At 44.5% G+C, this 144179-nt stretch overlaps 3 protein-coding genes across 4 annotated transcripts in view; 2 read left to right on the forward strand and 1 right to left on the reverse strand.

Moving 5' to 3' along the window:
* Window positions 1-11948: 11948 nt before the first annotated feature.
* LOC137527920 (ficolin-2-like) lies at window positions 11949-54652 on the reverse strand. The gene is made up of 8 exons (XM_068248987.1): window positions 54502-54652; window positions 34974-35087; window positions 31918-31971; window positions 25160-25201; window positions 23910-24037; window positions 19909-20038; window positions 17253-17387; window positions 11949-12300 (listed from the first exon to the last, which is right to left on the reverse strand). The coding sequence occupies exons 3-8, from the start codon at window positions 31949-31951 to the stop codon at window positions 12059-12061; spliced, it is 711 nt and encodes a 236-aa protein (XP_068105088.1). The 5' UTR covers window positions 31952-31971; window positions 34974-35087; window positions 54502-54652; the 3' UTR covers window positions 11949-12058.
* Window positions 54653-60959: 6307 nt separating this feature from the next.
* Window positions 60960-95637, forward strand: LOC137527919 (ficolin-1-like). Of its 2 annotated transcripts, XM_068248985.1 has the most exons (9): window positions 60960-61061; window positions 65897-66010; window positions 66954-67007; window positions 70848-70901; window positions 74749-74790; window positions 75429-75556; window positions 80703-80832; window positions 84893-85027; window positions 94637-95637. In XM_068248985.1, the coding sequence occupies exons 1-9, from the start codon at window positions 60992-60994 to the stop codon at window positions 94882-94884; spliced, it is 975 nt and encodes a 324-aa protein (XP_068105086.1). In that variant the 5' UTR covers window positions 60960-60991; the 3' UTR covers window positions 94885-95637. The 2 variants fall into 2 exon arrangements, with proteins under 2 accessions (XP_068105086.1, XP_068105087.1); XM_068248986.1 differs by lacking the exon at window positions 70848-70901.
* A 13675-nt stretch (window positions 95638-109312) lies between these two features.
* LOC137527498 (ficolin-1-like) overlaps window positions 109313-144179 on the forward strand; it is a 64657-nt gene continuing 29790 nt past the window's right edge. The window contains exons 1-5 of the mRNA XM_068248015.1: window positions 109313-109445; window positions 109638-109691; window positions 125108-125149; window positions 128751-128878; window positions 131121-131250. Coding sequence (XP_068104116.1) covers window positions 109313-109445; window positions 109638-109691; window positions 125108-125149; window positions 128751-128878; window positions 131121-131250 — 487 coding nt within the window. The remainder of the gene's footprint in view (window positions 109446-109637; window positions 109692-125107; window positions 125150-128750; window positions 128879-131120; window positions 131251-144179) is intronic.

Raw genomic sequence — 144179 nt, forward strand, 5'->3', positions numbered from 1 at the left:
TGCCTGCAAAGTTACTGAGCTGTGCTGAGCTGAGCCAAAAGTTTCCAATGTGTTCACTGTGCACAACTACGGAACAGACAGCCTATAATCAGCAGCACATTATAGCCAGTATGTGTGCTCTACACATATCTGGCAGTGGCACCCATGTCCCCTCTCTCTCATCTACCTGTCTCCCTGCAAGGCTGGCTCCCATCCAACAGAGCGATCCATCTCTGCTCTGCTTCCAGGACCCCGCTGGCCGGTGAGAGGGGGCGTGTCGCTCCTGGCCCCACCCCCTTTGCGATCCGAATCACTCATTTTGATGATTTGGATGATTCGACTCACAAAATAGATTCGGAACAAAGATCCGAATCGTTCATGATCCGGACAACACTACCTGTCAGTGCTCTCACCCTCACACATGCCTGACATTCCTGACGCTGCCGGCAGAGTCCGGGCTGCACTGAGAGGGAAAGGCTGCAACAGGATTGAATACACAAGAAGCACAGAGTGTAAATGCACAGAGGGTGATAACAATTGCAGAATTTCAGGCACAAATGATGGCACACGATCTCAATTACCACCCCAGCCCGTTCTTCCTCCCCCTGTGCAGAGCTGGCAGCGGCTCTTTCACATTACCTCTCTCTGTGCAGGCACTATTCCCTTCCTCCTTCAGCAGGTCTGGCTCTATGCAGCTCCATTTTCCCATGATGCCAAGGGGAGGGACGGAGAGACAATCAGACCTGCTGGAGGAGGAAGGAAGTAGAGCGTTCACGGAGAGGGAAATGTAATAGAGCCACTGCAAACAGGATCAGATAGCCTCCCTGGCCTCTGCGGATATATCTACTCTATATCTACCTGACAGCAGCCGCAGGGGGGGGGGTGGTTCCAGACACCCGGAACACCCCCTTCGGTGCGCCAGTGCTCCTCACCCCTCAAAGTTACAAAATGCAGCACAAATGAGGACCACACAGTGAGATTATAGGTGGCCATACACTCGTTAGATTAGCAGCAGATAGATCATCAGATAGATTTCTGATCTATCTGATGAGTTTAGGAACATTTTTTACTAGGAACAGATTTCCAACAGATTTCAGTATGAAACCTATTGAAAATCGATCTGATGGCATTTTTTTGCCATCAGATTTCCATTAGGTCCAATGCAAAATGATAAGCCATCTCAACAGATCGACCTAGATTTTTCAGCATGTCAGATCGATTGAAATCGATCAAAATTGGCTGCAAATCGATCGGCCGGTGAATCGATTTGCGATCGATCGTCCGCTAATCGGCTCAGTGTATGGATGTTACATAGAGTCTAGTACACACCATACAATTTTCTGTAAGATTTTCTGTTAGATTTACCTGCCAGACAGATAATTTCCAACATGTTGGAATTTGACTATCTAACCATCTATCTGCCTAGCAATTAGGCATTGTTCTACTCAGCAGGAGATAACCAGAAGACAATGCAGCAGAGATAATAACCAGTCTCTACCAGTACTTTACAATCTAACAGAAAATTGTATGGTGTGTACTAGGCATTAGAACGTGTGCAGCCACACCTTGCCTGTTGCACTGACTGAAATAAACAGCATGAAGAACATTTTATGTGGGGATGTGATGTCACAGCAAACTGAGATGCTGCCCCAAAAGCCAGAGACATGTTATCTGATCAACAGGAACAGATCATGTAAACACATTTCATTTTAATTTTCAAATTGTTAAAGGGAAACCAAACCTGAGAATGATATGGATTTTTCCTTCTAACCCTCCTGGCGGCAAGCCCGAGCTGAGCTCGGACTATGCCGCCGGAAGGCACCGCTCAGGCCCCGCTGGGCCGATTTGCACAATTTTTTTTTTTGCTACACGCAGCTAGCACTTTGCTAGCTGCGTGTGCAATCCGATCGCTGCCGCTCCCCGCCATTCCGCAACTATCCGTCGCGCCACAGCCGCCCGTCGCGCCGCAGCCGCCCCCCAGACCCCGTGCGCTGCCTGGCCAATCAGTGCCAGGCAGCGCTGAGGGGTGGATCGGAGTCCCCTTTGACGTCACAACGTCGAGGACGACGGCGATGGGGGAAGCCCTCCAGGAGATCCCGGAAGCGATTGGAGGGGCTGGGGGGATGCCGCTGAGCAGCGGCTATCATGTAGCGAGACCTTGTCTCGCTACATGATATAAAAAATGTATTTTTTTTTTAAACGGCTGTGCTGCCCCCGGTGGATTTTAATAAACGACCAGGAGGGTTAAAATAATACCAGTTGCCTGACTTTCCTGCTGTTCTTGTGTCTCTATTACTTTTAGCCACAGCCCCTCAACAAGCATGCAGATCAGGTTTTCTGACTGAAGTCAGACTGGATTAGCTGCATGCTTGTTTCAGGTATGTGATTCAGCCACTGCTGCAGCTAAAGAGATCAGCAGGAATGACAAGCCACTGGTAGGGCTTGTTCACACCTTAGAGCGCTTGTGCAATGATTCCCTATGAGAGTGTTCACATATGAGTGGTTCTTTTTCGATCTGCTCCCCAAAGCGCTGCCTGTACCATTTTCTGGGAGATTTGCCTATAATGGAAGGTATAGGGAAATCACAAAGCATTGTATAGCGATTTCCCAAGCGCTTTCATGAATAAATACATGGGACTTGATTCACAAAACGGTGCTAACTGCACGCTGTGAAAAGTGCTCCGCGCAAAATTTTGCGGGATAACTCACGTCCGGGTGGTAACGTGAATTTTTGCGCATTAATGCTTGCGTTTGCTCGATAAATGTGTGTTTTAGCGCAAACACGAGCGTTAATGCGCGAAAAATGTTTGTGCGTGAAAATCGTTTTTTCACGCGAAAACCGTTTATTCACACGAAAACATGCGAAAAGCCATGCTAACAGTTAGCACCATTTTGTAAATCAAGCCCATTGTATTTATTCATTTCCGGGTACCCGAGTTCACTTCCTGACTGACGTTAGGAAGTGAAAAAAAAAATCTTCCACAAAAGCGCTTAAAAAAGCACTTTGTACAGCAGAAGGAAATGGCAGCTCTTCCAAACAGACGCTGCACCTGAATTGACTACTAGAGTTGGGCCGAACGGTTCGCCTGCGAACGGTTCCATGCGAACTTCAGTGGTTCGCGTTCGCGTCCCGCAGGCGAACCTTTGCGGAAGTTCGGTTCGCCCCATAATGCACATGGAGGGTCAACTTTGACCCTCTACATCACAGTCAGCAGGCCCAGTGTAGCCAATTAGGCTACACTAGCCCCTGGAGCCCCACCCCCCCTTATATAAGGCAGGCAGCGGCGGCCATTACGGTCACTCGTGTGCTGCCTGCGTTAGTGAGAGTAGGGCGAGCTGCTGCAGACTGTCTCTCAGGGAAAGATTAGTTAGGCTTAACTTGTTCCTGTCTGGCTGCATACCTGTGCTGTGAACCCACCACTGCATACCTGTGCTGTGAACCCACCACTGCATACCACTGCATACCTGTGCTGTGAACCCACCACTGCATACCTGTGCTGTGAACCCACCACTGCATACCTGTTCAGTGAACCCACCACTGCATACCTGTGCTGTGAACCCACCACTGCATACCTGTTCAGTGAACCTGCCACTGCATACCTGTTCTGTTCAGTGGACCCGCCACTGTATACCTGTTCATTGAACCCACCACTGCATACCTGTGCTGTGAACCCACCACTGCATACCTGTTCTGTGAACCCACCACTGCATACCTGTTCAGTGAACCTGCCACTGCATACCTGTTCAGTGAACCCGCCACTGCATACCTGTTCTGTTCAGTGGACCCGCCACTGTATACCTGTTCAGTGAACCCGCCACTGCATACCTGTTCTGTTCAGTGGACCCGCCACTGTATACCTGTTCAGTGAACCTGCCACTGCATACCTGTTGTGTTCAGTGAACCAGCCACTGCATACCTGTTCTGTGAACCCGCCACTGTATACCTGTTCTGTTTAGTGAACCCGCCACTGTATACCTGTTCTGTTTAGTGAACCCGCCACTGCATACCTGTTCTGTTTAGTGAACCCGCCACTGCATACCTGTTCTGTTCAGTGGACCCGCCACTGTATACCTGTTCAGTGAACCCGCCACTGCATACCTGTTGTGTTCAGTGAACCAGCCACTGCATACCTGTTCTGTGAACCCGCCACTGTATACCTGTTCTGTTTAGTGAACCCGCCACTGTATACCTGTTCTGTTTAGTGAACCCGCCACTGCATACCTGTTCTGTTCAGTGGACCCGCCACTGTTTACCTGTTCAGTGAACCCGCCACTGCATACCTGTTCTGTTCAGTGGACCCGCCACTGTATACCTGTTCAGTGAACCCGCCACTGCATACCTGTTGTGTTCAGTGAACCTGCCACTGCATACCTGTTCTGTGAACCCGCCACTGTATACCTGTTCTGTTTAGTGAACCCGCCACTGTAAAGGATGCAGCACATGCAGAACCAGCTGTCAACTATGCTTTACAATGCCTTTAAGGGTGATGTGACGGCACAACGCCAGCAAGGTATCACTGCCACTAATCCTCCTCCCGTGTCCACGCAGTCAAAGACAGGACGCTCCAGCGATCTCATGGTGATGTCGGACATGCGGACGTTCTTTAGTCCAACGCCTCGCCGTAGCCCTTCCGGATCCACCCTCCACCAACGCCTGGAACGGCAGGTAGCCGACTACCTGGCCTTAAGTGTGGATGTAGACACTGCTGTGAACAGCGATGAGGAACCCTTGAACTACTGGGTGCGCAGGCTTGACCTGTGGCCAGAGCTGTCCCAATTTGCCATCCAACTTCTCTCCTGCCCTGCCGCAAGCGTCCTGTCAGAAAGGACCTTCAGCGCAGCTGGAGGCATTGTCACAGAGAAGTCGCCTAAGTCACAAAACTGTTAAGTACCTCACCTTTATCAAAATGAATGAGGCATGGATCCCGGAGGGCTGCTGCCCGCCCCAAGACTAAGTCAGTCCCCGCACACACAGCATCTCTGCCTGCACGCCGTGTGACTGGCTGCCTGGCCTGCCCCAAGAAGACTAAGTCGGTCCCAGTCCCTCCACACAGCATGTTTGCCTGCAGGCCGCTTGACTACCTTCTCCACCACCACCAACAGGGTCCGGGACTCCAGGTGGATTGCTGAATTTTTTAGGCCGCTGCTAGCAGCGGCCGCTGTAATACTTTTTCTGGTGCGTGTACATGACTGCCTAATTTTTCTGGCTGCACTGCGGGCAGCTGCAACAACAAAAGAAAAGGCATGTACATGCGCCCATTCCCCTTCGTGATCATTACCTTGCCGTGGTGAAGGAGCTTGCGTATCACAAGGAAGCAATGACCGGCGCCTAGATGAGTGTCTCGGGGGGCACACCCACGATAATAAGGTCGTTGCCTCATTGTGGTCAGACCAAATTTGATCAGCTGGACAGTCACTGTTCTGTCATTCAGCTACATCAGCCAGGCGACCATATGGGCTGTAAAGCCACCAAAACCTGCACTCTCGCCATGGTGCGCACCAGTCCAGCACGGCCGTCACTACACAAACAGCTGTTTGCGCTGCGTTACACGGTGAGTTTGGTGTGTCAGTGTGAAGCAGTACCTTAATTACACTACCTGATTGATGTATACACATGCAAGATGTTTGAAAGCACTTTAGGCCTGTCATTTAGCATTCAATGTGATTTCTGCCCTTAAAACGCTGCTTTGCGTCAAATCCAGATTTTTCCCCGGGACTTTTGGCATGTATCCCACTCCGCCATGCCCCCCTCCAGGTGTTAGACCCCTTGAAACATCTTTTCCATCACTTTTGTAGCCAGCATAATTATTTTTTTTTTCCAAAGTTCGCATCCCCATTGAAGTCTATTGCGGTTCGCGAACTTTAACGCGAACCGAACCTTCCGCGGAAGTTCGCGAACTAGGTTCGCGAACCTAAAATCGGAGGTTCGGCCCAACTCTATTGACTACCTGCACAAGTCTGCAGAGCTTGAATAACGGGCAGATTACACACCTTGCATTCAAAACAGGTACAGTAAAGGAGGGTGTTAGCTTCAGCATAAGTTGTGCACAAATTATCCCTACTAGACTTTCCCACAGCGGTGACGGGCCCCCATGGGAGAGAATCTAACCACTAGTCTAACAGTGAAGCATATCAAATAGTGAAGCATGTTCAAACAGTGAAAATTATCCAATCAAAGGGTTTTAACCAGGCAATCCAAAAGTTAAAATCACTATTACTTTTCTTGTTGATAAATGATCATTCTCCAGTTTACCTGACTCTTATTTGATACACACAAAATTTGGTACACAAAAAGGAAGTTGCAGGGCATGCTGGGTTGTCCTTTTTTGCTTCTCTATTTCCCATCAGGCTTACTGTAACTAATGCAGCCTGATTGGCTGAAGCCTCTTTCCCTCCTGTTTTCCCCTCCCACACCTCTGTTCCTCTCTGATTGGCGAATATTTCTCAGGCTGAGACAATGCACTTTCTATAGTGAAGGGCGGGTAAATCAGACAGGAAGGAAATTACATCAGAATTGGCTTCAAAATAGCCACACTTAACATGGGAAATGCTAAGAAGGTTTTTCTCTTTTTTTACTGTAGAAAAATCACTAAAATCAGAATGTGGACAGTACAATACATCTATATACAGGGTCTTCTAAAAAAATTAGCATATTGTGATAAAGTTCATTATTTTCTGTAATGTACTCATAAACATTAGACTTTCATATATTTTAGATTCAAATACACACAACTGAAGTAGTTCCAAGCCTTTTATTGTTTTAATATTGATGATTTTGGCATACAGCTCATGAAAACCCAAATTTCCTATCTCAAAAAATTAGCATATTTGATCCAACCAATAAAAGAAAAGTGTTTTTAAAACAAAAAAAGTCAACCTTCAAATAATTATGTTCAGTTATGCACTCAATACTTGGTCGGGAATCCTTTTGCAGAAATGACTCCTTCAATGCGGCGTGGCATGGAGGCAATCAGCCTGTGGCACTGCTCAGGTGTTATGGAGGCCCAGGATGCTTCGATAGCGGCCTTAAGCTCATCCAGAGTGCTGGGTCTTGCGTCTCTCAACTTTCTCTTCACAATATCCCACATATTCTTTATGGGGTTGAGGTCAGGAGAGTTGGCAGGCCAATTGAGCACAGTAATACCATGGTCAGTAAACCATTTACCAGTGGTTTTGGCACTGTGAGCAGGTGCCCGGTCGTGCTGAAAAATGAAATCTTCATCTCCATAAAGCTTTTCAGCAGATGGAAGCATGAACCCACTTTTGAACCAGAAACAGCGGCAGAAGCGTCTGACCTGGGCTACAGAGAAGCAGCACTGGACTGTTGCTCAGTGGTCCAAAGTACTTTTTTCAGATGAAAGCAACTTTTGCATGTCATTCGGAAATCAAGGTGCCAGAGTCTGGAGGAAGACTGGGGAGAGGGAAATGCCAAAATGCCTGAAGTCCAGTGTCAAGTACCCACAGTCAGTGATGGTCTGGGGTGCCATGTCAGCTGCTGGTGTTGATCCACTGTGTTTTATCAAGGGCAGGGTCAATGCAACTAGCTATCGGGAGATTTTGGAGCACTTCATGCTTCCATCTGCTGAAAAGCTTTATGGAGATGAAGATTTCATTTTTCAGCACGACCTGGCACCTGCTCACAGTGCCAAAACCACTGGTAAATGGTTTACTGACCATGGTATTACTGTACTCAATTGGCCTGCCAACTCTCCTGACCTGAACCCCATAGAGAATCTGTGGGATATTGTGAAGAGAAAGTTGAGAGACGCAAGACCCAACACTCTGGATGAGCTTAAGGCCGCTATCGAAGCATCCTGGGCCTCCATAACACCTGAGCAGTGCCACAGGCTGATTGCCTCCATGCCACGCCGCATTGAAGGAGTCATTTCTGCAAAAGGATTCCCGACCAAGTATTGAGTGCATAACTGAACATAATTATTTGAAGGTTGACTTTTTTTGTTTTAAAAACACTTTTCTTTTATTGGTTGGATCAAATATGCTAATTTTTTGAGATAGGAAATGTGGGTTTTCATGAGCTGTATGCCAAAATCATCAATATTAAAACAATAAAAGGCTTGAACTACTTCAGTTGTGTGTATTTGAATCTAAAATATATGAAAGTCTAATGTTTATGAGTACATTACAGAAAATAATGAACTTTATCACAATATGCTAATTTTTTGAGAAGATCCTGTATATATAAAAGTGTGTGTGTGTGTGCTAGCGTGCGTGCGTGTGTATTCCGCGATCACTCGAAAATGGCTTGACCGATTTGAACGAAACTTGGTATACAGATCCTTTACTACCTGGGATGATAGGTTCTGGGGGTCTCGGGTCCCCCCTGCACACATGGGTGGAGCTAAAAACAGCAAATCAGATTTCACCCATTCATGTCAATGGAAAAACTGTAAAAGGGTGCCATTCTCACAGTAATCAAGCCAGAGTCCCCACACTTGGCACAGTTGGTCACTTGGTGACCAAGGTTACAAATCCAGGAAAAGTGGGTGGAGCATAAAACAGCCAATCAAATTTTAGCCATTCATTTTAAATGGGAAAATGTAAACTGCAGCCATTCTTAGACTGTTAATCGCAGTGGTCTCAAACTAGACACAGTTGGTCACTGGGTGAATGCGATTAAGATTCAAGAAAGTGGGTGGAGCCTACACCAGCCAATAAAAATTCACCTATTCATTTTCAAGGGGAATATTTAAACTGCTTCTATTCTTACACTGGTAATGGCAGAGGCTTCAAACTTGCTACAGTCGGTCATTGGGTGACTGGGGTCTAAATTCACAAAAGGGGCGGGGCCACATACAGCCAATCAGATTTCCTTGGTGGATAAACTACTTCCATTCACACATTTTTGATGCCAGGAACCTGATAGCTCACACACTTGGCCATTGAGTGACTGTGTGTCAAGGTAACAAAAAAGTGGGAGAGCCAAAAACAAATTTTACTGGGAAAATATAAACTGCAGCCATTCTTACCCCGTAAATGGCAGAGTTCACAAACTTTGCACAATTGGTCACTGGGTGACTGAGATTAAGATTTTGGAAGGTGGGTGGAGCCTACAACAGCTAATAAAAATTTACCTTTTGATTTTCAAAGGGAATATTTAAGCTGCTACCATTCTCTTGTACTGTTAATAGCAGATGCCTCAAACCTGGTACACTTGGTCACTGGGTAACTAGGGTTCAAATTCAGAAAGGGGGCAGAGCCACAAACAGCCAGATTTGTTTATTTTTCAGTGGGAATATACAAAGTATTGATACCAAGGACCCCAACGCTGATAAACTTGATAATTGAGTGACTGTATGTCAAGGTTAGAAAAAGTGGGCGGTGCCAACTAGATTTTTTTACTTGGCAGTGTTCCCAAAGTTTACACAATTGGCCACTGGGTGACTGGGATGAATATTCAGAAAGTGGGTGGAGCCTACAACAGCCAATCAAAATTCACCTATTGATTTTCAAGGGAAATATTTACATTGCTACCATTCTTACACTGTTAATGGCAGAGGCCTCAAACCTGATACAGTCAGTCATTGGGTGACTGGGGTCCAAATTCACTAAGGGTGTGGAGACACAAACAGCCAATCAGATTTGTTAGATTATATTTAAAAAGGAGGTGGAGGGTGCTTAGGATGGGGGTGTATATTTTTCACCTGCTGCTGGCCTGTCTTCTGGGGAACCCATCTTCCCCAAGAAGAATGAAAATAAATTGTAAGATTAAATTGTCAATTTAATCTTAAGATTTGTTAAAATGATTTCAGCCATTCTGTTATTGGCAGGGTTCTCAAACGTGACACAGTTGGCCACTGGGTGACTGGGACTAATATTCAGGAAAGTGGGTGGAGCCTACAGCAGCCAATCAAAATTCACCTGTTTATTTTCAAGGGGAATATTTACATTACTGCAATTCATGCACTCTTAATGGCAGAGGCCTTTTAATCTGTTACAGTCAGTCACTGGGAGTCTGGGGTTTAAATTCTGAAGGGGGCGGGCCAAAAACAGCCAATCAGATTTGTTTAATTTCAATGGTAAAATGCAACTTATTGATGCCAAAGACCCCACAGCTCATAAACTTGGTCATGGAGTGACTGTATGTCAAGGTTAGAATTAGTGGGCGGAGCCAAAAACAACTAACTTTTTACATGGGAAAATATAAATTGCATCTATTCTTACACTGTTAATGGCAGGGTTCTCAAACTTGATACAGTTGGTCACTGGGTGACTAGGATTAATATTCGGGAAAGTAGATTGAGCCTACAAGAGCCAATCAAAATTCACCTATTGATTTTCAAGGGGAATATAGAAACTGCACCCATTCTTACACTGTTAATGGCAGAGGCCTCAAACCTGCTACAGTCGGTCGTTAAGTGTCTGGAGTTCAAATTCAGTAAAGAGGCGGAGCCAAAAACAGCCAGATTTCTTTGCTGGATAAACTGCTTCCATTAGCACAATTTTGATGCCAGGAGCCGAAAAGCTCACAAACTTGATCATTTAGTGACTGTATGTCAAGGTTACAAAAAGTGGGTGAAGTTAAAAAGAGATTTTTTGGGGGGGAAATTGTAAACTGCAGCCTTTCTTCACGGTGAATGGCAGGGTTCTCAAACTTTGCACAGCTGATTACTGGGTGACTGGGATTAATATTCAGGAAACTGGGTGGAGCCTAAAAATGCCAATCAAAAATCACATGTCGCTTTTCAAAAAGAATATAAAATTTGCTGCCATTCTTGCATTGTTAATGGCACAAGCCTCAAACCTGGTACAGTTGGTAATTGGGTCACTGGGGTTCAAATTCAGAAAAGGGGACAGAGCCACAAACAGTGAATCAGATTTGTTTCATTTCATGGGAATATACAAATTATTGATGCCAAGGACCCCAAAGATCACAAACTTGGTCATTGAGTGACTGTGTGTCAAGGTTACAAATAGTGGGTGGAGCCAAAAACAAATTTCACTAGGAAAATGGTAACTGCAGCCCTTCTTACACTGTTTATGGCAGGGTTCCCAAACTTTGCCCAGATGGTCACTGGATGACTGAGATTAATATTCAGGGAAGTGGGTGGAGCCTATAATAGCCTATCAAAATTCACCTGTTGCTTTTCAAGGGGAATATTTAAATTGCTGCCATTTTCACACTGTTAATAGCAGATGCCTCAAACCTGCTACAGTTGATCATTGGGTGACTGGGGTTCTAATGCTGGAGAGGGGGAGAAGCCACAAACAGCCAATCTGATTTGTTCCATTTCTATGGGAATATACAAATTATTGATGCCAAGGACCCCAAAGCTCACAAACTTGGTCATTGAGTGTTTTTGTGTTAGGGTTAGAAAAAAATCGACAAAGCCAACACCAGTCAAATACCTACACGGGCAACGCCGGGTCATCAATGGGTGGAGACAAATACAAATTTAACTGGGAAAATGTAAACTGCAGCCATTCTTACACTGTTAATGGCAGAGTTTTTAAACTTTGCACAGTTGGTCACTAGGTGACTGGGATTATTATGTAGAAAAGTGGGTGGAGCCTACAAAAGTGAATCAAACTTCACCTATTGCTTTTCAAGGGGAATATTTAATTGCTACCATTCTTGCACTGTTAATGGCACAGGCCTCAAACCTGGTACAGTTGCTCATTGGGGGACTGGGGTTCAAATTCAGAAAAGGGGGTAGAGCCACAACAATCCAATCAGATTTTTTTTATTTCAATGCAAATTATTGATACCAAAGACCACAAAGCTCACAAACTTGGTCATTGAGTAATTGTGTGTAAAAGTATGCAGAGCCAACACCAGCCAAATACATACTCGGGCAACGACGGGCAATCAGCTAGTATGTTATGTAAGTAGAGCAAGTATTTATCTACTTATATATGTGGGTTTTTTTCTGAGATAGTATGGCTGACAGCTCGTCTTTAAAAGGAAACATCCATAAATCTCTCAGTTAAGGTTCCCTTTAAAGATCTATTTTTATGCAGAGATGATATCTGCAATCAGTGGGTTGTGCAGTGATGGTAACTATAGGATTTGTTCTAAAGAAACAATGTATTACTGAGTCTTCTTAATACTTGCTTCACATTATATGGGTCGTATCTTCATCTCAGACTGTTTGTGGGCATAGTGGCTGTTCTTGAAATGGTACCAACTCATGCTTTTATCATCCACTTTGCCAGGCATGTATAAACCGTTTAGGTTTGCATAGTGGCATTGATTGTACCACCAGCCTCCTTTAAAATTTGTGGCACAATTTTCAGAGTATTGGTCATTGTCCTGGTCCAGAGTGCTAAACATCATCTCATTGTGGTAGGCCATAGAATCCCCTGGAACAGAAGAAAACGGTGTTAATTCATACAATCTGATCCTGATGACCCTAGAAAGATGGACACGAGAAACCAGATTCCCCCCCACCTCCTAACCCACCATAAAAAGAGAAAACTTATCCTTACTAATAAAACCCCTGTGTCCCTGCCTGTTCCTGTCTCTGTGTCCTTGGGTCTGTGCTTTTTGCTACTGCGCATGTGCGCAGCACGGACCCGGACAGCCATTGAGACATGAGGGCGGGCCAGTGAGCCGTGCCGGCGTGTGCACGGGCAGACAGGTGCGCGCACAAGCGGCAGGTGCGTTCGCGCATGCGGCGGTGCACGTCCCCGTGTGGTGGGTGCGCATGCATGCACAATTTAAAAGACAGACCTAGCTACCTGCTAGTAGTAGGGTTGGGTCTACTAGTTATTTATATATTTTGTTTAACAATCATTATGGTACACCTTGCTGTGCCCGATTTTCCCTAGGGATTCCCTAGGAATTTGTTTTACATAAACTTCCTGCCTTGTACTGCCCAATAGCTTCCCATTCATGGCCATCCCACGGCTCTGGAATACTGTATGCAAATTAGTACGTGAACTGTTCAAGGGTCCAAGATATGTCTACTCCCCGCAGTTTCCTATGAACTAACATAGATGTTGCCATCCAGCAAAGTAATCCATTATAGACTCCTCTGTATGATGGCTTTGTTGTGGGGTTGAGCGGCTAATGATAGTCCATGCTAAATATTTGTAGCCAATCTCTTCCGTTTCTTCTCCAAGACAGAACTGCGACTGATAGAGATGATTTGATGACCCTTCCGTGCAGAGATTAATTCCTTCATGGCTGAGGCAATTTCCTACCTTGGTCACAAGGGAGTTATTTTGTAATATGCAAAACTACTAATGACTTTGTACCTTCTTTCTGATAGACGTATTCAACAGAGGCGCCAGTATAGAATAAAACTTAATTAAGAGCCATTTAAAAAGGAAGGTAGTAGTGAACTTATCTCTCCAGAACACTAAACAATCAGTTTTATCAGAAAAAAAAATGTTATTCATAGCTCCAGGTTTGCAACATGTTTCATGGGTCTAAGCCCGCTTCCTCAGGCCATAAAAGGAGCACTGAAAGTTAGCAGTGACCTGTATGAGTGTCTCATGAGGCACTCATGCAGGTCACTGCTAACTTTCCCTTGCCATCACTGAAGTTTGAACAGGGAAAGGCTTCTTTGAATCTTGGCCCTGCAGGTCCTGTCATTTCACGTTCTGTCCAAAATGTAAGTTTTTTTGCATCAGCAGGCCACTTTGCAAATTGGCAGACCATGGAGGGGCCAGAATTTGCGTTTGAGTAGGATGCCACAATATCTATGTACTACTTCTTTAATAGTGATGGCCCAAAACATCAACTTTTCTGTTAGTGAACTCGAATGGGAATTTGCCGCAAAGGTTCGGGAACAGGCAAACCGCTCAAATTGCCATAGACTTCAATGGGCAGGCAAATTCTAAAACCTATAGGGACTGTTTCTGGCCACAAAAGTGATGGAATATTTACCACACCGCAAACAACCGCAAAGAGCTTCAGTTTATGAAGTGCGACCAGTAAAAGCGGCAAAAAAAATCCCCAGCTCTGCAAAGCCTTTCCTAGCATCCAGGTCATACAGATACTCATTGATGGCTCATTCTTGCTTTCTTCTTCAAACATCATGATGAGCAAGGAATTACAGTGAGTCTGACTGTCGCAAGTTAAGGACCTTACTGGCATGTTGTTTCCCACTGAAACTCTGCAAGGCGCGCCATGGCCATGTATGAACGTCTGCAGCAGAGGCAAGAATGATGTCATGGCATATACATTTTGCATACAAAAAAAAAAAAATGGTTGTTTTTTTTTTGTTTTGTTTTTTTAAATGTTTGCTGCCGCTCTTGTGGTGATGGTTGGTGACACTTTTTCAAAAATGTTTTTTTGCAGTGGCTGTAGCAGGGGCCAGAACAATGTCATGACATTTACATTTTACATGCAAAATGTAACTTCTTAAAAAAAAACAAAAAAAAGTTTGTTGCATCCCTGGTTAGCGACACTAACAAGAGATGCAGTGACTCAGCTTTGCACATGATGGTACAGGTTTACACAGAAAAAGTTATTTTATTTTTGAAAAAGATTTTTTTTCTTTTTTTTTTGCAGCCACTGTAGCAGAGGCCAGAACTATGTCATGACATATACATTTTACCTACAAAATGTTACTTCTTTTTTGAAAAAAAAAAAAAGTTTGTTGCATCCCTGGTTAGTGACACTGACAAGGAATGCAGTGACTCGGCTTTGCACATGATGGTATAGGTTTACGCCCAAAAATTTATTTTATTTTTGAAAAAAATGTTGGTTTTTTTGCAGCCACTGTAGCAGAGTCCAGAACGATGTCATGGCATATACATTGTACATACAAAATTTTACTTCTTTTTTGAAAAAAAAAAAGTTTGGTTCATCCCTGGTGAGTAACACTGGCAAGAGATGCGGTGCCTTTGCTCTGCACATGGTACAGGTTTACACATACAAAAAGTTATTTTATTTTTGAAAAAAAAAATGTAGTTACAGCAGAGGCCAGAATGATTTCATGTTGGCATTTACATTTAACGTACACAAAATTATTGTTTTTGGAAAAAAAAAAAAAGATTGTTGCAGCCCTGGTGACACTGACAAGAGATGGGGTGACTTGGCTCTGCACATGATGGATGGTACAGGTTTACATAGAAAAGTTTAAAATGTGCAGTGCGTGTATGTTCATGTCGATCAAGTAGTGTGAGGGTTAGACCCTCTTCACAATGACAGACCAAACTCCCCATTTAACACACCGCAAACAACCACAAAGAGCATTGTCAATAGTTGACACCCTCAGGAAATGTTAGTCCTCTCTGTGGCAATCTTTGTGTACTGCTGTGTAATGGTTGCTGTGCTTGTGTGCACGTTCACGGGAGTGCAGGTGAGGCCAGTTCTTCAGCCCCTGTGGTTAGACTGACGCAGTTCAGGGACAATAGAGTGACCAAAAACACCGATTCTGCAGTGTGTGCCCAGTGTTGGCCTAGTAGGCTTTATTGATCACCTGACTAAAAAATTTTTTTTTGCCAAAACGTATCCAGTCGATCTAATTTAGTCTGTCCACCATGAAGCAATGACCTTATCCTCTTGGGTGTGCCCCAACTCACCAATATAGATAACTGCTTCATTGAGCTACACAAGCCCCTTCACCATGTCAAGGTAACGATCATGAAGGGGAATTGACATCATGTATATGCCTTTTTTTGGTGTTGCACCCACTGTGTAGCACCAGAGGCCAGAAAATGTGGCATGTACACATGCCTGAAAAATTCGGTTTTAAGGAAAGTGAATGCCTGAAAGTGGAAAAAAAAAAAAAACATAGCTCGACGTTGTCTTTGTGCTTTCTTAAAAGCTTCCTGAATGACCTTAAATTTGTAACCCCTCGCCAGCAACCTTGCACCCAGCAACCTTGGCTTGTTGGTAAAAATCCCTATCCCGCGCATTGTTTTGATGTAGCCTGAGGAACTGGCTGTAAGGCAATGATTAGATGATGTGCTTAGGGTGAAAACTGGCATGATGCAATAATGCATTAGATGCTGTTGGCTTCCGATATTCTTTGGGGAGGAGTTGGTTCTTGTGGATTTCCAGTTCTAGGTCAAGTCACGGGCGTTGCTACCCGCAAAGATCAGTGGCACGTGCCCCGGATCTTTTCTGGGGTGCCCTGGATGTCCCCCAGGCAGAGTCAGGCAGCAGGCAGCAGTACTCATCTCCAGACGCATGGTCTCCAGATTCTGCAGACATCTCTTCTGGCCTTCTCACCTTACTGTCTGAGAAGGAATCAGAAGCTAGAGCTTCTTGCGTCTGATTCTCGAGAGTGGATGCACCACAGCACCCAGCATGCATTTTTCTTATTCATTAATGGAGAGGGGGCTTCATCCAATATTTTTCTGGGCAGGCCTACTTAGACCACTGTTAAATTCAAGTAAATTTGACTCCACCCATGACCACACCCACATTCTGTTGCATAGCCACACATTTTTTTCAACTGAAGTGCCCAAAAGTGCCCTTGATCTCTCATTGTGCAAGTTTATGCACAATGATGTTATGCGGCTGATATATGCTATTGGCACATGATTGAAAGCACCAGTACAGCAGTCCTGACTTCTGTCTTTATTCATTTATTGGATTCCAAACTTACTTCTCTCTGGTTGGAGCTTGCTGAGGTTCCTTAACCTTTTGGGGACCGCCTCTATGAGATCCTACGCCGCACTTGTGGCTGTTCTAGCCGGATGCGGCGTATGATCTACGCCGGCCCGCTGTTTCTGCTCCCAACGTGATCGTGCGCACCCAGAGGGGGAGATAAGGCTGTTGGATCGTAGTGATCACTTTGACCGTGGCGGCGGCAAGGGGGAAAGGAAGAGGATCCACTCACCTCCCTGCCGTTCCCACGACGATCGGCGCTTCCCTCTGCTCTGGCCGCCATCTCCGCTTCTAATGCCACTCAGTTCCGGGTCACGGCTTGATGACGTCATCAAGCGGCGACCCGGAACTGATCGGCATTAGGAGAGGAGATGCCGCCCGGAGTAGAAGGGACTACTGCGGCTTATCGCTGGAGCCTGGAAGGTGAGTGATGGCAGCTGGCGTAAGGGGGGACACCTGCCACCATGGGGGGGGGGGGGGACACTGCCCAGCCAGCCACAGAGGGGATCCGACCGCTTAACCCCCCCAAATGCGCGCACCCCCCTCCCACTGCAAAATGCCTGGTCCTTAATTAAGAGGGGTTAGGCGGCCGGTCCCGAAAAGGTTAAGCTTACCGGCCTGGGAAGGGGTATGCGCCACTGATGCATTTATCCCCTCTTTTGCGCTGCAGTGCCAACTCTGCATCCTACTGTCTCTACTTTACATTTTAGACATAGCAGTAATATATATTGTCTGGCTTGTTTACCTGCATTGCCACCTGCAAAGCCTCCCAGCACCAACTTGTATTTCTCAGATTCTCCCAGAACTTTGAAAGAATTGTATTTAGCAGAACATCGCAAAAAGTCAGGGTTTTGAAGGTCCACCCTCATCTCCCAGGTCCCTGAAATGACAACACATGGTTTCATAATACCACCAATAACAAAACACAACAACAGCAAAATGAAGTCCTAATAAACAAGCACTGTGTGTGTGTAATAAAATGAAATAGAGGCAAAGCAACTACTAAGCAGTCCTCAAATTAGGATCTGAGCTGGTAATATCTTGGGGGACACAACCTCCCCCGAACAGCCAACTCACTGTGGGCCTCTAAAACTTAAAGTGGACCCAAATTAAAAATACAAGATTTCAGAAATAAAATATATTTTCTAAATTATAATAAATAGCAGCCCTTTTTTCAGCTGCATGATGACAAATATAAAATATTTTACATTTATTGGAGAAACCCCTCCCTTCCTTTCATATTGCCGGGAAATAATCCGGCAAACTGGTGGAGTAGGTGGTGTCCGGCAAAGGAGGAATTGCTAATGGCTGCCACCTGTATAACCCTAGTTATGCAAAGAGGAGGATGAGAAGCATGCACTGAAATGCTCATAGGCTTGTAGGAATGTTTACTTATCTTTGTATGTGTCAGAGTGGTGCAACTAAATATTTTGAATTAAAAAAATGTTTGGTTTGGGTCCGCTTTAAGCATAGAGCTCAACTAACAACAAAAAGAAAAAGGCTTCCAGAGGCCTCAGCAGATCCATGAAAAATTACAATGCTTTATTTTGTATACAAAAACCCAACAGCACCTGAAACTTAAAAGCAATTAAAACCAAATGGAGTTCCCTGAAGCCCCCCAGACCTCCTCACATGCCACACTCCATTCACAGTGTACCAGTGAGTGGCTTGTGTGAATGGAGTGTGGCATGTGAGGAGGTCTGGGGGGCTTCCGGAAACTCCATTTGGTTTTAATTGCTTTTAGGAGTCAGGTGCAATTGGGTTTTTGTGTACAAAATAAAGCATTGTAATTTTTCATGGATCTGCTGAGGTCTCTGGAAGCTTTTTTCTTCTTGTTGTTAGTCGAGCAATAAAATGCAGCAGCAGCTTTTTCAGAGCAGATAAACTATACTTTGGGGACATGCTTATAATCTGTAAACAGACAATATTACTTGTGCACAACAGCAAATATGAAAATTGTACGGGTTATAAAATGTAGGAAACACATTTTCATTGAATGTTATTTCAGAGTTTTATTCCACTTTAAGGTAAAAGTCTGTTACCCTTGAAATTGTGACACCATTTCATTTTTACTGCCAAGACACCATCATTAGATGCTTAAAGGGAACTATCGATGAAAATGAAAAAGATTTTATACATACCTGAGGCTTCCTCCAGCCTCATACGCTCTGATCGATCCCACGCCGCCATCTTCCTCTGCCGAGAACGAGATATGAGAAACGGGTCCCCGCTGTTCCATCAGTTGGAGCCAGTCTAAGCGTAAGGGAAGTGCGCTGTTTGCGTATCTCTGCAGCAGCCACTGGAAGAGGGCGCACTTCTCCTGCGTAGCCCAGCACCGATGACATCAGTGACGGGAGCCGGTTCTCGTAGATGCAGGCAGCGGAGGATGGCAGCGTGGGATCGATCAGAGCATATGGGGCAGGAGGAAACCCAAGGTATGTATAACATCTTTTTTCATTTGCAGGGTTCAGGTTCATCTCTGGTTCCCTTTAAAGAGAGTTTGAAGCGAGAATAAATCTCGCTTCAGACCTCATAGATAGCAGGGGCACGTGTGCCCCTGCTAAACCGCCGCTATCCCGCGGCTTAACGGGGGTCCCTGATCCCCCAAATCCCCTCGTTTCAGTGGGGGAGCGCTTCCTGGTTGGGGCAGGGCTAACCACCGCAGCCCTGCCCCACGCGCATCTGTCAGCGCGTATCTCCGCCTCTCCCCCGCCTCTCTCAGTCTTCCTTCACTGAGAGGGGCGGGAGAGAGGCGGCGATGTGCCGCTGACAGACGCGACTGGAGGCAGGGCTGCAGCCATTAGCCCTGCCTCCAGGAGTGACCAAGTCTGCGACCAAGTGTCGCAGTGGGGGGTTTGGGGGTGAAGGGACCCCCGTTTAGCGGCGCTATAGCGGCGGTTTAGCAGGGGCACACGTGCCCCTGCTAACCATGAGCTCTGAAGCGAGAATTATTCTCGCTTCAGAGTCTCTTTAACATCTTTGCTCTGAGTCATCATTGTGGGCAAAAATAAATAAATTAAAAAAATCAGACCCCCTTGAAGCTGAAACAGGATCATATTTTGTGCAGTTTTGTTGGCTGAGGCAGTATGGAGACAACACTGAAAGTTTATGTAGAGATTAGCAGTTATTGGAGGTGGAGCAGTGCAGACATATTTATGTGATCTAATAATGTACTGTTGTTGTATGAAATAAACTGTGTAGCAAAAAAGGTTTTACAACTGCTTCCAGCCATAATGTAAATTTTGACATGAGTTCTTCTGGCCCATACTCTCCTAGATTCTTCTCTTATCCTTCACCCCCCTCACCTCCACCACTACCTTGTTTTCTCCTTCCAGAAGTTGTAGAATCCTTGTGGATGTCTATAAGACCAGAACCAAGACTGCAGTCTAACTGGTCATTACCTGAAGATGTCAACTGATGAATATTATCGTTCCCCAACCAGAACTCTGTCAGGCGACTACCAAATCCTGTCTTGTAAGCCTCCCAATTTCGAGAGAAATCAACAGATCCATCAACACGTCTTTGGAAAACCTAGAGTGAGTATAATTAATGTAACTGTGCAGGAAACTGTGAAAATGAAACATAGCAGACAACTTTTCACAGGCAGAGTCTGTTTTTCCTTTGGGTGACACTATGGATTTTGTATTTGTCAGTCAAGCTATCTTTATCTCTAGCAGAAAAAGTGGTTACTGTGGGAATACCACGGTCACCTGTATGACAAGGAGAGACCAGGAGCCAAATGGTGCAGTATTGTGGGGTATTACATGTTAGATTGTAGTCAGGTCTGGATTTACCATAAGGCACTGTAGGCTTCTGCCTACAAGCGCCTAATGATGGAAAGGTGGCTCTCTCCCCTCTCTAGTGCCTCCCTCCCTCCCTATGCAGAGTCCTGAGCAGAGTGTAAATGAGATTTTGTTCACCCAGCCCTCGCATTTCATTGATGAGATCTCCCTTCAGTCTTGGGCACCACTAGCTACTTATGTCGTTCGGAGGGTACCTCTGGCTACCTTATACTAAGAGAAACTTGTAGCTGCCTATACTGGGCAGTGGAAGTAAGGGAGAAGTGACAGCTGGGCCAGCCAGCACACTTGAGATATGGTTCAGCGGTGGTTTGTAGGTTCATGGAGGGTGCCAGGACATCTGTGCCTATAGGCTTCAGTGAAGTAAATCCAGGCCTGATTGTAGGATAAGAGTATTTATACTCACAAAGGTGGGTTGCAGTCCGTGCAGCAACCGTATATCGCCTACAGGGAAATAATTTCCCCACTTTGTATTCCAGGTCCTACTGGTACTGAATGGTCGCAATCCTGGTTGGTCTTCCTAGGTTGTAGATAACACTACACCCGGAGGGTGAACACCTCCAATGGAGATGTAATGTATAGTACTGGGGTGGTGGAGATGCCTAAAAATAGGTAATGCAATGAAACAAATGAGGAAGGAATTTGTGCAAGATAAGAGAAACGTCACTTGCACAAATTTCTTCATGTTCGTGTAGAACTGTACTTGTATTGACCCGAAGAAGCGGGCTGAGACCCGTGAAACGCATTGCCCTTTTAATTGTGCTGAATAAATCATTGAATCTTTTTACATTTACCCTGTGGTTTGGGTCCTTACATCTGCAGTGGTAAAGACACCTCCCTCCTGCTTTTTATTTTTGTTTCATTGCATTCCTTTTTTGGGGGGGGTCTGCTATCTTTTTCTCTAGTTACCTCTCTGATTAATATTGAATAGTGCAGATTAAAGTAGACAGTCTGAAAACTGTTCAAAGTTTTGCTGCTGAGAATCTTTACAGGACAGTACTAATGTTAATAATTCTAATAATAAACATATCAAATATTATTCCTATTTAATCGTCAATCTAATTGCACGTTGTGGAGTTTTTCTGTATGTTTGAAGTCAGTACTGATGAGCAGTGAGGCCCGTGTGTATCAGAACTCATGGGGGATTGTAACGATGGTCAATGGGATGTTAAAAACTTTGATTTGAATGTTCTGAATGATAATTCCTTTTACTGATGGCTAACATGGTAAAATACCCTACCGCTACCGTATACACTTGTATGTAGCTTGGAAGGGTCAAGCTGAACAAAATGAACAAAAAGTTGGATCAATTTTTAAATGATTTACATCTGCCTGACAATTTCTAATGAGCAGTTTGATCAGGTGATAGATCACAGTGGTGCATTGCAATATGATGTAAGGGCCACTTTGTAACCCAACTTACCGCACTGCAATGCACCACCTATGTCATGTTCACAGTGCGTTGCGGTATAACGGGTTGCGTAATGGTAACGCGCTGCATCCAGTGCATTATCACTACACATGAACGTTAATGGTAAAACTGAAGCACGCTTTTCATTGACTGTATGCTTCACTGTGAGCATAATCTGCAGGGTTGTTTTCTTGTTCCATTGTGTGGCATTCCGGCTGTCGCAGTTAACGTAACACAATGGGCACTCTGCACGTGGCCCAAGGCTCTAATTTGCTTGTAACAATTATGCAAATCAGAATAAATCCATCAACCAACACATCGCATGCTCTCCCATGACATCTAATACCATGGGTCTCACTATTCAGGAATAACAGGAATGGATTTGCTTGTGGATGAAGGAACAGACTCAGAGCCTGGGATGCTCAACGGATGCAATCATGAGTAATCACTCATGATTCAAATGAGGGTTAATTGGTGCAGGTGTGCGGCGGGGACACAAGGGGTTATTTACCCATAATTCCGCTGTCCGCCCTGCTTTCCAAAGAGCTTGCACACGTCCTACCTCTTCCTCGATCCAGCGTGTGCTCCACTGACGTCACTTCCTGCAACGCCGCCCACTGTATTGTAAGTGGACGGCGTTGCAGGAAGTGACATCAGTGGAGCGCACGCTGGATCGAGCGAGGAAGAGGTGAGTCCTCCCCGCCCACTGCCTCTTACGAGTAGAGCTTCTGATCTATTTAAGGCTGGAGGGGAGCGGAGGACGGGGGACCCAGGCGAGGGGGGGGGGGGGGTCCGACCCCCCTCCCCGCCGCTAGGCCCAATACCCCCGTCCTGCCCACTACCCCTCCTGCTCGGCGGCGGCAGCAATAATTTTTTCAAAATTTGCCTCAGGCGGCAAAAAGTCTAGGGCCGGCGCTGGACAGGCTTGTCACTTCACTGTCCCTCAGATCCGCTCACAATCTAATCCCTGCCATAGTCCTATGCCTTCTAGGACAAACCACCGATCGCTCCACAGCAACAAGTTAGGGGAAAAGAAAACATGGCTTTTGAAAAAAAAAAAAAAAAAGAAGACAATCTTTAATTAATATATATATTGATCACAGGAGTTATCAGAGACCACCAAAAGAAAGGCCTCCTAGTGACAAGAAAAGGAGGTAAGACTCATTTGTGTGCTAAGTTGTATGGCTGTGCAGCGATAAAAAAAAATTGTGAAAAATGGCCTGGTCACTAGGGGGGTGTAAGTCTGTGGTCCTGAAGTGGTTAACAAAAGAATTGCAGTGGTATTTTCCACTACCACTATTCGATTTTGGCAAAGTGCAATCGCTTTTTGGATTTTGAGAGTGATTTTGTAATGCAAATGCATTGCATATGAAAAATCGCAATTGCGTAACAAAATTAATGAAAAATCCCAATTGCTGGCATTTGCGATTTGCGATTGTGATTGCTGTGATTGCTAGTGGAAAAGGGCACTTAGCGTGTAATTTCCCTTCCATGTGGGGCAGCGCCACCTTCCATGAACAGCCCCATGTAGAAGCCACCTTCCCATTTCACATTACTCTCTCTCTTACGTTTCTTATGTCACTGCCCCCGCTTGGTAGCAACTTCTTTCTTCAATTTGCAGCATCCTTTTACTATTTGCAGCTGCCTCACTTTTCTACTTTTAACCTCTCTCTTGGACAGCTGCTCCCCTAGGCTGCAGCCTACCTGGCCTTCACAGAAATTAGGTGAGTGTGGTTATATTACTTGTTCTGAAACTGAACCTGTAAACAGGGCGTAACAATAGACTTTGCAAGGGATGCAGCCGCAGGGGGGCCCAGAAGCCACAGGGGGCCCCGTCCTGTGAGACTGACAACTAAGGGCAGGGAGAGAAAAAAACTTGCTGCTCTTTGCACAGTTTTTCTAATGACTGCATCTTCTCAGCCACTGATAAAGAACAATACAAAGTTTTGCAAACAAAGATTTGTAAACAGTCTCTATTCAGTGTTCAGCAGGGTCTTGCATACAGCCTGTTCTACCCCCAGCCTTTCTACCCCTCCCCAAGTGCTGTGTCCTGTAGCGATGCTTGAGGAGTCTGGGCATGGAGAGAAGGTGGGAGGGGGCCCCATCCAAAGATTTCGCAGGGGGGCCTGTGATTTCTAGTTATGCCCCTGTCTGTAAATTATTAGAATGGTAAGAATACAGAGGTACATACAATCCAGCCTCCTCCATCAGTGTCCATGTCACACAGGACCTCCAATGGTCGCTCTCCATCCGGGTATATGGTGTACCAGTCACTCATGGTGAAGCCTTTATCCAGCAACTCCTTACAGTTTCTCGCCACTAAAGGACATGGGAAAAAAATTCACAACGGGGTAAGTCATCTATAATGCTACCACATATACAATTCAAAGTTGTAGGGAAGATTTCATGTACATATTCATTTGCAAAAGTATACAAGGTGTCAATAAATATTCAGCAAAAACTATAAAAACTATTCTTTTTGGGGATAGAAATTACTGTGTATACTCGCGTATAAGTTGACGCACATATGAGCCGAGATACCAACTTTTCAGAAACCAGGAAAAAGTGATTGACTTGTATATAAACTCCCTCCCCAGTATAGCCCCCTCCACAGTAGCCAGCTGTGCCCCCAGTGCAAGTCATTCCCTCTCCCGTCCCAATAGCCAGAGGTGCCCCAAGGATGAAACAGCTGTGTTCTCAAGACGCTACTTGATGGTGTCATAGATAGGAGACACAGCGATTGCCACACAGGAAGAATCCCTATTCATTGCACTGCTGACATGCTGCTTGCATGCTCCGCTCCCCAAGTCAGGGGACACAGGTAGGGTTGAGCAGTGCACTCTGCACACCATGTTTCAGGGGATGGGTGGCACTGACACAGCAGGGCGCAAGCAGGTAACAGCAGAATCACTAGTGCACGATCCTACACTCCAATGCCAGTAACAAAACCTGCTCCTCCATCCGTTCTGCTCCATTGACTCGCATATAAGCTGAGAGGGTAACTTTTCAGCACATTTTTTTGTGCTGAAAAATTAGGCTTATATGCGAATATAAAAGGCACTCTGTATGGAATCCAACAGCACATGTTTTCAATTCCTGTTGTTCTTATGGGTAGACCTGTGTACAGACTAATAAGGTGGCCAAAAGCCCTATATACCAGCTCACAATGGGGATTGTGTAGTTAACCAGCACAAGTAAAATTCCCACAGTTGTTGCTGCTGAGTCACTTTGGCCTGCTTAAGAAATATTTAGTATTCTAGCAAGACTGGCGGATCAGCAAGAAACCCGGAGTTTCCCCCTGGTGTCTTGCTGAGGATTCAATATTGTCTCAGACTCCTTGAAACAAATTAAAACACACAGTTTTTCATGTCCCCACCTTGTCCCCCTTTCCCCACCTCCATACCTCACCTTTACCATGTTACAGGATTAGCAGCATCTTACCTCCATATCGGTTGGCTGAGTCTGCTTTTTGTCCTTTCTCACCTGCAAAGAAATAATGGCCAACAGTCAATTCAAGCATCCAAACGTGTATCTAACTAGTAGTATCAGCCACTTCACACAAGAGGGAAAACTTGCAATTGATTGGCCCATATGCAATTCCCTTTTTCTCCTATGTTTTCTCATATGTGATCATTTCAAACTAGTCTATAAAATGCCTTTTAACCTTCCTGGTGGTAACCCCGAACGTAATTCGGAGTAAGCCGCGCAGGAGGTTTTCTCATGCCCTGCTGGGCCGATTTTCATAATTTTTTTTTTTGCTGCACGCAGCTAGCACCTTGCTAGCTGCGTGAGCACACCGATCGCTGCCGCTCAATGCCGATTCGCCGCTATCCACCACGCCCCCCCCCAGACCCCGTGCGCTGCCTGGCCAATCAGTGCCAGGCAGCGCTGAGGGGTGGATCGGGACTCCCAATGACGTCACGACGTTGATGACGTCGGTGACGTCATCCCGTCCGTCGCCATGGCGATGGGGGAAGCCCTCCAGGAAATCCCGTTCTTTGAACGGGATTTCCTGATCGAAGCAGGTGGGGGGAAGCAGCAGCTATCATGTAGCGAGCCCTGGGCTCGCTACATGATTTAAAAAAAAAAATTAAACCTGCTGCGCTGCCCCCTGGTGGATTTTAATAGACCACCAGGAGGGTTAAACCACCAGTAAGAAAGAAAATACTTAAAAATAATTTTGATTGCACTTTTTTTTATCTACTATTTGGTACCTTTTTAATTGCTGAAAAGTTATTTTAACTCGTTTATGTTCTGCGGACAAATGTGTGCCCCCACGACCTCTCCCTGCGGCAGAGTAGTGATTGGTGAATGGGAAGGAGTTCACAGATCAGAGTGCTGGTAGCATCAATGAGATGCCGCTGGTCAATCACAAAACAAAAGTAGAAGTCACAGTTCTTCACTACTTCCCGTGTACTGTTCATTGCACAGGATAGTGTGGGGACATCTAGTGGCCAAAAAATAAAATTACACACCTACACATACATATGTTAAATTATTTTTTTTTAAAAAAGAAAACCCCCCATTAATTTTAACCCCTTATTTCCCCTCCGCTATAGTCACCAAAATAAAACATTTTTATAAAAAGGATTATTGCATTTAAAAAACATAGTTACGTTAGGGACTCAGCTTTTTTGATATGTATGTCATAAGGGTATATTACTGTCTTTTTTTTAGTAAATAAGGGCTTGTAATTATTGAAACCCAAAACAGAACAAAATACACCTTTAGTTTCAAATAATATATTGTCGGCATACATTGTACTAGGAACATCATTTAAATGTTGTGATAGCCTGGACTAATGGGCAAACAAAAAATGGGTGGGTTTTATTTATAGTAGCATTGCTTATTCTAAAACTGTAGAGTATGGAATGTTTTCATTTTTTTCCCTAATAAAAAGCCTAGAAAATAAGTAAGTACTGAAAACAAGTGTTGCCCACAAAAAGCCTAATTTTGCCCAAAAAAAGTATAGATCATGTTGTTGTGATAAGTAGTAATAAAGTTATTGGCAAATGAATGGGAGGAGCGCTGTAAGGTGAAAATTGCTCTGGTCCATAAGGGTAAAAACCCTCTAGTGGTGAGCTAGTTAAATAGAAGATTAAAAATGATATCCTAGGAGGAAATTTAGGAGAAAAAAATGAATTGAATATGAACCATAGGGCCCAATCCAATTAACTTTTTCTCCTAACTTTTTCCCCCAGGACGTAACTTTTCATCTACTGTTTAATAACTTTTCAGCACTCTGCAATAAAAGAATTCTGAGTAACTTTGCTTGCTGGTGGCTCAAAAGGCATATTATTGATAAGTGTGAAAACAGATCTGTAATGGATAGCGGAGATACCGCCGCAGCGGTGAGCGGCAGGGCGGCTATCTCCGCGTCTCAGCCGGCGGCCTTCACCTGGTCCTTCAGTTGCACATAGACTGAGGGCTACGCGCGCTCGCAACAGGCGACAGGACCTTTATGCGAGTAGAAGGGGAGTCAGCTGATCGGCCGGTCAGCTGACTCCAGCAGTGCTCCGGATTGGCTGAGTGATTGGGGCGGCGCTGTGGAGCGCTCTGAGTATATATAGGACCTGCCTGTCAGTTGCTCCGCGTCTGCTGTTGCGAATACTACGTGTTAGCACCCAGACCTTAGTCAGATATCAAAGTGTGCTACAACCAGCAGGAGCTGGGGATCCACACTTAGTCAGACTCTGTTGATAGCTTAAAGTACTAATTGAATTGTATTATTTGTTATGACCTTCTGCTCGCTTTGACTACTCTTCTGCTTACTGATTCTGTGCCTTTGCCTATCTGATCCAGTTGCCGACTCTGCCTGAATACTACTCTGATTCAGCCTTCTGTCTTTGTACCGTTTCTGTCCGCCTGTTACCGAATCTGCTTGTCTGACTATCCTGTCCTCACCAGTGAACCTAGTCACTTGTGAGGGATTCTCTGTTTAGGAATCACCTGCTCCTCAGGTGACCAGTAGTTGCAGCACCACCTTTATCTCCTGCTCCTCAGGAGATCAGTAGCTGCAGTACAGTCTGAATCACCTGCTCCTCAGGTGATCAGTAGCTGCAGTACGGTCTTAATCACCTGCTCCTCCGGTGATCAGTAGCTGCAGTACAGTCCTAATCACCTGCTCCTCAGGTGACTAGCTACTATAGCACTTTCCTCATCACCTGCTTCTCAGGTGATCTCCTGCTGCAGTGCAGTCTGAATCACCCGCTCCTCGGGTGAACTGATTACTATTGTTGTCTACATCTCCGGCTTGCTGGAGGTTGTATTCCTGAGTTCAATAGAGATACCTCTCTATACCAGCTCCTCTGGGGTAGTGTGTATCTCTACACATTACTGTGGCACCAAACACCTATCTTACATCTGGTTGCTCTGTGTCTTGCTATACTCGCATTATTGGTGATTCTGCAGATCACCATATAATCAGGTATAGCATCTGTATTATTGGTGATACTGCAGATCACCAATAATCAGAACATCTGTGCTTGCTGACACCAATCGTTACAGGATCCATCTGAAAATGGCGCCTGCGAATAATGGCGCACGGTGTTGCTGCTAATCCGTTTGTCGCTTATCGCTATTTAACGTTAAAGCCTTATCGTTATTTAGCGTTAAAGCCTTATCATTATTTAGCGTTAACACACAGAACCCTCTCTGTACCTATCCCTAACCCCTTAACCCCCCCCACCTGGTGGTGCCTAACCCTATCCACCCCCCTGGAGGTGCCTTACCCTAAGCACCCCCTGGTGGTGCCTAACCTTAACCACCCCCCCTGGTGGTGCCTAACCCTAACCACTTCCCTGGTGGTGCCTAACCCTAAGCACCCCCTGGTGGTGCCTTATACCCTAACCCTAACCACCCTCCTGGAGGTGCCTTACCCTAAGCACCCCCTGGTGGTGCCTAACCCTAACCACCCCCTGGTGGTGCCTAACCCCCCCCCCTGGAGGTGCCTTACCCTAAGCACCCCCTGGTGGTGCCTAACCCTAACCAGCGCCCTGGTGATGCCTAATCCTAACCACCCCCCTGGTGGTGCCTAACCCTAACCACCCCCCTGGAGGTGCCTAACCCCCCTGGCGGTGCCTAACCCTAAGCACCCCCTGGTGGTGCCTAACCCTAAGCACCCCCTGGTGGTGCCTAACCCTAAGCACCCCCTGGTGGTGCCTAACCCTAACCACCCCCTGGTGGTGCCTAACCCTAACCACCCCCCCTGGTGGTGCCTAACCCTAAATCTCGCCTGGTGGTGCCTAACCCTAACCTTGACAGTGTTACATTAAATCCATTCACCGGTTTGCAGTTAAATAACTTCTGCAGTTTGGCTTCTGCAGGTTAGCTATTGATAAATAACGTTACTGTGCGCAATAACGTCTGCTGTTTGGCATATGAACAGCGCTATTGATAAATAACGTTAGTGTGCGCCACTATTGATAAATAACTTTACTGTGTGCCATTTTTCTTCTTCTTTTTCCCTGTGCGCCATTATTATGCAGTACTAACGATAAATAGCGATAAGCGTATCTTTTTAATGCGGCGCCATTTTTATGCATAGGCACTGTGCGCCATTATTCACTGATCCAGTGAAAACATCGCCTAGGAGAAATGTTAGGAGAAAAAGTGAATTGGATTGGCCCATAATGCTTTACTTTAGACAGTAACTATAACATGCAATGTTCACAGAATAGAAATCAAACTTTGAGGCTAAATTTCCCATTAGGTGTATTAGACTTGTACCACAATGGAATGGTTCTGTGACTTAGATTAGTTCCAGAGGTACATTTAATATACTGCTTCAGTCAAGCTGGCCTCACACATGAAGATTAACAGTGTTCCAAAACTCCTCTCTCTTGAGGCAAGCCAGGTCTGATGATGTTTTGGAAATTGGAATCTGGAGGAAGGAGAGCTTGTCCTCTATAGAAGGGGAAATGGGTGTGTCAGCTGATAAGGTTGTAAGAATCTTAAGCAACCCCCTGCTGGTGGATGGGTAAAGTGCACCAGTCCAACATACAGTGCCACCAGCAGGTTCTCCAGGATCCTAACACCATTGCTGGAAACCAAAGAGTAGATCCTGCGGTTAGCTAGCTGGATAGGAGTATGTCAATGTCAATCCCTCCTGCTTGCACAGGTCACCTAAAGCATCAATAGAGCAGGGGTAGTTAATGAGCGGTAGGAATCCAATGCAACAGCAGGCAAGGGAGTGTCAAAAGTGTAGGATGCTGGGAGACAGAGAACCACCTTTGTGGCCAGAGTATGCAGTGATGATGGATGCTGTAAGCCAATCAGTTGCTGGTTGGCTGTGCCCAGTGGATGTGAGCAAATTGTGGATGGCTGACCAGTTGTACAAACAGCAGCAGGTAAGTCTCTAATATGATGCAGCTGAGCTACACAACTATGGACGTTTAAAGTGGACCTGAAATCTTGTACAGGAACAAAAGAAAAACACAGAGAAATGCACCCTGTATGTATTTAGAGAGTTTAGCCTGTTTAATCCCCCCTCGTTTGTGTCTAATAACAAGTTACAATTTGATCTCTAACCTGTGTCACATGCCTGCTGTGGCAGAGATGGCAGATAAGCTCATTTGAAAGCACAGGTTGTTAACAATATGTCTGCTTCCACGAATCAGGAAGTACAAACAGTGCAGATTTATTTTAGGATTTGTACCGGCTGTAACAAAGAAATGTTTTGTTTTTGTTTTTTTTTGTTTAAAGAGAAACTGCAGTTAATAATAACGTATTTTAACCACTTCCACACCATGAAATGTTGTGCTGATCTGTGCTGCGTGGGCTCTCCAGCCCACAGCACAGATCAGCTAGCAGCCAGGGCGATCAGACTTCCCCCCTTTTTTCCCCACTAGGGGGATGTCCTGCTGGGGGGGTCTGATCGCCGCCGGCTGCTTGCGCTTGCGGGGGGGGGGGGCTCTTCAAAGCCCCCCTCCGCAGCGCTTCCTGGCCTCCTTCCCCTTCCCTCCCTCTCCCTCCCCCTGTGAGCGGCGCAGGACGGATTTCCGTCCTGCGCCTGATGGGATAGGCTTTAGCCTATCAGATGCCGGTGATCCCCGGCCAATCAGAGGCCGGGGATCGCCGATCTCCTCTACATAGTGCTATTTACATAGTGCTTGCATACTGGATATTACTGACATGTTTCACCCTAACGGCTTTTTCTAAGTTTGCTGTACATATATACAATGCTGGGGGAAACTTTGTCGGTGGGGGGTGCACTTTACTGCATTGTATATATGTACAGCAAACTTAGAAAAAGCCGTTAGGGTGAAACATGTCAGTAATATCCAGTATGCAAGCACTATGTAAATAGCACTATGTAAATAGCACCACGTTTATCTCTGTACCTCAGCATTTATTAGGTAGATGGTGTGTATTTGAATTCTGGAGTGCAGGTCGTATGTATCAAGCCACATCGACTTAGCACTTGCATTACCACCATCGCCTATGTGTATTCAGGATTGGTGATATATGGAATAGCTACACCACACCACAAACTTGCTAGTGTGGGATATAAGCAAAGACTTCCATGAGACACAGTATGTACACAAATCAGTGTCAATCCTGAGCTTAGAAGCACTGTACCCCGGTGCTCTTTTTAATTACTCAATTATTAAAATTAAAATTGTACTTTTGTGAGCGACCGACTTTTACCTCTATACCTATGGGGACTGTCCTTATGGAGTGAGTGTGCAACATTATTCTCCCTGGTATAATCTCTCGGATAGTGTGTGTCAGCACACATCATAGTAAGAGATATTTTTAACTTCAGTATTGCCTTTTTGGCTTCCTTCTAAACTGTTTAACACAGGAGAATAGAGGTTTAAATTAGCTTTTGCAGCCTGACAGTTACTCTTTAAACAAATCCATAAAATGATTGTGAATGAAACCAATTAAAAGACAGGCTAAACCATGCAGCGCACTTGTAAATTGCCTTCACACACCTACAGAACTAATGGTTTCTATCAATATTATCAATACCAATGCAAATGTCAAACAGCAAAGCAACTTATTATGTCTGAGCAGAAAGACTCAATGAAAAGGAAAAGCATAGACACACTAATAAGTGTTATAATATAACAGTTTACATTTTTTCACAGTAGTGGCCATTTCTATCCATAAGGCATCTACTGTATAGCCCCCTCCCCCTCCTCTACAGGCCCCCATGTAACAGCTTCTTATTCAATAACAAAGATTTCCATCACCTCGTACTCCAGGGACTCCCGACTCCCCCTTCATGCCAGGACTTCCTGTTTCCCCTGAAAGTCAGAGTAGTTATAATGAATTACATGAAGCTCAATATCCTGCAACATAAATTAATATGGAAGTTAAACATACTGTAGTGACAAAAAATAAAAAAATCAGAGATTGGAGTATTACTGCACTGAGTAGAGCTGATATGGCAATATTTCCTTCTGTCGGATAAATAATGTTACATAACAGAATGATGGTGATGCCAAAAAGGGTGAAGAAAAAAAGGTAAGAAATTTGACAGCAGTGTTTCCTATTACTGTATTTTCTGCCGTATAAGACGCACTTTCTCTCCCCAAAAAATTAGGAGGAGAAAAAGTCCCTGCATCTTATATGACAAAGGCAGAGAATCCCTGACTTACAACCCCCCCCCCTCCCCCCGATTCGGACCATGACCGGGGAATCCCTGCCTGTGTGTATACTGCGCCTGCTCCCGATGTGTGCCTCTGCTCTCTCCCCTTGTCTGCTCTATGTGTCTAGCGCCTGTCCCCTGCAAGTGTATAATATGCCCGCTCCCGCCGTGTGCCTTATCTCCCTCCCCCTTGTGGTTGCTGGTCCCCCTGGGTGTTTATCTGCAGCAGACTTACCTCTCTGGCATGCCCACGAGGATTGGAGACCTCCTTCACAGCCACGCAGCTTGCTCTAGTGATTGGCATATGATGACGACACAAGCATCACATGTGTAATCAGATTGAAATTTCACATACTTTTTGCATAATTTTTGCATAATTTCATGCAGATTCTGGCAAGTAATAGCTAAGCCCCCATACATGCTATTGTCTCCAAAACTTCTGCGTATGTTAAGCAGAAGGGTGGAAACAATACAAAAAAATATATATATTTTTTTTAAAAGACTTTGTTAAAAAAAATTAAAGTAAAATGTTTTTTAAACTCAGAATTTTTTTAATTAATTTTCTCAAAAACGACAAAGTCTTTTTAAAAAGTATTTTTTTTCCTGTTCTCACTATTCCCTTTAAAGAGACACTGAAGCGAAAAATAAATAAATAATATAATGAATTGGTTGTGTACTATGAATAATTACTAGAAGATTAGCAGCAAAGAAAATATTCAAATATTCTCATACTTTTATTTTCAGGTATATGGTGTTTTTTCTAACATTGCATCATTCTATAATATGTGCAGATTACACAACACTCAGCTTTCAAAATGAGTCTTTCAGAGCAGTCTGTTAAGTAATGACTTCTCCTCTAGCAGATAAAAAGAAAACAGTTCACTTACAGTTGAGATAATTAAAGTCAGATAACAGCCCTCTCCACGACTAACTTAGTCTTAAGGCCCATACACACGTCGGATTTGCGCGAACGACGGGTCGTTTGAACGTTCCGTCGTTCGCACGTTTCCGCATGAACTCCGGCGTGTGTACAGACTATCGTTCGGGAGATAAGACTGGTTACCAACGATCCGCCGGGCGGATCGTTGGTAACCAGTCTTATCTCCCGAACGATAGTCTGTACACACGCCGGATTTCATGCGGAAACGTGCGAACGACGGAACGTTCAAACGACCCGTCGTTCGCGCAAATCCGACGTGTGTATGGGCCTTTAGAGATTAATGGCTTTTTTGCATAGAGATAACAACTGGAGTTTCTTAACTCTTCCTGTACTGGAAACAATTAGACTGATGTATCTGATCTTTAATGTTTTATTTCTTAGCTGTGCTACACATACAAATTTTTTTTTTCGCTTCAGTGTCTCTTTAACATACATAGCAATTTTGGCTGTGAAATTAATTATGTATGGGGGCTTTGCTATTAACTGGTAAGGTTGGCACAAAAGTACGCAACAATTATGCAAAATTTCCGGATCCAGTTTTTGCAGTTCCTGAATCTGATTATGCTTGCAAATTACATTAATTACGATTTTACTAAAAATGTTGCATAACAATTTAGCATAGTTTTTTTTCTAATTATGATGCAAAATTACGATTATGCAGAATTTGTGCTTATCACCAACAGATACAACACAAGTTTTATTTTCTGGATGAGTAAAGGGGCCCATACACTCAGCCGATTTTCTGGCCGACCGATCGATCCCGATCGATCGTTTGCAAATCGGTTGGCCAATCGACCGATCGATGGCCGATTTCGATCGATTTCGATGGATTTCCATCGAACTGGCAGGGTGGAAAATTTAGGTCGATCTGATGAGATTGCTTATCAGTTTGCATTGGCCTTAATGGAAATCTGATGGCAAAAAAATGCCATCAGATCGAATTTCAATAGATTTCAAACTGAAATCTATTGGAATTCTATCCTGGTAAAAAATGTTCTAAAAACGCATCAGATAGATCATCAGATGCATTTCTTATCTATCTGCTGCCAATCTGACGAGTGTATGGGCACCGTTAGGCAGGCAAAGGTGAGGTAAGATTGCATAAAGATAAACAACTGAATAGAGAAGAAAGGGACTAGGGTTACCTGCAATGCATCCAGAAAAAAAAAACAGAAAAAGTAGAAGCCCATAAGGGCAATATGTAGACAACGAGCAATCATTATGGAGGATAAAAATGGCACAAACCCATGTTGCTAGAATGGCAATTACTGTAAAGCGTTTTAGTAGATGGTCTGATGGACCCCTAGCATGAGGTTTATTCCTGGTAAGGCTGGTCATGCGCCAACAAAAAGAAGAGATTTTTGCAATGAAAGAACAAATAATCCAATGCAAACTCCAACCCCCATGGTGGTGATACTGATTAAATACTTGAGATGGGGGCGCCCCTACCAAAATTGAAAAAAAAAAAAACATAACAATTACACTTGGTGCGTTTTGTCAATTAAATGAAATGATTTGACATATCCTCAACCTTGAGGTAAGTCAATTAATTTTTTTATCTATTTTTATTATATTATTGTTTTTTGGGGCACCTTCATCCCAAGTATTTAATTAAACAGAGAAAGAAGAGGAGGTTGTAACCAGGAGAGCATAAATGTGGCTGGCAGTGCAGTAATTTCACTTGTATAATGCCAGATAATAAGACCACTTAGACTTACCTTTCTCACCAGGTGCTCCAACATCTCCTTTCTGGCCAGAAGACCCATCAATGCCGGGACAGCCTCTGAGGATGGTGAGTTTGTCTGAACCTCCCACTCCAATGATCTTCACCTCTGAGAAAAGAGACATATTGTAGGTGCAAAATATTTTAAGACATCCTACATGAAAATTAGCCCATATTTGACTAAGGACTGGATTAAACTAGATCTGCTGTTTGACCTTTTCTGAAATTAGATGGCAGCAGACCACCAGTGGAAGCATTGCCATGCATCTGATGGGACATCAATTCTAAACTGATACAGACCCCAGAGCAGTACAAAAAACATCTGTACTGTACATCTCTGCTCTAAGTTGGCAAGTGTGAAGCAAGTTCAAATTATTTGCTGTTTTTCAAATTTCCTCTGGTTTTAAAGTGGTCTGAAACTCTGACATAACATTCAATAAAAAATTGTTTTCCTACTTTTTTATTACCCATACAGTTATCATATTTGCTTTTGTGCACAAGTAGTATTGTCTGTTTGCAAATTACATACAAGTTCCCAAAGTACAGTTTATCTGCTCTGAAAGCTTCCATTGCATTTTAATCAAGCAGCTTTTTACTACATATTAAAATCTTCTAGTGAGCTCATCTGAACTGTGTGCATGCTTAAAGCAGAGAGTGCTAGTTTTCAGTTGTCACACACAATGTAACAACTGTAGAATGTAAACAAAAGATACTGTTATCTCCTCTTCGAATTGAATCCTAAGCTGAAGGAGCTTTCCATGGCAGGACAAAGTGCCGTGTTTAACTGTTTGAATGCTGTTCTGCTACAATTTATTTTTTATTTTTTTGATAGTAGCTTTAAAGCTGTAAGGAATCTTTTAGACCAAAGAAGAAATGCTGAATTTCAGGCCACTTTAATGAGAATGGTCAGTGGCCTCTCCCTGTGCTGTGCTATACAATATGCTGCCTCTGCCTGGTTCTCATGAATTCCTCCATTGCTTTAAATATTGCAAAAAAAAAAAGCTAAGAAATTGTCATCAAAAACAGTCAAGCAGTCAAAATTATTGTTTCACTACATTTCTGAAATGGCAGGTGACAGCTGGCTGAAAACAGAAGGATCACCTTTAAAAATTTTATAGAACAACTTTGCAACTTGTGTTCTAATTCTCTAAAGAGAAGACATGAAAAAAAGCTTTTTCTGGTAAAAAAAAACAACAAAAAACTAAAACAAACATTTTTATACATAGAGAATAACGGCTGTAATAATCCATGGAAATTATGTTGGTGATAACAGCATTATATTTACTATAAATTGAAAGGACCACCACAAAAATGATTTAAAATTTAAATTCACATATCATGTATTCAATAAAAGCAAGAAGTTTTAAATCAGGATGATACCATTTATTGGCTAACTAAAAATTAATAAAAATAAGCAAGCTTTCGGCCTTGCAGCCTTCGTCGGGCTTATATCCTGTTAGTTTGCAGGCTGGTGGTACAGACAGCTTATATACATGCAACATCAAAAGGGAAAACAGATATTCTTTTCAAGCATAAATACATGTCATTAAGATGCCTTAATTCAAACAGACCATCTAAATGGGGGTTAGAGGTTATTAGCTAAGATAAGCATCCTTGTTTACTACCTGCTCACAGACCTGGATTAGGATTGACCCAGAGGTATCGTAAATTCCTAGTTCATAAGTTCAGCTAGAATGGCTGAGAAAGTTTAAATGTCATCAGTCTCATACCAATATAAGAAGTTGTTGTCCTTATTCAAACCGTTCTGCACAGCTTTGAACCAATTTATAAATTTTGTTTCTGCTATTAATCGATCATTTGACGTTTTGAAGCCACCCTTCAGGGCAGTGACACGAAGATCATCGTTGGACCGAAAGTGTGTAGCAACTGGGAGTCCAGATTTGGTATCATTAATAGTGTGCCTGTGTCCATTCATACGTTTGCGCAGAGTTTGTCCAGTTTCTCCCACGTACATAACATTGAGGCATTTAGCACACATGATCAGATATACCAGATTGGTGGACCCACAAGAAAATTTACCTTGTACTCTGTACTCCTGTTGTGAACCTGGTATCGTTACCCTGTCAGTGGAGTAAATGTGTCTGCAGGTCCCACATATTTTTTGTCGGCAGGGTGATGTTCCGTTTTGTTGAGGCCTATTCAAAGAGCTCCTGACAATCATCTGTTTTAGATTGTGTGGTTGCCGATATGACAAGTGGAGGTTTAGGGAATATCTTTCTCAGTCTGTGATCCCTGGTTAAAATGGGATGAAGTTCCTTAGCAACTCCTTAAAACTTCCAGGTGTGGGTTGTAGGTGACAACCAATGGGACACGGTCCTCTTTCTGGTTTTGCTTATATTTCAGGAGTTCAGTCCTGGGGATGTTGCTGGCTTTCCTGATTTGGGCCTCAGCCATAGGAGGACTGTAACCTTGTTTAATGAAAGTGTTCTTAAGGCGATCCAGGTGCTTGTCTCTGTCCATCCTATCAGAAAAAATCTGGTTGTACCTTATAGCTTGGCTGTAAATTATAGAGTTCTTAATGTGCTTGGGATGAAAACTGTCATATCTTAGGTATGTGGGACGGTCTGTAGGTTTGTGATACACAGAGGTTTGTATGTTGTTACCCCTGATGTATATGGTGGTGTCCAGAAAGTTAATCTCTGTGTGAGAGTAGGTAAGTTTCAATTTGATTGTGGGATGGAAGGCATTGAAGTTCTTGTGGAATTGGAGAAGATCATCCTCACTTGCGGACCAGATGATTAAAATATTATCAATGAAGCGGAAGTAGGCCATGGGTTTTATGCCACACGCATTGAGGTGTTCCTCTTCAATTTTGGCCATGAAGAGATTTGCATACTGTGGAGCGAATCGCGAACCCATTGCCACGCCCATCTGCTGTAAATAGAGGTCCTGTCCAAAAGTGAAATAATTATGAGTGAGAATGAATTTGATCAGTCCAGCAATAGGCTTTACAGGTATGCCCTGACCCTGAAGATATTTACGGCAGGCCGCAATACCATCATCATGGGGAATGTTCATGTACAGGGACTCCACGTCCATCGTGGCCAGTATGGTTCCCTCAGGTACTGGGCCGATGGCTGTCAGTTTGTTCAGGAGGTGGGTGGTATCCTGTATGTAGCTGGGTCTTTTACAGACAAGAGGTTTCAAGATGTTTTCCAGCCACCCTGAGATGTTCTCTGTAAAAGTTCTGCTCCCTGAGATTATAGGCCTGCCTGGGTTTCCCTCTTTGTGGATCTTGGGAAGTATGTAAAAGCAGGCTGTTCTAGGCTCTTCAGGGATAAGGGTTCTTACATGTTGTCTGATGTTTGAAGGCAATCTGTTAACCATCCTATTGAGTGCCATCCTGTAGCCTTTTGTGTGGTCCCCCTGTAGTTTGGCATAGTGAGCGGTGTTGGATAATTGTCTTTGTGCCTCCTGGATGTAGTCACTGGAGTTCATTATGACTATGGCACCACCTTTATCCGCTGGTTTAAGAATAATGTCCTTATTCTCCTTAAGGGATCTGATGGCCTGTCGCTCCTGTGGTGTTACGTTATTAAATAAAGTGAAGGGTTGACTGGCTATTCTATTTTCTTATTTAATGGAGTCTGAAGCTAAAATGAAAAAAACTAAACAAGAAAAAACTAAAAAACCCCAGGTACCCGCCTAACGAGAGGGAAGACTCTTGATCCTATAGAGCCTTCCTGTTCCTCTAATGGTCTCCTCATTCCAGTGCTGACTCCCCTGTTTCATTGCCCTGCTGTGGGAGGCTTCAGAAATCTTCTGAAGCCCAAATGCTCCCAAAGAAAGACAGCTCCAAACTATGCATGAGCCAGTGTGTGAGAGAGTGTACTCACGCATGCGCACTACAGTGCCATATTAGGGATCACTTGAGCTCCCGAAGCCTCCTGTGGCGGAAGTGAGCAGTCTCATTGGTCGAAGACTGCTAATGGGGGTCACTATGCTAGAATGAGGGTACCGTAGGAGGAACAGGATGGCTCTATAGGAACCAGAACCTTCCCCCTCCTTAGGTATATTTTTTAATTTATTTTAGCTTCAGACTCACTTTAAAATTTCTATAAAAATTGTCAAACTGGTTTACCCAAACCCTGCCCTAACACTGTTCTTAATAAGTATACTGTAGATAATTTCCCTATCTCCAAGCAAATGACAATTACCCATTTGATTTGTGCAGCTGGACAACTAATCTTGGTGGAATGGACCACACCTTCTGTTCCCTCCCATTTTCAATTAGTTAATTCTACAATCTGTAACCTAAAGGTGCGTACACATGCACTACAGAAGCCAACGACGGGTCTGCCGGACCCTCCCGCTGGGCGGACTTTCAGCAGACAGTAGTGCGTGTGTACGCACTGTCAACGGACTGATAAGGCTGTTCCTGAACGATCCGCTGAGCGCTACTATCTGCTGAAAGTCCACCCAGCGGGTATAGAATTGATCAATTGATGGCTGAAATCGTCCAGTGTATGGGTCCCTTTAGACCTTCAGAAGAATGCCCTACCTCACTGGTTTGATATTACTTGTTCAATGCACCCTTATTTCTTTTCCCTGCCCCTTTAGCCCTAAACTCTTCTAACTGATGAGGTAGACTCCTTTTACCTCCCTGCCTCTTCCATGATTTGGTGGAAGGTAGAGGTTGTGGGAGATTTTCTTTCTATGGTTGTATTGAAGTACCAATCCACCTGGCACTCGTTTCAGCTGTTCTCTTCTGTTGAGTTTGCAGTTTGTTGGGGAGGTTGGGTGAGGGTCCGTTTCCACTATCGCGAATCTGCATGCGTTTCCTGCATGCAGATTCGCACAGCCAATACAGGTGGATGGGCCTGTTTCCACTTGTCAGTTTTCCTGAGCGTTTTTCTGTGCAGGATTTTTCTGTACGGCAGAGCGTGTGGAATGCATGCGAATCGCCGCTAATGTATTTAATAGGGAAATCGCCTGCGGCTTTGGTATGAGAATTTTCATGCGAATTCGCATGGAAATCAATGGAAATGCACACCGGCACTGCCATGGTTAAATTCGCATTCAGCATTATTCATGCGAATTTTCATGCGAATTCGCATGAAAATTCGCATAGACCCGCATTTTTACCGCGGCGATTCGCAGTGCACAAGTGGAAACGGGCCCTTAAGTTCCTTTCTCAGTTGTTACTTGTACCTTACTTGTATGGGTTTTATAATGATTCTTTGTATTCTGTGACTCTTGATACTGTTTTTGTCTGCAACATAATTACTGCTGATTACAATAACCATTTATCTATTGTATGTATGACCTAAAATTTCACTTAAAGAGACACTGAAGTGAAAAAAAAAATTATGATATAATGATTTGTATGTGTAGTACAGCTAAGAAATAAAACATTAGGAGCAGAGATATAAGTCTAATTGTGTCCAGTACAGAAAGAGTTAAGAAACTCCAGTTGTTATCTCTATGCAAAAAATCCATTAAGCTATACGACTTTCAAAGTCGCAAAGAGGGCTGTCTTCTGAAGTTTATTATCTCAGCTGTCAGTGAAGAATTTCCTTTTTCTCTGCCAGAGGACAGGTCAATAGTTCACAAGACTGCTCTGAAAAAAACATTAAGGGCCCATTCACAACTGAGCGGGAATCTGAGCGGGAATCACATGATTCCCGCTCAGGGCAAACCGGTAGCAGTTTTGTAAAAAACGCTACACATTGTAGCAAATGGCAATGTTCTCACTGCCGTGTTTGCGGTTAGCCTTAACCGCAAGCGCTCTGCATGCAGCGGTTTGCCGGCGATTAGTGTTTCACGTTTAGCGATTGTGATTAGCATGCAAAGCACGCTAATCGCGATCGCTCCAAAACCGCCACAGTGTCCAGTGATTTTTCCAAGTTAATCAAGAGAAAATCACTCCTACAAAACGCCGTCGGTAATCGCCGGCGTTTTGCGATTATAGGTGTGAACGGGCCCTTAGAATGCTGAGTAGTGTGGAAACTGCAAATATTAAAGAATGATCCAATGTTATAAAACACACTATATAACTGAAAATAAAAATAGGAGAATATTTTATTTGCTACTAATCTTCTAGTAATTATCCGTACTACACAACCAATTCATTATATCATTTTTTTTTCGCTTCAGTGTCTCTGTAGCAAACTAGCAATTACAATAAACAAAAAATTAACTAGAACTACTAAAAGACAATAGAAGAAGAGAACAAAGGGAAAGGATCGGGAAAAATGGATATAGAGAATACTTCACTAATAAATACGTGGTTGACTGACATGACATTTTATACGTTTCTATTATAGTCAATGTTTATATAGACTCTGGCATCCAATCTATTTAAAATGCATATAATATACCCAGCTCTAGTCATTCAGATATCTTGGAAGGTTTGTCTAGTTGGGATCATTAGTGATTCAGCAAACCAGAATTGTCTTAAAAAATGGTTGCCATTTGCTGAGAAATTTTGCATTTGCGATATTTTGCATCGAAATTCGCCGTTTACCATAATGAGAAATTTACAGGAGAATGCCTAATAAATTACGTGTGTACCGTAATTATGTATAAAAATTATGCATAAGTTCGTAATTTTGAGAAATTACGGTTCATTGTGAAATTAGTTATTTAGTATCTTTTGACGTGTATTTTGATTGATGTACACTTACAAATTTCCGCATGCAGACATGGTATGGTATTGACGCGCATGCGCCATTTAATGCGTATGTTTATACGCATTATAAGTATGATTATACACATTAATATAAAGTATGCACATGCGCATTGGCAAGTTCAATGCGGATTTTCAGGCGTAAGTAGTGCGTAATTACTTTGCGCAATTTCGTTTACACACGTAGTACCGTACCGTAGCTGTATCCCGGAATTTCGTAAAATACTACGCGAAGTTTAATGCAAAGTTTTTTGATGCGAAACAAAGGTTTTTGGCCATTACGAGCACCACTGATGGTTGCTGTTAGGTGACAAAAGTTTGAAAAACTTGCCTGGATCATATAAAAATGTAATGGTGTGATCATTTGAAGGTAAGTTTTTACTGTGGACATTTGAAGGAGACTTAAATAGCACGCTAACATTTCAACAGTCCGTACTATATTCTGATATGACCCAGAAGAGGGTTGCAAAATTACACATCCAGGCCAGTTTCTCTGGATCATTTATGTTCTCCAATGTCCTCTGCTGTTTTACCATAAATAACCTCCATAATAAATACTAGGAATATTTTCTCTGAAAAAAAGATCTGAAACACTAAGCTTTTTTTTATAGGTTTTCTTTTCTAATCTTACTCAGAGCCGGCCCGCTCATGAGGCGGGGTGAAACTTTTGCCTCAGGCGGCACATTTCTTGGGGCGGCATCCGCCCGTCGGTGGGTGCGGGGAGCCGGCCGCCGAGCTGGAGGGGTAGCGGGCAGGACGGTGGTATTGGGCCTAGCGGCGGGGATGGGGGTCGGACCCCCCCCTCCTTCGCCTGGGTCCCCCGTCCTCCGCTCCCCTCCAGCCTTAAATAGATCAGAAGCACTACTCGTAAGAGGCAGTGGGCGGGGAGGACTCACCTCTTCCTTGATCCAGCGTGCGCTCCACTGACGTCACTTCCTGCAACACCGCCCACTGTATTGTAAGTGGACGGCATTGCAGGAAGTGACGTCAGTGGAGCACACACTGGATCGAGTGAGGAAGAGGTGAGTCCTCCCCGCCCACTGCCTCTTACGAATACCGCTTCTGATCTATTTAAGGCTGGAGGGGAGCGGAGGACGGGGGACCCAGGCGAGGGAGGGGGGGGGGGTCCGACCCCCCTCCCCGCCGCTAGGCCCAATACCCCCGTCCTGCCCGCTACCCCTCCAGCTCGGCGGCGGGGGCGGCAGCAATAATTTTTTCAAAATTTGCCTCAGGCGGCAAAAAGTCTAGGGCCGGCCCTGATCTTACTATTATTATTTAGTATTTCTATATTGCTGACATCTTCCGCAGCACTGTACAAAGTATATTGTCTTGTCACTTAACTGTCCCTCAGAGGGGCTCACAATCTAATCCCTGCCATAGTCATATGTCTATGTACAGTATATATTGTGTTGAGTATGTATCATAGTTTAGGAACAATTTAGGGGAAAGCCAATTAACATTACAAAATGTGTATGTTTGTGAGAGGAAACCAGAGTGCCCGGAAGAAACCCACACAGACAAAGGGAGAACATACAAAACTCCAAACAGATAGTGCCCTGGCTGGGATATGAACCAAGGACCCCACGCTGCAAGGTGAGACTGCTAGCCACTACACCACCACACTGTCTATTATTCATTGTTTATCTCATTTATATAATACCTTCTCAGTACATGCCATGCAAAATAGTCACCAAAAATTAGGTTGTTCCGATCAGCTAAAGTTTGTAATATGTTTATACATATTAAGTAGTGAAAACATGTAAAACACACTAAGGCTGGGGTCTCAAACTCAATTTACCTGGGGGGCCGCAGGAGGCAAAGTCTGGATGAGGCTGGGCCGCATAAGGAATTTCACAATCGCGGCGCATCGCCGCCTCTGTCCGCCCCTCTCACTCTTCCTTCTCAGACAGGGGTGGGGAGAGGCAGGGATCCGTGCGGCGATTGACGTCAGGAGGGGCAGAGCTGAAGCTGAAAGCTCTGCCCCTTCCAAGAAATGCCGGCGGATTGCCCCCCGGGCGATTTGGGGGCTCTGCAGCCCCCGTTTAGCGGCGGGGATGCGGCGGATTACTTGGGAGCACTGAAGCGAACTATAAGGAAGCTTTAGCCGGCGAGGGCCACAAAATATTGTATTGAGGGCCGCAAATGGCCCACGGGCCGCGAGTTTGAGACCCCTGCATTAAGGGCTTGATTCACTAAAAGCCTAATAGCTTTGCACGTACAAACTAGGGTGCTAAGTAGTTTGCACTGGCAAAGTTGTTACTGATCGCATGCTATTTGTGCGCACAAAACGTTGCACTAGTGCGCAGGAAACATCGCACCATCGACGTGCAAAGTAAGCTTATCAGGTTATTTTGCATGCAGACGGTGCGACATTTAGTGCGCACCGATGCAACATTTCGCGCGCACCACACATCGCTAAACTACGCGTTCAAAATTTTGCACGCATATTAGCGCGTGCAAAGACACTTTGCATGTGCTGAGGGGCTTTTCACTGGCGTGCTAACACTTAGCACGCTTTAGTGAATCAAGCCCTAGGTAAGCAGAGGATCAGAGACCTTATTCAATTAACATGTCTTTTAAATTTCCTCCCAGTGGATTTTTTAACCTGCAAAATAACTTTTCAGCACCTTAAAGGGGTTCTTTCGCGAAAAAAGTAGGCAGTTAAAAAATGTAACAGATGACAGGTGTTGGGCCAGTCCATCTTTTTTATGGGGATTCTCAGGGCTTTCTTTGTTTTCAACAGCATTTCCTGAACAGCAGTGTAACTGCCAAAATAGCAAGATACCAGCCGGCCTCCCTAATCACTTGCACACTATTATGTCAGTTAGATTTTGCAACTGTTGTTCAGGAAATGCTGTTGAAAACAAAGAAAGCCCTGAGAATCCCCCTTAAAAAGATGGACTGGCCCAAAACCTGTCATCTGTCACATTTTTTAACTGCCTACTTTTTTCGCGAAAGAACCCCTTTAAAATTAAAAAAAAGCACTTAAAAGTATGTAAAAAAAAAAAAAGTAGTATGACACTTTTCTAGAGAATGTTCTTCCTTGTGGGGGATTAAGAGGAATTTTGCTCAATATGAAAACATCTCCTGTGAGGAATCCGAAGTGGAAAGATAAGTGCATATGTGCTCAGGTGGGAAGAAGTCTAAGCATCCTAAGCAAATAGTGACATGAAAAAGTCCAATATATCTATCAAAAACAGTAGAGTCACTACTAAGTGAGTGGAGTACTCCAGCCTCTTAGAGCAGAGGCATGAAGGTTAGGACAAGACACAGAGAACCTTCTTTCTCGGCTTCCTTTAACGTCAGATTTTCGCAAACGACCCATCGTTTGGACGTCCAAACGACCGGTCCTTTGGATGTCAAATCAGGCGTGTATACAGTCTGTCGTTCAGCTGATAAGACTAGACTTTTACACACCCAATTTGACGTCCAAAGGACCGGTCGTTTGCGAAAATCCGACATGTGTATGTACCTTTAGGTATCAAGGTTGGTAGTTTCACAATCTGTTACAGATATTCCTATCTACGTCAAATTTTGTAATTCTGATAGCAAAAAAGTTTCTTTACCGTGTTAGCCAAAAAAAATTATATAGGTAGAAAAACAATGTTTTGTAAAAAATAATATCTTTTAATGGCTAACTGATAGAGTTAAATGATGCAAGCTTTCTGGGATCTAGTCCCCTTCTTCAGGCATATTTCCAGATGTTACTTCATCTAACATCTTGAAATATGCCTGAAGAGGGGGACTAGATCCCAGAAAGCTTGCATAATTTAACTCTATCAGTTAGCCATTAAAAGGTATTATTTTTTACAAAACGTTGTTTTTTTCTACCTATGTAATTCTGATAAAAATGAGGGGCACTATAAAACTAACATATTAAAAGCTTGTACAAAAACTGTGAGACACTTACCAGGGCACGAGTCCTCAGCACCACAGAGAGCAGCCATCAGGAGGAGCAATGGTATGGTCCACATCTTCATCACTGGTCACAGCTGTTCCCTCTACACTGTGCCGTCCAACAGACTTTAATGTGCTGTGTGAGAGGGAAATTAATTGTTCTGGTAGCCCTGCCCAACACCGGAAAAGGGATGGAAGTTTCTTCAGCTCACCCTGCTGGTTTGTGCTGACTTCATTTTTGTCTTCATTTTGTTTGGGGAGTCCTTAGTACTCTCCAATGTGAAAGAAAACTTCACCACATGCTCATTAACACACAAAAACTCATTATCTGAACAAACTCAGAGGAGAAATCACATTCACAAAAGATAAGATAGACCTCTTAACCCGTAAGCCCAATCTACACCATGCAAATTTTTGTGCAATTTGATAACCGATCGACAGGAGTCCTCAGCTATATACGAATGCAATAGTATGATCGCATGACTGATCGATCAAAGCAGTGGAAAAGCCTCTACACAGATGTGTTTTAATTTCCATTTCGATTCAATTTCTGAATGTTTATAGATCGCAAAGTGCTCGATTATGTTACCAGAACGTGCAATCATTTGTGCGATTGATTATGAAAGGGCGTGCAAAAGGGTGTGCTAAGACAAGAAATGGGTGGAGTTAAGATGGGAGTGCTGAACGGAAGTGCGAGACCTGGTTAAAAAGCGATGGTAATAGCGATCCGGTTTTGCTATAGTAATCAGTAATCAGGAATTGTGGTACTGTTGCAGATTACAGCGTGGCAAGACCATGGCTATGTCAGAGAGAGAGAGTGCTTCCGCTGCTCTGGCTCTATTGATCATCGACCGAGTGAGGAGAATGAAGCAAGCACAAGAGATCATGGTCCAAGGGTTGGCTACAGAGGAGACATGAATTCAGCCACATGGGTCTTCTGCATGAACTCAGGGAAAACAATCCTGACAATTTCTGTAATTATGTTCGGATGTCTGATGAAAATTTTGCTGAGCTGCAGGAGACGCTCCGTCCGTCCGTCCGTCGATTACAAAGCAGGACACAGTAATGAGGGAAGCCATCACAGCAGAGCAACGACTGTGCGTGACTCTACGCTTCCTTGCAACTGGAAGATCCTCTGCTGATCTGAAGTTTTTGTCTGCAATCTCGCCACAGTCATTGAGACGAATTATACCGGAAACTTGCTAAGCCATTGTGTCGGAGTTGTCCGATTTCTTCAAGCTATGGTTGCTATAGTAGATTTGTCAATTGCCATAGTGTACTTTGATGTATTATTTTTTTCCTTCCCTAGCCCACCAATCCTTGTTTGTTTGTGACATATGTGAGGCACTGTATGAAAACTGTATTTGCTTTGTGTAGTCAAATGCATTTTTTAAAGACTTTTCACCAATTGCTCACTCTCTTCTTGCCTCATTTTTCCTGTGCGGTCACTTTCCTTGTTTTGCCTGGAGGGATCACTCTAGGAATCTGCATGTTGTTCTCTGTTTGTCTTTTGCAACTCAATTTTGCATAAAAGCGAGGGTTCAACAAAAACGCTGCATATTTGACTGGTTGTCTCACTCGCAGCAAGGACATGTGTGCCTAACAGGGCCGGCACTACCATTAAGGCAAAGGAGGCAGCTGCCCCAGGGCCCCAGAGCTTGTAGGGGCCCCCAGTGGCTACAAGAGGAAAAATTTTTTTTCTAAATCGGCCTTATAGTTTTTGAGAAAATCGATTTTAAAGTTTTAAAGGAAAAAAAACACATTTAAAAACCTGCCGACTTTAATGGTTAATAGCAAATCCACCTTAAATGCTAGAAACCCTAAATTTGCAGGGTATGTTAAGGTGATCATTAGGAATAAGAGGAAAAAACAATTTTTCAAAAAGACCTTACAGTTTTTGAGAAAATCGATTTTAAAGTTTCGAAGGAAAAAAAGTATACTTTTAAATGCGGTAAATGTCACTTTTAGTAGCAAACCTAACGGTAGTGTAATTTTACATGCATCAAACGAAAGCGCAATAAATTTCCTGACGGGGTTTCCAGGGGGTCTATACGCAGCCGCAGCACTTTGGCCAGGGATCGCTATACAGCCGCAATATGGCTGTATGAAGATCCCTGGCATGTTTTCCTATTTTCCCAATTTTTTATTTTTTTTTTATGTTTAGAGTGTGGGAATTTAAAAAAAAATTGTGGGGTCCCCCCTCCTGAAACTTTTTAACCCCTTGTCCCCCACGCAGGCTGGAATAGCCAGAATGTGGAGCTCCGACCGATTGGGGCTTCACACCCTGACTATACCAGCTGCAAAAAAGGTCTCTTAATGCCGATTTTTGTCCCGGGGTATATGTTGGGGGGGCCCCCCAGGTTTATTTTGCCCTGGGGCCCCATTGTTGCTTAAACCGGCCCTGGTGCCTAAACCACCTGACATGCTGCAAAAGTCTCTTGCCATCCTTGGTCTTGCTGCAAGACACATAACCAGCACCAGAGCATCCAGTTCTGCTGGTTCTGTCACTCACAGCAAGGACACGGGTGCCAAGAAACCCCCCTTCACGCTGATAAAGTCTCTTGCAAGTTGCATGCCTGCGCATGCATGGCGTGTGGTGGTTTGTTAACATAGTCGTGCACAGGACATCAGGCGGGGTACCTGCAGGGTATGCAAAGAGTGGCTCATGTTCCGGTACTCGTTTTGTTACAACATGGTTTCCCGTGGTGGGTTGTATGTGTCGGGTGTGGGCTGCAGATTTACTACACAGAGTTGGCATGTGGGTACCGGGTGGTGGGTGTTTATTAAAAAAAAAATAGATCAATGCACATTACAAGCAAATACATATCATAGGCCATTCCCTGACACAGTAATATCGAAGGGCTTTTTAGTCATTTTCCTTACTTGATGCTACGCTGGTATCTTCTCTGTAGAGGGATGCCCAACAAGTGGGCATTGTTTTAACAGTGCATATTAAAATCGATGCACATGGTAAACATGCTTCCAGCCAGAAACCCACTAGGAACGATTTCTAATCGCTAGTGATTTGAGTTTTCAAATCGCAGAGTGCTCAGAAAATCGATCCTAGTAGGTTTCTGGCCTGAAGTGCTCTAGCAATGTTTGATCATGTGTTAACTTGGATGTGTCAGTTAACTGTTTTGTTTCTGTTTCAATTCCATAGTTCCTCAAAAACTCAGCGGAGTGGCAGGCGGTGGCAAAGGGATTTCTGGACACGTGGAATTTTCCAAACGGCGGAGGAGTTTTGGACGGGAAACATGTCCAAATTACTCCACCGCCGAATAGTGGATCGTATTTCTATAATTACAAGGGCTATTTTAGCATTGTAATGATGGCCCTTGTTGTAATGATGGCCCTTGTAAACGCTAGGTACAGATTCATAGTTATTTGGGTTGAAAAAAGACATACGTCCATCGAGTTCAACCAGAGAACGTTTCATGATGGTGGACGTAGGGACAAACGGACATGTCTCTGACTGTGGTGTAAGAAGCCACTGAATTCTGCCGTCGACTGAAAAACAACCAAATTGGAATTGCCCACAAATGAGGAGACTGTGAAAAACTAAAATTTTGTATTTGTGGCTGACAAGGTTTTTGCATTGGGACCACATCTCATGAAACCGTATCCACAATGGGGGCTGACTAGAGAACGCCGGATTTTCAACTACCGCTTATCACGCGCCAGGCTGATTGTTGAAAATTCCTTTGGCATCCTGTCCCAGTGTTTTGGGATTTTCCTAAGCCCAATTAATCTGGATCCAGATAAAGTGGAACTAACTGTACTTGTAGTGTGCACTTTGCACAATTTCCTGCGGAGGAAAAGCCCACAGACATACTGTCTGCCCACAATGCTGGATCATGACGATGTTGAGACTGGTGTCTTCCATGCAGGCTAGTGGTGCAGGCACCCCGGAATGGCTGCCCTCCAGCTTGCTCCCCCTGCCAATTCTACCTTTCACGCAAAAATGAACTGAGACATGCATCGGGACTATTTCTTATCCAAAGAAGGAGCAGTGTCTTGGCAGGATTCAAAAGTCTGAATGACTCAAATGCCGTAGTGCTTTATTTGCATGATTTTTTTCTAACTTTTTTGGTATTGTGATTTCATTTCTTTAGTTTCAGCAATAAAATTTAGCATTGGCCTTTTGTTAGCCTTTCTCCTTCACTTTGTCGATTTGTACTCCAACCACCAACATCGGACGGCTATTGTCACTTTTGTCCATTCTGTTGACGAGCGGCAACCAGTTCCTCTGGTTGTGTCGCTAACAGGAAGGACACGGGTGGCAACATACACCCTGCATGCTGAATAAGGCTCTTGCCAGCCGTGTTCTTGCTGCAAGCCAGACAACCAGCATCTGAGCATCCAGTGCCGCTGGCTGTGTCGCTCACTGCAAGAACACGGCTGGCAAGATCCCGAAGTCCAGTACAAAGTGGCCCACAACTTGTGTTTTGCGCGACCTTTGCGTGTTGATGCCTGAGCCCAAGAGCAACTTTTGAAATAGAGGGAAGAAATGCACACGGGATAGTTTTTTTTTTTTTTTTTAAACTCTATTTTTTTTTTTAAGCAGAAATTTTCAGTGAAAAAAATTACAAACTCAACAGAGTTTAATAATGCCTGCCACTGCAGTAGTAAGCAAGTAAACATTCTTCCAACATTGGTGTACACGTAATTGGAGCATCTCAACAACAGCAAGAAAACAAACAAAAAAATAAGTTCGTCTGATGGCTCAATCCAAATATTTGCTAAGCGTCCAGCCCATTGCACACGGATCCATCTGAAAATGGCGCCTGCAAATAATGGCGCACGGTGTTGCCGCTAATCCGTTTGCCGCTTATCGCTATTTAACGTTAAAGCCTTATTGTTATTTGACGTTAAAGCCTTATTGTTATTTAGCGTTAACACACAGAATCCTCTCTGTACCTATCCCTAACCCCTAAACCCTCCCTGGTGGTGCCTAATCCTAACCACCCCCCTGGTGGTGCCTAACCCTGAGACCCCCCAGGTGGTGCCTAACCCTAAGAACCCCCAGGTGGTGCCTAACCCTAAGACCCCCCCGGTTGGTGCCTAACCCTAAGACCCCCCTGGTGGTGCCTAACCCTAACCACCCCCCTGGTGGTGCCTAACCCTAAGACCCCCCTGGTGGTGCCTAATCCTAACCACCCCCCTGGTGGTGCCTAACCCTAAGACCCCCGTGGTGGTGCCTAACCCTAAGACCCCCCTGATGGTGCCTAACCCTAAGACCCCCCAGTGGTGCCTATCCCTAACCTTGACAGTGTTACATTAAATCCGTTCACCATTTTGCAGTTAAATAACGTCTGCAGTTTGGCTTATGTGGGCACTATTGATAAACAACATTATTGTGGGCAATAACGTCTGCTGGTTGAGAAATGAACGGCACTATTGATAAATAACGTTAGTGTGTGCCGTTTTTCTTCTTTTTCCCCTGTGCGCCATTATTATGCAGTACTAACGATAAATAGCGATAAGCGTATCTTTTTAATGCGGCGCCATTCTTATGCATAGGCGCTGTGCGCCATTATTCACTGATCCGATTGCACACTGACTCATCAAGCATACAAACCACATAAATGAACTCCACACCTGTCAGCAAATAAAATGTGATTTAGCTTTGCCTGCTACATTATGATCTTCTTAGGAGAGTGGAGACACATTGTTCACACAGTTTGTGTTCACAGTAGGCACACTCTCATCAAAGAAGGATTGTCACAATGTGCCTGATGAGCACAGAAAGTACAATGTTTCACCATAATTGGATTTGGTCTGCTAAAGAGAAAGTCAAACTGGCGACCACATTTTCCCTTGGGAAATGCACTTTGGTGTCAGGATATGCAAGGTACATAGCCAACGAACACAATGCTGACATGGGAAAATGGACCAGTGTTGCGTTACATAAACATAAACACAAATTGAACAAGTAGATGTCTGTAATTTTTGTAAGATAACTCTGTATTAAACAGACTCTGAAGCCAATGTAAATATCCTTTTTACCGTCTATTTTTTGTTAAGCAGTAACAGTAGACCTAGAACGCTGCATTCCCGCGGCAGAACGAGGGGTTCAGCCCCCCAAATCCTTGTTGCAAACTTTAGGCAGCGCGGGCAGATTAAGACAGTAGAGACAGAGCTACAGCTCAAAGCTCTGCCTCCCCGGGCAGAAAAATCCACGACTTTGAAAGTCGTGGATGTTTGCCCCGGGAATTGGGGAATCTAAACCCCTCGTTCTGCCATGGGAATGCAATATTGTAGGTCTGCTAATACTGCTTAAAGGACTTCCGAGGCCAAATGTTCCCCCAAAAAATAAAAAAAAGTTAGATACCTGTAAAACTTTGGTGGACACGGAGGACGCCGTCCGCGCCCTCCGTGCCGTTCCGCCGGGTCCCCGCCTCTCAATATCCCCCCGAATGGCTCCCGACCCCACAGCCAGGGTCGGGCTCTGCTGCCTGTAGAAAGATGGCCGCCGGCGCTGGCTGCGGCTGCGCACGCCTCATGGCCGCAACTGCGGCTGCGCAGCTCTAGGGCCAACCCCCCGATCCACGCTACAGGAAACTTGCTGTTTTATGTGATTTTTCCATCACTATATATGTACTAGACCTGATTTTGCGTTTTTATGTTTACAGTGTGGACAGGATGTCGCCAAAGGTGTCTCACGAATACTCCCTTGATCAACTACAGCTCGGTGAAATCATAGAATTGTACCAAACTTTAATCTGCCTGTGGAAGACTAAAGGGGCATACAGACATGCGACTAAAGTCGTTGGTAACGAACGACTAACGATCGTTTATAACGACGATCGTTACAAAATAACCGCTAACGATCGTTAAGGGTAACGATCAGCGACTGAAGTCGTTGCAAACTGGAAATCCGTCCTGGCGGATTTTTTGTAACGACGATCGTTAGCAAAAGTACGTGTGTATGCTGATCGTTACAAAAACGATCGTTCGTTAAGTACCGTACATGCGCAGACAGAGAGAGAGAGACAGAGAGATGTATATAGATATATGTATATAGATATATATATATGTATATATAGATGTAGATAGATGTATAGAGATATATAGATATATGTTGACATAGATAGAGATATATCTATCTATATCTCTCTCTCCCTGTGTATATATATATATATATATATATATATATATATATCTGTACGCAACTTCCTCTTTCCTACTGGCCATTAACAATGACGTTTGTTCCGGGTTCATTGATCTGAATAACGTTTAGCATAATAGATGCGCTGCATCATACGTTCGTCACTTCCGCATCGTTCGTTCGGAAACGATCTGATCGTTTCCCACTTTCAACACCTCTTTACTAACGACCTTTTCATTTCTCTCCTTAATTGATCGTTCGTCGTTGCTTACGAACGATCGTTATCGCATGTCTGTACGTAGCTTAAGGGGGCAGATTACAACAACAAAATGAAGTGGAATTGCGTTCCATCCACCCCACAGCCACTGTTGAAACTGTGAAAAAGAAAATTGCAAACATTTGCTTGTCTTTTTGAGGCAGGGAACACACTTGTCTTTCAGTTTTCTGCACGTGTTTTTCTGCATACTTTTTCTGCACACCAAGTGTGTCTCTATGCAGGAAAACATGCGCGTTTTTTCATAGCAGCTGATGTAATTGATACAAAAAACTGACAAAATGTGCAGAGTCATGATGCAGAATGTCAGTTTTTTTTCTGTGCGTGTACAAAATATTAGGTGTGTAACATGAGTTCTCAGTTTTTCTGTGCAGAAAACGCGTACGAAAACAGTCAAGTGTGTTCCCTGCCAGATGCTTCACGGCTGCTATTCATGGCTGCTATTGGTGGCTGGCCATTAATGTGCCCTAGGCAGAATAAACCACTGTCACCTCATTCACCTCCTTCCGAAGAAAAAAAAATTATATTCAAAACACTTTAAAATAAATATTGCCATTTAGTTATAAATTAAAAATAAATAGATGTCAATTTTTTGCTGTCGCGAAAATCTTAAAATTTAAAACACATACAAATAAGAAGTACATTTCTGCCAGAGTAAAATGAGCTATAAATAACTTTTCTCCAATGTTGCTGCCACTTACAGTAATTAGTGGAAATCTGACAGTACAGACAGATTTTAGACTAGCCCATCTTCTCATAAGAGGGTTTGAGAAGGGGGTCATTAGTGAATGGCAGTTGCTCTGTCCAACTGCCATAAAAGTGTGCAGCGAGCAGGGAAGCTGGCCAGCATCTTTGTATAAATCTTTTTCAGGGAATGTCTTTATAAAGAATAAAGGCCATGCTGAGAATCCCCTATGGAGAGATAGACTAGTCCAAAACCTGTCGGTAATGTCAGATTTCTACTGCCTACTGTAAGTGACAGCAACATAGGAGAGAAGTAATTTATGGCTCATTTTACTCTGGGAGAAATGTACTTGTTATTTGTATGTGTTTTAAATTTTAAGATTTTTGCGACAGTCCCTCTTTAAAGAGACACTGAAGCGAAAAAAAATTATGATATTATGATTTGTATGTGTAGTACAGCTAAGAAATAAAACATTAAGATCAGATACATCAGTCTAATTGTTTCCAGTACAGGAAGAGTTAAGAAAGTCCAGTTGTTATCTCTTTGCAAAAAAGCAATTAAGCTCTGCGACTTTCAAAGTCGTGGAGAGGGCTGTTATCTGACTTTTATTATCTCAACTGTTATTGAACTGTTTACTTTTTCTCTGCCAGAGGAGAGGTCATTAGTTCACAGACTGCTCTGAAAGAATCATTTTGAATGCTGAGTGTTGTGTAATCTGCACATATTATAGAATGATGCAATGTTAGAAAACACACTATATACCTGAAAATAAAAATATGAGAATATTTTCTTTGCTGCTAAACTTCTAGTAATTATTCATAGTACACAACCAATTCATTATATCATATATATTTTTTTTGCTTCAGTGTCTCTTTAAAGGAATACTTGGGGGAGGTTCAGATTTACATACCTGTGGCTTCTTACAGCCCCCTGCAGTATATCAGGTCCCTCCCTGCAGTTCTGATCCTGACGAGGGAGCCGCTGTCCACTCTGAAAGATCCCTGACTAGAACTCTGGTTGCAGACTGCTGCACAAGCATGGCCTTAGCAGTGCGCCTCCTTGATCCATACACATAGTCAGGTGCATTTGGCGCTTGCAAAATAACATAATAAAAAAAAGTGCTTAATTTTTACAGTTATATATAAATGGTTTAGTCAGTGACTGTTTGCCCATTGTAAAATCTTTCTTTCCTCTCCCTTATTTACTTTCTGACATTTATCACATGGTGACATCTTTCCTGCTGGCAGGTGATGTCAGTGGAAGGAGATGCTGCTTGTGTTTTTTTTTAGCAATTGGAAACAGCTGTTATTTCCCACAATGCAACAAGGCTCTCACAGTGTGATGTCAGTACCTCAGAGCTGTGAGGCGCTGGCATCACACTGTGTGAGGGTTCCCATCACAGATATCAGCCATACATCATCAGGGGGATGATCTGCTTGAGAAAAGGAATAGATTTCTTATGGGAAAGGGAGATTCAGCTACTGATTGGGATGAAGTTCAATTCTTGGTTACAGCTTCTCTTTAACTACTTTGGCCTCCTGGACGTACTAGCTACGCCCAGGAGGCCATGTGCGCTGCCGCGCGCCCCCGCGGCCGATCGCGCGCATGCACGCGCACTCCCGGCCCGCGGTTCGCTAGCCAGGCAATCAGTGAATCGGGCTATGGAGTCCGATCACTGATTGCTCTCCCCCCGAGAAAAAACGTCAGCTTCGCACGGAAGCTGAGGTTTTTCTGTTCCTATTTCCCCGACGTCACTTTAAGCGTCCGTGTTATGCTTAGAGTGACGTCATTGTAAACAAACTCATGGCTGCCATCTTGTGGCCAAAAAGCTAACTGCAGGAAAATGCAAAAAAAAAATAATTAAAAAATAGACCAATATGTCCTAAAGAAATTGATTTGCATCCCACCCTCCCAAAAATACCCACATAAAATGTTTAATAATAATAAAAAAAAAAACATTACAATTAAAAAGAAACAAAAACACATAAATATTTACCTAAGGGTCTAAACTTTTTAAATATCTATGTAAACATGAAATATTTATATATTTTTTTTAATTATAAGCTTGTAAATAGTGATGGATGCAAAACGGAAAAAATGCACTTTTATTTCCAAGTATAATATTGTCGCCATACATTGTGATAGGGACATAATTTAAATGGTGTAATAACCGGGAGAAATGGGCACATACAATACGTGAGTTTTAATTGTGGAGGCATGTATTATTTTAAAACTGTAATGGCCGAAAACTGAGAAATAATGCATTTTTTCTGTTTTTTCCTTATTCTTCCTGTTAAAATGCATTTACAGTAAAGTGGCTCTTAGCAAAATGTACCCCCCAAAGAAAGCCTAATTGGTGGCGGAAAAAACGAGACATAAATCAGTTCATTGTGATAAGTAGTGATACAGTTATAGGCTAATGAATGGGAGGTGAACATTGCTCGGAAGCATAAAGTGAAAACGACTGAAGGCTGAAGTGGTTAATTTGTGCAAGTCTAGAATGCTTGGAAGCACAATCAATGAGGTGCACAGCCAGGGAGCAGACACCCTGGAGAACTACAGCGAGGGACCTAACACTGCAATGGGATGAAAGAAGCCCCAGGTAAGTAGATCTGAACATTTCCTTTCCCCCTCGGCACATCGTGAAACTGGACTGTCATTTCAGAAATCCCTATATAAAGACACTATCCTGCCCTCCTCTGCCTGAACCTGATTCCTCTGTGAATCCTCTCTAAATAAAGCAAGTCAGAGGCACAACCTTTGGGGCCTGCTTCCACTGCTGGATGCAAATTTCTGCATCCAAACTGGCGCCAATAAATGCATTCCATTTTTATGCACTAAATATCCATTTAGTCTCAGCTTTGGAAATCTCCCTTATCCTATGTGATCCCCTCCAGTTATCCAATTTCCTTTTAATCCCACAGAATTTTAGTCCCACAGGATCTTGCTGATGATGTGTACTGATACAGAATATAACGTAATGAAGAACAGAGGCGCCAACATGATAAAACCAATTCTTAAAACTTTTAAAATTGCTTAGGAGGCAGTGGTGGACTTACCCCCGGCAAGCCGACACAAAAACTGTGTATTCAAAACAATCAAATTTATTGGTACACTCCAGGGGTTTTTGCAACGCGTTTTTGCAGGTATATTCCCGCTTCCTCAGGCAATAAAATATAGAAGTACACACAGTACAGTCTCAAGGTCACGAGACTGTGCTGTGTGTACTACTATTTTTTATTGCGGGAATATACCTGCGAAACGCGTTGCAAAAACCCCTGGAGTGTACTAATAAATTTGATTGTTTTGAATACACAGTTTTTGTGTCTGCTTGTGGGCGGTAAGTAGGGATGGTCGGAATGCCAATTTCCGATTCCACAGTAAATCCGCATTCTGTCATGTACCGATTACCGATTACCGATTCCGCTTTCCGCTACCAATTTCCGCATTCCAATGCGGAATTTCCGCCGGAAATCGCGGAAATTCCGCCCGACTTTAGCATTGATTTTCTCAAAAACTATAAGGTCTTTTTGAAAACTTTTTTTTGCATCTTGTTCACAAGATTTGGTATTTCTAGGACTTTTGGGGGCTTTGCTATTAACCGCTAAAGTCGGCGGATTTTTACTGTAATGTAAAATGCTGAAAATAGTCAGATGCAGATTTTCTGCATTTTACATTACAGTAAAATCTGCCGACTTTAGTGGTTAATAGCAAAGCCCCCGTAAGTCCTAGTAACACCAAATTTTCAGGGTTTATTAAACCGAATCTTGTGAACAAAATTAAAAAAAAGTTTTCAAAAAGACCTTATAGTTTTTGAGAAAATCGATGTTAAAGTCGGGTGGAATTTCCGCGATTTCCGGCGGAAATTTCCGCGATTTCCGGCGGAAATCCGCCTACGGCACTTGTATTACCGATTTCCACGTTCCGATGCGGAAATGCAATTTCCGATCAGAATTTTGGAAATTGCATTTCCGTGGAATCCGAATGAGCATCCCTAGCGGTAAGTCCATCACTGCCTCCTAAGCAATTTTAAAAGTTTTAAGAATTGGTTTTATCCTGTTGGCGCCTCTGTTCTTCATTACGTTATAATTGATATCCACCCCTGGTGGAGGGGGATACTCCTTTCTTTCTCCTGTCTACAGAGAGTGACTTCTTAATCCTGAGTGAGGACAGGCTAATCTCCTCACCTGCCTGTACAGTGGTTACTTGGAGGTAACCCTGCTTTGTTAGTATATATCATACTCGTTTCATTTATCCAATTGTCAATACTTACTACACTATATTGGGCTCTCGGTTCTCTTTATACTGATACAGAATGTTCTTTAAAACCATTTTGTAATACGGCACTCCATTGACTTATTACACCCGATAGTTTCTTGAGGGTCCCTGTCATAAGGGCCCTTATGTGAGTATTGGATTTGTTCTTATGCACAGTAAATGTGATTATTTTAAATGGAGAACACTTAGATCTGCTTTGATTATTGTTGTTTCATGCTGGGAATAATTGTGCTGCATGGATGAGAAAAAGCTGACTTATGGAGATCTGGGGAGTAACAGGAAGGGTAATAGATCGTTACTGTGACCAGTCAAACGCATAGACCTTATAATCTGGGTCGGATTGGAAACTGGTAAGCCTGCACTTTGAAGGGTGGTTGGTGATGGAAATTAGCTTTTGAAGTACCACACGGCGCTGAAGTTATATGGATATCAGAAAATAATTGACCCATGTTAGATTCAGCTCTAAGCAATCTTATCTTCTGGGAATGTGATATCTCCTCGGAATTTGTTTACATAATGACTTTTTGAACAAAGCAATAGAACAGGGGATGTGTGAACTCTCTGATTTATGATCATGTTTGGGAATCACTGTGCTTTACAACAGAATACCCAAGCAGCTCTGGGTGACCCAGGACCACTAGGAAATTATAAGGGACTAAAAGAGACCAAAGAGCCCTCCTACTAAAAATAAACACTTAGTGTAATTTCCCTTCTTCAAACGGAATGTATTTTTGAGAACTCACCTTTAAAGAGTAACTGTTAGCCCAAAAAATCAAATTTAAATCTCTATTGCAATGTGTTAAATAGTTTGCAAGGGAGCAAAAAAGGCAATGCTGAAGTTAAAAAGCAATCTAATTTTTTTTGTTGTGTGACTATCATTCAGCCTTTTCCCCAAGCTCCTAAGGAGGACGCAAGGCCGCATAACAGATACTGCAGAGCATGCAGAGCATGCCCATGTCTGCCCGACCCCCCTCTCCCCCCCCGGGACCAGGTCCCGATGTCTGTCCACTCCCCCCCAACCGGCCCCCTCCCCCCCCAAGAGCTGATGTCTGTCCGACCCCCCAGGACCAGGTGCCGATATCTTCTCACCCCAAAAAGCTGACACCGAGAGAGAGCGGGAGCGGAGTACATCTACACACCTCCAGCGCCGCCACCGCAGCTCAGCTGCCGAGTCACATGTGAGAGAATCACGAGCAGGAGAGAGAGAGATGCACGGCGACAGGGCAAACTTGCGGTGGCGGCGCTGGAGGTGTGTAGATGTACCCCGCTCCCGCTCTCTCTCCGTGTCAGCTTTTTGGGGTGAGAAGATATCGGCACCTGGTCCTGGGGGGTCGGACAGACATCGGCTCTTGGGGGGGGGGGGGCGCGGACAGACATCGGCACCTGGTCCTGGGGGGGAGAGGGGGTCGGGCAGACATCGGCACCTGGTCCCGGGGGGGAGAAGGGGGTCGGGCAGACATGGGCATGCTCTGCATGCTCTGCAGTATCTGTTATGCGGCCTTGCGTCCTCCTTAGGAGCTTGGGGAAAAGGCTGAATGATAGTCACACAACAAAAAAATTAGATTGCTTTTTAACTTCAGCATTGCCTTTTTGGCTCCCTTGCAAACTATTTAACACATTGCAATACAGATTTAAATTTGATTTTTTTGGGCTAACAGTTACTCTTTAAGTGAGTAAGCATGTGTGGTTGATGTGGCTCTGTAAAATTTATACGTTATAGTAGAAGGGGTTCGATATTTATTGTAGGAATCAAGAGCACCTAAACAAGAAGTGGAGAGAGACCAGGAGCCCAATGGTGCAGTATATCGTTAGGTATAGGGGGCCGAAAGTATATATGATTATATACTCACAAATGTGAGTTGCAGTTGCTACAACCACCATATAAGCCTGCAGGGAATTCACCGCACCTGCTCGGTGTTACAGATCCTGCCAGATACTGAAGGGTCGCTTTCCTGTAGTTCAATACATTTTCCAGAAGACTGTAAAGCTATTGCCTTCAAAGTAGATCTGATTGATAGAAGGATGGGATGGAGGAACCCAAAATATATGGGTGTTAAAACTTTAAAACATAATGTGTAAACGAGAGGTAATTGCTTACCTCTCCAGAACATACAAACTCCAGTTCAACTAGAAAAATATTTATTCAAAAAACTGACAACGCATTTTGCGGGTCATGGCCCTCTTCCTCGAGTCAATTAAAAACAAGCTTTAGCAGCATAAGGAGTAGAGTGTAGGCACCTCTGTTAACACCACTCGTAACTGCTCCCTAGGGACATAACCCTACCCTTAACAATGTGGCTCATAACTAAAAAAAAAAAAAAATCTCTTCTTTTTACATTTAAATGTTTGTTAGAGGCTTGTATTGCCCTACTTCCGTGGCCTGCCATCCACTGAAAGATCAGGCAGATCAGGACTGCTGTAATTAGCAGTAGCAATGAGCAAATAAAAGCTTTCATCAGCAGAGGGGGTTGGGAGATAGTACACTGCGCTTCAACCAGTTTAGAGAGTCGCACTTGATTACCTTCACACCATTCCCTGGATAAATAAAGACAGAGGGAAGAGGAGGGGGAGAAATGGCAGTTCCTACAGCTATTAGAAACCAGGACAAGCTGCAGAAAAAAATTAAAAAGCTGCTTGGGTTGCTTTAATTTGGTGGATCTCAAAAGACTCAGGATTTCACTATTGACACACTCTTCAAACAAAGGATAGGTTGTGTAAATGCTGAAAGACAAAATGAACAGAAGGGCGATACACCAAGGGGCACTCTGTGCTCCTTTTGTCTTTCATAATGACTTTTTGAGCTGGGTAAAAAGTTTATACGTTATAAATGGGGAAGTAAATATGTTTTCTGTCACATTGGAGATAACTAAAGGCTCTCCCAAGCAGAAGATTTGACGATATCACAGAGTGCTATGTGCAGCAATATCAGAATGAATCAACTATAACACACACATAATTAATGAACACTGAACAATGCTGAAAAAAGAAACAAGCAGAGTGAACTGAAGAAACTTCCATCCTATTTCCGGTGTTGGGCTACCAGAACTATAAATATATCCTTCTCACTCAGCACAATAAGGACTGTTGGACGGCACAGTGTGAGGGAACAGCTGTGACTTGTGATGAAGATGTGGACCATACCATTGCTCCTCCTGATGGCCACTGTCAGTGATGCTGAGGACTCGTGTCCTGGTAAGTGTCTTTACTTTTGTTCAAGCTTTAAAAATATCAGTTTCCTCATGACCACATATTTTCATCAGTGTAGAAAAATTGGTTGCAAGCTGAAAAGTCCATAATGGATTTTGACCACCAGCCTGAACAACCAGGGGAAGGCTACAAGGAGGTGAGATGTTTATAAGACAAAATAAGACAATTGAGAGATTCTCCTGATAGTTTAGAATATTGATACCATCAAGGTAACTACTGTATAGGCAGGTCGGTAAATTAAACCCAACCTAACATGAGTTAAGATGTTGCTCTCTGTAGATGTTGAAAAACAATAAAAAGGGGCAACAACCCTTCTCCAAGGATGAACTAATGGTAATTGATCGGCTGGGACAGAGGCATTAAAGTAGAGTAAAATACACTAAAAATTGTTTAAAGGGGAGGCATTGGTGGACTTTCCTCCAGAGGTGCTATTTTTGGCTTAGAGGCGAGCTTGTAAAAACTGTTCCTTTTTTATTGCCTGAAAAAGCTGGTGAATACCTGCAAACCGGGCTGCATGTTTGGAGTGTACGATTAAAGTTTTATTTGTGCTGTTTCTTGGCTTTCTGATTTCTGAGTTCTTATTGAGAAGGTAAGTCCACCAATACCTCCCTTTTTAATCTGTTTTTAGTGTATTTTACTCTATTTTGGTGTTTCTGTTCCAGACGATCAAGGAGGTGAGATGGTTCACCATGCGTAGTCCTAGCCTTTTCCATGCAGCTGCTGTAAAAGCTGGCATACTCTTCTAAGTACAGATTCCTACGTTTCTGAGGGATAGATTGGATGCTCTCCTTTGGATCTTCGGCGAAAAGTAATGACTCTTTGTCTAAGATACATAGGGCTTGTTTCACAAAGCGGTGCTAACTGTTGGCACGCCTGTGAAAACCCCCTTAGCACGTCTAAATGAGCTTTTCGCGCGTAAAACTTTACGCACGCAAAATTTTATGCGGGTAAAACTTTACGTGCGCACTGCACAGAGCGCAAGGCGTTCCGCGCGAAGTGCCCATTAAAGCCTATGGGACTTAGCGCACACATAGGACTTTGCGCATGCAAAACTTTGCGCGCGGTACTTAGCGCGCGATCTGATTGAGAAAACCGGTGCTAACCTACTTAGCACCCTGGTTAGCGCGCCTAAAGACTTTAGACGTGCTAAGTAGGTTAGCACCGCATAGTGAATCAAGCCCATAGGGCCCTAAGCGCTGGTGAGTTTTTAAATTAGGCGATGGGAGCATCGCCTAATCCTATTGCTGGCATCAACCCCTCCACCCCCCCCCCCCCCCCCCCATCCGGTTAGAACAGAACCTTCTTGTGTGATATTATCCCCCAGCAAGCTCTTTACACTCAGTCCAATTCCCTTTTTTTATACTGCTTACTATCATAAATTTCAGGGGGACATGTCTATTAACTCCAGAAACTGGCACCATTGATTTACATGTGAGATGGAAAATTTAGTCTGAAATCAGCCAGCCAACAAATTTCTGAAAGATTTTGGTAAACAAAATTGGTCAAATTATCACTGGATCAAACTTTCAATTCTTGTTCACTTAATCACTTCTCCCTATCTATTTATGTATAATATCCCGAGCATTTGTATAGCGCTTTTCTCCTGTATAACAAACAATGGGCCAGATGCAATTCACTTTTTCACCTGAGTTTTCTCCTAGGAGATAATTTTTCGTCTTCGATTTAAAATAATTTTCCAGTACTTTTAAACTGAAAAAGTACAAAAAAGTAAGTGAAATGGGACTATCAAAATAATTTTCGGTATTTTCTTGCTTTTTGGTGGCTTAAAAGGCATTTTATTGACAAGTTTAGAAATATCACCTAGGAGAAAACTCAGGAGAAAAAGTTAATTGCATATGGGCCAATATAGTTTAACTTTAAATGCTAAATATTCTTTTTTTTTGTGGGGGGGGGGGGGGGGGGGGTTGGGGGGGGATACCTGAAAAAACCTTTTTTTCTTCTTTATAGCTGGACCTGCTTTGAAAAAATTAAAGGAGAAGATGAGATATTGCTCTAAATATTTGAGAAGCGAATCAATCTGTGGTCAGTTGGCCATCACCTGGCGTTTCAGAAATGTAGTGGAACAATAATTCTACCTGCTTGTGTGATGGCACCTTCTCAGTATTAGTTTGCATTGTCTTACAATATTCAAATGAACACACTTTAACACAAAGAGAGGAATCCATTAATCAGGCAGAGACAGAATGTTATTTAACCACCACTTCACCACTTCACCACTTCACCACTTCACCACTTCAGCCTTCAGTCGTTTTTCACCTTATGCATCCGAGCAATTTTCACCTACCATTCATTTGTCAATAACTTTTTCACTGCTTATCACAGTGAAATGATATTTATCTTGTTTTTTCACCACCAATTAGGCTTTCTTTGGGTGGCACATTATGCTAAGAATGGTTTTTTTTTCGAAAAGGCTTTTTAACGGGAATATTAAAAAGAAAAAAAAGAAAAGACAAATCATTATTTCTCAGTTTTCGGCCATTATAGCTTTAAAATAATACATGCTACCATAATGAAAACCCATGTATTTTATTTGCCCATTTGTCCCGGTTATTACACCATTTAAATTATGTCCCTTTCACAATGTATAGTGCTAATATTTTATTTGGAAATAAAGGTGCATTTTTTCAGTTTTGTGTCCATCACTATTTACAAGCTTATAATTTAAAAAATAATAGTAATATACCCTCTTGACATGCATATTAAAAAGTCCAGACCATAAGGTACCTATTTATGTTTGTTTTTGTTATTTTTAACCATTTCAGCCCGTGGGCATTTTTCACCTTATGGACGAGAGGAATTTTCCCGTTTCAGCGCTCCTCCCTTTCATTCACCAATAATTTTATCAATACTTATCACAAAGAAATGATCTATACCTTGTTTTTTTCTGCCACTAATTAGGCTTTCTTTTGGTGGCACATTATGTTAAGAATTATTTTATTCTAAATGCATTTTAACAGGAATAATTAAGACAAAAATGGAAAAAAATCATTCTTTTGCAGTTTTAAGGTCATTATAGTTTTAAAATACCACATGCTACCGCAATGTAATTAAAATCCACACATTTTATTTGGCCATTTGTCCCGGTTATTGCAACATTGAAATTATATCCCTAGTATAATGTATGGTGAATATTTTATTTGGAAATAAAGGTACATTTTTTCAGTTTTACATCCATTGCTAATTTTTAGCCCATAAATGTGTAATAATATGACCTCTTGGCATACATATTCATTTTTTTTTTAATCTCTAAAGTCAGTAGGTGTAATTTTACTATTTGGTCACAAGATGTCGCTGCTGAGCAAATCCTATGTAGAGTACAAGTATGCTACATAGTAACCAATGTGTTGCTACATTGTAACGAGTGGCCTGCGGGGAGATTAATGAATGGGAACTTTGTTCCCATTCATAAATTTAATGATCGGCGGAAGGAAGAGCGGCTGCTCTATTTAATCAAAAACAGTGTTTATTCTCGGTGGACATGTACGGATTGGCACAGGGGATTTTTGCCCCATGCAGCCAATCCCTCCTGCTACCAGCAACATCGCGATCATGGGCATCTGCCCACACGATCGTGTGCAAACCCCCCCAACCTGCGGGGACGTGACTACCGCATCCCTGCAGCTGTAGCAGCTGCCGCTGCAGATGGGAGGCTCACGTCCGCAGCAGCACACATGGTTAATTGTATTTTTATTTTTTAGAGTGTGGGAGGTAAACAGTTCATTTTAAATGTAATTGATTGTGTTTATTAGGGGAAAAATGTATGTAAATGTAGTTTAACTATTTGTCTCAGTCATTTTTTCCCCATCCTGTAAGTGTGCGATCATGCTTACAGGAAGTGAAGGGAGGACGTGAATTATTTTTGTGTTCAGAAGGATTGCGGCTTCTCATAGAAGCCGTCGGTCTTTCTAATGGGAATTTAGATCAATGAATAAGAACTGTGTTCCCATTCATTGATCTCCGGGTTAACAGACAGTGGCACGGGAGCGTGCTGCTGTCAAATAAAAAGAGCATAATTTTACTGCCATATTCAAGTGCACTGTTATTCTCAGGTCACACTGGCCGGCTCAGTGCCAGAGCCTATAGTACGGATATGCTGCACTGCTCCGGGGTCTGTTATAGTTTGGAATGGATGTGCACAATTCCATCAGATGAATGGCAATTAATCCACTTTCTGAAATTAGTGAATTAGGCGACCAACTCTCCTGCGAACAGCTATGGGCAGCCTGTCCCTGTACTACTTCCAGTGTCGCTATGTCCCTCAGTAGTACACATGTCCTGGCCCGGACGCGTTCATTAGTGCGCATGCTCTGGCTCGGTGATGCACGTCCTTGATTGCGCGCTTGTTACCGGGCATGCTTCATGACCCCGCGCACATGCGCAAAGCGTGCCCGGCTTCTGGCGAGCAATCAAGGACACGCACCCCCGGGCCAGGGCATGCATACTAATGAAAGTGTCTGGGCCAGGACATCTGTACTACTGAGGGACAAAGCTGCCCATAGCTATTTGTGGCAAGCTGTTCGCATTCATCTCTACCCGAAATATAGTACTGGTTGGTTTTTTTTTATTGTAACAATGCAATGTACAAAAATGGAAACAGTACTAATGGACGGCTATGCACAGATGCAACCATAAGCCCTGTCAGCATGTCTATTGTTCTGCTGCCCTCCACTCCCAGAAAAGGTCAAGCAGCTGATCTAGTGTGAACTGATTCTTAGTCGTATTTGTGCTATTTCTCAAAACCTCATTTAATTTCAGATGTCTTGATATATTTTGCTCACACAATATTCCTCTTTTCTCAGAGGTGAAGATCATTGGAATGGGAGGTTCAGACAAACTCACCATCCTCAGAGGATGTCCCGGCAGTGATGGACCTCCTGGCCAGAAAGGAGATGTTGGGGCTCATGGTGAGAAAGGTAAGTCTAAGTTATCCCATTATCTGGTCGGTAGCAGGAAAAAAAGGGCGCGAAATGAGGGTGGATGAAAAGGGCGCCGCCATAGACTTTAATGCAATTATCGTCAATCCAGCAAAAAAAAGCAGAAAAAAGGGTGCCGCTAAAAATATTGTTAACAACATTAGAACATTATAGTTTTTGAAGTAGTTATCGTTCTAGAAGCTTGCAACGTTATAGTTTTTGTCATATTATTTTGTTTTTATGTACAGATTTTACGTTATCAGGTATTATCGTTTCTATGTGTAAAAGGTTGTTTCTGCAGAGGGAGTGGTTAGGGTTAGGCACCACCAAGGGGAGTGGTTAGGGTTAGGCACCAGCTGGGCGGCGATTAGTTTTAGGCAACACCAGGGGGGGGGGGGGTTAGGGTAGGCACCACTAGGGGGATGGTTAAGGTTAGGCACCTCCAGGGTGGTAATTAGGGTTAGGCACCACCAGGGAGGTAATTAGGGTTAAGCGCCACCAGGGGAGTGGTTAGTTTTAGGCACCACCAGGGGAGGGTTCTTTGTGAGAGTAGGTTTGGGTTAAGCTGTATTGTTGAATTACGTAATGATATTGTAATGTTAATATCTTTTCGTTATTATTTCCCATATGTTATTACCATGATAAATATCGTTAACCAAGTTTGACAACAATGTTTATCGTTATGAGAATTTGTTATCCACCTGCGCCATTTTGTTATCCAGCCAAGCCCTTTTTTCACTGCGCCCTTTTTTCATGCACTCATCTAGTCTTTGTGAAATTACTGCCCCGCCAGCCACACTCATAGTCTCCCGTTTACTGCTTCAGTATTTAGTTGTTTACCTTTCTGCAACGTTCCCTCACCTTTATCTGCTTTTCCCGCTGTATACATTTTTCCAGAAAATTGTATGTATTACTTTATTGTTTACATTAACTCTTGTAATAGGAGAAAGGGGTTCTTCTGGAGAACATGGAAAGCTGGGGCCACCAGGACAAAAAGGTCAGTGGCAAAATACTCAATAAAATTATCAGAAGTAATATACCATTAAGTAAGCATCATATTCCAATATCAGCAGGGAATGGAGCATATTTCCCCTAAAATAGACATGATGATGATATACTATATATTCAGGGCTTAATCATAAGCTCAAAACTATGCTTAGTTGTAAACTCCCATATAAAGATATTGTTTCCACATGGTACTGAGAATGTTGTACGCACTATGCACAAATACTACTCAAATATCAGTGCTGCTCATCAGGATTCTGGATATCCGGGTAACCCGGATATCCAAACTTTTTTCAGCTATCCGACTGGATTCGGGTTCCGGATACCTGGGCCAAAATCCAGATAGCTATCTGCGGATATTTGGACGCATACCGCGGATATCCGGGGATATTGCGGGTATCCAGATCCGAAATATTGTAACTAAGGAGAGGACGTCCTGGAGCCAATCAGAGGGCTCCCAGCAGAAGCCCTAGCACCCAATCACAGAGGGGAACCTTGGCCAGCCCCACCTGACCTCATTGAGCCAATTAGAGGGCTACCAGCCTAAGCCCTGGCACCAATCACAGAAAGGAACACTGGCCAGCCCCCCTGTATAATAAGGAGGGCTGCCATGATGAGACATATCATCCTTGCTTTGTGAATGCTCACTGAGAGACATGCTCCAGTGCTGCTGGCCTGGCTGCCTGTACACAGTTATAAACCTAAAGCTGTTCAGTGATTAACCCCTTCACTACTATCACTACACTACTGTTAAATCGTTAATTAACTTGATTGATGTCATAGACTAGTGTGACAGTTAGAGTGTGTGCTCCAGTGCTGCTGGCCTAGGGCTGTACACAGTGATTAGATGTTCAGTGATTAACCCCTTCACTATCACTACACTATTGTTAAATCGTTAATTAGCTTGATTGATGTCATAGTGTGATAGTTAGAGTGTGTGCTCCATTGCTGCTAGCCTTGGGAGGGCTGTACACAGTGATAAACCGAAAGCTGTTCAGTGATTAACCCCTTCACTATCACTAAACTATTTTTAAATCATTAATTAGCTTGATGTCATTTGTGTGACAGTCAGTGTGTGCTGCATGCAGCTGCTATGTGTCTGTGTGTGTGCTGTGCACAGACCAAGCCAGCTGCTGCCTGATGGTCAGCTATTAGCCTTAGGTATAGGTTAGTTTAGGGATTAGGGAATAGGATTACTGTGTTATTGTGTAGTTAGTACTGTAGTACAGCAGTCAGTGCTAGTAGTTGTTAGAGTAGTAGTACCACTACCACTGTGTTAGCTTTCTACAGAACTGTTGTGCTGTGAGCAGTGCCAGTGTGACGGTTAGTGTATACTAGTGTCTTCTTCTTTGCTGTCTGACTGTCACTTGGCACTTGCCATGTATCACGTGGCACTTGGCACGTGTCACGTGGCACTTGCCAAGTGTCACGTGGCACTTGCCAAGTGTCACGTGGCAACTTAGCACATGTCACGTGGTACTTGGACGCATCAGTCCCCACATCATTAATTTGTGTTCCCCTTTGCAGAATAATGATACATGCCTCATTTTCCCTAAAAACCCTTTTTAAAGCAATTTAAAGGGTACTTCCGGTTTTTCTATCCAGGTATCCGAATCCGTCCGGATATCCCGGATACTAGGGTCGGATATCCGATTCGGATTGGAAAATTTTAAACTCGTATATCCGACCTGGATCGCATATCTGGATATCCGGATCCAAATTAGTTCCAGATAGTGAAAAGTGGTATCCGAGCAGCACTGTCAAATGTACTTAAATTTGGTCCTATGATTTAGAGACAGAGATGAATGATCCCAATGTGCAGATCTGATTGGGAACAATTTCAGGAAATGGCAACCAGAAGGTACCTAACTCCTAGGAGCTCTCTTTCACTTCTTTCTCCCCTAACAGTTCTCCGACTCCCACCTGCTGGAAATGTAATAAAAAGCACGGGCACTTTACGCCCCATGATGTGGGGCTGCCAACTAATCAAACCATTCTGGGTATCCAATGATATAGGTAGAAAAAAACAATGTTTTGTAAAAAATAATACCTTTTAATGGCTAACTAATGGAATTGTGATGCAAGTTTTCTGGGATCTAGTCCCCTTCTTCAGACATATTTCCAGATGTAAGCTGAAGTAAAACACTGATGCAGGTAAATGATAAACACAAAGATGACAGTTGTGCTGGTTGCTGTTTAGCAGTTAGATGTCAGGTGATCAGCAGGCTGGAGCCAGTGAGTTAGTGCAACCATACATGAAATCCAGCAGGTTTCTAAAGATCATGAAGCCAAATCAATCATGTTACATAAGGTGTCATGAATCCTGTTCCACAATTTAAACCTTCTGTTAAAGTCTTGAACATTTTCATACATTTTTACTCAGAAATTTTTCTTGATTGATCATTTTTGAAGTTACCCTTAAGAACAAGTACTTTTAGATCTTGCATGCTGTGTGTCCATTTTACCTTCATTGATTTTAAAGCGGTGATGGTTCATTCTTGTGCGCAGTTTTTGTTCTGTTTCTCCTATATAGATTCCTCTTGAGGGGCATTTCATGCAGCGTATCATGTATACAACATCGGATGACTCGCAGGAAAATTGGTCTTGTATTTGATGATATTTCTGTGAGTTTGGTATTTGTATTTGGCTTGTGCTCAAGATATAAGGGCAGGTCTCACACCTTCTGTTATTGCAGGGTAATGTGCCTGGAGTTTCTGGTGTAGATAAAGCACTTCTGATAATCATTTGTCTCAAATTGGGAGGTTGTCTGAAAGCAAGCAGTGGTAAATCAGGAAAAACATCCTTCAGGCGTTTGTCTTTATAGAGTATCAGTTGTAGGGCTTTCGATATCTTCCTCAGTGTCTTTAATTTTTGGTTGTAGGTTACCACAATTGGGATTCTGTTGTTTTCATACTTTGGAGTGTACTTCAACAGTTCGTCTCTTGATTTTAAAGTTGCTCTGTGTATTTGATCATCAACGATTTGTGGATGATATCCCTGATCTATGAATATATTACGTAGCGACATAAGTTGTCTGTCTCTGTCCTCTGAATTAGAACATGTTCGGTTATACCACAGAGCCTGGCTGTAAACAATAGATTTTTTGGTGTGTTCCGGGTGGAAACTCTTCTATTTTAGATGAATATGCCGGTCAGTTGGTTTACGGTATATGGATGTTTGTAAAATTCTATCTTGTATATAAATTGTGGTATCCAGGAAACTGACATGTGAGGTTGAAAAGTTGAGTGTTAACTTGATGTTCTTGTGGTACTCTGAGAAGTTTTTGTGGAGTTTGATTAATTCTTCCTGTGATGCTGTCCAGATTAATAGGATATTGTCTATAAATCTGAAGTAAGCCCATGGTTTAATTTCACAAGTTGAAAGGACCTTTTCCTCCAACCTGGCCATAAATAAATTTGCATACTGGGGTGACATTCTACTTCCCATAGCACTGCCCATTGTCTGTAGATATATATCATTCCCAAATGAAAAATAGTTGTGAGTTAGTATATACCTGATAAGTTGTAGTGTGGGCTCCGTTGGTAGATCATTAAGCTGAAGGAAATGTTGGCAAGCTGCAATACCGTCCTCGTGTGGAATGTCGGTATAACGGGTATCCAATGAAAATCTTTTAAAAACAATGTTCAGAGAATTCTCCCTAAGACCAGAATTTGCTCTTCTGTTAATAGGTTTGGAATTAGCTAAATAAGACCTACCATGGTTTATCACGTTCTACTACAACTTCCTACCATCACTATGCTAAACATGCTAAAAGAGGCTACTGCAGGATGTTGAGCTTCATGTAATTCATTATAACGACTCTAACTTTCAGGTGAAACAGGAAGTCCTGGCATGAACGGGGAGTCAGGAGTTCCTGGAGTACGAGGTGATGTAAATATCTGTTACTGAATATAAAGATGTTACATGGTGGGCTTGTGGTGGGGAGGATGGCATGCAGCTCTTGTCTTCTGTGCCAGCCATGCTACAGTAGATACTTTATGTATAAAAACATCCATAGCGTTGTAGTACCTTGTGTACTTAGTACAATGCCTGTGATTTAAAGGCTTAACAAATTCCTGCCGAAATCTCTCAAAATTGAGTTTACTGTGTGTTGTAGGAATGTATAATTAAATTCCATCTGAATACTGACCAATCAGCTTGTCATACAGGTGAAAGTCAATCAATTAGAATATTGTGCCAAAGTCCTTTTATTTCAGTAATGTATCTTAAAAGGTAAACCCTTTGCAGGTGTTTTGGATGAATTAGCTGATTGGGGTCTGACACTATGAGCCTACAATATTGAACATAATGCCCTGAGATTTTGATTTTGGAGTTCTCACAAGCTGTAAGCCATAATCATCAAAATTATAACAAATAAAGGCTTGAAATATCTCGCTTTGCTCTATTTCATATATTAGTTTCACCTTTTCAGTTGAATGACTGAAATAAATAGACTTTTGCATGGTATTCTAATTTTTTGAGTTTCACCCTTAGGCCGTAATCTAATGATTTATGGCTAGCTTTAACCACTCTGTGACCGCCTAATGTAGGATGGTGGGCGCAGAGTGGTTCCCTTGTTCATCCAGCACGCACCGGCACACAATCTCACGAAGCACAAGATTAGTAGGGAGCTCGCGCTCACTCGAGTGCGAGCTTCCGTATACAAACAGAGAGGGGCTTCGTGATCAGCCTGCCAGCCACGATCGCAGTTGGCAGGCTGTCAATTTACAGTTGTACAGCGCTGCGATCTAGTGCAGCGTTGTACAGGGGACAGCTCTGGCACTTAGCTGTCCCCTGGTGTGGCTCACAAACTAATTCCTTTCATAGACTGATGCCTATGAGAGGTGAATGTAGTGTAAAGGGTCTCGTAGGAAGGGAGGGAACCAAAATAAAAAAAGATTATTTATTTAAAAAAAACGTTTTAAATTAATAATAAAAAAAAAATTGCAGCAGCAATCAGATACGACCCAAAAAAATTCTCGTTTAGTGACAAGAACAGGGTCTAAAATTAATTTGTGTGCTAAGTTGTATGGCTGAGCAATAATTTCTTAAAGAACAAGTGAAACCCATGCTAACCTAGAAATAAAAACACATATATAAGTAGATAAATACTACTTCTACTTACATAACAGATGTATTGTGCTATCCACGTAATGATTCCTATGAATTTTATAAAGGAAAAGCAGAAAATCCTATTCTAGGCAGTGGCCATCTGGCCAAGCTAATGCTGACATCATATCCTCCCTGACTCTTGTTTCCCCCCTCCCTTGCTTCTCTTGCTCGTTGTGTATTCATTCGATGCCCTCCTCCCAGAGTCTTCAGACACTCCCACTGAGGTGTATACTAACAACTGCACTGTCTTTTTTCTTATTTACACATCCAATCACTGAGTCACCTCAGCCTTGCTTGTAAACACAAGTGATCAGAGGGTGTTTCTGATAAGCAGCTCGACAGGGAAATAAATGGAACAGGAGGAATATATTATAGATAAAAAGAAGTCCCAGCATTCAACTCTTTGGCACTGTTTGGCACTAGGGCCAGTGCTCCGAAAGTATGTGATATCTCCAAACCATAACAGCAGAACATTTTTTGCAAGTTTTCAATGCAGGATTAGCATCTTTATTACTTCATACACTCAGACCAGTTGCTGTTGAAATGTGATTTTTTATGGTGACAATATCGCCTTAAAGCTGTTCAGTGCTGTATTGTAAAAAATCGCCTGGCCACTAGGGCGGTGTAAGCCTGTGGTCGTCAAGAGGTTAAACTGGCTGGTATTTGTTACTGATCTCAGAGGGGCTAAATGGGATTTGCCAGTTATCTATTACTGACCATAGCTAGTAGGGAATAGGGATGAGCTCCGGATGAAATCCGAATGAGTTTCATTCGAATTTCATCCTCCTACTTGTGCATCTGAGTGGGTGTGTGTGTGTGTGTGTGTGTGTGTGGGGGGGTTTAAACTTACCCAGCAGCCTTCTTCTTTAACCCTTCCCACGGCACGTCCCACGCTGCGTTCCAAGTCACTGTCACGTAACTATAAACACTTCCTCCTTCCGGGTTGAAGGGGAAAGCGTAGTAGTCACGTGACGCGGCTTGGAACGCAGCGTGGGACGCACCGTGGGATGGGTTAAAGAAGAAGGCTGCTGGGTAAGTTTAACCCCCCCCCCCCTTACCATTGGTTGTCAAGAAGAGAACAGCCAAGATGCAGGTTGCACCCACCAAAGAAGTTGACGTGCTTGGAGGTCCAAATCCCCTTTCGAGGATTGCAGGAAACTGGAAAACCCAGCACCAGTAGGCATAATGTCTTTTATTCAAAGCATCAATGATAAAGGCAGGGTACAGCATTATGAAAGAGGCTAATGCTACTTTGAGGCTTTAGTCTCTTTTCATAATGTTGTATCTTGCCTTTATCTTTGATGCTTTGGATCAGTGGATTACCTAGGGCATTTGACACCCGGTGCTGAGTATTATAAGACACAGCCCTTCCCCCCCCCCAAAAAAAGGAAAGAAGCGAGTGTAGCATGCTAAGCATTCCACGGCAGGTAATTCCAGGTATAGGTGCCCTCAGTATAGGTAATACAGTTGCCCCAGTATAGGTAGCATAGTTGGCCTCAATATTGGGGAAGCTTGAAAGGAGGGGCAGTGGGGACAGCGGCAGGGAGGGGGCCAGACCACCTCCCTCACCTTCGGGTGCTTCCCCTCCAGATATGTGGTGGCAGACAGGAGCAGCAGGCAATGAATTACTCACCTGCTTCCTGTGTTCCAGGCATCATCATTGTCACATGCCACTGGTCTCCACCTTCTCCACCGCTCACTGTGCTTCCTGATTAGCGAGGGAGGTAAGGGAGGTGGGGGTCTGGCCCCCTCCCCACCTCTGTCCCCACTGCCCCTCCTTCTTGCGCTGCTTCCCCTCCTGCTCATGGCCTCTGTGGGAGGCCTTCTTGACACACCTCTCCCAGGGCCGGCCCTAGACTTTTTGCCGCCTGAGGCAAATTTAGGAGAAAATTACAATACAGTGGGCGGCGATGCAGGAAGTGACGTCAGTAGAGCGCACGCTGGAGCGCGGAAAAGGTGAGTGCTCCCCGCCCGTGCCTCTTACGATCGGGCAGAGGCTGCTTCCTAATTACAGCTGGAGGGGAGCGCAGATCGGGGGACCCAGGCGAGGGAGGGGGGGTCCGACTCCCCTCCCCACCGCTAGGCCCAATACCCCCGACCTGCCCGCTACCCCTCCGGCTCGGCGGCCGCCCCCCCCCCCCCCCCGCACCCACGGATGGGCGGGTGCCGCCCCTAGAAGTTTGCCGCCTGAGGCAAATGTTTCACCCCGCCTCATGAGCGGGCCGGCCTGTCCTCTCCTGTCTGTCACTCGGTGCGCCACGCCCCCTGGGCCCAATGGCAGGAATGCCCCTGCTTTGACTAAAAAGCTTAATACATTACTCCTGAAGGTGCTGGGTCATCTTCTGGATCTCCAATTGGTTGTCAAGCAGGTTAACCTTGAGTTTATGACTTTGTGGTATAAAACAGCAAAAAAGTCCAACATCCACTAGAGGGTCCATTACCCTATGAGGACACTCTGGTGAACACCATATCAATTAGATTGTAGCAATACACTAAACCGCAAGAATGGGAATAACTTCAGCCATGTCATCTGTAGGTATTTTTGTTTTCATTTGTGAAGTGTTTGCTTGTACTTGCTACACGTTGGTTGACTGTATTGACTATTGGCTATTACTCTGCAGGTGAGAAAGGACAAAAAGGAGACTCAGCTAACCAATATGGAGGTAAGATGCTGTTAATCCTGTAACATGGTAAATGTGAGGTATGTAGATGGGGAAGGGGGAACACTGAAAACAAGGAACACTTTCACTGTATTACTTAATTTGGAACAAGCAGTCTGACCAAGAGGCTTTAACTGGCAGAGGGGAGCAGCGTTAGTACGGAGGAATAGATGATGATGGTAGGCTGGTTAAACCATCCTTACAACAGTAAAGTTTTGTGAGGCATGTCAGCCTACAGGAAGAGGCACTCAATCCCTCAAGAGACATTGCAAGGCTGAGGCTGTACAGATAAATCACTAGCCTGCGGGCTAGCAACATGTTTTTTTTTTTGCTATGCAATGTGGAGGAGGACCGATAGGTCAGTGCACAAGTGATGTCATGCATTTGGTTGGGTGGGTGGGGAGGACAATGCTCTCAAACAGTGCTTCCCAAAGTCGATCTGCCAAGCTGTTCGCTGGCTTCGGCATTAGGGAGCATCAAGGGCTACTGTACACATACTAGAGTTTTTTGCTGATTTTGTATTGACACACCACTATTTTCACATACGTAGTATATGGAATCTTCTCTTCATCTTTAAATTGTACACGTGATACATTTACAGACTACTCATTCCATTGTGAATTACTTTTCATATTCTTTAGTTGTGAGAAACTGTAAGGAGTTACTGGATAAAGGCTTCACCATGAGTGACTGGTACACCATATACCCGGATGGAGAGCATCCATTGGAGGTCCTGTGTGACATGGACACTGATGGAGGAGGCTGGATTGTACGTACCATGTTTAGTTCCATATCACATAATATAACCACACTCACCCCATATGCCTGCCTAGGCTAGGTTGGTTGCAGCCTAGAGGAAGTGCTGTCCTAGTAGGGAGGTTAGAAGTGGAAAAATGGGAGAGCCGCAAAAGTAAGACTAACGGTCAAAAAAGGATAAAGGATGTAGCAAACAGGGAGAGGAACTACTACCCAAGAGGAGGCCATGGAAGAATGGGTTACAACATAAGAGGATGCAGAGAATAATGTAAAACAAGGACCCCATCCTCTGTAGTTTCTGGGAATCCAGCGATGACTCCCCCAAAACCTACCCCAACAAGCTTGACAAGGGTGCGCAGGCGAGGGCTATATATACCTCTCCGCGATCCTGCCCAGGTGCACTAGCAGCTCTTCAGTCGGGTAAGGCGAAATAGCGAAACCCGATCGTATTGCTCTACTGCACAGACGCAAAGAACTTGAGCCTGCACAGTAGAGCGGATCCAATCGGGTTTGGCTATTTCCACCTTAACACAAACAGAGAACTGCTAGTAAGCCTGCGCAGGATCGCAGTAGGCAAATATTTACCTTGCTGCGGTTCGGGGGGTGCAGACAGTGCTGGATTGCCGGGACACCGGAGGACGGGGGGAGCCTCGTTAGGATCCAGAGGCTTCCCCCTCCCAAGGGTTTTTTTTTTCACTACAGATTTTCTTTAAATACTTGAAGAAACAGAAGGAAGCAGCAGCAATAGCCCCGGCAGGTTGGCTCAGAGCTCCGGGGAGTGATGATGCCAGGGGAGCCTGGCATGTAGCGAATATCGGGTGGGTGCTGGACAACATTGTGACTTTGGCCAGGGACATCGGATGCAGGGTTGCTCGGATACCCCCAATCATGATTCGAGTGATCACAAATTCGACTCACTTTCAAATTGACTCATGATCCGATCATGAATCGAAACAGATATCCGACTCGAGTCGTGAATCGTGATTAAAAACCCGCTGACCTTAACGGTTAATAGCAAAGTCCCCTTAAATGCCAGAATCACCAAATTTGCAGGTTATTTTAAGAAGGAAAGTGGGAGCAAGGGAAACATTTGTTTTTTCAAAAAGACCTTATACCGTATTTTTCGGACTATAAGACGCTCCGGACCATAAGACGCACCTAGGTTTAGAGGACAATAACCAGGGAAAAAAAAATATACTGAACCTGGTGCGTCCATGGTGCAGTGCATCTTCAGTATCTTCTCCCCCCCAATTTTTATGTCCCTGTGTCCTTATATGTGCCCCCTGTGTCCTCATATGTGCCCCCTGTGTCCTCATATGTGTCCCTCTTTGTCTTCTGTCCTCCTCTGTCTTGAGTCCTGTGTGTCCCCTTGTCCTCTGTGTTTCCTATCCTGAGTGTCCCCTGGCCTGATTTTTGTGTGCAGTGATGTGGAAATATGGTACTTATGGCAAACACTGAAATGGTGTCTGTCCCCACCCCCACCAGTCAGAGTCAGAGATTCCTTCCTCTGTAAAACAGCACTTATCCCCCCCCAGCACATGACACCCATCCCTCTACAGCAAATGACTCCCCTGCCCAGACTGTCCCTCATCCCCTCACCACATGACACTCTGCCAACCAGCAGCACACCCCTCCCCAGTTCCCCCCAGCAAGTTGTCATCCTTGGGAGAAGCATGTAGCACCCATGGCCCCCGGGGTAATGTGCAGCTTCGGAGTGAGGGACAGTTTGTACCTGAGCAGAGGGAGAAGCCATCGCGATCCCACAGCTGTAGCGATTACAGCCCGGACCATCAAAGCCCGCACCGAGAGAGGGGAGAGAGTGGCAGAGCATCCCAGCTTACCTCGGCGGAGGTAGAAGTCATCCGGATCCGACTGCTGCAGCGATCGCAGCCCGCACCATTACTGCCCGGACTGAGAAAGGGGAGAGAGTGGCAGAGCATCCCAGCTTACCTCGGCGGAGGTAGAAGTCATCCGGATCCGACTGCTGCAGCGATCGCAGCCCGCACCATTACTGCCCGGACTGAGAAAGGGGAGAGAGTGGCAGAGCATCCCAGCTTACCTCGGCGGAGGTAGAAGTAATCCGGATCCGACTGCTGCAGCGATCGCAGCCCGCACCATTACTGCCCGGACTGAGAAAGGGGAGAGAGCGGCAGAGCATCCCAGCTTACCTCAGCGGAGGTAGAAGTCATCCGGATCCGACTGCTCCAGCGATCGCAGCCCGCACCATTACTGCCCGGACTGAGAAAGGGGAGAGAGTGGCAGAGCATCCCAGCTTACCTCGGCGGAGGTAGAAGTCATCCGGATCCGACTGCTCCAGCGATCGCAGCCCGCACCATTACAGCCCGCACCGTGAAAGGGTAGAGAACGGCAGAGCATCTCAGCTGACCTGCAGACCGTCGGCTTACAGCATAACGAGGACACAGTGGGGAAATGAGTAGCGGTAATCGTCAATAGGAAAGCCGCTAGCTGGTCCGTGCACGCAGCTGAAGCCTATCTCTCGTCACTTCCGCATTAGTGACATAAGCGGAAGTGACGAGAGATAGGCTTCAGCAGCGTGCACGGACCAGCCAGCGGCTTTCCTATGGACGGTTACCGCTACTCATTTCGCCGCTGTGGCCCCGTTATGCTGTAAGCCGCCGGTCTGCAGGTCAGCTGGGATGCTCTGCCGCCCTCTCTCATCGGTGCGGGCTGTGATCGGCGCGGCTACGATCGCTTCTCTCTCCACCCAGGTACAACCTGTCCCTAACTCCTTGGCATCATATTACCCCGGGGGCCCCTAGAGACACAAGGAAATAGCAGGGGACACAGGACAGCACACGGGGCATGATGTAGCGGATGGGGAACTCAGAACAGGGGACAGAAACTTGGCCAAAATTGCTGTATCCGGACCATAAGACGCAGTGACTTTTTCCACCCATTTTGGGGGGAGAAAAAGTGCGTCTTATGGTCCGAAAAATATGGTACTTTTTGAGAAAATCGATTAAAAAATTTCAAAGGCAAAAAGTATAAATTTAAAAGCATCAAATGACAGTTCTTAGTGAAACAATTAACTTTAGCAGTTAATAGCAAAGGCCCCTTACATCCTAGCAACACCAAATTTGAAGAATATGTTAAAAAGATAGTGGGAAACAATATATATGTATTTTTTAAATTAATACAATTTATTTATTTTTTGTTCAGAGGGTGGGAAATGTAAAAAAAAATGACGTGGTGTCCTCCCTACCCAGCATATTTTAAGACGTCCCCTTTAAGAAGAGGACCCCAAGATGCCCACCCCCCCTACCAGGAGAAATCTTACCCATTTCCATAAAGGGTCAAATTAAATAAAAACACAACGAATAAAGTACTTTAATATTCTAAATTAACCATAAATACTTACCTGTACCTTTAAAAAAGTTCAGGAGGATCCCCATTGGTCGATGAGGAACCAATGGGAAGCCTTGGAGGGAAATTTAAAGATGCTTTTCCCTCAGCTATACTTAGTAAAGCTGAGAGAGCGTCCTCCTTTTTTTTAAAGGTATAGGTAAGTATTTATGGTTAATTTAGAATATTAAAGTACTTTATTAGTTGCTGCATTTTTATTTAATTTAACCCTTTATGGAAATGGGTAAGGGGTACCCCTATACTCATTTCTCCTGGGAGGGGGCTGGGCATCTGGGGGAACTCTTCTTAAAGGGGACTCCCAGATGCCACCATAACCCCCCAGGGAGTCATTGCTCCCACCTCCTCCTGGGGCACTGGTGGTGGGGAAGAGCCCCTTGTCCATTAATTGGGCAAGGGCTCCGGGGGAAAGGGGAAGGCTTGGCCGCCCCTCTACCCCGGAGCCCCCCCATACCATGGACCATGCATGCTTGTATAGCTCAGAGTGCGAAGCCCCACTCAGCCGGAGCTCCGCATTCTGGTTATCCCAGCCTGCATGGGGGACAAGGGGTTAAATATGCTGGGTAGGGGGGACTCCACGTCATTTTTTTTTTACATTTCCCACAATCTGAATTTTTTTTAAAAAATTAAAAATATTTTTCCCAGTATCTTTTTAACATATCCTGCAAATTTGGTGTTGCTAGGATATAAGGGGCCTTTGCTATTAACTGCTAAAGTCAGTGGGAATTGTTTCACTAAGAACTAAGTCATTTACCGCATTTAAATGTTAAGAAAAACAAAAATAAAAAAAACAAAAATTTGCTTTCCTAAAACAGAAAGAATTTGCGATAATTCAGGTTGGAGTGAGCTCGAGATGTCTCCCAGGCACCACTGCTGAATATATGCAAATTAACCATTTAAATGTATACTTTTTTCCTTTGAAATTTTAAAATTGATTTTCTCAAAAAGTATAAGGTCTTTTTTGAAAAAAAAAAAATTCCCTTGCTCCCACTTTTCTTCTTAACATAACCTGCAAATTTGGTGATTCTGGCATTTAAGGGGGCTTTGCTATTAACCGTTAAAGTTGGCGGGTTTTGGTGCTTTAATAACGGCTAAATCCGTGATCACGACCCGGATTTGCACCACGATCACGAGTGCATTCGGAATTGAATTTGTGATTGAGAGGCAATAACGAATTTGGATCATGATGTCGGATAGTGAAAAAATGCTTGTGAATCATGGCTATACCGTGATCACGAGGTTGTGATGAGTAACCCTGATCGGATGACGGCAACAGAGGCAGTGGTTATCCCTGGGAGCAAGGTAGCAGTATTATGGGGCTAAAAGACACCTACGATGCAAAAGAACCTCAATCCCTATTGCCCAGCAGCTATGAGCAACACCCAGGTGAATAGTTATTGTTTGCCTGAGAAAGGGGCTTCTCACTTGGACATCACTCACACATTCCCTGGTAAATCCTGAGTGTCAGGTGATAAAAAGCTTGCATTCTGCAAGCCTCATATCTCCTTGAGTTGCAAATGGCCCTTTGCCTTTTATCAGCACTATTATTATTATATTATTGAGACAGCAGGGAAAAGTGGCAGCACTCTCCAATATTCTCCAATTCTTCTCTGTTCAATATTGGATATTAGTCAGAGAGATAAAAATAGTGGAAAAAAAGGTTAACTGACCTGTCCAAAAGTAATAGTGTCACCTAGAGGAACAAAGGACTCTATATAGGAGAAGTTGATTACCTTGTTTAGTTTTATGCACATTTGAATCAATTACACTGATTCTAGGTTTTCCAGAGACGTGTGGATGGTTCTGTTGATTTCTATCGAGATTGGGAGGCTTACAAGACGGGGTTTGGCAGTCGTCTGACAGAGTTCTGGTTGGGGAATGACAATATTCATCAGCTAACATCTTCAGGTAATGGCCACTTACACTACATTCTAGGTTCTGTTTTTTGTTTTGTTTTGTTTTTTGTTGTCTTTGTTAACCTCCTTGGCGGTAATCCCGAGCTGAGCTCGGGGTATGCCGCCGGAGGTCGCCGCTCAGGCCCTGCTGGGCCGATTTCAATTCTGTAAAAAGCAGCACACGCAGCCGGCACTTTGCCAGCCGCGTGTGCTGCCCGATCGCCGCCGCTCCGCGGCGATCCGCCGCGTGCAGCGGCGAAAGAGGGTCCCCCCAGCCGCCCGAGCCCAGCGCAGCCGGAACAAACAGTTCCGGCCGGCGCTAGGGGCTGGATCGGGCGGCTCTGACGTCAGGACGTCGACTGACGTCCATGACGTCACTCCGCTCGTCGCCATGGCGACGAGGAAAGCGAAACAAGATAGGCCGCTCATTGCGGCCTATCTTGTTACTTTCGATTGCCGGAGGCGATCGAAAGTACGCTTCCGGAGCGCCCTCTAGTGGGCTTTCATGCAGCCAACTTTTAGTTGGCTGCATGAAATATTTTTTTTTTAATTTAAAAAAAACCCTCCCGCAGCCTCCCTGGCAAAATAAATAAACCGCCAGGGAGGTTAATAAGGGTAGTTAAGTATAATACTTGTGAGTATTGGACCAATCAGAAAATGCAGAATTTTACCACAATCATGGGAATACGACAGAAATTTAAGATCAATCACAAGACTCAGAAATTCTCTGTGGCATTATTTTTTTTTTATTATCATTTAGTATTTATATAGCGTTGGCATCTTCCGCGGCACTGTACAGAGTATATTGTCTTGTCACTAACTGTCCCTCAGAGGAGCTCACAATCTAGTCCATAGTCTTATGTCTATGTATGTATCATGTAGTGTATGTCTAGGGCCAATTTTTAGAGGGAAGCCAATTAACTTATATGTATGTTTTTGGGATGTTGGAGGAAACTGGAGTGCCCGGAGGAAACACACACAGACACAGGGAGAACATACAAACTCTTTGCAGATGTTAGCTTGGCAGAGATTGGAACCAGGGACCCAGCACTGCAAGGCAAGGGTGCTGCTAACCACTACGCAACCGTATAGCAGGCCTGGTTCTAGAAACAATGAGGCCCCTGGGCAAAAGGAACCTGCCCCCCCCCTCCTTCCCCAACAGACACCCCCAACCAAAAAGCAGCAGAAATTTCAGTTATTACGTGCAAAAATTTGAGTTTGTGTGATAACGCAAATTTTCACATGTTAACATTCCGTGTTTGCGTGATAAATTTGCGTTATCATGCAAACGCGAAAGTAAACATGCGAAAATTAGTGTCAACGCAAATTTTTGCACATAATAACTGTTTTTTCCATGAAAACACGCTAAAACATGTGCAAAGCACTATTTCCCAGCCACTATGACAGTAATCACAGCTTTGTTAATCAAGTCCAATGTGTCAAAAGTGAGAACAAAGGGAATGTATAAATGCTTAAACTGCGCTCATTGCAGATATGTTATGGAAGGAGACACGTTTTTTGATAGACAGGAATACAAGATTAAGGACTATATAACATGCGTAACTACACAGGTAGTCTATCAGATAATATGTCCTTGTGGCAAGATTTACATTGGGAAGACGGGAAGAGACTTGGGCGACCGCATAGGGGAACATTTGAATAATATCAAGCATAAAAAAGTGGAAAGTGCCTTGGCAGTACACTTCAATGAATGTCAGGGGGTAGTGTCAAACGATTCAAATTTAGGGGGATTTATCATTTAAAAATCAGCAAAGAGGGGATTTCGATAGAATATTACTTCAAAAGGTGTGTATGTGGATTTTTCAATGTAACACAATAGCCCCTTGTAGTATTAACGGTGATTTCAATTTAGGAGTATTATTATAAGTTTTGACGGAGGCCCAAGTCTCTTCCTATAATAGTAATTTGTATAGATAATTACACCAGAGAGGAAATGTGTGCATCAACCAAGTGAACCTGACAAATCTGGCTTTGCAAATTTGGCCTATTGGCTAATCACGAGACATTGCTCATGCAAATATGCATTTGCTTTCGCATGCCTAAATATGCAGGGTCAAAAACCAAAACCGCAAAACAATCGCCCTGCGGGAATTAGTTCATGCTACATAGCACTATCCAGGGGCGCCACGAGGAGGCTTCCCATTGCCCCCATACAACCGGGGGGCCGCGGGGGTCCCAGGCTCTCTCACCGCCTGGAACCCACACAGCGGCACCCCTTTTCGGAGGGGGAGGCTGGGGGGTGCAGACGATCTCCCCAGCGTGGCCAGCGCCGGGAAGAGCCGCCCGCACACACCTCCCAAGATTAAAAACAGGCATTTACCTTAACGTCCATTGCGTTCTGCTATATGCGCATGACCTGGGCGCGACACATAAGGGGAGGACAGGCGCAAATAGCCTGCTCCAGGGCTCTCACCTCCTAAAACAAGCCATTCACCACTTGCCTCCAAAGGAAAGAAAATGCAATGCTAATTACACCAGAGAGAAAATGTGTGCATCAACCAAGTGAACCTGACAAATCTGGCTTTGCAAATTTGGCCTATTGGCTAATCACGAGACATTGCTCATGCAAATATGCATTTGCTTTCATTGTAATTTGTATAGAAATGGGGGTGTATCGTTGTGTGTCCTGGGTCCCCTCTCGATCAGCATATATGAAAATGTTTTGTTCCATGAGAATCAAATAGGTAACAATAATATGTGAGCAGTTCAGAAAGGGATATTCAATCATTAGAAAGCATAGGAAGAAGATGGAAATATTATTCTTAAAGAATCGGGGTAGATGGCAATAAAGCGCCTATTATATAATTAGAAATTAAAAAGAAGAGATTAATTCTCAAGTTTTCCCACTAGATGGTGCTGAGGAGCACAGAAGCAGAGCTAAAAATTGAATATCCATGAGAATTAACTATTTAAGCCCACAAGAGGGCGCTCACAATAAAAAAAAAACATTTTTCTGTCTTGAAAAAACCCGTGTTCAGCTAATGAAATGCGTCGACAGTATTTTGTGCACAACAGGCCACCATAGGAAGCTAATAAGAGACGCTGTAAGGAAACCGCACGGGGAATTAAAACTGCGCATTAGAAGATACGTCATATACCTGACCGGAGAAGTTGAAACACCGGCAAATGGGAGAACTGGAGGAATGCAGTGAGTAAGTGGGGACGCCCACTGGCTCAAACATCGCCCCAGGCCACTACTGAGGTCTGTAAGACTTTGCAAAGTATAACAGCCATAGTGCAACATGACCCTGGTTCAGCGCTTTATTCACACAGTTTCACAGTGTGCCATATGTGATTTTTAGGGACAAATTTTAATCACTATTTTATTCCATGCCACAACTGGACAGCAGACTTAGTGATATAAAAGAGCAAGTGATAGCACCTTGAAGAGTTTTTTTGTCGGACAGGTTTTTTTGAGGCCTTAAAGGGAACCTTAACTGGTGGAAGAAAAAAAATTCACTTACCTGGGGGCTTTCCCAAGCCTCCTGCAGCCGTCCTGTGCCCGCGCCGGTCCTTCGGTGCCCTCCGGTCTCCCTCCGCGGCTAAGTTTCGTTTTCGGCCGACTGTCAGTCTCGTTTTGCGTCATGCGGACGCGGTTTACGGCTCTTTACGACGGGGAATGCGGAAGAAGAGGACGCTTGGCCGGAGGACGACTGGCAGTCGGCCGAAAACGAAACTTAGCCGTGGAGGGAGACCGGAGGGCACCGAAGGACCGGCGCAGGCACAGGACGGCTGCAGGAGGCTTGGGAAAGCCCCCAGGTAAGTGATTTTTTTTTCCCCCACCAGTTAAGGTTCCCTTTAAAGGTGAAAGTGCAATACATTATCAACCAGCGCTGGTTAAGGACATTTTTTTCTATGGCAGCCTGCAGGCAGTATGGCGGGTGGGTATAGGGGTTAGTGCAATTGTGTGGGACGGTATTGTAAATTATCTGGTGTGTTAGCAATACAATTATGAATACACTACAGATTATGGCAATCTGTCTCATGCGCTTTATCTAGGCAGTGCTTGTTGTTAGAGCATGGTATCATGAAATCATGTGATGTCATTTCAGGGACCTGGGAGTTAAGGGTGGATCTCCAAGACTCTGACTTTGTGCGATATTCTGCCAAATACAATTCCTTCAAAGTTCTGGGAGAATCTGAGAAGTACAAGTTGGTGCTGGGAAGCTTTACAGGTGGCAATGCAGGTAAATAAGCCAAAAAATACATATTACTTTTTGCTACTATATCCTATGTTCTCTTCACCATTGCGAAAACATTGTCCATTCTTCATAAAGTGTACCCAAGGCCTCAAAAAGTTAAAACATTAAATACGAGTACCTAAATTATAAATTACAGTTTGCTTTAAACCTAATAAGTGGCCAAGATATATAAAATCATACATGATAAAGTGTGATTTTTCTCACCCCCAGGGCCCGTATTCCACATATGGAGCTTGATTCACTAAACCGTGATAACTCATATCACGGACGCGCTAGCGTTTTTGTGTGCGTTTTCGTGAAAATTGCATGCGAAAACGAACGCAGAAAACGAAAACTTAGTTAATCAAGCCCAAGGTCTTGAAATCCCCACCCCAGTGTAAAATTGGGCACTAGCATTTTTTGTCTTTCCAAACCATAGGTGCAAAGGATGCTAGGGGATTGATTCAGATCCATTTCCATACATCACAAATAAGAATTATAGCCAACAGACATGCTAAGACAGACTGCAGCAGTTCTCCTGTATCTCCTCTCTGTTACACACTGTGAAAAGAGAAGTAATTTGATCCAGGCAGGCAGAGGGCAGGGGAGGGAGGGGCAGGGGAGTTAACCAGTCTGGAGGGGAGGACACAAAGATTCAGCATTAGGATAAATAAGGAAGTACTGCTACAGATATAAATGTGAGTCTGTTCTATCCACTATGATGTACCAGATTAAGGGCTCAGACATACTATAAGTGCTTTTCTGAGCGTTTTTTAAAAATTGTTCCCATTCACTTTCATTAAAATCTGGGTAAAAATCAGCTAAAAATTGCATAAAAATGTATGCAATTGGGGCGATCAATCGCAAGCGCTCAGAAAAGCACTTATAGTATGTTTGAGCCCTTTATGTTCATCTAACTCTACACAGTGCATAGCAGGCATATATGTATTGCTATTCAGACCTTTTTTTAGCTGGAGGTGGTCTTTAAGAAAAGGGAAGCCACTGGGTGCTATAGAGGCTTCCTACACCGTCCTCCGGTCCACCATTGCTGAGCTCGGACTTTCTAGAAATTACTGACAGGGGCTTGTTCATAGGAACATCGAGGGCATGCTCCTCTTCAGCCATTCCTACGCCTGAGCAGTGAGCTAAAGCCAATAGTGCACAAGCGGCTCCATACTTCTGCGCAGGTGCAACCAAGTGCTTGGGCCAGAAGGGGAACTTGGCCCCGATGTTAAGGAGTTAAATGTAAAAATACTCTCATTCATAAAGTCCTAAAATATTAATTCCTGTACAGAAGAGCTTTCAAATCAGCCCTATAGTAGAGAAACAGTAACAGTAGAGATTGGCTGAAAACTATTAGCATGGCCAATAACCAGCCCCTCTGCTGTAACAATAACATTATCATTAGAGATGGCTCGAATGCGAGCACTATCCTGAGGACATCCGGTATTCCTGCTCGCCGCGAACACATAGCGCGATTTGACCCGCCCCCATACATCTTCATTGAGCTAAACTTTGACCCCTTACATCACAGTCAGCAGGCACATGGCAGCCAATCAGCCTGCACTACCTTATGGACCCCCCGCCCCTATAAAAATGCTGCAGCGCCCGCCATGTTCCAGTGTGTCTTTGTAAGAGAACGCGGAAAAGCCGCCGCGTGTGCTGATAACAAGGTGGCTGATTCCGCGTCCAATGCAGTGGTTTGCACGCGGAAGCGTGCGTCTGGTAACATGGCAGAACGCGGAAAAGCCGCCGCATGTATTGACAACAAGGCGGCTGGTTCCGCGTCCAGCGTGGTGGTTTGCACGCAGCAGCATGTGTCTGGTGTGGCTGAGACTGTTAGTTCACACAGGCTTAGGAATACGCGCGCGCGCGCTGAGAGGCAGAACTTTTATGATGGGCAAGGGGGGATCAGCTGACCGAGCCGATCAGCTGACCCCAGAGCTGGTAACTATTGGTTGATCACTTAAGGGTGGGGCCAGAGAGCACTACTCCATATATAGTTACTGCTGTCCAGTCACAAGTTGTCTGCCGTTGTGAACACTACGTGGAAGCACTCAGACCTTAGTCAGATCCAACAGTGTGTTTGAACCAGGAGGACCTGGGAATTCACACTGAGCCAGTTAACTTGTATTATTACTCTGTTATATGTTAGACTAGTTCCAGGGTGTAGAGAACACGGACCTCACACCCAGACAAGGGAACTTGTGTTATCAATCTGTTATACATCAGACTAGTTCCAGGGTGTAGAGACCACGGACCTCACACCCAGACTAGGGAACTTGTGTTATCAATCTGTTATACATCAGACTAGTTCCGGGGTGTAGAGACCACGGACCTCACACCCAGACTAGGGAACTTGTGTTATCAATCTGTTATACATCAGACTAGTTCCAGGGTGTAGAGACCACAGACCTCACACCCAGACTAGGGAACTTGTGTTATCAATCTGTTATACATCAGACTAGTTCCAGGGTGTAGAGACCACGGACCTCACACCCAGATTAGGGAACTTGTTATACATCAGACTAGTTCCAGGGTGTAGAGACCACAGACCTCACACCCAGACTAGGCATTATTTGATATCTGTTATGACTTATCGCTTTCCTGACTATTCCTCTGATCACTGATTCGGTACCTTGCATATCTGATATTCCGTTGCCAAACCCTGCTTGCCTTGGATACCGAATCAGCCTTCTGTCTATGTACCTTATCTGTCCATGTGTTGCCGACCTGGCTTGCCCGACCTCGAGAGCTATCTCTCCCCTTAAGAGATAGTCTCCGGATCAGATAGTGACATCCACCTTCTGGTGTCACTCACCCTCTGGTCCTTCCTGTCTCCAGCCTGACTCCACCCCGTGGAGAGTCTCAGGCTGCTGGAAGGTTCCCGTACTCTCTAAAGCAGTATTGCCTATACTGCCTAATATTACCTGCTCATCAGGTGTGTTTCTCAAAGTATTGCTGTTACACCAAACACTCTTATATACATAGGTGTCCAGAGGTTAGTAATATATCTGTACTATCGGTGATTCTGCAGATCATCAATAATCACGTATATATCTGCATTCTTGGTGATACTGCAGATCACCAATAATCAGATTCTCTCTGCGTGCTGACACTGATCGTTACAGTCTTCAGCTGGAATAGTGAGAGGAAGGGACAGAGCTTGCTGGAGATGGGGAAAGCATTAGCTAGTAGAGATGTCGTGAACCTCCGATTTTCGGTTCGCGAACTTCCGCGAATGGTTCGGTTCGCGAAAAAGTTCGCGAACCGCAATAGACTTCAATGGGGAGGCGAACTTTGAAAATTTGAAAAAATTCTACCAACTACAAAAATGATAGAAAACATGTTTCAAGAGCTCTAATACCTGGAGGCACACCTGATTGAGTGAAATACACATCACTGCTGGAGGACCCGCCCACCCTCCCTCCTCCAAGCTAGGTCCTTTATACCATTTGACTCAATTGTCTGCCTACACTAATTAATTATGGCACAGCTGCTACACACTCTGCTAGGGAGATTTTAATTGGCCTCCTCCCACCTACTTCCTCCTCCCTCCTACCGGAGGGAGGAGGGTCTCTTCTGCCAGGGAATAATACTGTTTTAAAAACCAGTATACATCATACCATAGCTGGGAATTGAACCCAGATCTCACTGAATGGTGGGCAAGTCACCCTAACCACTGTACCACTACAGTAGTAAGTGAAGCTGGCCTAAAAATTACCATTTATGCTCAATGCAATAGAACCATTAGGTTGCTTAAAGGAGAACTGTAGTGAGAGGTATATGGAGGCTGCCATATTGATTTCCTTTTAAGCTATACCAGTTGCCTGGCAGCCCTGCTGATCTATTTGGCTGCAGTAGTGTGAATCACACCAGAAACAAGCATGCAGCTAATCTTGTCAGATCTTACAAAAATGGCAAACACCAGATCTGCTGCATGCTTGTTCAGGGTCTAGGGCTAAAAGTATTGGAGGCAGAGGATCTGCAGGATAGCCAGGTAACTGGTATTGCTTAAAAGGAAATCAATATGGTAGCCTCCATATACCTTTCACTACAGTTCTCCTTTAAAGGGAACCTTAACTTAGAGTGATATTGATGTTTCCTGTAAACAATACCAGTTGCCTGGCAGTCCAGCTGATCTTTGTGACTGTAATAGTGGCTGAATCACACCCTGAAACAAGCATACAGCTAATCCAGTCTGACTTCAGTCAGAGCACCTGATCTGCATGCTTGTTCGGGGGCTGTGGCTAAAAGTATTAGAGACACAGGATCAGCAGGCGATTCAGGCAACTGGTATTATTTTAAAAGGAAAAATCCATATCCTTCTCCGTTTAGGTTCCCTTTAAGGATTTGTAGCATAAAAGCCAACTCACATTTGGCTGGGATTTGAACCTGGGTCTCACTGTGTGGTGGGCAAGCACACTAACCACTGTACCAACTGAAGCTGGCCTAAAATTTACCATTTATGCTCAATACAAGAGAAAAAGTAGATAAGACAAATAACATTTATATCACACTTTTCTCCTGGTGGACTCAAAGCACCAGAGCTGCAGCCACTAGGGCATGCTCTATAGGCAGTAGCAGTGTTAGGAAGACTTGCCTAAGGTATCCTACTGAATAGGTGCTGGCTTACTGAACAGACAGAGCTGAGATTTGAACTCTGGTCTCCTGTGTCAGAGGCAGAGCCCTTGACCATTACACCATGCAGCCACTGCTTACAGATATATATAGCCAGACATGGCCTTGTCTTTTGTGTTCAACAGTTGTCAAGAGAAAAATTAGACAAGATAGCAGTGTTAGGAAGACTTGCCTAAGGTCTCCTACTGAATAGGTGCTGGCTTACTGAACAGACAGAGCTGAGATTTGAACTCTGGTCTCCTTTGTCAGAAGCAGCGCCCTTATCCATTACGCCATGCAGCCACTGCTTAAAGATATTTAGCCAGACATGGCCTTGTCTTTTGTGTTCAACAGTTGTCACGAGAAAAATTAGACAAGATAGCAGTGTTAGGAAGACTTACCTAAGGTCTCCTACTGAATAGGTGCTGGCTTACTGAACAGACAGAGACGAGATTCGAACTCTGGTCTCCTGTGTCAGAGGCAGAGCCATTCACCATTACACCATGCAGCCACTGCCTACAGACACGTAGCCAGACACGTAGCCAGACATGTAGCCAGACATGGTCTTGTATTTTGTGTTCAACAGTTGTCAAGAGAAAAATTAGACAAGATAGCAGTGTTAGGAAGACTTGCCTAAGGTCTCCTACTGAATAGGTGCTGGCTTACTGAACAGACAGAGACAAGATTCGAACTCTGGTCTCCTGTGTCAGAGGCATTCACCATTACACCATGCAGCCACTGCCTACAGACATGTAGCCAGACATGTAGCCAGACATGGCCTTGTATTTTGTGTTCAACAGTTGTCAAGAGAAAAATTAGACAAGATAGCAGTGTTAGGAAGACTTGCCTAAGGTCTCCTACTGAATAGGTGCTGGCTTACTGAACAGACAGAGACGAGATTCAAACTCTGGTCTACTGTGGCAGAGGCAGAGTCCTTCACCATTACACCATGCATCCACTGCTTACAGGTCTGTAGCCAGGCATGGCCTTGTCCTTTGTGTTCAACAGTTGTCCAAAGAGAACCTCAGATAGCCAGGTAGATTCATATCTCTCTCTCTCTCTCTCTCTCTCTCTCTCTCTCTCTCTCTCTCTCTCTCTCTCTCTCTCTCTCTCTCTCTCTCTCTCTCTCTCTCTCTCTCTCTCTAGTAGGGATGGTCACCGCTTTCCGCGGAATTGTATTTTGAGCATAAATGGATTGAGCATAAATGGTACATGCTAGGCTGGCTTCAGCATGTAGTGTTGGTGAGAGAGAGAGAGAGAGATGAATCTACCTGGCTATCTGGGGTTCTCTTTGGACAACTGTTGAACACAAAATACAAGGCCATGTCTGGCTACAAGTCTGTAAGCAGTGGATGCATGGTGTAATGGTTAATGGCTCTGCCTCTGGCACAGGAGACCAGAGTTCGAATCTTGTCTCTGTCTGTTCAGTAAGCCAGCACCTATTCAGTAGGAGACCTTAGGCAAGTCTTCCTAACACTGCTATCTTGTCTAATTTTTCTCTTGACAACTGTTGAACACAAAATACAAGGCCATGTCTGGCAACATATCTGTGCTACTGCCTATAGAGTGTGCCCTAGTGGCTGCAGCTCTGGTGCTTTGAGTCTGCCAGGAGAAAAGTGTGATATAAATGTTATTTGTCTTGTCTAATTTTTCTCTTGCATTAAGCATAAATGGTACATGCTAGGCTACTTTCAGCTACTTTCAGCTACTTTCAGCTACTTTCAGCTACTTTCAGCTACTTTCAGCTACTTTCAGCTACTTTCAGCTACTTTCAGCTAGTAGTGTTGGTGGTACAATGGATATGTTAGTTGCCTACCATACACTGAGGCCTGGGTTCAAATCCCTATCATGGTATATAAGCTGGTTTTTGAAATACTGGAATTCCCTGGCAGATGAGACCCTCCTCCCTCTGGTAGGAGGAAGGAGGGAATAGATAGAGGGGTAGAGGGTAGAGGGTAGAGGGAGGAGGGAGGAACCCACAAACAGGCTAATTAAAATCTCCCTAGCAGAGTGTGTAGCAGCTGTCTCTTTACTAATTAGTGTAGGCAGTATAAGGACCTTACTTGGAGGGGGGTGGGCCTCTAGCATTGAGAGCAGTGTGTATGGCAATAATGTGTCTGCTGGCTGTAATATAAAGAGTCAAAGGTTTGCTCAATAGAGCTTTATGGGGCGAAGCAAACTTCCGGGAAAGTTCGCGTTTGGTAGGCGAACGCGAACCCCCGAAGTTCGCCGGCGAACAGTTCGCGACATCTCTATTAGCTAGGCTTGTTTATTTTGATCCTCGCTGGCTGATTGCTGTTTAATCACCCCAAGCAGCCCTTCTAAGGGCTACTTCATTCTTCTGCTGTTTTTTTTTCTTTTTTGTGTGTGTGCGACACTCCACAGCCCACAGGTACCCACCACAGTGCCCAGTGCCCACTATAATCATGTGTCACAATAGACAGAAGCACAATAGTGCTCCAGGACCTTTGTTATTATCACTAAATTGTGTTTGAACTGTTGTCTATTCTCAGTGTCTGTCTGATAGTCAGCAGAAAGACCCCACTGGCACTGAGTCACACCTGTGCCCATTTTTATAATATTTTAATATAATTCTGTGCCACATTTAAAAGCATCATTTCAGATGCAGCCTTAGTGGTATGCGCTGGCGTTCTCCTCGCTGTTCTACCAAATGTAAGTTACACATTTTTCTTGCTTAGCTGCTCCCAAGGTTTTAAATTTAGGTTAGGTCACTTGCCCGGAGGTTTGCCTCACCGTGGCGCAAGTGTCTAGTATAATATACTTTGCATGCAAACCATATTGGAAGCTAAAGTACCTCCTAGTTTAATAAATGTTAGCACTTGTCTTGGATGCAGGGCATGCATTTTTCAGTCTGGCAGAGGCGGTGTATGCCTGTTCGATTAACCATTCAATTGCAACATGTGTTTAGGGATGCGCAGCCTCCCCCCCCCCCCCCCGGGAGAAGGGGTGGAGCTTGGGGGGAAGGGGCAGAGCTACATGGGGAAGGGGAGGAGCAGGGAGAGAAGCCGGAGCGCCTGAGTGAGATTCAGGCGCACATGGGAGACATTGGGGCGCAGCTAAAGGAGGAATGGGTGGAGCTTGTGGAGAAGCAGGTGCACATGAGAGAGAATCGGGCGCAGCTAAAAGGAGAAGGGGGTGGAGCTACAGGGAGAGGGGGCGGAGCAGGGAGAGAAGCAGGCGCGCCTGAGAGAGATTTAGGTACACATGAGAAAAATTGGGGTGCAGCTAAGGGAGGAAGCGGTGGAGCTTGGGTTCACATTTATAAGCAGCCCTTTATTCCTCAAATGTAGGAATGAACTATGATTTCTGCCCTTTGAGGACTAAAACCGATTCTGTGTCAACTCCGTAATTTTTGGTGAGACTGAGCGTTAGATCCACCTGGATGTGAGGTGGTCACATCTACACAGGTAGTTAATCAGCTCTACGGAGACACTAATGACCTCACCTGTGATTGTGTGTGGTTTCCTTCAAAACATGTACTGTTGGTGGGCCTTGAGGACAGGGTTGGGGAGCTCTGCTTATAGAACATGTAATCAGACACAGGATCAGACTCAGCTCTGGCATAACAACCTAGTGGAGAGCAGAGAAATTGCAGCATCAGCACTGTTGGTGGGCCTTGAGGACAGGGCTGGGGAACACTGTCCTATAGTATTTGAATATGGTGCTGATATTAATGTCCAGATATCTCAGCACTCATACCTCCTAAACACTCCATTTTGAGGGTAGGGATGAGACCTGAACTACCTCTGTGCCCAATTGAAGCCCCTTACATAGACAAATGCTAGGGGGTGGGGGATATTACAGCTGACCAGGGTCGGTGCAGTGTCTGGGGGCAGGCACAAGCTGAGACACCAGAATATCTGCAGCCAGGGGTTAAGGGGCCAGACCTTGATGGTCCGGATAGAGTTGATACTGAATGTGTTCATTCTGTTAGGTTTCTCTTCAGTCCCTGTTGACCCTCCCACGAAGGAAGAGGCGTTACCCAGTAGTGGAGTCTAGGTGACCACGGGTCTTTACCCACACCCCCTTGAGGGGAGTGCAGGACCACAAACCCAGGAGGGGGATGTGGAACTTCGCTGCCTAGTGCCCTACCAGGTCACTACTGGGATTGCCTCAGCAAGTGGTTGGAAGAACAGGTGACACTAATAGTGAAGTAGACTTATGTAGAGGAGATGTAGAGATCCAGGCCGGAAGGCGTACTATGCAGGTCCGTGCAAGCGGCAGACAGCGGAGATCCAGGTAGCAGGCCAAGGTTCAGGGCAGGCGGCAGACAGCGGGAATCCAGGTAACAAGCCAAGGGTCAGGGCAGGTGGCAGACAGCGGTAATCCAGGTAACAAGCCAAGGGTCAGGGCAGGCGGAGATCAGCGGTAGTCGGGGTCACGGGCCAAGGTCACAACAGGGAATCAGATCAGAATCAACAAGAGCAGGAACACGGTTCGCCAACAGGCTAGCCAAACTGCCAGAACGAGCAGCACTGCAGCTGAGGGCAGTGCTGCTTATATACTTGAATTTGGCGCCGAAATTAGCGTGCGCAACACACTGCGCACGCGCATGCGTGCACGCGTGCGAGGGCTCACGCGCATGCGCGAGCATCCCTATGCGCGCGCAACACTTTGTGCGCACGCGCACAGCGCGCCGTGCCGCGCGCCGCACCTGAAGGGAACACAGGAAAGCGAATGAGCCCCTTTGCGTGCGCACCAAGGGCGACATCCCAGAATGACGTGACCGGCCGCCAAGGTGAGTGTAACACATTCTTCATGTCATGACTGAAGGTGACTTACATATATCATGAAATGCTTAAAAACACCAATTATCGGGTTTCACATGCCTCGAGAGAGTCAAAGCAAGGATGACTATAATAAGTGAACAATACACCTTCTCTTTTCACGGCGGGGGAGGGTCTGGTTTCTTGTGTCCATCCTGAGTCCTCAGGATCAGACCATGTGAATTAATGATATTTTCTTCTGTTCCAGCGGATTCTTTGTCCCACCACAATGGGATGATGTTCACCACTCTGGACCAGGACAATGACATACATGGCAACTCCGTAAATTGTGCCAGAAATTATAAAGGAGGATGGTGGTACAATAACTGTCACAGCACAAATCTAAATGGTTTATACATGCCTGGAAAAGTGGATCCCTCAGGCATGAGTTGGTTCCATTCCAGGAACAGCCATTATGCCTACAAACAGTCTGAGATGAAGATTAGGCCAATGTAACATGCAGCAAGTACCCAGAAGACATTTGCACTTGCCACTTTGCAATAAATGATTACTTCAGAATCAAACCTATAGGCACCACTGCAGATTTGCTTTACCCTCTTCTACATGTGAAAAGGGATCTTCAACTATCTGAATGTTTAGTTGAAACATACGGTCATATGATCTATACTCCCTGTTTATCAGCTAATATATTTCTCCCTATGGGGGAGGGATCTCAGTTCCCTGTGACACCACATGCCCAATTAAAACTTTTCTTCATGATGTACATTTGATACAGTGCAATAGGCAAGATTTCAGCATGGCTGGCCATTTCCTAATACTATATGTAGCAGAATCTCACTGTGGGGTGATACTTTGTGCTGCATTCTGCAACAATTTCGGTGAGGAGGTCATATGGGTGGTGGTTCCTCACTCTTGCTAGTAACAATATCTAGAAGTAATATGATGACGAAGAATATGAAAAATCCCAGCTGTTAGCAGAAATTTTTTTTTACACATTCAGCTGCTAGCTAGATCTGTCTTAGCATCTAGGCTGTGTGTAATGCTGATACATTTTAGTGATCAGAGCTGTTTCTCAGACCAGGAAAACTCCACCCACGTGAAGGCAGCAGGAAGTGATGACACTTTGTATTTGTATAAATAATAACCTCCTGAACTAGAGTAACACTCAAAACCTGTATTGTATCTTCTGTGATGATCTCTGTCTGTGCATCCTATTACAATAATAAATCAGTTATTATTGACGATGAATGCATTTGTTTTTACTGCAGTCTGTTTGTATTTGTTTCATTTTTAAGGATCATTTTTGGCCATTTATGTGCCCTAGGATGAATAAACTACTGTCACCTCCTTCACCTACTCAAGAGAAAAACTATTAAATTAAATATTTAAAAACTAAATATTTAAAATGATAAAAAATACTACCAGTTAAATTAGTCTTACAAAAATAATTTGATGGCAGTTATTGAATGCTGCTTAAAGGGGTTCTGTGGAGGGTTTAAAAAATAAAAAAACTGACACTCACCTGGGGCTTCTATCGACCCCCTGCAGCTGTCATGTCCCGCGCCGTCCTCCTACAATTCTCCATTCCCCGCCACCGTTCCCGATCTAATTATTCGTCTAACTAGACGAATACTGCACCCTCCCGCTCGCATCTCTAGGAGCTTAGAACGCATGTGAGCACGGGAGCAAACACGCGCGGCCATGGCCACAGTTGTATTAGAGGATTACCAGGACCGGCAGCAGGGAAAGGAGGATCGTAGGAGGACGGCGTAGGACATGACAGCTGCAGGGGGACGATAAGTGTCAGTTTTTTGTTTTTTAAACTGTCCACAGAACCACTTTAAGTTCATGAACCTGGACCATGTATGGTAAGAATTGATCACTGTTGAATTCCATTTGGATGGTTATCAGTCAGCTAGTCATATCAGGCTATTATTGACCCATGTATGGCTCACTTTAGATTCACCTCTAAGCTATCTTATCTTCTGTGAATGGGATATCTCCTCTGAATTTGTTTACATAATGACTTTTTGAATAGAACCGGGTAAAACGTTTATAAATTATAAACGAGAAAAAAGTGAAGTTTTCTTTCAAATTGGAGAGAACAAAGGACTCTCCCAATCAAAAGTTCTGATGGTGTCACCGAGTGCTTATATGGTTTCATTTCTTAAATATGCTCCACTTAACTTGTGTAGGGAGAGTGGGGGCAGAAGTGAAAACTTTAGGAAAACACCCATATCCTTATAGATAGAAAAAACTTTTCACGAGAGTGCTTTAGACCTTGCTCCTTAGATATAGTAATAATGTAGAAAATGTATTAAGTGTATAATGTTATATTTTATTTAAAATTAAAAGTAATAAAAAAAAATAATCCAGAATGAAGAAATAACATGCACAATCACACACACACACACACGCACACACCTAGTGAAAAAGCAGAGTGTGAGTTGAAGAAACTTCCATCCCATGTATGGTATTGGACTACCAGAGCTATAAATATCCCTCTCACACAGCACAATAACATCTGTTGGACAGTACAGTGTAGAGGAAACAGCTGTGACCAGTGATGAAGATGTGGACCATACCATTGCTCCTCGTGATGGCCACTGTCAGTGATGCTGAGGATACTTGTCCTGGTAAGATTCTCACACTTTTGTTCAAGCTTTAAATATGTGAATTTCCTCATGCCTATTGCCTACACATTTTCTTCAATGATAAAGTTTAGTAGAAGGAGAAATGTTCATAATACATTTTTGACCACCAGTCAAGACAACCAGGAGGTGAGATGGTTCACCATATATTGTTCTAGTCTTCTCCATGCAACTGGCTGAAGTACTCCACTCAGTGCAGATTCCTACTTTTTAAGGGGTACATTATGTGCTATAACTTTTACTTTTTGCTTAGGATGCTTAGACTTTTTCTCTCCTTATCCAGTAAAACTTCTTTCAATACCTACCAAGTAGAATCATACTACAAATAAGATAAACAAAGTCATGTCAATCTTTGGTAAATCTGGAACAACTCATTTTTTTGTGAAATTTCTGCTTGGTATGTACTGAGATGTTATTAATGATATAAATAAGGTGAATAATGGATGAGGTGAGAAAATTCATGAATAAAGCTTAGTTCATCAGGGCATTTTTTTAGAATATGTATTATAATAATTATTATGGAGGTTATTTATGATGGAATTATCATCATCATCATCATCATCATCATTTAGAAGATGGTGGAGGATTGGGACACTCATTCAGATTCCGGTAAATAGAAATTCCTGCATTTTTGATCAGAAGTCAGATTTCCGCAACGTTAATCAGAATTTGGCAGCAGAAATCAGATTTCTACAGAAATACCAAGTTACAGCAACTTGGTAATTTTCGCCCAACTCAGAAGCAGTGGACCAATTAGAGAATGCAGAATTTTTTTCTCGGATTTCCACGGTAGTTTTAGACCAATCACAAGACTCTGATACTATAGAGGTTTTTTGAGTCTTGTGATTGGCTTACGATTTCTGAGTTATTCCATTTTCTATTGACAAAATCACTAGATTCTCTGATTGGTCCCATATTACCGAGTATTTCCAAATTCCGAGTCGTGTAATTACCTAAGTAAGACTCGGAATTCGGAAATTTGAATTCAAAAATCAGATTACCTTTGGTATGCCGCATTATTGGTAATCGGCATTTTTGGAAATTGGATTTTCGATGTAATCGGAAAAAGGCATTTCCGACTATCTCTACTGGAGAACATAGATGATCCGAAAAGCTGGCCTGGAACAAAAAAACAACAACTAATAATGGGCAAAAATGTGTTCTGTTCCAGTCACCTTCAAGTGTTCACAGCAAAAACTTATCTTTGAGACCCTTTTTATAAGACAAGACAAATGGCATTTATATTACGCTTTTCTCCTGGCGGGCTCAAAGCGCTTTTCCACTTACTGTGTTGCATTGATCACCAGTGGTGCTCATCACAAGCTCGTGATCCCGAGTAACTCGTGATCATGAACCTTTTTTTACGGTCACGAGGTTCGTGATCGGTACTAGTGATCAGCTCTTAATCACGAATGCACTCATGATCGCACTCGTTACTTGACTCGTGATCACGAGTTACTCGGGATCTCAAGTCGGTATTCACAATTAAAAACCAACTTTAACTTAACGGTTAATAGCAAAGCCCCTTTTCATTCTAGAAACACCAAATTTGCAGGTTATGTTAAGAAGAACAATGGGAACAAGGGGAATTTTTTTTTTCAAAAAGACCTTATAGATTTTGAGAAAATCGATTTGATTTGAAAGTTTCAAAGGAAAAAAATATACACTTAAATGCGGTAAATGACAGTTAATGTAGCAAACCTAACGGTAGTGTAAATTTACATATATCAAAATACATATATACTGTATATATACAGTGCTGCCCATAATTATTCATACCCCTGGCTATTTTTGACTTAAAGTTACCCAGCAAGTAATTTTTTGACGGAAAATGACATAGATGTCTTCCAAAAGATAATAAGACGATATAAAGGGAGGGGGACACCAAGAGCCCAATAGTGTGATATTGTATACATGAAAATTAATAATGAGTAATATAACCATTTAATACTCACAAACCAGGGTTACCATAAGGCAACCACTGTGAAGGCAGGTGGGGAGATTAACCTGACCCCACTCAGGATTAAAAGTCGCTCTCTGTAGATGGGAAGAAGATGGGTACAACCCTCCACCAAGGGTGGACTTAGCAATATGTAGAAGCTTTCCAGAGGCGCCAATAGAATAAAAGTCACTTAAACGAGCTTAAAACCGATGGGGCAGTGGTGGGCCTATCCCATCCATGCGGACAAAGCAAACAAAGGAAGGACTGTGGCATCAACAGTCAAACAATAATTTATTTATACTCCACAGTAAAAATAGGCAATGCATTTCACGGGCTCAATCCCGCTTCATCAGGCCAATCAAAAAGGAGCATACAGCTTACCAGCATCAAAACCACACTGAGCACCTCATTGATGCTGATAAGCTGTATGCTCCTTTTTGATTGGCCTGATGAAGTGGGATTGAGCCCGTGAAATGTATTGCCTATTTTTACTGTGGAGTATAAATAAATTGTTGTTTGACTGTTGATGCCACAGTCCTTCCTTTGTTTGCTTTGTCCTCATGGATGGGATAGGCCAACCACTGCCCCATCGGTTTTTAAGCTCGTTTAAGTGACTTTTATTCTATTGGCGCCTCTGGAAAGCTTCTACAATAATAAGACGATGTACAAGAGGCATTATTGAATCCTCATGTATTGCTCTTATTTCATGGTGCCATTTACTGTGATTAGGTTCCCTGGTCCATTGGCTAAAAAACACCCTCAAAGCATTAGGCTCCCACCACCATGTTTGACAGTGGGGATGGTGTTCTTTGGGTTGAAGGCATCTCCTTTTTTACGTCAAATGAAGGAAACATCAAACAATTCAATTTTTGTTTCATCTGACTATAACACAAAAGACCAGAAGTCTTCTTCTTTGTCAGATGAGTATTTGCAAAGGCCAGGCGAGATTCTATGTGCTTTATCTGGAAAAGTGGCATCCTCCTTGGTCTGCATCCATGGAACCCAACAGTGTGCAGCGTCTGTTGGATTGTCTGCCTTGAGACATTGCCACCAGCAGAGCCCATATTCACCAGGATGGCCTTTGTGGTGATTCTTGGATTCTTTTTCATCTCTCTCACTATCCTCCTGGCCAGCACAGGTGTCACTTTTGGCTTCCGACCACATCCTCTGAGATTTTCCACAGTGCGAAAGCTCTTGTATTTTTTAATAATACTTTGCACTGTAGCCACTGGAACTAGAAAACATTTAGAAATGGCCTTGTAGTCCTTTCCTGACTTGTGAGCAGCCACAATGCGCAGCCACAGTTCCTCCTCACTGAGCTCCTTTGTCTTAGCCATGACTGTCCACAAACCAAATGCAAAGAGCTGCTTTTAAAAGCACATGGGTCTCTGCCCGCTTCCTCAGGTGAATATGAGTGCCTTAGAGAGTTGCAGAATTTGTTTTTCCCATTTTTTTCTTTTTTTTTTTCAGAATTGCAACCCTGTATTTTGTGATTTTTCTTCTGACTCTTCTTTTTTTGTGCCTATTTTTTATGCAAACTTTCAGAATGGGAATTTTTGATGCATATCAATGAGGTTACTGTATATACTCGCATATAAGCCTAATTTTTCAGCACAAAAATGTGCTGAAAAGTTAACCCCTTGGGTTATATACTAGTCAGTGGAGCAGAATGGATGATGGAGCAGGTTTTGTTACTGGCAGATGAGCATAAGGATCGTTCACTAGTAATCCTGCTCTTGCCAGCTGGCTCCTTGCTGTGTCCGTGCCCCCCTATCCCCTGCAACTTGGTGTGCAGAGTGCGCTGCTTAAGACTACCTGTGTCCCCTGGCTTGTGGAGCGGAGCGTGCTAGCAACGTGTCAGCGGTGCAATGATCAAGGATTCTTCCTGTGTGGCAATCACTGTCTCATATCTATGATGCCATCTAGTGGTGTCCTTGAGGCACAACTGACTACTGGGGGCACATCTGGCTACTGTGGAGTGGGCTATGTCACGATTTCGTGAACGTCATTGCGGCAAGCGCATGTAAATGTGCGCAAACTATGATCTGGAGAGCCCCTTTAATTCATATGCCTGGCTTTTAGAAACTCAGTGTTTTTTCCATCTCACAACCCCGGCATTGGTGGATGTGAATGTTTGTGTTGTACTTACTGAGAGAAGCCATTCACCCTAAAACCAGACCATCCACACAGGAAAAAAGGTTATCTAAAAGGGGGGCAATAAAGATTCTCCAGGAAGTCTCCTATCCTAGTTTTAAACATAAGGAGAGGAACAGATCCGGGTCGTAAACTAATTAGGACCCATTCACATTCCTGCATCTAGCCTGAGGGGAAGTAGAGAGTTAGAGAGAATGACTTTTAATTCACCTTTATATGAAAGAATAAGTCATTCAGACATTTTACTAAATTAATCAGTTTCTGTCGAGGCTAGCCATTACAAAATTAGCAGACCATTAGTAGTAATGATTTGTGTGTGGTGGAACCAATCAGAATGTTCCTACCATTATCCCGAAAACAAGCAACAGCGTGATTTGCCTCGGGATACCCCAAGATGCACATGTTTGGTATCTGTGTGACACAGAGAATGCTAGAAGCGCGCCCGTGTCACTCGCTGCAGGTTTTGGTCAGCTGTTGCCGAGCTATGATCATCTCAGTTATTTCCTATTCTTTCTGCTTATCATGACTAGGGATGGTCGGAATGCCAAATTCCGATTCCGCGGTAATTCCACATTCCGTCATGTACCGATTACCGATTCCGCATTCCGCTACCAATTTCCGCATTCCAAGGCGGAATTTCCGCCGGAAATCGCGGAAATTCCGCCCGACTTTAACATCGATTTTCACAAAAACTATAAGGTCTTTTTGAAAACTTTTTTTTGCATCTTGCTCAGAAGGTTCTGTTTAATAAACCCTGCAAATTTGGTGTTTCTAGGACTCACGGGGGCTTTGCTATTAACTTCTAAAGTCGGTGGATTTTTACTGTAATGTAAAATGCAGAAAATAGACAGATGCAGATTTTCTGCATTTTACATTACAGTAAAAATCCGCCGACTTTAGCGGTTAATAGAAAAGCTCCCTTAAGTCCTAGAAACACCAAATTTTTAGCGTTTATTAAACTGAATCTTGTGAACAAGATGCAAAAAAAAGTTTTCAAAAAGACCTTATAGTTTTTGAGAAAATCGATGTTAAAGTCGGGTGGAATTTCCGCGATTTCCGGCGGAAATTTGCGCGATTTCCGGCGGAAATCCGCCTACGGCTCTTGCATTACCGATTTCCGCATTCCGATGGGGATGCTCATTCGGATTCCGCGGAAATGCAATTTCCGAAATTCCGATCGGAAATTGCATTTCCGCATTCCGATGCGGAAATGCAATTTCCGATCGGAATTTCGGAAATTGCATTTCCGCGGAATCCGAATGAGCATCCCTAGTCATGACAAAGGGCGGGAGAAGGTATACAACACCCATCTCCTTTTACAACTCCGCCCTCTGGCAGAGGAAGAGTTAAAAACCAACAATGCTGTACAGAGAAGAGAGTCTTTTGTCCAGCCATCCGATACCATCAAAGGAATTGGCATTACAAGACTTCCATCTATTCCACAGAACTTTCCATAACTGGACTACAAATCTTCTGTTGGATTTCATATCACATAGGGACACGGTAACTTGACAAACTGCTCAGACTGTAATCAGCTATTATTATTTCTGTATCCATTTGATTCTATTGCTATATTTTGTTCTGCATTATTTCTTTAAATAAACGATTTAAAAAATCGTTCGTCTAAGTGCTGTTCTGAAACAAATCTCCGCCAAAAGAATTCACATCTTCAGAGAGACGTGTTACCATAACTGTTTTGATATTAAATATTGTTAGTTTTGCTTTCTCTAGAAAGGTTGTCTAATTAACCCTTTTTCTTACAGGATTTAGCTAGAGTTAGAATTAGCGCATTTGCACGCTTTTATTGCAGATTGGTGGCAGCGACCTGGCCTCTATATGAGAGCACAGATTGTATCGATTGTATATACAATCGAAATTGGACTGTGTGTGGACTCACCAACCAATCCAAACAGTTACTTTGCCTGCAGTTCTGACTGCCTTCAGGATTCCCTCAGGGTCTGAGGCTTTATGGTAAACTGCAGCAAAGGGAACAGGAATTGGTGGGTGACTGCGCATACATCACATTGGTGAGTCCACACACAGTCCAATTTCGATTGTATATACAATCGTATGCGCAGTCACCCACCAATTCCTGTTCCCTTTGCTGCAGTTTACCATAAAGCCTCAGACCCTGAGGGAATCCTGAAGGCAGTCAGAACTGCAGGCAAAGTAACCGTTTGGATTGGTTGGTGAGTCCACACACAGTCCAATTTCGATTGTATATACAATCGATACAATCTGTGCTCTCATATAGAGGCCAGGTCGCTGCCACCAATCTGCAATAAAAGCGTGCGAATGCGCTAATTCTAACTCTAGCTAAATCCTGTAAGAAAAAGGGTTAATTAGACAACCTTTCTAGAGAAAGCAAAACTAACAATATTTAATATCAAAACAGTTATGGTAACACGTCTCTCTGAAGATGTGAATTCTTTTGGCGGAGATTTGTTTCAGAACAGCACTTAGACGAACGATTTTTTAAATCGTTTATTTAAAGAAATAATGCAGAACAAAATATAGCAATAGAATCAAATGGATACAGAAATAATAATAGCTGATTACAGTCTGAGCAGTTTGTCAAGTTACCGTGTCCCTATGTGATATGAAATCCAACAGAAGATTTGTAGTCCAGTTATGGAAAGTTCTGTGGAATAGATGGAAGTCTTGTAATGCCAATTCCTTTGATGGTATCGGATGGCTGGACAAAAGACTCTCTTCTCTGTCCAGCATTGTTGGTTTTTAACTCTTCCTCTGCCAGAGGGCAGAGTTGTAAAAGGAGATGGGTGTTGTATACCTTCTCCCGCCCTTTGTCATGACAAGCAGAAAGAATAGGAAATAACTGAGATGATCATAGCTCGGCAACAGCTGACCAAAACCTGCAGCGAGTGACACGGGCGCGCTTCTAGCGTTCTCTGTGTCACACAGATACCAAACATGTGCATCTTGGGGTATCCCGAGGCAAATCACGCTGTTGCTTGTTTTCGGGATAATGGTAGGAACATTCTGATTGGTTCCACCACACACAAATCATTACTACTAATGGTCTGCTAATTTTGTAATGGCTAGCCTCGACAGAAACTGATTAATTTAGTAAAATGTCTGAATGACTTATTCTTTCATATAAAGGTGAATTAAAAGTCATTCTCTCTAACTCTCTACTTCCCCTCAGGCTAGATGCAGGAATGTGAATGGGTCCTAATGAGTTTACGACCCGGATCTGTTCCTCTCCTTATGTTTAAAACTAGGATAGGAGACTTCCTGGAGAATCTTTATTGCCCCCCTTTTAGATAACCTTTTTTCCTGTGTGGATGGTCTGGTTTTAGGGTGAATGGCTTCTCTCAGTAAGTACAACACAAACATTCACATCCACCAATGCCGGGGTTGTGAGATGGAAAAAACACTGAGTTTCTAAAAGCCAGGCATATGAATTAAAGGGGCTCTCCAGATCATAGTTTGCACGCATTTACATGCGCTTGCCGCAATGGCGTTCGCGGAATCATGACAGGCTATACTGGGGGGGGGGGGGGGGGGCTTATACACAAGTCAATCACTTTTTTCCTGATTTCTGAGGAAAAAGTGGGTACCTCAGCTTTTATGTGAGTAGATATGGGTAATTTGACACAGGAGACCGGGGCTTGAATCTCGGTATCCTTCAAACCAGCAACTTTTCAGCAAGGAGTTCTTGGGCTAGACTCTCTAACATTGCTACTGCCTATAGGGCGCACCCTAGTGGCTGCAGCTTAAGCACTTGGAGTCCACCAGGAGAAAAGCGCAATATAAACATTATTTTCTAATGATTATTTGCAATTCCCATTGGCTTGCATCGAAATGCGGATTGTTTGTCCGTTACTAAAGAACAGGCATGCTGGCCGAATTTCTCCTGCAGAAAACGTGCATCCTTAAAATTGCACACAACAGAAGTCAGATACGTTGCCATTGATTTGCATTAGAAGCACGGCAACAATGAATTAGCAAAAACACAAATCGCAGAAAAAAAAAAAAAAAACACGGATACACCAGGAGCACGGATGGTGCAGTATGTTCGGAAAAAGCAATGTTCTGATTATAAAATAAGTCAGTACTACAAATTTAGTGTGACTTTGAACTTGAGGTGGGCAGATGTGGGGCTGATAGGACACAGAGGCATGTTCTATGCCTCATGACATGCCTCTGTGTTCCCACACCGCTGCTCTATGCCCCCCCACCGCTGCGCTATAGCCCCCCGAGATTGGTGACATTATTTGTCGCCATCTCGGAGGTAAGCACAGGGAGAGGGATTCCCTGTTTGAAATGCCCAGCAGGGGTTTCCTGCAGGATTTCCAGAGCTGCCATTGGGCAACTCTCTCTCCCTGGCCGAGCCCCCTGACACTCCCCCACCTCCCTGTTTACTGGATGACAGAATGAATCTCTCATCCCCATACCTCCCAACTTTTTGAGATGAGAAAGAGGATACTTAAGCAACGCCCTGCCACACCCCTGATCACGCCCCTGCCACACCCCTGATCACGCCCCATCACAACCCTAGTCTCGCATACTATAAAGACTTCATAAGAAAAATATGTTGTTTTATAATTCAAACCACACTGGTCCTTTCTATCCTGGTTCATTTTCCTTCATATTAACATTTTAAAATTAGTAATATATCAATTTAAAGGATGGAAATAAAGTTTAGAGTCAATCAAACACATTTTTTAGTAGAGAAATATATATTTACATAGAAAGAGGGACAAAGTCCTGAAAGAGGGACAAATGAGGGGGAAAGACGGACAGGGTGACAGGGCTCCCAAAGAGGGACTGTCCCTCCAAAAGAGGGATAGTTGGGAGTTATGCATCCCAGTGTTGTGACCTATAGGTCACAAAAGTGAAAGTGGGTCAGTGTGGCCCACAGAAGCAGCGTGGAGCAGTGATTTTTGCAGCTACCTGATCCGCTCAGCCCCATGGATCAGGTAGCCTACTTTTTTTATTTTTTGAGTCCACCTCAGGATCTCTTTAAAGCCTTAATCCAAATCTGAGATCATTGTTGTTGTGATTTTAGTAGAAATAGAGTGTACTGCAGTTTTTACCAACAAGATTGCCTTTGGTGTGTCTGACATGTTTACAAAAGTTTTCTCAAACTTCCGATGGTTCTGCAAACTGTTAGTGATCCAGTTTCATGAAATTGCATTGAAGTCAGTAATGTTGAATTATGTCGTTAGTGGCAAAGGCCCCAGAGGTGCTATCCTATAATCACCAAATGTGTAAGGTATGTTAGGTTGAAAAGTGGGAACAAGTAAAAAAAAAAACAATGGTAACTTGGAAATGGAAATGGAAATGGAAATCAACATAAAGGTTATAGGAAAAATGGTTTTCAAATGTAGATAGATGGCAGATAATGTACCCTATCCATTGATATAACTACAGAAATGGGCACTATTGACTTCTATGTGAAATGCAAAATTAAGTTCAAAATCAGCCAGCAGATTTCTGAAAAATTTTGTTTAGCGAAATCAAACAATTCATTAAAAGATCAAACGTTTAAATCTTGCTCACTTATCCCTATTATCTATTTATATAAAAATAATAATAATAATTGTGATAATTGTAATCTGCTAATTACAATTACTCAAAATTTCACATAACATTTTCCAATTGCAGCCACACATAATTTTGATTTGGAAATTCAATGGATTTTATGTAATCCATTTGTAATTTCATGTAATTACATATACTTTCACATCAACTTTAACGGTTAATAGCAAAGCCCCGATACATGCTCTCATCACTAAAATTGCAACATATGTTAAAGGGAAAAACACATATATAAGTAGATCAAAAACAGAAGTTGGAGGAGCACTCATCCATAGGAAGGAACTGTTGTGTGCCCAAGCCTTGGATCCCTGTATCCTCAGAATCCCCAGTAGTCAAATGTAGAAAGGAGGCTGGCACCACCAGAAGTAGAAAAGTAAAAATTAGCTCTTTATTGATCAGTCATAAAATGACAGCATGGTCAAAAATAAGGCTTTGCCGCCAAAGCCTTATTTTTGACCATGCTGTCATTTTATGACTGATCAATAAAGAGCTAATTTTTACTTTTCTACTTCTGGTGGTGCCAGCCTCCTTTCTACATATATAAGTAGATAAATACTTGCTCTACATAACATATGTATTGCACTGTCCACGTTTTGATTTTTCTGCAGTAAAAAAAAAGAGAAAATCCTTCTTTGCATTTCACATTTTAACTGTGGCTATTTTGAAGCCAATCCTGATGTAATTTCCTCCCTTACCCTCCTCTGCCTGATTGTGTATGCATTGCAGTGGTGTTCCTACTATAAAGCGCAGAGGGGCGTGGTGCACCGGGTGATGGACAGCTAGGGGGGTGTCGCCAAGAGACCCCCACAGCAGCAGAGCAGGAGGGGGAAGCAGCGCTAGAAGGAGGGGCAGTGCGAGCAGCGGTGGGGAGGGGGGGGACATATTCCCCCTCCCTCACCTGGGACCCCTCCTTCTGCCTCTCTCCCCCTCCATAGAATACCGGCGGCAAGTGCAGGGGTGGCGAAGAGGCATGCGGAGAATTACTCACCACTTCTGCGATCCAAGCGCTGGCAGCGTCATGTCGTCACAGATCTCCGCCTTCAATGCCGCCCACTGTGCTTCCTGATTAGCATTAGTTAAGTCAGAGGGGAAGTAGAGAAGCAAAAAATGACAACCTAGCATGCCCTGCAACTTCCTTTTTGTGTACCAAATGTTGTGTGTACCAAAGAAGAGTCAGGTAAACTGGGGAATGATCATTTATCAACAAGAAAAGTAATAGTGATTTTAACTTTTGGATTGCCTGGTTAGCATCCTTATTACTTGTTTACCAAATAAGAATAAAGAATTGATTTTTGATGTTATGCCCGACAGCTACAAAAATTTCAAAATTCTAGGGAAAAATGTTTTTTAATCAACGAGATGTCATTTACAGAGTTTAAAAACAAAACATTTTCCTACAAGGTCTTTTGAAACTTTTTTCTACTTGTTGCCACTATTCCCCACAATATACATAGACATTTTGGTGACAATAGCATGTACTAATGTGCTTTATTACTAACCACTGAAGCCAGCAAAAAATTATGCCAAATTACACGTAATTGCAAAATGATGGTTCCTAATTACGGCTGCTAACTAAATTATTACAATTTCTTTTTCCAAATTTTGCAATTTGCTTTCACATCATAATTGCCATCTGGCATTTCAGGAATGAAGTGAAACAATAATTCTGACTGCTTGTGACGGCAGAATGAGAGGAATTCATGAGACCAGACAAAGGCAGAATGTTGTATAATACAGCAAAGGGAGAAGCTCATAGCTATTCCTAACAATTAGAACCCTGGAGTAAAGTAATTCTTCTGGAAAGTGTAGCAGAGAAATTCTGTAAAACAGCAAATAATTTGAACTTAAAGGAAACCAGAGCTAACCTAAAGAAAATATTCTATACATACCTGGGGCTTCCTCCAGCCCCATACGCGCTGATCGATCCCACGCCGCCATCCACCGCTGCCCGCATATACGAGAACCGGCTCTCGTCAGTGACGTCATCAAAGCCAGGCTACGCAGGAGAAGTGCGCCCTCTACATATCTCTCCATACACTGCTGCAGAGATAAGCAAAGAGCGCACCTCTGCTACGATAGACTGGCTCTGACCGGCGGCAGAGCGGGGTCCCGGTTCTCCTAGATGCGGGCAGCAGTGGATGGCGGTGTGGGAGCGATCGGTGCGTATGGGGCTGGAGGAAGCCCCAGGTATGTATAGAATCTTTTCTTTAAGTTAGCCCTGGTTCTCTTTAATCTTATTGAAATACCCAAGTGTTATTCTCAGTGCACACTGGCCGGCTCAGAGCCGGAGCATATTACGGATATGCTGCACTGCTATGGGGTCTGTTACAGTTTGGAATGGATGTGCACGATTCCATCAGATGAGTGGCAATAAGTCCACTGGTGAAATATAGTGCTGGTTGGGTTTGTCTATTGTAACAATGCAATTTTCAAAAATTGAAACAGTATTAATGGACGGCTATGCACCAGCCCAAGCATGAGCCCTAACAGAATGTCTATTGGTCTACTGCCATCCGTTCCCAGAAAAGGTCCAGCAGCTGATCTAGTGTGAACTGATTCTTAGTCATATTTGTACAATTTCTTGAAACCTCATTTAATTTAGGGCGTCTCAATGTATTTTGCACACACAGAGGTGAAGATCATTGGAGTGGGAGGTTCAGACAAACTCACCATCCTCAGAGGATGTCCCGGCAGTGATGGGTCTCCTGGCCAGAAAGGAGGTGTTGGGGCTACTGGTGAGAAAGGTAAGTCTAAGTGGTCACATTATCTTGCCTTATACAAATTAAATTACTGCTACACCAGCCACACTCATAGTCTTGAGGTTACAACCACATCCCGTAATTAGTTGTTTATCTCCTCCTTCTCCTCCTCTTCAATGTTTCCAGAAAAAAAACATGTATATATTATTGTATTATTCACATTAACTATTTTAATAGGAGAAAAGGGTTCTTCTGGAGAACATGGAAAGCTGGGGCCACCAGGACAAAAAGGTCAGTGGAAAATTAGCCAATCAAATCCTTAGCCAATCAGAGCTAATGTACCATTTAGGAGTCATCATATGCCAAGAGGGTAGTTCAACTGATAGCAGGGAATGGAGCAACCCCCCCCCCCCAACTAGACATCATATCAATTTAAACAGAGGACGAATCAGGAGGACACCTTGACCCTGAGTCATACGTAAATGTCAAAGGCAGAGGTCATAGGGGAAGGACTTTGCTCCTTTCAATTATTATTGAATCAAATGAAAATTAGAGCCACCAAAAGCATGCCCAATCAAGGATTCAACCAATTTCAGGGCAAAACTAGTCACATGTATCAAACGGACATGCTGGAAATTTTCGGGAAGACGTGCTTGATCAGGTGTGCGTTGGTAATCGTGTGGGGTAATCGTAACCAACTAACGTGGCGGAAATCATGAACCACTTTCCACAAAATTTTAAATATAATCCTCCCCCCCCCCCCCCCCCCCCCCCGGACTGTTGTAGACTTTACTCCTTTTCTTATAGGATATATTTTCTCACCTCGTCTATACCCCTTTAAGAATTCAGAAGTGAAAACGTAAAACAGAATTTTGTCTTCTTAAAAAAGTAGGTATTTGCAATTATTAATGTGTCTCTGTAATATTACCAACCTGACACATCATTGCATTCCAGCGGGTCTGGAGGTGTGGTTAGCTATCAGGGACAACAAAGGATGATTTGCATATTCAGCAGTGATGCATTGTGGGAGACATCATATGCTCACTCCAGCCTGAATAATTACAAATACTTTCTGTTTTAAGAAGGCAGACTTCTGTTTTGCATAGCATTTTTTAGTAAGAGGGCTTGTTGGTCCTTTTTAGCCCCTTAGACGCTCCTCGGAGTTCTGGTTCACCATGAGCTTGCTGGGTAATCTGTAACTCTATATAAAAATATTGTTGTGGCGCTTATTTATGCAATATCGGTTGGCAGCACAGAGTTTAATAAGGAAAAACCACCACCTTACACTATTAGAACAATTTCAAAATAACTCCTGCGCCTGTGCAAATTAATTTTGCAAGATTAAATTCCTTTTTATTAAAATATCTAAGATCAAATAAAATATATTATATAGTACAATACTGGTCTGCACTCAATACAGCACTTTTCTTACACAGTGTCACCGCTCGTACTGTCTCAGATTATATCCAGATAACCCACCAACAGTATAACTGAACAACTGCTTATACAAAAAATATATGCCTGATGTACTGCTAAAAAACTTTTTTTAAAATCTTACTTTTCTTAAAATCTTGTACATGGCTATATAGCCACAGAGTTACTTTTGATTGAAACCGTGGGATGAAATGTACATGACTGATCAGTTATTGCATGAAATTGTGGAAATTAATTGACCAATTGGACTACACTGGCCAGTTAAGTGGTGTACAATTGTGGCACTTGGACGTTATTCCTATGCTGGAAGTTGGCTTGAAAAGAATTTCTGGCAAATGCATGTAGCTACGAAGAGGAGTCTGTATAACAAAGATTTTAAAAAAAGTTTTTTAGCAGTACATCAGGCATATATTTTTTGTATAAGCAGTTGTTCAGTTATACTGTTGGTGGGTTATCTGGATATAATCTGAGACAGTACGAGCGGTGACACTGTGTAAGAAAAGTGCTGTATTGAGTGCAGACTAGTGTTGGGCGAACAGTGTTCGCCACTGTACGGGTTCTGCAGAACATCACCCTGTTCGGGTGATGTTCGAGTTCGGCCGAACACCTGATGGTGTTCGGCCAAACCGTTCGGGTTCGCCCGAACTACTAAATGCCCGGCCGAACAGGGCCGAACAGGGCCCCTGTTTGGCCGAACAGGGCCCTGTTCGGCCGAATACCGCCCCCCTATGGGGTCGCAGGCATAAGGGGGGAGCATGCCCCGATCGCGGGGGGGGGGGGGGGGTCGGAAATTCCCCCCACCCCCTCCGCTAGCGCTCCCCCCTCTGCCCGCTTCCCCATAAAAAAGTTGGCGTAAAGTTAAATATTACCGGTGGTGGCTGCTGCAGTGGCTGTCTGGCAGTGGTGTGAATGAGGAGGAGGAGTCCGAGTATGACGCGTTGAGGCCAGGCAGCGGGCGGTTCAGCGGTAGTACCCTTGTGGTACTTCCGCCCTTTCTCTGACCTCACGTCCTCTACGTGATGACGCATACGAGGGTACGCGTCACGCGTACCATCGTATGCGTCATCACGTAGAGGACGTGAGGTGAGAGAAAGGGCGGAAGTACCACAAGGGTACTACCGCTGAACCGCCCGCTGCCTGGCCTCAACGCGTCATACTCGGACTCCTCCTCCTAGTCCTCACTCACACCACTGCCAGCCAGCCACTGCAGCAGCCACCACCGGTAATATTTAACTTTACGCCAACTTTTTTATGGGGAAGCGGGCAGAGGGGGGAGCGCTAGCGGAGGGGGTGGGGGGAATTTCCGACCCCCCCGCGATCGGGGCATGCTCCCCCCTTATGCCTGCGACCCCATAGTGGGGCCGTATTGCGGCATGTTCGGGTCCCCATTGACTTGCATTGAGTTCGGGGTTCGGGCCGAACATGCCGAACATCTGGCCCATGTTCGGCCTGTTCGGCCCGAACCCGAACATCCAGGTGTTCGCCCATCACTAGTGCAGACCAGTATTGTACTATATAATATATTTTATTTGATCTTTGATATTTTAATAAAAAGGAATTCAATCTTGCAAAATTAATTTGCACAGGCGCAGGAGTTATTTTGAAATGAATCTGTAAACTCTGTAAGTGAAAATTCAATTCATAAATTGAATATGCCCTGGAGAACGTTTAAATAGCTCCACTATTCTGTGTTCCAGTTCTCTCTCTAAGAAGATGGGCAAGTGCTTAGAGGCAGGGATGGGAGGAGCAACATTTGGCTTTCAGGGTTACAATCAAATATTCTCCCTATGGAGAGTGTTTTAGAAGTAAAAGAGCTTAGGAGTGCTTTAAATAAGTTCTTCATGGAATATTTCATTAATGAATTTCTCATTTCAGGTCTGCTTTAATTTACACTAGAGCTAAGATTTGGTATCACCATTGCTCTGCCCCTTAACCAATGGTGTCACTCCAAAGCAAATCTTTGATGTGGGCCTTTACAATTTTTCACACCTTTTTCACCCCTTGGTGACACCATCAGCAAGTGTGTCCATTAGGCAGAGGTGTTAGGTAAAGGAATGGGGGGATCTTGTCACCCACCTCCCCCCATTCCTTTAGATTGTAAGCTCAAAAGAGCAGGGCTCTACCACCCTTTTGTGTCTTGGAATTTGTTTATTCATTTCGTAGCTGGTACTCTGTTCTACATTTTATTTATTATGTTACATTTGTTATTGTTATGATCAATTTTGTATTTTGTACCAGTGCCCATGTTTGATAAATACCATTGCCTGTATTATTATGTAACCCATGTTTGTTTTTCTTACTTTGTACAGTGCCACAGAACATGTTGGTGTTTGTGCTTTATAAATAATAATAATAATAATAATAATAATAATACAACTGTATTCATCATGGTCTTACTAGTGCTACTCATAACAACTGTGGCCACAACAGCACATTATATGGAAGCAGGACCCCTGCATTGGAGGAAGAGAGGGGGAGTCATATTTCTTGACCTCCTGTGGTTGCAGAGGCTCCATCCATATAGTTATGCCCTTTTCTTTAAAGGGAATCTAAACTGAGAGGGATATGGATGTTTCCTTTTAACCATTTCAGCCGCCCAGATGTGAAGCTCACGTCCGGGCGGCTGCTGAGCTGCGCTCCCGCACTTGGGCGCGCTCCCGACCACGATCGCGGGCGCGCCCCCGTGTCCCGGTGGTGTCCTCCGGTAGCCCTGGGATCAGTGAAATAGAACATGGTTCCCAATCACCGATCCCTTTCCCCCGCAGAAAAACCGAAGCGCTCACCCGTGAGGCTTCAGTTCTTCTGCCCGGAAAGATTTCTGCGTAGCCCTTGTACTTCTGCTTAGCGAGAAGTACAAGGATGGAAAACAAAATTGAAGGTGGCCATCTTGTGGCCAAATAGTAAAACTACATCTAAACATTTTTTACATTACAGTTTACACATAATACAACATTAAAAATTAACTGTTTATATCCCACACCAAAATATTACCCAAATAAATTTTTTATGTAAAAAAAAATTATAACTAAAAAAAAAAAAAGACATAAATAGTTATCTAAGGGTCTAAACTTTTTAAATATGCATTTGAAGGGGGTATACTACAAACATTTTTTAAAATTATAAGCTTGTAAATAGTGATGGACGCAAAACGGAAACAATGCACCTTTATTTCCAAATAAAATATTGGCGCCATACATTGTGATAGGGACAAAATTTAAATGGTATAATAACCGAGACATACGAGCAAATAAAATACATAGGTTTTAATTATGGTTGCATGGATTATTTTAAAGCTATAATGGCCGAAAACTGAGAAATAATGAATTTTTTCCATTTTTTTCTTATTAATCCTGTTAAAATGCATTGACAGTAAAGTGGCTCTTAGCAAAACGTACCACCCACAGAAAGCCTAATTAGTGGCGGGAAAAAAAAGATATAGATCAATAAATTGTGATAAGTAGTGATAAAGTTATAAGCAAATGAATGGGAGGTGAAAATTGCTCTGATGCATAAGGTGAAAAATCCACGCGGGCTGAAATGGTTAAACAATACCAGTTGCTTGGCAGTCCTGCTGATCTCTTTGGCTGCAGTAGTGGCTGAATGACACACCTGAAACAAGCATGCAGCTAATCCAGTATGACTTCAGTCAGAGCACCTGATCTGCATGCTTGTTGAGGGGCTGAGGCTTAAAAGTATTAGAGACACAGGGGGCGATTTATCAACGCATTACCAACAGTTTCTTTCTTCTTAATCTGTTCTAACCAGCAGGGAGAATGGTTCTGCATGATAATAACAACCTTCTTAAATCCTAGGTAATAGTGGCAAGTTAGCATGAATTTCTAGAGCTGCACTACAGATAATAAAAGTGCAAATCCATCCCTAAACTGGCGCAGATTAAGAAGTACATGATAGCAGTTCTACAGATCTAGAACTGCAGGCTAGACATGATTGCAGAGTGCAGGCTAGACACGATTGCAGAGTGCAGGCTAGACATGATTTGTGATTTGCTCCTCCCCCCTGCTGAATTCCTCCTCAGAGCCTGCTGCTATCAATACAGTAGGTGTGTCGGTTACCTCAGCAACAGTAATTTCCTTCCTAGCTCCTCCTATTCCTTACAGTTTAAGAAGGAATCTGCACTATTTAGTGATTTCTTAGGATGTCTGAGACAGTTCTGCACGGATTTCTAAAAACCTACCAATATTTTGTCTCAGACACTCTTGATAAATCTGGCCCACAGGATCAGCAGGAGAGTCAGGCAACTGGTATTATATTAAAAGGAAAAATCCATTTACTTCACAGTTTATGTTCCCTTTAATAATACTTCTCAATAGAAAATGTTGCCACATCAGGTTGAACTGTCATAGGGCCCATTCACACTTGAAAGTGGCAAAACACTTAGCGCTTACATTTTGCGTGGGTGATTTTACCACTATTAGCACGGTATATTCACTGTACAATCTCACGATTCCCAACGATCATCGCTTTTATAAGCACTGTATCACGATTGCTCTAAAATCGCGAGAAAATGCTTAAGGCAACACGTTTTGCAATTGCTGTTAATTGCGAAACACCCGCAATCGGTGGCAATTGCGGCAGTGACATCACTGCTATATAGTTACAATTGTATTAGCACTTTAACTACCTAACGACCTCGTGACACCAATGGGCGTGACCACGGCGGCAGCCCTAGGACTGCCCAACACCAATTGCCGTCAATTCCTGGGGCCTGCTACTGCAGGAGATCGCGCGCATCTCCTGCTTGAGTGTCTCCGAGCAGCAATCGCCGTTCATAAGACTGTTAGACAACTAAACCGCCATCTAATAGGGCTGTACAGCACTGCAATCTGTCCCCCTGGCACACTAGAGAGCGATTGGCTCTCATAGACAGAAGCCTATGACAGCCGATCACCATGATTGGCTGGCTGGGGGGAGGGGTTTGGGAAAATAAATAAATAGTAAAAAAAAATTACATAAATAAAGAGATAAATATTTATTTAAAAAAAATAAACACTAGGGGGCGATCAGACCCCACCAACAGAGAGCTCTGTTGGAGGGGGGGAAAGGAAAGGGGGGAATCACTTGTGTGCTGTGTTGTGTGGCCCTGCAGCTTAGCCTTAAAGCTGCAGTGGCCCAATCAGGGCCGGCCCGCTCATAAGGCGGGGTGAAACTTTTGCCTCAGGCGGCACATTTCTAGGGGCGGCATCCACCCATCGGTGGGTGCGGGGAGCCGGCCGCCGAGCTGGAGGGATAGCGGGCAGGACGGGGGTATTGGGCCTAGCGGCGGGGAGGGGGGTCGGACCCCCCCCCTCCCTCGCCTGGGTCCCCCATCCTCCGCTCCCCTCCAGCCTTAAATAGATCAGAAGCGCTACTCGTAAGAGGCAGTCGACGGGGAGGACTCACCTCTTCCTCGATCCAGTGTGCGCTCCACTGACGTCCCTTCCTGCAACGCCGCCCACTGTATTGTAAGTGGACGGCGTTGCAGGAAGTGACGTCAGTGGAGCGCACGCTGGATCGAGCGAGGAAGAGGTGAGTCCTCCCCGCCCACTGCCTCTTACGAGTAGCGCTTCTGATCTATCTAAGGCTGGAGGGGAGTGGAGGACGGGGGACCCAGGTGAGGGAGGGTCCGACCCCCCTCCCCGCCGCTAGGCCCAATACCCCCGTCCTGCCCGCTACCCCCCCCCCCCCCCATTTTTTAAAAATTTGCCTCAGGCGGCAAAAAGTCTAGGGCCAGCCCTGGGCCCAATTAACAAAAAATGGCCTGGTCTTTAGGGGGGTTTAGTACTGTGGTCTTCACGTGGTTGAAAAAGCGCTAGCGCTTCGGCGATTAGCGGGAATCACCCACAAATTGCCCTAGTGTGAGTGGGCCCTAATTCATCTCTGTAGCAGTATAATTTATATTTCTTGTAATATTATTATTATTTTATTTATTGTATTTATAAAGCGCCAACATATTACGCAGTGCTGGACAATAAATAGGGATGCATACATTGCAACAAGGGGTGACAGACAGAGAGGTAGCAAACGGTTATACAACATGGCACAAGGTTATACATACAATCGGGGTATAAAATGCGGTTTACAGAGACCCGGCAAATCAAGTCCGAGTTAGTCCATGAGAAGGGTGTAATTGCTGGGGTAGTAAAATTAAGAAGGACACACTAAGGGAAGGGGGAGGCCCTGCCAAGGTTTACAATCTAAAGGGTGGGGACACACATAAGGTAGGACTGTGGAAAGGGTGATTGACAGAGAGTTAGAGTGTGGTAGATGTGGGGTAGGCTATTTTAAAGAAATGTGTTTTGAGGGCTTGCTTGAAGGTGTTGAAGGAAGGAGCGAGTCTGAGGGGGAGTGGAAGGGAGTTCCATAGGGTGGGGGCAACTCTTGAGAAGTCTTGTAAGCGTGAGAATGAGAAATGCGTGGGGAAGTCAGGCGGAGATCATTGGAGGATCGGAGGGGACGGGAGGTATATATCTGTTGACAAGCTCAGAAATATAATACATGTAATACATGATAACTCGTAATTATTCTGACTTGCAGGGGAATCAGGAAGTCATGGCATGAAGGGGGAGTCGGGAGTCGCTGGAGTACGAGGTGATGGAAATCTCTGTTACTGAATAAGAAGCTGTTATATGGGGGTCTTGTAGAAGAGGGAAAGGGTGTGGCATACAACACTTGTCTTCTTTTCCAGCCTTACAACAGTAGATCATTTATAGATACAAAGGTCCATAGATTTCCAGTACTTTGAGCACTCAGTACAACGCTTGTGGTTTGATAAAGGCTTCAAAACTGATTTTGCTGTGTGGTGTAGGAATCCATCACTGTACAGTAAAATTCCAACTGAATACTGATCGATCGGCTTGGCACATTGGGAGATAATCTACTCTTGTATGGCTAGCTTTGACAACTTTGGGGTAAGTGTGATTGCAATCTACCCTTTTACCAATCCTAGCTAGTCTGACCATAAACTACCAGATATCTGTTACTGATCTCCTATGGGGCTAAAGGTTGAATGAATTGGGTGAAATTCAGCACCTCCAAGAGCATGCCTAAATGACAATTCAACCCATTTTAGGCCAAAACTGATTGCGTTTATTAATCGGACGTGCTGGGAAATCTTGGGCCGACGTGCTCGATCGGGTGAGCAGTGGTAACGGTGTGTGGTAAACAAATAATGTGATGGAAATTCCCGGCTGTGTCCCCCAAACTTTTAGATATACCTCCCCCCATGCCTGTCCGCTGTGCCTGAGTGTTCGCGGCTATGTCACCAACTCCACACCTTTCTTCCTTATTGGTAACTCATGCGATTTCCAGCTTATTGCACATGGGGTGCATGTGTCACATCACACGCGCACCCCGCATGCAATATGCCGGCAACCACGTGGGGTGCCAATGAGGAAAAATAGTGCATGGGCACCTGGGAGGGTACAGCTAACATTTGGGGGGACATGGCCTGGCGGTGGAGAGGTGGTGTCAGAAGGCCTATCCCTGAAAGATTTAGGCCCGGTTCACATTAGCGTGGAGCGGAACGGAAGCGGAACGTATACTGTATGCGAAGGGTTCCAATGTTAACCAATGGATCCGTTCACATCCAGTGCTGCTCATCAGGATACCGGATATCCGAATAGACTCGGATATCCGAACTTTTTAGGCCTATCCGATCGGATCCGGATTCCGGATAGCTGGACGGAAATCCGGATAGCTCTATGCGGATAGTTGGTCGCATAACCCGGATATCCGCGGATACCGATCGGATATCCGAATCCGGGTACTGTAACCATGGACATGATGTCCATGACGTCATTCAGCCAATCAGAGCGCTCACAGCCTAAGCCCAAGCACCCAATCACAGAGGGGAACCTTGGCCAGTCCCTCCTGTATATAAGGAGGGGGGCATGTTAAGAATCTCGTCCTTGCTTTGTGACTGCCACTGAGATAGTTTGTCCAGTGTGTTTGGCTGAAGCAAGTACATTATCCCAGTGATAACCCAGCGTTTTAACACTAAAACACCTTCTGGTTTTACTGTTTTACTGTGTTGTAGTTAGCTTAGCTAGTCTGTGTAATTTGTTAGTGTCAGTCAGTCTTGTCAGTCAGTCTTTCAGCTGCAGCAGCTGCCTGTGCCTGCTACTAGGTCCTGTGTCTTTGTGTGTGCTGTGTCTGTGTGCACACACTCCAGGCTCCTTGCTGCTGGCTGGGCTGCTATTACTACTGCTACTGTGGTTTTATATTGTGTAGTTGCAGACAGTGCTAGTACTACAGATTATTGCTGCTGTGCTGCTGCTGAGTGAGCAGTGTCAGTGTGTTTAGTTGTTGTACTCCTGTCTGTCAATCTGCTGATCATTTCCAAGCCCGCCGCCAATAATAAAAGTGCACCAAGTACCCCACACACATCATCTGTGACGTCGACTCATCAGTGACAGTGAGTCTTGTACTATGTCTGGCACTGGCAGTGTGAGACGGGGGAGGGGCAAGGCCAGAAGGAGAGTGAGCAACATTGCGGCCTCTGGCAGCAGTTCTGCCGCATCAGTCATTCCGCCGCTACCCACTGGCAGTCACGCTGCAGAGACGCAGCAGCGTGTTGCGTCAATTTTCAAGCAGGGTCAGCGGCGCAGATTGGAGGAGAAGGACGCCGCGTCTGTGATGCAGCAGATGGCGCATGACGAGGAGCAAGCCAGTGACAGTGAGGCCACCACCACCAGCCCTAGCCCTAGAGAAAATATTCTCAGCAAAATTGGCTTTACAGAAGAGTCTGAGATGCTGACAGTAATTGTTGGGGGGGAGCCCGTCCATGATGTGTCAGCAGAAGAGGAGTTTGAGGCGGGCTCATCATCCCAGCAGTTTTACGAAGGGGAGTTTGATGATGAGGTGAAGGACCCGGACTACCAGCGACCGGAGGGGCATGTCAGCTCTGACTCTGAGGAGGAGGAGTCAGTGTGTATGGCACGCAGGTTGAGCATTGCAGGGATTGGCAGGAGCAGCAGTGGGCATGGAGTACGTGACCCGCAGGCTGCTGCTCCATCTGTCAGTGGCACGACTACCACCAGCCGCACCACTCAACCCCAGGCCCCAACCACCACCGGGAGAAAATCCACAGCAGCATCCCGTTCTGAGCCACGTAAGGGAAAACTCCAATCCCCAATATGGCAGTTTTTCCATCTGCCCTCACTGGATAGCAAATTTGTAACGTGCAAATTATGCCATGTGAAGCTGAGCAGAGGGTCTCACCCCTCCAGTTATGGCACCTCCAGCTTCATCAACCATCTGGGCAATAAGCACAAACCTGAGCATCAGGAATTCAAGCTGCTGAAGGAAGCTGGCGCTGGCCCTTGCAGAGGTCAGAGCACTATAACCAGCTTTGCCACTCCTGCTGACACTGAGGCCTGTTCAGGCAGCCAGTCCTCCTCAGTGGTCTCCTCTGTTCCCTCCTCAGCTTCCCGTGCAAGCCTAAAACGCCCCCACCACCAGACCCTGCTGAGTGACTCTTTTGTGGTCAGGGCTCAGCCTCCCGGCAGCCGTCGCATACGCCAGCTGAACGGCTTGCTTACACGGGCCATGTCCTCCCAGCTCCTCCCGTACTCGTTTGTGCAGGAGGGGAGCCGGATGCGTGCGCTCCTGCAGTGCGCAGCGCCGGATTGGCCAATCCCCAGCCGGCACTACTTCGCACGCAAGGCCATCCCAGCACTGCACTGCTTTGTAAAGGCCAACGTGGAGCGTGGGCTGGATCATGCGCTTGGTGCGCGCGTCCATGTGACAATGGACTCATGGAGCAGCCGGTTCGGGACAGGCCGCTATTTGTCCTTCACCGCGCACTGGGTCAGTTTGGTGGAAGGGGGTGAAGAGGAGACAGCAGCATCATCACCACAGTGGGTGGTGCCACCCCGCAGCAGGGTCAGGGGAAGTGCAGCAGCTTCCAGCTCTGATCCGGTTCCATCCGCCGCCAAACAACCCCGCCTCAGCAGCAGCGTGAAGGCCCACCACTGCCAAGCGCTGCTGCAGATGGTCACGGTGGGCAAGAACAAGCTGACGGCAGACCACGTCTTGGCCAAGCTCCGAGAGCAAGAGAGGAGTTGGCTGACCCCCAGAGGCCTCAGAGTCGGAGAGGTGGTGGCCGACAATGGTGCAAACTTGGTTGCCGCCATCCAGCGGGGAAACCTCACCCACATCCCCTGTCTGGCCCACGTCCTGAACCTAGTGGTGCAGAAATTCCTGCACACCTACCAGGGGATGGACACTCTTTTGGGAGCGGCAAGGAAAACGGTGGGTCATTTTCGCCGCTCGGGTGGTGCCACAGCGACCCTTACAGCCGTGCAGATGGAGCTGAACCTCCCACAGCACCGCCTCATTATAGACGTTCCAACACGCTGGAATTCCACCCTGGCGATGTTGGAACGTCTGGTTGAACAGAGGCGGGCTGTCAACCTGTACCTGGCCAGAGCCACCATGGATGCCAACTTGTTGGGGACCGGCACCACCCACCTCCCAGACATCATCCGCCCTGCTGAGTGGGGAAAAATGCAGCTGGTGTGCTTTGTGCTGGCACCCTTCCTGGAGGCCACCAACATGGTCAGCCGGGTCCATGCGTCGCTGTGTGAGTGGTTGACCATTGTGTGCATGCTGGACAAGGCCCTCGATGCTCTGCTGGAAGTGGGAGAGGAAGCCTTGATCCAGCAGCAGGAGCAGCAGCAGCACACTTCACAGTCCACCTCTGTGCAGCAGGAGGAGGATTCGGAGGAGTTGGAGGAGGACTTGGAGGAGTTGGAGGTCCCTGACCTTGAAGAGGAGGGGGCACAGCGGAGTGCAGCTGCAGTAGTGCGGGGGTGGAGAGAGCAAGATGAGGCTCCGGAATCAGAGGAGGACGACAGCACTGTCAGCGGTGCAGAAGATGATAGGTCAGCAGAGATGGCAGCCCTCTTCCCCATGGCAGTGCACATGCTGCAGTGCCTGCGCAAAGACCCAAGGGTGAAGGAGATGAGTGCTCGGGAGGACATCTGGATCACCCTGATGCTGGACCCACGGCTGAAGGGGAAGCTGGCTCAGTTCCTGCCTGTAGGAGGAGACCCTGTGCGCCGAATCAGGGACTTGCAGCGGATTCTGGTTCGGCGCTTGGAGGAAGCCTTCCCCCGGACTCCCACCCCCCCTGCTGTCTCAGTCCAGCCAGCACAGCAGCAGGTGCCTGCATCCAGCATCAGCAGGCGCCCAACAAACCTGCTGTCTCTGACAAAGGCGCTCTATGCCACACCAGTACCGCTGCCTACAGAGGAGGTGCCTGCAGCAGCATCCGGCTCTCAAAGCCAGAACCAGCACCTGACCCGGATGGTGGCCGACTATATGGGGTCCTATAGCGGGCTTGACACCGACACCCCTGTGGACCCCTTGGAGTACTGGGTGAAGCACCTGGATATCTGGGGCGAGCTGGCGCAATACGCCCTGGAAGTGCTGTCCTGCCCGCCTTCCAGCGTTATGTCGGAAAGGTGCTTCAGTGCGGCCGGTGGCGTGGTCACTGAGAAGCGCTCTTGTCTGTCAGGCCAGTCTGTGGACAGACTGACTTTTTTAAAGATGAACGAGGCTTGGGCAATTGGTGAGTTCCTGGCCCCTGTTGTTGGCAAGAGAGGGAAATGAAGTGGCTGAGTGGTTATCACTATGCCTGCTTGCTGCTTAACCACCCTTTACCACCACAACCTCCTGACTCCATCTTCATGAAGCCAGGTTCTTATTTTTTGAACTGTGCCGTGGTACCTGCCATGGTCAACTATGTAAACACAATAGCTGTGTAATTTTTTTGGAGGTGTCTGTGCTGTGCGAGTTGTGGGGAGGCCCCAACTGCGTCAGTACGACCGCTTCCTGGAACCTCTCCTAATTTTTTACTGTGCCGTGGTACCTACAACAGTGCCATGGTCAACTATGTAAACACAATAGCTGTGTAATTTTTTTGGAGGTGTCTGTGCTGTCCGAGTTGTGGGGCCCCAACTGCGGCAGTACGACCGACCGCTTCCTGGAACCTCTCCTAATTTTTTACTGTGCCGTGGTACCTACAACAGTGCCATGGTCAACTATGTAAACACAATAGCTGTGTAATTTTTTTGGAGGTGTCTGTGCTGTCCGAGTTGTGGGGCCCCAACTGCGGCAGTACGACCGACCGCTTCCTGGAACCTCTCCTAATTTTTTACTGTGCCGTGGTACCTACAGCAGTGCCATGGTCAACTATCTAAACACAATAGCTGTGTAATTTTTTTTGGAGGTGTCTGCTGTCCGAGTTGTGGGGAGGCCCCAACTGCGTCAGTACGACTGCTTCCTGATACCACTCTGATGTTGATTGACAGCCATTTTTTTTAGGGGGGGGGGATTTTAAGTCCACTCCCCACATCATCAGTGTTTCCATTTTCAAAATTATGATGCTACATGCCTCATATACCCTAAAAAACCTTTTTAAAGCAATTTAAAGGCCACTTCCGGGATTAAACACGGATATCCGAATCCGATCGGATACTAGGGTCGGATATCCGAATCGGATTCGGATCGGAAAATTTTGAATTTGGATATCCGACCCGGATCGGATAGCGGGGTATCTGGATCCGAATCGGATCCGGATTTTGAAAAGGGGTATCCGAGCAGCACTGTTCACATCTATCCAATCATACGGATCTGTTGTCTGTTCCGCTCAGCAGACAAAAAAATGCTGCAGGACATATTTTTACAGACCATTGTGCCCAGCGGAATGGAAACAGAAGGTTTTGCAGCTGCACAGGAACAAATAGAAAACTGACAGTTTACAGCACACTGGCTGTAAAAACTGACAGTTTTTACCTGATCCTGATGGCCGGATCCAAAAAACGCTAACGGGCCTTAATGCTGAAAACATTCAGGAATCGGCCTGCTGTTTATAGCAGCCAACAGATCTCTCTCTGATCAGATCCGATTGCAGAGCGACCTGTCTTTTGGTCGATGGAATGTAAAAATCACAGGATGTATGGCCACCTTAAAGAGACTCTGAAGCGAGAATAAATCTCGCTTCAGAGCTCATAGTTAGCAGGGGCATGTGTGCCCCTGCTAAAACGCCGCTATCCCGCCGCTAAACGGGGGTCCCTTCACCCCCAAACCCCCCCTGCAAAATCAACGACCAACTTGGTCGTAGATTTTGCTCTTCCTGGAGGCAGGGCTAACGGCTGCAGCCCTGCCTCACAGCGCGTCTATCAGACGTGCATCGCCGCCTCTCCCCCGCCCCTCTCAGTGAAGGAAGACTGAGAGGGGCGGGGGAGAGGCGGAGATACGCGTCTGATAGACGTGCATGAGACAGGGCTGCGGCGGTTAGCCCTGCCCCAATGCGGAAGCGCTCCCCCACTGCACGGAGGAAATTTGGGGGATCAGGGACCCCCATTAAGCCGCGGGATAGCGGCGGTTTAGCAGGGGCACACATGGCCCTGCTATCTATGAGGTCTGAAGCGAGATTTATTCTCGCTTCAGACTCTCTTTAACTGCGGTGTGCCAGTTTTCTACTATTATCACAATCTGCCAGTACTGTATGTTACTGACACTGCCTGCCTCAACTCGATCCTTCTAGACTCCAGATCATTATTGAGCCTCTACCATTGGTTGTCAAGTGGGTTAAAGGACATCCGGGGTGAAAATAACCTAATGAGATAAACAACTGTATCTATTCTCCTTCTTCTAAAAAATGACTTTTCCAGGTATCCCACAGTTTTATTTTATATTTAAATCTACTTTTTAAGTTTTTACTTTTTCATTACCTCTTTTCAATTACATATTCATTGAAGAACACCAGAGCTAAAATCTGTGAACTAGTGACCCTTTTTATATCTTTCCTGCTCTCAGAAACCTTTTACTGCCAGGCAATTGTCTTATGGCTGCAATTCCTTATCACTGAGGGTTACGCTATAGTCCGAGTCAGTCCCGACATGGACAGAAACTGTCACTTGCATAGAAAGAAAAAAGGAGCACAGCATAGTTATTTGTTGCTAGGCACTGTACATACACATGTCTATTTCATGTCACATGTCACCCCGGGTATTCTTTAACCTTGAGTTTCGGACTTTATGGTGTCAAACAGCAAAACAGTCCAACACCCACTAGAGGGAATGGGCCCATCATCCTATGAGGACACTATGGTGAAGACCAGATGCAAGATTGTAGCAATACATTATACTGTAACAATGGGAATAACTTTAGCCATGGCACCTCTAGGCAAGCTTAAGTTCTTGTAATAGGTGGCTGATTCTATTTGTTTTAAATGACTGAACTGACTGTTGGCCATTACTCTGCAGGTGAAAAAGGACAAAAAGGGGACCCAGCCAACCGATATGGAGGTAAGATGCTGCTAATCCTGTAACCTCGTACAGGTGAGATATGGAGGTGGGGAAGTGGGGCTCTGGAATCAAGAATCACTTTCTCTTACCGTGTATCTTAATTTTGTACAAGTAGTCTGAGAGACTACTGAATACTCACCAAGGGGCTTATAATGTATGATGATGGTAGTCTGGCTACACCGTCCTTAAAGGATACCAGAGCCCAAATGAAGATGAGAAACGGGGGGAGCAGGCATGTATGGTGAGCTGTCCTGATGCTCACCGCTCCCCCATTCTCCTTTCTGCCCACTCCGGTACCTGTAATTGCCCTCCAGCCCAGTCCTCCAGTCTGCTATTTCTCATCTTCATTTGGGCTCTGGTATCCTGTAAAACAACAAAGTCTAGTACACTCAAATAAAGCTGTTGTTTCAGCAGGAAGCAGAATCCCTCGGGAGACATTGCAGGGTCAAGGCTGTAAAGATGCGTTGCTAGCTTGAGTGCTAGCAACGTGTTCTTTTCATAGACACTGAGGAGGTGGGCCAATGGATCAGCACATGAGTGATGTCATGCAATGGGCAGGGTGAGTGGGGAGGATAATGTTCAAGACCAGTGCTTGTCCACCATGTCAATCCACCGTGCAGATCGATAGCTGAGGCATCAGGGAGCATCGAGGGCCACTGTACACATGCTAGATTCTCAGCTGGGGAAGCCTAAGGCCTCTTGCACACTGCAAGCGATTCCGATTCCGCTTTTTAATCAGTTTTTACATCCGATTCCGATTCCGATTTTCAGTTTGCTCCCTGCACACTGCAAATCTGAATCTGAATCGCTGTGTCATCCAGGTTTCATCTACGGTGTGGATGGTAAAGCACTTAGCTGTGAATGATAGACCATTAAAAACTATGGGTGGAAACACAACATCTGGGTTGTCTTGCTCGAATACTTAAAAGTAAATCAGCAGGCCAAAGAGATTCAGCAACAACAACTGTGGAAGTGTTTCCTGTATTGGATAACTATACAGTTCACACTAATAACCTCTACCACTGGGAGCTGGTATATAGGTCTTTTGGCCATCTTATCAGTCTGTACACACACTCTGTTACTGAAAAACCAGTATAGTCTCCTCCTTACATAGTGACCTGTGGTGAATAAGTGGACTTGCCTGGGCTAATTATTAATTGCGTAAGGCTTGTACTGTACACATGCCCAACTGATGTCGCCTGTCGGGGATCAGGAGCTGCTCCCCTGGGTGACATCGCTGGGCCTGCTGCTGTGTAGATGATGACGCGCCACGTTTCATTGTGGGGAGGGAAAGGAGAGACGATGAGCAGCACATGCATGACATCGCACGGCTGGCAGGGGAGCGGTGCAAACAATGAGATCGGCAGTGGATCAGCGTCACTGGGCTTGAATAGATCTGTCTGGCAGATTGCTCACAGGTTGGGGTGTTGAGGGGGGGTTGTCGGGAGCCGTAAACACGTCTGGTTGTCAGTGGAGGCAATTGTTATTGGCCGTATTAGCCGACTTAAGTCAGGTGTTTGTACGGGGCTTTAGATGTAATTCAGTCACATACCGTTGTCACTTGGGCAATCAGAGCACTTTTCCTATGGAAATGCCTGAAGCCAGGATTAGCAAAATGTTAACTACTAAAATTCTGCAACCATGTAACCCCAGAGCCGGGATAAGGTCCTCCAGCACCCAAGGCTTAGACACCAAAGTGCCCCCCTCCATCCCTCCCACCCCAGCCGTCGCACACTGATTGCTATTAGACTAAGAGGCTCCTCCCCATCCCTCTCACCCCAGCCATCACACACTGATTGCTATTACACTAAGAGGCCCCTCCCCATCCCTCCCTCCCCAGCCGTCACACACTGATTGCTATTACACTAAGAGGCTCCTCCCCATCCCTCCCACCCCAGCCGTCACACACTGATTGCTATTACACCAAGAGGCCCCTCCCCCCTCCCTCCCACCCCAGCAGTCACACACTGATTGCTATTACACTAAGAGGCCCCTCCATCCCTCCCACCCCAGCCATCACACACTGATTGCTATTACACCGAGAGGCCCCACCCTCATCCCTCCCACCCCAGCCGTCACACACTGACTGCTATTACACTAAGAGGCTCCTCCCCATCCCTCCCACCCCAGCCGTCACACACTGACTGCTATTACACTAAGAGGCTCCTCCCCATCCCTCCCACCCCAGCCGTCACACACTGATTGCTATTACACTAAGAGGCCCCTCCCTCATCCCTCCTACCCCAGCCGTCACACACTGGGCTTGATTCACTAAACCGTGATAACTCAAATATCACACCTTATCAAAGTTATCACACCTTATCAAAGTTAACACGCCCTATCAGAGTAGCATAGCGAGCGCTACGAACCTGCAGGGGCTCAGGGAAGGACGAGTGCCATTGCCAATTAGCAGGCATACGTTCGTAGCGCTCACTATGCTACTTTGATAAGGTGTGTTAACTTTGATAAGGTGTGATATTTGAGTTATCACAGTTTAGTGAATCAAGCCCACTGATTGCTATTAGACTAAGAGGCACCCCAAGGCCCCCAACACCTTAATCTCTAGTTATCTGGCTTGCAGTCACTGCCATGTATCCCCTTTTCTTATTTCTCTCTGCTTCAGACACAACGGGGGAATGATAGCTGAGTAAGTTGTATGCCCCCTTCTGCACTGCACCCTGAGGCTGGAGCCTCTCTCGCCTCTGCCTCGGTCCGGCCCTGACTAACCCACCACTCTCAGGTTGGGCATTATGTCTTCCCATAAGTACATCAGGAACTGAACAAATCTGCTGTTGGATTCCATACAGAGCGAATTCTATGAATTTCTATGAAATGACCCAAATGAATAGTTTTTTTACAGTTTTTTTTCAGAACATTTATTGATACCTCTATATCAGCATATGGAGTGTTGTTGGAATCTCCTCTACATCTTTAACCTTTTCGGGACCGCGTGCATTAGATTCTACGCCGCATTTGTGGCTGTTCTAGCCTGATGCCGCGTAGGATCTACGCCGGCCCGCAGTTTCCACTCCCGACGCGATCGTGCGCACCCGGAGGTAGAGATTAAGCTGTCATATGACAGCCGACATCTCCCCCAAGTGATCAGCAGCCATCGCGTATGGCTGCAGATCACGTGATCACTACGATCGCCGTCCGATCGTAGTGATCAGTTTGACAGCTGCGGCGGCAGGGGGGAAAAGAAGAGGATCCACTCACCTCCCTGCCGTTCCCGCGACGATCGGCACCCCCCTCCGCTCTGGCCAGCATCTCCGCTCCGTCTGACGTCAGCTCTGGGTCCTGGCAACAGAACGGAGATGCCGGCCGGAGAAGAGGGTCCCATGCGGCTCATCGCTGGAGCCTGGAAGGTGAGTGAAGGCTGCTGGCAGAAGGGGGGGGCCCAGGCCACCATGGGGGGACACAAATCCAGCCAGCCACAGACGGGATCCGGCCGCCTGACCCCCCAAACGCGCGCACCCCCTTCCCGCCTCAAAATGCCTGGTCCTTAAGGGGGGTAGGCGGCCGGTCCCGAAAAGGTTAAACTGTACATTTGTGATACCTTTTTATATTTATTCCAGTGTGAATTACTTTTCACATTCTTTAGATGCGAGAAGCTGCAAGGAGTTACTGGATAAAGGCTTCACCATGAGTGACTGGTACACCATATACCCGGATGGAGAGCGACCATTGGAGGTCCTGTGTGACATGGACACTGATGGAGGAGGCTGGATTGTATGTACCTCTGTACTCTTATCATTCCAATAATTTACAAGTTCAGTTCCAGAATACATAATACAACCACACTCACCCCATTATTAACCTGTTGAGGACTATATTCCTTCCTAGGCTAGGTTGGCTGCAGCCTAGGGAAGCTGCTGTCATATTGGGGGTTGGAAATGTAAGGGGGGAAGTGCAAAAGTAAGACCAGGTCAAAAATGGAGAGATGGGGAGAGTAGTTACTACTACCCAAGAGGGGGCAGATGCACATGGAAGAAGGGGCTGCAACATAAGAGGTTGCATATAATAATGTGAAACAAAGAAGGTGGCTTCCACATGGATCTTGTATGGAAGAGGGAGCTGCTGCACATGGATGAGGGGTATACACTGAACATGGGTGGTAGCCAGGCCCATATTTACATCACAGGAGCCTATAGGCATAGATGTCCTGGAACTCTAGAATTCACCCTCCAGGAACTCATAAACCACCACCAAACTGCACCGCAAGTGTGCTGGCTGGCCCAGCTGTCACTTCTCCCTTACTTCCCTTGTCCAGTCATAAGCTACAGGTGTCCCTTACCATTAAGTTGGCCAAGGTACCCGCAGTATTAAGTAACTTGAGCTGCCACTGACCGAAGGGAGATCTCGTCAATGGAATGCATAGAGCAACCTCTCATTTACGCTCTACTCGGGACTCTGCATAGGGAAGAAGGAAGGCACTAGGGGAGGGGAATGAGCCGCCTTTCAGTCATCAGACGCCTGTAGGCATGTGCCTACAGTGCCTTATGGTAAATCCGGCCCTGAAGATAGAGAACCGGGGGGGGGGGGGGGGAGTGCAAATCCAGTTTTGAGTCTTTCATTCTATGGAGCCCTAGTGAAGTGTACATATTGGTACGCCGCCGGTGAGTTGGGTGCAGCTTAAAGAGAACCCGAGGAGTGTTTAAAGAATGTTATCTGCATACAGAGGCTGGATCTGCCTATACAGCCCAGCCTCTGTTGCTATCCCAAACCCCACTAAGGTCCCCCTGCACTCTGCAATCCCCCATAAATCACAGCCGTGCTGTGAGGCTGTGTTTACATCTGTAGTGTCAGTCTCGGCTGCTCCCCCGCCTCCTGCATAGCTCCGGTCCCTGCCCCCATCCCTTCCCTCCAATCAGCAGGGAGGGAAGCGATGCAGGCGGGGACTGGAGTTCTGCAGGAGGCGGGGAGAGCAGCAGACTGACACTATAGAGATAAACACAGCCAGCTCTGACAAGCTGTTCGTCAGCAGCGTGGCTGTGATTTATGAGGGATTGCAGAGTGCAGGGGGACCTTAGGGGGGTTTGGGATAGCAACAGAGGCTGGGCTGTATAGGCAGATCCAGCCTCTGTATGCAGATAACATTCTTCAAACGCATCTCGGGTTCTCTTTAAGCCGGATGACAGCTCACCCTGCTGCTGGTGAAATTTCCAGCGTCGTTAACTACTATTCCCCATCCGAGTCACAGCAACTCAGAGAAGTAATTTGGAGTCCGGCAAATGTCAGAACTCTGAATTACCCGTGGGCAGGCCACAGAATATAGCATTGCTGCTAACTCAGGTGCTACGCGGTCGGCGCATGGTGCCGAGACCCGAGAGATTACCTTCTTTGCCCAGCAGGAGCTTTGATGATGCTTTTGTCAGGGTTCCAGTCTTCAGAAGCAGGAAAGAGCAGCGGCAGCAGTCCTGGCAGGTTAGCTCAGAGTGCCAGGGAGTGATGTAGTCAGGGGAGCCTGGTATGTTGCGATGGACATCGGGTGAGTGCTGGATACCATTGTGACTTTAGCAGTGGACAGCAGATGACAGCAACAGGAGCAGTGTGTCTCCCGTGGCAGCAAGGAAGCAGTGCCGTAGTGCTGAAAGACAGCTCCACAGCACTAAACCTCACTCCCCATCGCCTTGCATCTACATGCAACACTCAGGTGAATCATTATTATTTGCCAGGTGAAGTGAAGCCGGCAACTGAATTTGCTGGTAAATCTTGAGCGATGTCAGTTGATATGAAGTTTGCACACTGTAAGTCTGGTATCATCTTGAATAGCATTTACCCACTGTGTCTTTCATCAGCACTATTGGATATTAGGCAGAGGGATAACTAGAGTGAAAGATAGCTTGCCTGACTGGTCCAAAATGAATAGGGTCACCTAGAGGAACAATAGACTCTGTCAGAGAGAAGTTGTTTAATTTGTTAAGTTTTCACAATGTTTTGTGCACAGTTTAATCAGTTGCTTTCACTCTAGGTCTTTCAGAGACGTGTGGATGGTTCTGTTGATTTCTATCGCGATTGGAAGGCTTACAAAACGGGGTTTGGTAGTCGTCTGACAGAGTTCTGGTTGGGGAATGATAATATTCATCAGCTAACATCTTCAGGTGATGATCACTTACACTACTGTCTAGGTTCTGATCTTACAGAAGTCTACAACACCTGGGAGCAGAAAAAAGTAATTGTGGTAGTGTTGATAGAGGGAGGGGCATTATGAGCAGAATCTGGAGCAGCATGGACCAGAATATACTGAAGAACACGAGGCAAAAAAAATCATGGCTAGAAGCAGCTGCAAGATCTTTTCTGCTGTAGTGGTATCCATACAGCTCAAATGCATTAAGAGCAGTCCCGGATTTACATCACAGGAGCTGGGCAGCCATGTTCTGTTTATTACATTGTGACAGGCTGAGGGCTGGAGATGCTATCAGCTTGCCTGTGTGTAAATTCACTCCCCTCTCCTCCTCCCTCCTCCCTCCACTCCCTCGGAAATCTCTGGCTAGTAGCCTCCTCTTCCTCCTGTCCAGACTGAACTCCCATAAGCCCTTGCTACTTAGGCTGAGAGTGCCAAGGCACTCTGGAGAAGCTGTGGGCGTGGCTTGTTTAGTTTATAGGGAATTAAAGTATTAAAACAAAATAAAAAAGTATTTGGCTTGAGGAATGCCCTATAAACTATATGAAAGGAACACAATTATGCAATGAGAAAAAGTTTATCTCGGATCCACTTTAAACTGTAATATCACCCACTTGAGCCATAGGGAAACATGGACATTACCTTGCACATTCAGTTGTAACTGACAGCTGCTGATATATAACTGACAGCAACTGGTATATTTCAGTTCTGACAAAATATTGTCAGAACTGGAAGGGATCGCTGTAAGAAGAAAATGGAGACCTTCTGAGAGGAACTGACAGTGACGGTGAGGTTAGTATGCAATATTCATTTGCAGCTATGTCATGTGTTTATTTTAAATAATTTTACTAGATTCAGGTTTCCTTTAACTATAGTTACTATGTATACGATGGGAGGCATACTACTATCTACGGAAGGCATGCCCCTGAGGGCTCTTTTCCACTATTGCGAATCCGCATGCGTCCAACGCATGCGGATTCGCACATGTAATGCAAGTGGATGGGCCTGTTTCCACTGTAGCGTTGTTGAGGTGCGTTTTTTCAGCGGTGAAAAAATGCACAGAAGAGCCGCAGAATTCGCCTGCCATTGGAATGTATGCGAATCGCATGCGGATCGCATGCAATGTATTTAATAGGGAAAAGACATGCGATTTCCCCATGCGTTTTTTGCCGCGAATTCGCATAGGTTCCAATGTAAATTCACACAGGCAGTGACATGGTTAAAATCGCATATACCCTCACGTATACCTAATAACTAAGTACAGCGCTGCGATCTAAGGCAGCACTGTACAGGGGACAGCCGTGTGACATGGCTGTCCCCCTGGGTGACACAGAAACGATCTGCTGTGATAGGCTGAAGCCTGCTGTGATAGGCTGAAGCCTGCTGTGATAGGCTGAAGCCTGCTGTGATAGGCTGAAGCCTGCTGTGATAGGCTGAAGCCTGCTGTGATAGGCTGACTGGGGGAGGAAGGGAAAAATAATCAAACTTATAAAAAAAATATATAAATATTTACAAAAAACAAATAAACACGAGGGAGCGATCAGACCCCACCAACAGAACGCTCTGTTGCTGGGGAGAAAAGTAGGGTGGAGGGGGGGAATCACTTGTGTGCTGGCATGTGTGGCCCTGCAGCTAGGCCTTAAAGCTGCAGTGGCCCATTTAGTAAAAAATAGCCTGGTCACTAGGGGGGTTTAACACCCCCTAGTAACCAGGGGGTGTTGAAGGTGCGCTCCTTTAGCAGTGCAGCTTAATGAATCAAGCCCTTTATTCATTGTTGTGTTTTTATTTCTTTTCAACCCTTTGTGGAAATGGATAAGGGGTACTATGTACCCCTATACTCTTTTCACCTGGGGAGGGGGCTATGGAGGAGAGGGTTATAAGAAATAAAAATGCAACCATGAGAAAAGTCCTTTTATTATCCTTTATATATATTGAATACTTACCTTTAGAGCAATGTTCCCATGCCAAGATCTATGGACCATGTGGGCTGGTATAGCTCGGAGTTCAAAGCCCCATTCGGGCGGGGCTCCGCATTCTGGCTATCCCTGTCAGCATGAGGACAAGGGGTTAAAGAGGCTCGGGAGTCGGGAACCTCATGTCATTTTTTTTTTATTTCCCACACTCTGAACAAAAAAAATGGTCCAAAAGATAGGTAAAGTTGCCATCCTTATACAGCCATATTGCGGCTTTATAACGATCCCTGACCAAAGTGTTGCCACTTCCATGGGGTTTCCAGTGGTGCTGCACAACCTATGGACCCCCTGGAAACCCCGTCATGAAATGCACTGCTCTTTCTTTTGCTATGTGCAAAATAATTTACACTACCGTTAGGTTGATACATTATCTGTCCTTTATCACATTTCAATATATATTTTTTTCTTATCATAAATTTAACCCATTCGCGTTCCGTCGTTGTCACTTGAGAAATGTTCAACTCCCATTCATTAGCCTATAACTTTATCACTACTTATCACAATGAACTGATCTATATCTTGTTTTTTCCGCCACCAATTAGGCTTTCTTTGGGGGGTACATTTTGCTAAGAGCCACTTTACTGTAAATGCATTTTAACAGGAAGAATAAGAAAAAAAATGGAAAAAATCATTATTTCTCAGTTTGCAGCCATTATAGTTATAAAATAATACATGCCTCCATAATTAAAACTCACGTATTGTATTTGCCCATATGTCCCGGTTATTACACCGTTAAAATTATGTCCCTATCACAATGTATGGCGACAATATTTTATTTGAAAATAAAGGTGCATCTTTTCCGTTTTGCATCTATCACTATTTACAAGCTTAAAATAAAAAAAATATAGAAATATATCATCTTTACATTGATATTTAAAAAGTTTAGACCCTTAGGTAAACATTTACATTTTTTTTTTATTTTAATGGGGTTTTTTATATTAAACATTTTATTTGGGTAGTTTTGGGAGGGTGGGATGTAAACAATATGTTTATAATGTAAATGTGTGTTCATTTTTTTTTTTTTTTACTTTTAGTTGTAGTATTACTTTTTGGCCCCAAGATGGCGGCCATGAGTTTGTTTACATGACGTCACTCTAAGCGTAACATATGTTTAGAGCGAAACATGGAGGAGGTAACAGCCAGAAAAGGCGCAGCTTCCGAGAGAAGCTGTCGCTCTTTCAGCGGGGGAAAGGAATCAGTGATCGGGCACCATAGCCCGATTCACTGATTGCCTGGCTAACGAACCGCGGGCCGGGAGTGCACGTGCACGCATGGTTCCTGGACGTAGTTTCTACGTCCAGGAACCAAAATAGGTTAAAATTGATATTCTCCAAAACGATAAGGTCTTTTTGAAAAAATGTTTTTTTTCTCTTCTTCCCACTGTCCTCCTTAACATTCTGTGCACATCTAGTGTTTCTGTCAAGTACGGGGGCTTTGCTATTACCCGCTAAAGTCGGAGATCATTGACTTTAATGTTAAATGCAAACGCAAATTTTTGACTAAAAAAATGCGAGCGGCAAAGAGCCCAAGTTCGCTGGGAACTTTCTGGTGGTGAACAGTGTTGCTTGCGAATTTTCGCCAAAGTAATTTTCGCATCGAAAATCCTGTTTTTCTTTTCGCAAAAATTAGCTTAAATTTTTGCATTTTCACCCAATAGCGAAATTTAAAGGGAAAGTGCCATATTTTCACCCAAATACTAAATTTCGAAAATAACTGCTATATTCGACATGTGCTTAGCATGAAAATTTGAAAAATTGATAGGAAGTAATGTCTTCTCTCCCCATATTAGGTCTCCCATGATTCTTAGCTGCAGAATTGACCCAGGAACCATATAACTACAACCAATCAGACAACAGACAGCCCCGAGTATAACACTAGCTCTCTGACACACCAGCCTCTGTTGGGAAGAGTTAGTGGATGTGATAGGAGTAGAGAGAGCTTAGCTAGCTAAAAGGGGCATAGCAATAGGGGGTGCAGAGGTAGCCACCGCATCGGGGCCCTTGGGCTAGAGGGGCCCCGAGGGGCCCAGCCTCAACCACAGTATTAGCTCTATATTGGTCCTATGCTGATAATATTTACTTCTATAGATGATTACAATAGCAGTGATCATTAACACACTGTTTCCCATCCCTTTCTTGCACCTCTGACACTGTGGTTGTCCTTGATTGGTTTTGGTGTGGCTTATCAATTGTTATGTATAGAGAGCTTGGGGGGCCCCAATGCAAAACTTGCACTGGGGCCCACAGCTTCTTAGCTACGCCACGGCTAGCTACTGCTCATTTATTTGCAGTCTACTGTGTATTTGTGGTTTGAATATCTCCACAAATGCAAGCTACAGCAGGCTGGATTGTGGTTGTATTCTAAAACAAAAGTCTTTTTTAAAGGAGAACTGTAGTGAGATGTATATGGAGGCTGCCATATTTATTTCAATTTAGGCAATACCAGTTGCTCGGCTGTCCTGCAGATCAATGTGGCTGCGGTAGTGTCTGAATCACACCAGAAACAAGCGTGCAGCTAATCTTGTCAGATCTGACAATGTCAGAGTACCTGATCTGCTGAATGCTTGTTCAGGGGCTATGGCTAAAAGTATTAGAGGCAGAGGATTAGCAAATTAGCCAGGCAACTGGTATTGTTTCAAAGGAAATAAATATGACAGCCTCAATATTCATCTCCTTTAAAGGACAACTGTATTGAGAGGTATATGGAGGCTGCCCTATTTATTTCCTTTTAAGCAATACCAGTTCCCTGGCTATCTGGCTGATCCTCTACTTTTAATACTTTTACCCATAGACTCTGAACAAGCATGCAGCAGATCAGGTGTTTCTGATATTTGTGTCAGATTTCTGACAAGATTAGCTGCATGCTTGTTTCTGGTTTGATTCAAATACTACTGCAGCCAAATAGACCAGCAGGGCTGCCAGGTAACTGTTTTTTTTTTTTTTTTTTTTTTTTTAATAATTTTTATTAGTAGAAAACAGTGGTTACAGTCAATGCAATAAGACATGTAGATATTGTTTAACATTGGAACAAAAGGAGAGTAAGGAAGAAAGACATTTTAATAAAAGTTACAATGTCTGATATTTAACGATAGAGATTTAAGTATTGTATTGTTAATACAGTTTTCTACCTATTTTTTTTCTTTTTTTTTCCTTTGAAAACCATAACTAGCACTTAGCAGAAATAGTCAAAGCTGCATTTTTAAGTTTGAGAGTAGGAAAACTCAACAGTCTGTTCCTAGAGGAATACGAACTCTGGAGGGACGAGGCATCCCCCTCCCCGGAGGGAGAAATCCTCTATGACTATAAAGCAGCATTGACATTGGTGATAAGTGAATTTAAGAGAATAAACTAAACATAAAATGAAACTATACCTGACACTCACATATAATCTCGTATTCTTGTCGTTGACAAGAGTCTAGCGTGTATATGTATCTGTATCTGTATCTACCCATCCAATTTGAGCCAGGAAGGAGTAGGAATGAGAAATAGTGGGAGGAGGGGTGAGAAGGCGAGTGAAAATGTAGGAACGACGGAAGGAGCATATTTTCAGCAGTGTAAAAATACAACACGATCTCAAGCTACATTTATGATCAGGAGTAGAACTTAGATTCCAACATCCAGACAACCCAAATCTCCAGCAATATGTTTAGATAGATACCACTTGGTATATTTAAATGGATCCATGATATTCAGTAAATTAGTTCTAGGGACATAGCTTTTTATAAATGGAGTCCATAGTTTAAAAAATGTTGCTGTGTTTTTGGACTTACATTGCTCGGCGTCAAATTTATTGATATACATTAATTTATTCATGGTATCTATTAGTTGTCTGGAGGTTGGAGGGGAGGAATAGACCCATTGCGTCAGTATACACTTCTTGGCTGCAAGAAGAACCAGATGTTCGAGCGGCTTCAGTGGAGCCTGATTAGTGGTTGTAAAGGGTTTTATAATGTGGAAAAGCGCATCCCAAGGATTGTTATCTCTCTTGACAGATGTCAGTCTCAAACACATGTTCCTAGCTTTAAGCCAAAATTTTTGGATAGAGGGACAGGACCAGAGTAAATGGAATAAGTCTGGGAAGGCCTGCTTGCATTTGGGGCAGGAGGTTAGATAGTCTGTTTTCCCTGAAGGTTGTTTGAAATTGAATGCATAATAGCCTTTATATATGACTTTTAGTTGCATTTCACGCCATGTTTCTGCTACGATATTTGAACATACCTCAGCCCATCCCTTCTCTATTAAAGGTCCCACCACTTCAACAGTAGACTGAAGTGCTTTCGCCCAAAAGGAAAGATGATTAAAAGAGGCAGATTGAAGTTTAAAGGACCGAAGTTCCCCGTATAACTCTGAAATAGATTTTTTTTCTGATGTATCGCCTAGGATCTTACTGAATTTCTCATGAGAAGGGAGGGACGTCTTTAGACCTATCGTAGAGTTTATGTAGTGTTTCAATTGATAGTATCCCAGGACTGAATTTGTAGGGAGTTTAAACTTTTTTTGCAATAGGGGGAAGCTCAATATACGGGCACTTGAGTCCAGTACATCTGCCAAGGTTGTGATTCCTTTGCTTTCCCATATCTTCGATATTATTGTACCCTGTCCCCCTGGGAAGTCAGGAGAAGACCATAGCGGCATTAAAGGAGAAATGTGACCTGGGAGAGAAAGATATTTGCGAAACTCTCTAAATGCTAGGCAGGTGTCACGTAGTAGTATATTCTTCTTTATTTTATCGGGGAGTGAAATAATTTTAGAGTGTAGAATTCCAGCCAGGGACCATGGTGTGCATAATTCCTGTTCCAATTTTGTGTTTGTAAAGAAGCTCGTTTGGCCTAGCCAATCTCTGGCATGTCTGAGGATAGAAGCTAAATTATAGGCGCGTATGTTAGGGAAATTAGCCCCAATTGCCTCCTTTGGGTTCTGTAAAAGCCTCAGTGGGATTCTGGCTCTTTTTCCTTTCCATAGGAAAGCTTTAAATGCCTGGGTTAAAGTCTGAACATCCTTATGTTTTAGTAATATTGGTAAGGTCTGTAGGGGGTATAAGAGTCTGCCAAAGCTAATCATTTTGATAAGGTGGCATTTCCCTAGAAGAGAGAGGGGTAAGTTTCTCCAATGTTGTAGTTCATTTATCACTTTTAAGATGATGGGAGTATAATTTAGATGATAGAGTTTTGTTGCGTCCCTGGGTATCTTTATTCCTAAGTAATAAATGTAGTCACTAGCTAATTGAATTCCTGCCCTTTGTATTAATTGTCTAGTTTTTAGATTAGAGGAGTGGGGATCTAAAAATAAAATTTCAGATTTAGATTTATTTATATGTAGGCCCGAGAACCCCCCGAAATGATCTAGAGAGTCAAAAATCTTAGGTAGGTCATGCTTGGGGTTTCCTGCGAAAAGCAGGATATCGTCGGCAAATAAAGAGCAGTGAATGGATGTTTTGCCTAGGGTGAGACCTTGAAAAACTGTCCCTGATCTAAATAATTCTGCTAGTGGTTCGATGGTCAAATTGAATAATAAAGGGGAGAGGGGGCATCCCTGACGGGTGCCTTTACAGAGATGTATAATAGGAGACGCGACCCCTTCCACAATTATCCTAGCTGATGGGGAATCGTATAATGAATGTATGTATGCCGAAAAGGTGCCTTCAAATCCCATTTTTACCATGACCATATCCAGCCAGTCCCATCTTATACTGTCAAAGGCCTTCTCAGCATCCAGTAACAAAATAGCCCCCGGACGCCGAGAAGGCCCCCCCAGCCGAACATGTTCCAAGACCGCCATGACTCTTCTAATATTTAAAACTGCAGACCTTCCCTGTACAAAACCCACCTGGGAATCCTTTACTAGGTTAGGGAGAAGGAAAGCCAAACGCTGTGCCAAAATCTTAGACATCAGCTTGATGTCGCAATTAAGCAGCGAAATCGGTCTATAAGATCCGGGGTCAAGTAAGTCTTTATTTTTTTTAGGGAGAACCCTGATAAAAGCCTCATGGGCTGTGGCTGGAAACTGTTCTTTCTTTAAGATATAATTGAATAGTTTACCCATGTATGGAGTGATGTCTTTTTTGATACTCTTAAAGAACCCAAATGAGAAGCCGTCTGGTCCTGGTGCCTTATCATTAGAACTAGACTTCAGGGCTTCCGTTATCTCCTGATCTGTTATCGGAGCATTTAGCAGTTCCCTGTCTTCCTCAGAGAGTCGAGGCAAGGGTAACTTATCTAGAAACTCGGGCGCACCCGCGCCGATGGCTGGCGGTGGTTCATACAAGTTCTGGTAGAATTTATGAAAGATTTTGGCGATGTCAGCAGGTTCAGTATGTATTGTGCCTGATTGGTCTTTAATATGGGTAATGTGTTGGAATTTGCGTTTACCGCGTGCTATATTTGCTAAAAGTTTGCCTGCTTTGTTTCCAAATTTAAAAAAATTCCAATCAGTTTGTGATCTCCAGAACATAGCATATCTGTTATATATTAAGTCCAGGGCTTGTTTAGCATCGAGCCATTTACGCCTAGAAGATTCAGACATGTATTTAATATAGTCATTGTATGTCTGTCTAGCTGAAGTGGTTGCTTTAGTGTATTCATCCAATGTTTTTTTCCTTCGCCTGCTGACATATGCCAAAATCTCGCCCCGGACAACCGCTTTACCTGCTTCCCAGAATAATATCGGATCTTTGACATGGCTAGCATTGTTTTGAGCATAGTCGAGCCACCACATTGGTTTAGAAAGTCTTCATCTTTAAGCAGATGGGATGGGAACCTCCATTGCTTGAACATAGAGTTACTACGTCCTGTCAGGGATACTTGTAAAGAAATGGGGGAGTGGTCTGATATGGTAATTTCAGCAATGGAGGCTTTAGAAATTGATCGCATTGTATTCGGGTTCACCAGGAACAAATCAATACGGGAAAATGATCTATGCACTGGGGAGTAGAAAGAGAAGTCACGATGCAATGGATTCAGAAAACGCCATGCATCTATCAAGTTTAGGGATTCTGCAAAGGTGTTGACTCTTTTATCATTTTCATTTGCTTCTCTAAAAAGGGGGTATTTTGCTGTCTGCTTCCTATCTTCAGTCGCATTTAAAACAGCATTCCAATCTCCTCCAAGTATGCATAGAGCGGAGGGGTTTATAGCAGACACCAGAGATGTAATTTCTGATAGAAAAGGCCCATTGCCTGTGTTAGGACCATATAAGTTAAATATAGAGAGTTGAGAGCCCCTAATGTCTAGATCCAGCTGAATCCATCTCCCTTCTTTCACATCAGATTTATGGTGGAGAATTTGACATTGTAGTGATTTCTTGATAAGGATTAGTGTTCCTAATTTCCTTCCGTTAGCGGGGGCCCCTATAACTGTACCAACCCATAATTTTTGCATCATCTTATACTCATCTGGTGTTAAGTGAGTTTCCTGGAGCAAGGCGATATCAGCCTTTAATCTATGTAGGTGTCTTAGAACTTTTACTCTTTTCTCACCGGTCCTCAGACCCTTCACATTCCAAGAGACAATGTTTATCTCATGGAGGTAACCAATGGAAATGGGATAAATGAAAAGAGAATAGTGGGGTGAGGCGGGAGAACTGTATCCCAGCAGAGTACAGTCCTTTCCCATAAAAATGGTTTTGGATGGGTGTGGGTGTATGTAGTGTCATGAGTGTCAGAGCAGAAATCAAACAGTAAAACAAAACTATATACAAAATCATCAGATTATTGCTTCTCACGCGACTCCCTTTTTTCCTCAAGTGTAACAGAGACAGGAGAATAACAATAACAAGAGCCATTGCAGTCTCAATTCGCAGACAAAGATGCGAAATTGGAGTATTGTCAAAAATCGTGATCATATCACTGGCTCCTGTCATATTCGTTGCTACTAAGAAATTGCTAACATTGCTCCATTCCTTATAAAATTCAGTATTGACATGGCACTGAGTCCATCACCGGCGAACCTAGGTCGCCGGAGAAACAAGCAGCACCATTGATATTTAAAGTGACAGCCCCCACACATTAAGGCCGTTAGTCGTCCATAGAAATCGGCACAGAGCGCAAACAGCAGAAGTATGCCGAGTGCGCCTACAATGTCGATCCTCAGACCGTCATTTCACTAGTAGAAGTATTGTTTGTATTACATATTAATTATTAAACATTGAACCGCCCCTTTTTTTTTTTTTTTTTTTTTTTTTTACCCACCCGCAGTTGTTTCTTCCCCTCTATACTAACCCGAATAAGTAAGTCTAAGACCCTAAGGTTGTAGGATAAAGTAGTCTATGCACCCAGTAGTTACCATCCGATGTGATTTGGTTCTCAAGGTGTTGCGCATGGAAGGGTATCATCTCCAGAATCATTGCCGTGTATAGAGTTCTCTTGTGCACGAGGGGATTTAGGTGGAGGGCCTTCATGCAGATTGTCAAGGTTAGCGGAGATGCTCCTTCTTGCCTTTGGGGATCTCCCGGGCGAGTCATTGTCTTGCAGCTTTTTGACATAGCGTGAAGCTTCCAGTGCATCCGGGAACGTCTTAGTAGAAGAGTCGGGCAGATAAATCTTGAGGACCGCTGGATATATGAGAGCGAAGCGAACTTTCTTACTTATTAGTTCCTGGCAGGTGGGAGAAAATTCCTTTCGAGCTTTGGAGACTTCGGCTGAAAAATCAGCGAAGACTAGGATTTTGTTTCCTTCAATGTTGAGAGATTTCTGTGCTCTAAAAGCTTGCAGGATCTTATTTCTATCTGTATAATCAAGGTATCTAGCGATCACTACTCTAGGTCTACTCTAGGTCTTTTGAGTTCCGGTTTTAAGGGCCCTAAGCGGTGTGCGCGTTCTACCTTTAGAGGGCCTGTGATACCCAAATTTTCAGGGATGATGTCCGCGCATAGTTCCATTAGTGTATCTGGTTTAAAGGATTCAGGAATGCCCACAAATTTTAGATTATTTCGTCTTGATCTGTTCTCCAGATCATCTATGCGGTCTGCTAGAACAAGGTGTTTCTTATCAGAAAGATCGGAACGTTTCTGTATTAACTCAAGCTTGTCTTCTAGGCTACTAGTGCGTTTCTCACTTTCTTGCAGGCGAGCAGTGTGATCTTTTAGTTGCGTCATAATAGGGGCCATATGTGCTGAGATAGCTTTTGTGATTATATCGGATAAGTCATGTTGTAAATGTGTAGCTACCTCTGCGGCTAACTTCTTGTAGTTAATGGGGGTAGATTTTCCTTTACGAGGGGTTGGATTGTCATTCTCACTGGCAGATTCCATATCCGTATTTGGGGTGCTTTTAGATTTGAGGTTGGATCGGAATTTGGGACGTATAGGGGATCTTTTGGCACGTTGGGTTCTAGCGAGGAACTTGTCCATACCTGCTCACCTAGTAAAAGGTATTCTGTTGCTTTTGGATATCAGTAGTCTTCTGCGTCAGCTGAGAGCACCTGCTGTGTGGATCTTGCACGGGTGCGGATTATAGGCCTTTCCGCGTGTGTGGGCCGGGAGCTTGCACAGAGCGTGTCAGCAGGGAACCTGTGCGGGGAGCCCGGAGAACCCCTCACCCGCTCGCGCAGTAGGTTCAAGCTATAGAGTCCCCCTCTCCGTAGTTCGTCGTGGCTGGATTGCGGAGGGCCTGTCCGCGTGTGTAGGCCAGGGTCTTGCGTAGCGCGCGTCAGCAGGGAGTCTGTGCGAGCAGCTCAGAGAGTCCCTCACCCGCTTATGTAAAGGGCTCAGGTTGTAGAGTCCCCCTTTCCGTAGATCGCCGTGGCTGGCTTGCGGGGGGCGCGGCCCGTGGGCCTGTCCGCGTGTGTAGGCCGGGGATTTGCGTAGAGCGCGTCAGCAGGGAGGCTATGCGGGTAGCCAGCAAAGTCTCTCACCTGGGTAGGTGACCGTAGGTCGTGGTGGGTGGACTGCGGAGCTTGTATGCCTGTCCGTGTTCAGAATCCGTATGGTTACGGAGGGTAAGCCGGCGGGAGCAAAATGGAGGCGGAAGCAGCCAATGCAGGAGCTCGTCGATTCGGCCCAGAGCTGGCCGGAGTATAGATCTATCCCTTCGGGGTCTTCAGCAGTGCGGGTGGGCGTTTTAGAAGGCTGAAAGAGGTGTGGGGGCTGAGTGAGGAACGGAGCTCCTGTTGCCGTGTCTGCTCACATGAGGCGCCGGAACCGGAAGTCCTGGTTTTGTTTTAAAAGAAATACATTTGGCAGCCTCCATTTCCCCCCACTACAGCTGTCCTTCAGGTCCCATTCACAGTTGAAAGCGCAAAACGCCGCACTTACCGCCGGCGTTTTGCGTGAGTGATTTTTCAGCAGAAAAATCACTGAACACTGCTGCGATTTTTCCACGATCGCGTTTAGCGCTTCTATAGCACTGAAACACGATCGCCGAGAAATCGCCTGAAAATGGTGCAGGCGATGCGTTTATGTGTCACGATTTTGGGCGATTTGTGTCGATTAGCCCAAATCGCCCAAGCAAGAACCTGCCCATAGGGTTTAATTACACTAGCACTTTCAAAAGTGCTAGCATTTGAGCGTTTTGCCGAAATTGCCGGCAAAACTCTCAAGTGTGAATGGGGCCTCAAGCATGATCGTGGTGTCCGTTCCGATGTTTTTTTGTTTTTTTATTTGTACACTGCCAGCTTCTCCTGACTTTTGGGGGTGGTGGTCTCTCAGACCAAGCCGCTGACCCCCCCCTCCCCCGCCACTGTTAATTTATGGGATATGTACACTGTCTGCTTCTCCTGACTTATGGGGGTGATGGTCACTCTGACTGACCCGCTGCTCCCCCACCACTGTCATTTTATAGGATATGTACACTGCCTGCTTCTCCTGCCTTATGGGGGTGACGATCACTCTGACCGAGCCGCTGCTCCCCCCGCTACTGTCATTTTATTGGATATGTACACTGCCTGCTTCTCCTGCCTTATGGGGGTGACGATCACTCTGACCGAGCCGCTGCTCCCCCT

Source organism: Hyperolius riggenbachi, chromosome 8 (genome assembly GCF_040937935.1).
Source record: "Hyperolius riggenbachi isolate aHypRig1 chromosome 8, aHypRig1.pri, whole genome shotgun sequence".
Lineage (NCBI taxonomy): Eukaryota > Metazoa > Chordata > Amphibia > Anura > Hyperoliidae > Hyperolius > Hyperolius riggenbachi.

Coding starts and splice junctions, on each gene's coding strand:
- LOC137527920 (XM_068248987.1), bottom strand. CDS start 31,951: ATGAAGGGGGAGTCGGGAGTCCCTGGAGTACGAG. Junction 25,202..31,917: donor GGGAGTCCCTGGAGTACGAG/GTGATGGAAATC, acceptor ATTTCTTTGCAG/GTGAGAAAGGACAAAAAGCA. Junction 17,388..19,908: donor TCATCAGTTGACATCTTCAG/GTAATGACCAGT, acceptor TTGTCATTTCAG/GGACCTGGGAGATGAGGGTG.
- LOC137527919 (XM_068248985.1), top strand. CDS start 60,992: ATGAAGATGTGGACCATACCATTGCTCCTCCTGATGGCCACTGTCAGT. Junction 61,062..65,896: donor TGCTGAGGACTCGTGTCCTG/GTAAGTGTCTTT, acceptor CTCTTTTCTCAG/AGGTGAAGATCATTGGAATG. Junction 80,833..84,892: donor TCATCAGCTAACATCTTCAG/GTAATGGCCACT, acceptor ATGTCATTTCAG/GGACCTGGGAGTTAAGGGTG.